The 144,179-nt window shown below is 41.0% G+C and overlaps 1 protein-coding gene across 1 annotated transcript; it reads left to right on the plus strand.

Moving 5' to 3' along the window:
- The first annotated feature begins 31,739 nt into the window (after positions 1-31,739).
- SLC7A11 (solute carrier family 7 member 11) lies at positions 31,740-89,524 on the plus strand. Its single transcript, XM_062574787.1, has 12 exons — positions 31,740-32,330; positions 35,143-35,269; positions 39,378-39,493; positions 47,158-47,283; positions 49,998-50,097; positions 53,065-53,109; positions 76,522-76,645; positions 77,811-77,914; positions 78,384-78,480; positions 81,120-81,269; positions 83,007-83,184; positions 88,190-89,524. The coding sequence occupies exons 1-12, from the start codon at positions 32,054-32,056 to the stop codon at positions 88,255-88,257; spliced, it is 1,512 nt and encodes a 503-aa protein (XP_062430771.1). The 5' UTR covers positions 31,740-32,053; the 3' UTR covers positions 88,258-89,524.
- The last annotated feature ends 54,655 nt before the right edge of the window (positions 89,525-144,179 follow it).

The raw sequence follows: 144,179 nt of genomic DNA on the forward strand, positions 1-144,179 counted from the left end.
TGGGGGCAGCAACATCTGTTAGGTAAGCTGGGAGAAAGACTGGGAGTGGTAGCAGCTTTGGCTGTCCAATTTTAAATCTGCTGCTGCACGTCTGTCGGAGCCCTGCGGCCACAGGTTAGCCTTGATTAAAATGTCCTTCCTAAGATGAGAGCTGTTTCTCATTGTGCTCAACAGGATTGAGGTTTACAGGATCAAAGGATTTGCCTTTGCTCAACATACCAACTAAAGGCCTATTGCAAAAGCAAACTCTTCTGACACGAGCGTGAGCTGTGTTGCTTTCTCCAGGACACAGCACAGACAGCGTGTGAGGATGGAGGACGGTAGCCTGAAACTTCAACAGCTGCTTCTCCTCCTGCTTTCTCGGTTTCTCTTCTCCATCCTAATGGATTTGTCAATACATATATTTAATTTTGCAAAGCTCAGTCATTTTCTCTGCTTATGTTGCACTATGCTTAGCTAATGTGACTCAGGAATTATTTTTCCCATTCAGACGTGTAATACAGTGCTTGGTCAGTTGCAGGTAGCAATTGCCATCCAATTACCACGGAGTTAGCCTGGTCAACAGTGAACTTTATATCACTGTATCCCATTTGTTCTTAATCTGAGAACCACCTATCATCGTAAGAAAAAAAAACAATGGTAGTCCCAGACATTGTAGCCAAAATGGTTAGCTTTGAAAGTTTGCTTGTTGTGTGTATTTTCTTCGGTTTTGTTTGATGGCTTGCTTTTATCTGTAAGAATGTCCATGTGGTTTTATTAGAAATGGTAACTGTCGTATAGACCACATACTGAGGATAAAGCTCTTGCCAGCCTCTGAGAAATTTCCACGGCAGTCAAATTTTTATTAGAAAGTCAGAAGTTACTGAAACTTGTCAGTTATGCTTGTATCTTCTTGACCAGCCTCCCAAAGGCAAGCCGAATGGAAGGAGTTGATTCACCAGCTGAAATTTCCCTAGTGACATGACTCGTCACAGCCTCCAGGACCTGAACTCAGCTGCGCCTAGACTTTCTGCTGGTGTCAGCTATGGTGTATCCAGGTGCCCCAAATAGAGAAGCTCAGTTTTGGGGGAAGAGCATGAGAAACCAGAGGGTATAAGGGTAAGTGGAGCCGATCATTTTATGAGAGGCTGTCTCAGAGAAAGAAATTTCTCTCCCTGGTCCTATCCATCTTTTTAATGTTACTATTTTTCAGCTATTGCCTTTTATTTATATATGCATAATTATTATTTAGTAAGAAACACAGGAGCAGCACTGCTGGTGCTCAGCCTCAGCTGAAGTGGAAAGGCTGGAGTGAAGCCTCCTCTCAATTCCCAGCCACCCTGCGTCCTGGGAAAATATAAAATGCAGATGCCTGGAACAGGTAAAAAGTCAGTAGTTCTGATAAAACACATTTTTATACCGCCCAAAACTTTGTTCTACCAAAAACCCTGTGCTCTTCCTACAGCCAGCTCACATCCCATTATTTTACAGTTAGGAGATAATTATTTGCTAAGATGCTCTACTGGATGTATATCTTAAAACAGGAAAATCTGAGGCCTGATGCATTTCTCCTCTTGTTCTTAGTCTGCCAGGAGTGAACCAAGTTTGACCCATCAAGGAAAATAACATATCTGTAGAAGTAAAGGGTTGAATTCAGATTAGTTAGGAACCAAACATATTTGAACAAATGTTGGGAGAAATATGTTCAAAACTCCAAATGAAGTTGCTAGTTCTCCAAGATCAAACATTCTCCTTCTTAGATTCCACTTGCTCCCTTTCTCTTCACCCTTGTGCAGACCTCCTAAGTGAAAGAGAGTTTGTTTTCAGTTAATTAAAACTATGAACCAGGTTATTTCGTTATCCCAAGTTTACTGAATTGCTCTGCTTCTAGAGTGAGTAAGAAAGAAAGATTGGATCAAATAAATGTGTTTAGCTTGGGAAAGCTTCAGTTTAATGTGGGATTTGGCATGGGGTTGTGCCAAAGTTTATTTTAGATATTTTTGATTAATGGTAGAAAAGGCAAGATGTGAACAAAGGTCATCAGTTACTTAATCTGTTTCTGTCTCTCTGAACTGAGGACTGGTGGTGCATTAGTCATGTGCAAGGTTAGGTGTGTTTTTGCTCCTTTCATTGCTTTCCTTATCCCTTTTGCTCTGTTCAGGGCCTCTCTCCCCTTCTCTCCCTCTCAGTTTAATGTCTGAAATTAACTAAAACGAATGATATCTTACATGGGCTTCCATGCAACTCAGGATGGAAGAGGTCAACCTCAGAGACCACAGTCGTGGACGGGACCCCAGCAGCCTTCCAGACTCTTTTCCATGTAGCGAACGCGTCCCAGGGTGTCTCCTGTTGTGCTGCAACGTGAGGTTAAGTCCCGTAGCTCTGGCATGCTTCTGGGGGTGAGCGGGAAAGACTGAAGGTGTTGCCAGCTGCAAGCCCTTGAGTGCTCAGATGTTGTGACTCCTCTTCTCCCAGCCAGTCATCCCTGACTCTTGTGTTCACATGTTCTGTTCAGCTTTATGTTTTTGAGTCTTTACTGTAAGAACTGCTGTTGAGCAGACACAAGTCATCAACCAAAAGTTTTCATGATTATTATTGAGGCTTTATTCTTTGCTATGCTTCATCATTTTTCTCATTCAAGTTTGTTATTTTGAATGCATTCCTCAAAGAAGCAGGAAAATAAGTAATGAGTTAACTTCTGCAATTCTCGTGTCCTTCCTTTCTCTAGCAAACAAGTACACAAGTTTAAGAACACATTGTGCTGTTCAATCACCTCAGTTGCTGGTGTGAAATATTCATTTCCCTGACGTTTAATATTTTGTGTTTAGATTCTGCTCTCAGGCTCTTCCTTGTTTGCTTCCCAGGACACAGGCAGTGCCATAGCAGGTCCTTTCCCAGGCCCAGGGACCTCTGCCCTGGCTCCAATGTTGGGCGGTAGTGACACAGTAGTGTTTTCTGTTTTATTCTCAGTTCCCTTCCTAGTAATTTCCGATTTCAAACATATTCTTTATCTTGTGTCCAAGGCTAAGCCAATGTTTTCCACACTGACTCCAGGATGTCCTAATAGTGTTATCTAGTTTAAAGCCAGCACTGCCTGCAGGTATCTTGGATTACTATTTCCTATGTTTAAAGAGGTGCTTACCAATACAGTCCTTAACATATTACTGCCCTGTCAGCTGATTACCTGCAACTCTTTGCAACTCTTTACAGCTAGCTTAGGTTTGACTCACCTGAGTGGGTTTGTGTCACTGACAGACTTGGCCACCTTGCTGTAATAGCTGCAACCTTGCTACTTCTCAGGCTATTTGCACACATGCTGGACAGAAGAGGATTAGCACAGCCCCAATCGGTAGTCTCCTGCTAGAGCAAAAACTGGTCCTTTCTTTTCTTTTATTAATCCAGGAAAGGATCTTCCCTTCTCTCCTGCTTTTTCTTTTCTTTTTGTTGTTGTTGTTGTTTATTTGTTTTTTTTAAGTTAAAAAGAAGTTCAGATGCAATAGTGGACAGACTGTAAACCTTTAGATTCTTTATACGGGAACTTAATTAGGCAGGAGGAAATCAGAATGTTGTTTGTCTTCTCTTCTCCAGGAAAGAAGCTGTAGGCAGGGTAGAGCTTCTAAAAATCATGAACAAGATGAAATCCAGTGCAGGCAGCAAAGCATACTTCCTTTAAAGGAAGGTATCTTGGAAATAGCGGGGGTATTTCTGCTAAGCAGTCTGCATCATTAAGTACTGTAAGCTCTTTGCATTATTAATTGTTCTCACATTCTGTGAAGCAGGAAAACAGCCAAAGGAGCATAATCTTAATTCCCAGGCGCCTTATATAATTTAACTACTGTTCAGTGACCTTTAACTGGAGAATGATTTTTTCAAAAGCCTTTTCAAAATCTGTCTTTTCCACGACACCCATACTTTCAGCTATGTCTGAGATTTTGCCAAGCATAGGGGAAGGTCAGAACATCGTATAAAACAGATCATCTTGCTTCTAGCCGTATTCCAATAATGAAATAAAACAGATCAATAAAGCATGTTGAAGGCATTATAATCCAGATTCTGGAAATTCCTGTTAGCAGAGCGCTTGCAGGTATTAGCAGAAAATATATTTTCTTTAAGGATGAGTGGCTGCAATAGCTGCCGTCACTCAGTGACCGAGAGCCTTTCCTGCATGCAGATATTGTGCCCAGCTCAGAAATGTGCCACTCAGGTGGCAGTCTCGGTATGTACCTTATTATGGTATGATGGGTAAAAAGAAAGGTTTGTTCAAACTAAGCTAACACTTTTTTTGGAAACCTAGTAATTTTTAACTGGGATGATTGCATCCATATTCCTCTTTTTCCCCTCTGTTAAGATAGAGAGTCAAATAGCTTAACCTCTATCTTCAGGAAGACATCTATGGAACAAATCACAGATTCGGAAGTAATACCTGAATGGTCAAAATCAGTAATATTTCGTCAGTGATCCAAACAACAGAATTCCTTACTCTTTTTAAATGAAAGAAACAAAAATCTGTTCTGTTTTACACAGCAAGGTGTTGCTCAAGGAAAAAGAAAATCCAGAAAGTGCCTGATGCTTGGCTAGCTATGGCAGTTGCCACCTGCTGTATAATCCAGCTGTTCATCTGACTTCTTCGTATACAGGTCTCCTAAGCTAAATTCAGGAAATTAAGGCAGTGGCACATATGAACTATCTATAGTTAGTATCTTCCTTTTTTAATTTTAAGTTGTACTTGGTTTGAATGCATTCTGTTATAAAATATAGTCCATATGTTAGATTACATATGTTTTGAACTACAGTCCACATTTCAAAGAAATGAAGATTTTCTTCCACCTCTTTTCACTTGGTGCTCGTAGAAACGTAGGCGAGGTAGAATTACTCTGTCCTGAGAAGGCCAGGGCCGAAAAGCCGGCAAAACAAATGACTAATGGTTTGATTAATTTAAAGTAGCTGAGAGAAAGCGCTTTATAGGACTATGTCTTTATTAGTATAGTTTATAATGTTCCTAGCCCAAAGTGTTTTGCAAAGCACTGACGTGTCGGGCAACTTGCTTTGTAGGGCGTGTGGGAGTTTTCTGTAGTCCTGGTAACCGTAAGCGTAAGTGGTCTGTAAAACGGGATGGTCGCTCCTCCTGCCGGGTCGGGACTGTGTTGCAGGGCAGGTGTTACGCTTCGGTACGGCACTTAGCACCCTGAGGGTCTGAACCTCCAGAGGAGCGGGCGGCTCTGCCGGCCTTCGGGAGCGCGAAGCGTGGCGTGCCGGCCCGAGGCTCGCTGACGGGGACGCGGGGAGCGTTAGACGGAAGCACGGTTCTCGCCCTCCTGGGAAGACGAGCGCCTGCGATCCTCTTCTGTTGTGCTGGGAACAAAATACGCGGCTTTTATGTCTGACATCTAATGCCCGAGGCTGAATTTAGCGGACTGACAGTTACTATAAACATAGCGTTGCTTGTGAAATCCCCTTGTTCTGGAAACTGTTGACATGGATCTCCAGCTCAACAGTTTCTGGAGGGAATTTTTTGAGTCAAGTCTCGTTGTAACTGCTAGAGCTGTTAAATAGCTCTCAAGCACATTTGAATTTAGAAAGAATTCATTACGTTTTGGAGACATTCGTATCATCATTTATCTTATGTGACGTCACAGCCAAAACGTATTTTCCCAGAAATACAGACACACACTAACCAGAGAAGAACCAATACAGAGAATGAACCTTTTGTTTGCTGGTTATTGACAACTTCAAAATTCCAGAGCTCTTTTTTTTTTTTTTTTTTAATAAATAAAAATAAATAAATAGCCTGTGCTGCTGCAGTAAAGATCCCTAGGTAAGCCTTTCTAAATAGCTATTTGTTGTTCCTTCCCCCACCAACGCCTAAAGCTGATGGAAATGCAGCTGCTGAGTGCCGAGAGGGAAGACGAGCAAAGCCTTTGCGGCCAAAGGTGCGCGCCGCAGGATCTTTCCCTTTTAATGCACATCCGAGCGTAACACCCGTGCTTTCCCCATAGGCTAGGTAACCTGTCCTGGTTTGAAAGGGTTTGTTTAACTGAGTATTGTTAGAAGGTTATTCACTGTTCTCCAGCGTTTGTTTATAGGAACTTTTACTGCAGGAATGTTCTTAGTTATTTTTTTCCTTTGTTCACTTCCAGAAGTCTTTAAACATGAGGTCTCAAACTGAAGTGTATTTCCTTAAAGTGATACCTAGGATTTGTTTATGACTGCAGGCCTAGTTAAGAACGGAAGCGTCACGATCGGTAGCTATGAAGATAAGAAGCTGTCAACAATCAGGCATTTTTTTAAAAAATAAACTGTTATTATCCAGATACATTCAAATACAGGTCTTTGCACCAGTTTTTAAGAAGTCAGATTCTGCAGTGCATGTGGCATTTACCTTCATTTTGTTGTTGCACATTTTTTAGTATTATGAGTAATAACATTTTTCTAGCCACGTGACATATAATTGAACCTGGGATACATGCCTAGAAGCATTCTGACTGCAAGAAATCATTATAAATGGTGCATTAGTGGGCCTCACTTAAGCTGAATAGTATCTGCTTGTTTATATTCAACAAATGGGAATAAGATGCTATTTCCTGATATAGAGAAGTATTCCTGCACCTCACACTGAGGTGCTAAACTTGCACCTCTGAAGCTCACTGGGCAACCAGAGCAGTCCAGAAAGCAGTGGCTGGCACAGCAGAGCTTACTGGGCCCCAAAGCAGTTTTGTCGCATGACGCTCACCACGTGCCAGCACGGTCAGCCTCAGCGCAGGGGTCTCCACTGGGCAGTGAGAGTTTGCCCTTTGCACCTCTGGCTGGGATTCCTTTGCTCAGATATAGACCTCCGATACTCGTCTTCATCTGAGGAAACTGCTAGATTCCCCTTTATAGTCAGTGGAAAAGAGGATGAATGCCTAAGGCATCACTGATCTCGCTTCAAAGTAGATACGTGAAACAGGTCATATGACCCATACCTTTACAAAGCCTTTTTTCCTCTGCTGTGTGTTAACAGAGCCCATGGTGGAATCCACAGGTGGATGATACCCTATCTTATGTGACCTGTTGAAGTTTAGTCATCTAAACCTAAATGTTGGCAGTTAAGTGTTTGTTTCTGGCAAACACAGAATGATTGTAAACCCAGGAGAAGGAGCAGGGCGAGGAGCAGGGAGCCGTGAATGTGAACGTTCACCGACTTAAGGCCTAGGTTTGCTTGAAAATGTTGTCTTTCCTCAGTTTGCCAGCTTACAAACTGTAATAATGCGGATAGTTTTGTGCTATCCTTAAGGTAAACGAGGACTACAGCGACAGCCGTAAAGCAATAGACAGCCAAAGTATGGCAAGTCTTATATTGTTTGCTTTGGCTTTACTGGAGAATTTGGTGATTTCTGAGGATAACTTGGCACAAAAACTGATGCTGTAGTCTTGATATTCATGCATGTTACTATCTATGGGATTTGAGTTTATGCAGTAGCTATTTCTGAATGTGTATGAACATCCTTATTCTGTAACTAGAATGTTTTTTACCTTTGCTTTCTTTGAAACTGTATAGAATTGACTGTGAATAGCTATACCTACGGAAGAAGCTAGAGAAGTACATGAGAACTGTTTATGGATATTGCTGTGGAATAGGATTTGCCTTCATTGGATGTCATTTACATTGTACTGCAACTCTCATTTATTGTCCTTTTGACTCCTGACTGTTAAAAATATTGAATTGCCTGATACAGGTAGAACAGTAGCAGTGTCTCAAATACATATAGAAACCCTATCAGAATAAATGATCAGCTATTCTCTTAACAGAAGCAGTGTGAAGCCTTTCATCCAATTTAAGAGATGCCTGTAATAGAAGGGCTCAGTTTGGCCATTGCAATTTAAATTACACAGGATGAAAGCACATTAAAATGGCGAACTAATATAGCTGCTTGGGACTGTGAGAAGGAAAAATTAATAGGAGACTGTGGGATCAAGGATGGCTAGCTGCAATTGAAAATTAGGAGTGTTGAGCACTGTATGATTTCTTTGGTGTAAATGGAATGAAAGCAATTTTGAAAGCTTAACAAGTCTGTCTCTCTGTTGCTCTTTGTAATTCAAAGCAAGTGTCTTTGCTGGTAGTTTCTTCCACAGAGTCTCCTGAACCCCCACCAGTCAGGGTGCCTAATTCTCTCAGTTTTCGAGATTGTAATCTTTGTTTCCTCTTACTACTTCTGTACGGGTGGATTTTATAAAGGAAATGCTACTCAGATGCTGTAAGTGGTGGCACTCGGATAGCTTGTGGAGGAGCTCTGTGGCACGCTCCAGCGTTGCGGGTCCCCTTCGAGGTGCTGGGACCTGCTGGAACATGTCTCAGCCTCCGTCCAGCTCAGGGGCCTGATTTCCTTTCAGTGAAGCTGGGATGCAGCTAGAGCAGAGTGGCCTGGGAGCTTCAATTTGATTATACTATGCCTTGTTCTGGAGCGTCCTGGGAGGTAGTCTCCACAGGCTGGTCCCTTTGATATATAAATATGAGAATAAACAGACTTGATGTTAGAAATGGTCTAACCTCCATTTACTTAATTGTAGACCTTTTCCTAAAATTGAATATTGAGTTGGCAGCAGGTGGTGATGGACAAAGCGGCGTCAATAGCAGGAGCAGTATTGCTATGTAGAGGCTTTTTGCAAGTTCATAGCTCACAGGCAGTTTTGAAACACCGTGGGCAGATGAAAGAGGGATCCAGGTACCTAACTGAGTGCACATATACCATTTTTGATTGCTGAGATAACCTACACAGGGTTGACGGATGTGATACGGAAGCTATGGGACACCAGTGCCCGTCTGGAGCATCAGATGAGGCAGGAAGTCACCTGAAAGCACTGCAAATGCAGTTGCAAAGGCATCAGTGTCTAGGCACCTGCAGCACTTTCAAAGCGCAGAGAATCAGAGACCTCCTGGCCCATCTTCCACTTTATTAATCTCCTTAGTTTGACGCTTTCTGTTCTCCTCTTCCCTTACTGTTACTGACAGAATAGTACTTTATATCTACTAATGCTTGTATAAAAAACCAGCAAGCCCCAATCTGTGGATAATGTTTTTGCCCTCAGCATTGTAAGGGAAGGATGGCTGAGTTGAAGCACTTAACTGTTACATAATTCATATTCAGAACTCATAATTTCTACAGTAAATAGAAAGTTTGCATGTCATGCTGGTTTTCAATTCACAAATAAAAGTTATATGCTTTCTAAATTATTCTGTGGTTTTACTTTATATGAGGGTAAGTGAATAAATAGGAAAGCATCATAATTAGGTTTCTCAAAGTTATCAAAAAAGAGTGTCTCTTTGGTTTCATACTATATCAAATCTACCTCATAAAATGATGGCTGCTACAGCTGATAAAAATATAAAAGCCATGGTAGAGGAAAAATATGTCAGATGTTACCTTTGTACCTATATACTGACCGAGAACTACTGTCTGTTATAGATGGGTAGTAGTTTTTTTAAGTACGTGGCCAAAACTGTATTTTAATTACTTTATATAGTCAAAGCAAATTATTCCATTTTAATTTCAGGGAAAATATATATGTAAGCTTATGCTTATTTCCAAATAAATCTTTTATATTGCAATAATAACAGTTAAACACATTTCTTCCTTAGATACAGAATCATTTTTTTCCCTCTTAGGACAAGATGAATGTAGAGAAGTGAATGGGAGATGTTACCTGCTAATGCATCAATTCATTTCTGGCAGTGCCTTAGCTGCTAAGGACTTTATGTTGTAACACACGGTGCAAAGCTGGATGAAAAATGGTGGAAAGAGGGGAATTTGTGACATAAATAATTCCTATTTTTGGATAATTTCTGGCCTAAAGACTTTAGTCGTCTTGATTAGAGCTTGTTAGATGTGTGAGGGTCTAATGAAAATATGGTTAGAAATTCACTTTCAGACCCAGTAAGGAAAGGCAGAACTCCTCAGGAAAGAATACTGTTTGAAATAATACCCCAATAATTCTGCTTGCTGATTAGATGGGTATTTATTTGCAATTGTTGTTTTTTTTTGTTGTTTTTTTTGTTTTTTTTGTTTCGCTAGAATTTTCTTTGTGCTTTCCAATATTTCCTTTTAATTAGTTCTCTTCTTTGGTCCTAACACGTAGGAGAATTAAATAAGGCTCTCCAGGCTGCTAGTAAGATCAAAATCTATAAAATGAAATGGAAGATGGAAACAAAACTTTGTTTGAACATTCAACAAAGAAAAATAATTATGATGAAGATTATAATAATGAGTCCTCTATTACTGCAATAGTCTGGCCACAAAACTATAAAAAGAAAAAAGAAACAAAAACACCCTACAGTTTCTCTTTTTAATTAAAATGTGTCATCTTTAATTGCTGCCATGAATTTTACCATCGCATTTATAAATCCTGACTTTGGGCTTAATTCTGATTTTGTATCAGGAGGTGCTCTGTCCATACAGGTGCCTACAGGTTTGGTGGATTTACTTCAGAATAACTCTGGAGTAGGAAAAGACTTTTGCCCCTTGTGTAGACCAAAGCAAGTACAATACAAGGAAAGCAGCAGAATAAAGAAGTATCAAGGAGCCTGGTTGGTAAATGCTGCAGTTAAACTAGTAGAACTTTTCTGCTGTATGAACCTTTCTTTAATGTGTCTATGGAGATCTTTAGCAGCTAGATAGGATGGGATGCTTAGACTTGAATGGTCTGTGAAGCCCCCTGGAACTGGGATTTGCTGGGAGCTCACGAACTCTTCTGCCTGGAGCCTAAAATAAGGCTGTTTCCAGAATAAGAGAGGCAATATTAAGGCAAGCATACAGGAAAACTTGATGCCAGTTATCAAGTTTGGAATTTTACTTTCCTTATTGGTAAGTTTTGAGTTTAGAAAGAGAAAAGTCTGAGATAATAATAATAGATAAAATCATTCCTTCAACTGTATGTAGTGCCTTCTGAGAGAAAATCTCATATTCGTATGCTTGTTTTAACTTACTGAATCTCACAGCATTTGGAAAGGTTGGGCTATGCGAAGTTAATTTTGACCTCTCCTGCAATGTAGCAGCCTTTTCAGGCTGCACAAGAGTGTTAACAAGTTTCACAGAGAAAACAGAGAAGCTTGGAAAGGTGGGGAGCAGGGGACCCCAAGGGATTCCTGGTACCTCAACTGCAATTACCTGATTAGAAATTTAATTAGAACATTGTCACGGACATGGTTGATTTCATAAACTTGCTACCATATCTTCATTGATCATAACTGGTCAGGCATCCAGATTTATGGCTCATTTGGAAGACAAGCTATAATGTAATGTTCAGGATGTGCTTTTTGCAATCATAGATGGTGGTTTTGGGGGATGGAGAAGTGATGCAAGAGCTGATGCATTTGGATCATTTGTGTAACATCAATCTTATTACATGAAAGACAGCTTCAGTTTTCTCTCTTAGTATGACGCCATCCATTTTCTTAGGGTTTTTTTTTTTTTTTTTTTTTTTTTTTTTTTTTTAAAAAAAGCCTCTGCAGTAGTGACATGATGTTGGTAGCTCTGCACAAGTCAGGAGGGAGATTATCTCATGATTTACCACATCCCTTAGGTATCAGGCTGTATTTCTTCCTAAATTGCTCCTGTGCCATAATCAGCATGTTTGTGACCTTGCAAAATGAAAGGAGGCACGCGTGCTTCTTCATCTTCAACAGGCTTTCGCTTTTGCCGTAAGAACCGAAGTCTGGTGGCCCCGAGTTATATTCTCTGGGCACCGTGGAGATTCACCTGGTAAATCAACCTGCTAGCAAATATACATAGAGTTTGCCTTTTTCTGTAAGCATCAGATTAGCATGTTCATTTAGACCAGTGAAGAAACTGTGTTTTAGGAACAATGTATTCCTGTAATTCTCTACAGGGATTTTTTATGCTTATATAGTAATTTTTACTTACTTAAAGCTATAGTTAACTTTGTGTTTTTTTATTTTATTTTTATCTTCTATAATAAGCCTGTTAATGAAACATCAGGCCTGTGTAGCCTCATCTATTTTTGTTCATTTGTGAATACTTGGAAATTTCCTTTTTCTGTGGATTTAAAAAATGACACCATCTTCCCTTTGTATCACCACTGAAAAAGCACGTTATAACTCAAGTCCAACTGCAAACCTGAGTAATGACTTAATACCTGCTCTCATCTGCTGTTACATTATCAGAAAAATAGCGTAATTGAACTATAACATCAATTTTGAAAATTATCTGTAGGGTTAAAGGGAGACCAAACTCATTTTGTCCAGTGTGCAAGTTTCAGAGATACTTCACACATTGCAGAAATTAAGTCACAGGTTATATAAACTGTGAAATGTATTTTAAAAGAATGTTAACTCTATAACTATTGGGCTTAGATGAAGCTGCTGCTGGCAGCATCTGTCTAATATTACTCTTAAGTCCTGTAGTAAAGCAGAATGAAGGCAGCTTTACAGCTTATCCTACTGCTGTAAGTACTGATGCCAGCATTGCATGGTATCACTATTAATACTAATATTGTTGCCTCTTACAGTGAAAAATAAAAATTAAAATATCAAATGTTTTGGACAGGACAGAGGACAAGAAGAACTTACTGCCGTGTCCTCTGCTTAAAGCGTGTGCCTTAGCAGTTCCCTATTCAGCAAAAAAGCTACCGTCAGCGGTGGCTGCTCTGCTCCGATCGTTCATATGTGACTTAAAAATTCCTTTACAAGACTGATGTTTCCATTTCTTCTCTTACTGAAGTTATTACAGTTTTGGGATTACTGAACATCTCAAGTTCAGTTGCAACCTGGACTGATCCTCTTTGCATTCTGCTCTGATGTTATTTTCTTATTATCTCTTCTTTTGGCATACTGCTACATTTGGGGAGACACATAGGTACTGAAAGATCAAGAGCTGGGAATGTGACCCTGACAATTAAATGTACTTAAGACAGCCTCTTGCTGTGCTATAAATTAGTGAGGAGGTTTCCATAAAAAAAGGAAATATTAATCCTAAAGATCATGAAGTGGAAATTAAACTAAAAAAAAAGATTAATATTGTTTGATACAGATCAATCTGATGAATAATTCACTAACATCTTCATTTTGATTTTAACTGTGCCTGAGCATATGATGGACGCTGAACTGCTAACGGTAAAGTCAGAGCAGGTAGAAATACTTCCTCACAAATCTCAAATCTTTTTGACACGGAATACATAAAATATTATGCCATGACATGCAATTTCCAGAAAGAAGACCCAAGTATGAGACAGCTGTCAATGGAGAATGAGGAATGCAAACATATAACATCTTATGCCCTAGCCTTATAAAACTGCTGCCTCCAACATTCATCTATGTGGAGAGGCTTTTCAGCAGAGTGGTGCAAAAGTGGTAAACGCTGTCTACTGCTGCATATTATTTGTTCCTCTTGAAGCAGAGGTTTAACAAAGAAAGCATCAAGTTTTAAAAGGAAGATCTACTCTGCTACTCTGCAAGGTAATTGTGAAAAAAAAAAAAAAAATCTAGCTTTTTATTCCTCGGTTGTCTCAGCTGCTGTTAGGTATTCAGAATTGTATGTGCTATCCTTAGGGGGAAAATGAAATGGAACTTCATTTTTCCTAAAATAAAATCCTGCTAGCCCTGCAGAAGTGACACAGCTCAGGAAGATGCACTGTGCTGTTGCATGGTCAAAATGGTCAATGGGATTGTTAACTAAATGCTACTTGCTCTCCACACACCACTGTTGTCTCTGATCTTGTGCGTGTTTGTGTAACTCCTCTAAAGTCAGTGCTGTTTGCATTGACTTCAGCTGTAGTTGACGGCATGCTCCAAGGACATGCGACGTGAAATCTGAAAGAACAAAGTCAAGGACTGTTTGCAAAGTTGGGAGCGATTTGGGATTGTGTGTACGAGATTAAAGCATTAGATGTAGAGTAGAAATAGAGTTCCAGGTCTTCGTATAGCTGCAAATTGTATTAAATAGCATGTTTCTGGAGATGCTCAGGAAGGATCTTCTCAAGCAGGTTATTGAATGTTTTTCCTCTGGCCTCTTCTATGCACTGAGTAGAAGTCCCCACTGTTGCTCTTCATCTGTAAGTACTTAGCTCTTCTCTTTTTTGTGAGTGCTGAGAGATTTCAACTATAATAACTCATAAGTCATGTCTGTTCATAGATGCTTTGCTTAAATTCAGTTTTATCTGGCACTATGTTGCCCCAGACTTTTGTATTATTGAGTCTTTGGAATTTTTCTTGTAATCTTACTACTACTGTGCCATCAGCAAATTTTGTCAATTCCCTGCTTTGCCCCATTTCCCACTTCATTAATAAACATTAATAAACAGCAAACAGCATTAGTGTTACTGCAATTCCACTGAGTATATTGTGATTCAACATCTACCTTAAAAAGTGCCCTCTTTAGCAGCTTTTAATCCATAATAGAACTTTTCCACTATTTTTTTTTTGTACTTACTAGGCTTACCTTTTTGCATTGTGAGAAACTTCTCTAAATGGTTTTTGAAACTCTGACTCTAAGTATACCTTCTAGTTTTTGGTTATGCTTTAGGACTTTCTTGTTGTCTAGAGGGGGAGGACAAATTTTGTGCTTTGAGATCTGTGGTGAAAGTTCTCATATAGGATGTTTCATACTTATTTACAGTGTAAACACAGCAGTTGTTTAGCCTACTAATTTATGTAGTGTAGGCTTGCAGTATATATCCTACATACAGCACAAAGAATCAAATATTTTGGAAGAGTGTATTTGCTTTGGGCATGCATTATGTTCATGCTCTGAAAACAAAACACACAGGAGACTAACTGCAACAAATTTGTTCTTATTATCTCAACTTTTGTCTAGGGTGGTATGTTACAATGCTTCTCACTTTTCTATTTTTTTAATTGTGTATTTTTTTAAGTAGATCTATACACCATTGTGAAAATCTTTAGAAAATCGAGCTGTTTTTCAAAGCTCCCTTGCCTGAGCAGGGAAGGGGCATATGGCAATAAATTGGGGTTTTTTGTTGGGTTTTTTTTTGTTGTTTTTTTCCTGTGATCCCTTGCAGCAGTCCCAAGTCCTAGCAAATTCTGCCTAGCCATTGTTTTATAGTCAGGGATAACTTTTTGCCATCCGAAGGCAGCTTCTTGCATTTTTCTGCCTTAAACAAGTCTGTGAAATGTTGTCCATCAGTGTGTCAAAATAATTTACAGTATTACTTCTGTGCAGCTAGAGAGAAGCTTGCCATAGATTGGCTCTCGCATAATAATATGTTGACATACACTAGAGTACACACAATTACTTCGATGGATAGTTAACATCCATGGGAAAAGCTTTTCCTAGCTCTAGATGGGGCTTAAAAATAACTGGTGACCTCTGACTCTCTCTCCATCTAGCTGCACTTGGTTTAAAGCTGGGACATGTAACGCTAGATAAGCAGAGGAACCTCACCACCTTTTGTTGTGAAAGCCCTTTATGGCCCAGAGAGATTATATGGATATGTCTGAAGAGCAGAAGAGCTCAGGGATAGGTCAGAGGGACAAGCAGAAGACAGAGTGAAATAGTGCGGCTTTTAAAAGTTCCTCTTTTTCCCCTTAACAGGACTTTTCTCAGAATCTGCTTTTCCATCCTCCCCAGTGTTGTCTCATCGTTTATGAATGTTTTCTCTGCCCCCAAAATATGCCTGTGCTGGTACGTTTGGCAGACTGCTGGCTTTGTTTTAATGCTAGGTGTTGTTACTCGAATGGGTGGGCCTGTTCCTTGTCTCTATTGCTCTACCGTTATCGGAGCAGCGTAAGGAGGCTTGTAGTGGAAGTACTCTCTATACATTTAGTTCTCCTAGAAGACTTACCCAGCTGGAGTGGGTATGGGGTAGATTACCCAGTAAAGAATCCAAATCTGCCTCCTCCTCTTCTGAATGAGCCTGTAATTTATCCCTCTTGCTGATGCACATACGCACACGTCCTAAACGGGTTGGTCCATAATCGTTATCTTCAAGTGGCAGGTGGTAATTGCTGTATTAAAATTCTGTGTGGCTTATTTGCCATGCAGGACTACAGCAGAATTGCATGTAACTTGCCAGCGTGTTGATTAGAGATGCCTTAGGCATCATCTTTTCCAATTTTTAAAAAGTTAATCATGCATAGTTTCCATGTTAACTTAGAACGGGGCGAGAGATGAATATGGGACAGGTTCTGCAGCACGCTCTGCGTGTTCTGTGCCTTTTTACGAGCCCAGTCTAAGCCCCGTCTCTCTTGTGACCCATACCTGAAAGAAGAAAAGCAAAGTACCGTAATGAATCCGCTTTCTCCAGGCAGGGTGTCTGTTTCTAGTGGAAATGATGCAAATGACGTAATGCTGGGGGTGCTGAGCGTTCATGCTGGGTTTGCCAGCGCTGGAGTAGTTTTGGCAACACGTGTTGGCGTAGGTCACGATGTTAACGTGGCGAAGGTGGAGGAGCTGTCTGGTGGAGGTGCTGAAATTAATAAATATTGTATTTATATATAAATAATATATATTATAATGGGGCGTACAGAACCGAGCAGACAAAGGAGATTGGACGGCTTCCTGTCTACAGCAAAACTAATTGCTTGATATCCGTGTAACAATAAGATGATCAGTAACTGTGACTATCTCCACAGTTGCATACTGAGATTAGTTAGTGATTAGTTGGTTAGACAAGATTCTGGAATAAACGTAGTTGAATCATGCAGAACTGGCCATGTACTTCTTTCTGCCCTGCTGGTAATTCCAGTCTGTAAATATATACAGTTGCTTCCCTTTTTCTTTTATGCAACTTGTGTAATATGATTAATAAACTTACTTTGTTCCCACTTGCTATTACCAGCTAGTAGACTTCTGCAGTGGTGGTGGTTTATATTACAGGGCTCTGCATTTGCTGATGGTTCATGATGGAGGTTGCTGTGCAGCCAGTGCACATTTCTTAGAACAACTGAATGCAACAAGCTGCTTATGGACCTCCTTCCCCTTTCCCCCAAAGGGAACACAAAGCTGATTTTTTTCTGCCTTTTAATTTGCTTTCTCTCCTTTTCACGTGTAAATATGTAGTGGGACTAACAGTAGGGACACCAATTTCAGTTTACAACTGTTACTTACTTCAAAACGAGAGTTTATATTGGAAAAATTCATAGCCAGCGATATATCGAAGTTGTGCTTTGTATTTCTTAAAACCTCTAGCTGGATAAACATGAGTTAAAGATTCCTGTGAAAAAGTGAATAGCACTTGAATAGTAAATGAATGCCTTATTCACTGTAAGCAGGAATTTCTGGAAGAGGATTATGTCCTCATTAAACCCTGAAACAAGGAGCACGGATAGACCATCCGCATGATAATGGAGCAAAGAATATATGAATGATTAGAAACAAAACAACCAAAGAGGGAAAAAAATCTGCTTGTTTTATTCTGACATCTAAATTACCTCACTTGCGGAGAGGTTCTTGAGAGTGCAGATGGCCCAAATCAAGATCGTTTCACTAACAGAAGAGCATAAAGGAAGGTGCTGCACAGAAGCACTCATCTCGGGGCATCCATGCTTTTAATTTATGACCGGTGTCTGCCTATGCTAACATTCCAGGTTTAGCTGCTTTTCCCCATTTACAGCTGAGCTGACTTTGTACTTCAATAGAGTCTTACTAAAAAAGGTAAACAAAGCTTGTTTGAGGTTTTTCTGGGGGAATTAGTTTAAAATGTTTAAGCTTTACAAAGGTGTCTGCCCTAAGTGAACAGCCTGAGACCCAGGGGTCCCCTTTGCCTTTGGCTTTCTTCCCACCTGGAGAAAACTTAATGAAATAGTTACAATGTGCTGCAATCTGTCTCTCGGAAGTCCCATCTAGAAATTTATCTTCCTCACCCTTGGAATTTAAATTTGACCACTACTTCACTAAGAATTTAAAAAGGAAAATTTGAGATATTCATAGTTTAAGAGTGCGCAGATGTCAAATTGCTCTTGTGAATTATAAAACCTTAGGAGAAAATGTAATCCTGTGTTAGAAATCATTGAAGACTGAGATTTGTTTTCTTTTGTATTTCCTTAAAGTTGTGGAAAAATACAAGATAGAAAACTTCACTTTAAATTGAAAGCAAAGAATTTTTAAGTGACTGGGTTTTGTTCCTGGATGGCTGGTCTAAAACTGAAAAGAGCTCACGCAAATTCATGGAGGGTATGTGTTCTGGCTGTTAAATATAGTGATAATTTAGTGATAATTCGGGTTCCACTTTTGTGTCAAGAAATCTTGGAAGTGCAATTACAGTCAGCTCTGTGTGACCTGCAAGTGGGTGATGTTTTGAGGGAACTCAAGCTACTGAGCCTTGGTGAACTGCTGTGGTGGTGGTGGAGAGGTGGCGCTAAGCTGCTATTCAGCAGTTAATGTGAGTAACCAGCAATGACATCCGTGTCATGAAAAGAAATATTCCTAGCAGAGAAAGATGAGTATCAGCTGCATTTTAATCACACATCTCTGGCACCACTTTTTTTCCACTACAAAAAAGAAAAAAATATATATTTTTTTCCCTTTCTCTTTTAGATGAGAATGCACCAAAGGAGAGCATCAGATTACCATGGAAAAGGTTGAAGATGATGAAGTAAAAACCTAATTGATTAAACTATCCAAGCCTGGAAAAAATGGTGAGATCTGTTAGTTACAGTGTTTGTTTCTCCACTTTTCTTGCTCTCCTGAGCCAATGTGGTTGGACGTGCTGTGTTTGAACAGCGTTTATCAAACGGAGCCAAACCATGATGTCAGGGACGTTTCGGAGGTGCAGACGAAGGCAAAAGCTGGGCAGCGGATGGGGCCGGCTGCTTCACTTTGGGAAACGCTGCGTTTTCTTTCTGCGGGAGCGTCGGGCTGCGTCCGTAGCACGGAATTTCGCTGCGCTACGTGCACCTGCGAAAAGACTTTCCGCTTCCTTTACACGTTATTCCAAAAGGGGGAAATAGATGGGGTGGGGGGAGGCTTTATTGCAGGGTGGAAAGAAAGGAGGATAAAAGAAAGGAAAGAAAGAAATCGGCACTTGCTAGTCGGCTGTTCGTGTTAATCCTCTTTAACGCACACGTGACTTCAGCTGGAAAACCTCTCACATTTTTCAATCTGTTTTGGAACAGCAAGCTTAATGACAGCCCTAAGAACCCTTTAAAGGTTCTCGAAGCGTTTTCTAGCCCCTCTCCTGTCACTCGCTGACTTTGTAGGCTGGCTCTGCTCAGAGACCCAGGGCCAAATGATAAATGCTAACCCTGTTTCTGTGCATTTCAAATGGCCTCTTGTACTATGACTGGTGGTTCAAAATGACATGTCAGAAACTGGCATGTGGATTTAAATGCAATTTTTGAGCAGAAATCAAACAGGATTTTTATTTTCAGGGTGGAATTCAGTATTTTTTTGCATGTGCCACAAAAGCACATGGTGGATTTCCCGGATTTAGAGTGTCGTGGTATCGCAGAGGAAGAACTACAGATCCTGAAAGGACCAAGCAGAGCGTAATGCTGAAATGCCTTCCCTCTGGAATGACCATGGGGGCAACAAATAAAAAAGGTGCAGAATAATAGATCATTTTGTCTGTTCCCTTTATGATAGATTTTCCTATCATAAATGTTCAGAGCTATAGACACAGGGTTATTTCTGCTGGTTTTTCTTAACTGGTAGGGATTTTTTATATGGATTATGAGGAAACAGAGACTGCAAACACTTTTATAAATAATTATGGTGTTTGCTTCCTGACAATATGGGCAAACAGCATCACAAAAATGGCGTTAGTCTTTAAAATAAAACTCTTCTATTCAACAACTCAAAGATCAAGCAGCTAGAAAAGAAAGAAAATGGTCAGGCAGGCTTGCTTTTTCTTCTACCTTTAATTTTTCTGTAACATCGAAGCACAAGCCTGAGAGGAACAGCTGACTGCCTGAAACGCTACCAGTACGTTGAACTCTAGTGGGGTTTATTTATTTATTTATTTATTTTTATCTCTTTGATTGCATCATGCTGTCTTTATTTTGTCTGAATTTTTAACACAGTGACACCAACGAGCTTCACTGAGTTTCCCTTTCACAATGTGGGAGGTGCGACAGGCACCAGTCTGGAAACACCAGACAAATCATTCAGCTCTTCACAGTTCTCAGTTAAGAGAGCTTGCAATTTTCTTGGGTATAAACGCTTGATTTAGTTTCGTTGCCGATATACATGGTAAACTATAGAAATTGAGTTGAGGGCAAAATACGGACAATACATCTGAAACGGTCATCCTTGCATCACGGTCGTGGGATGATATGTCATAAATAAGTGGCATGGGGGCGTACTGTGGAGTATTACGGGGGTGTATTTTGTCATACAAGGTGTTATTCTTAAATCAGATTTTGATTTATTGGCTCTGACAGACTGTTTGTCATACTTGACTTCCAGGTCCTAGCTAGTATTAATGAGAGCAGTAGCAATTTCAATACTGTATTGTATACGTGTGTCTGTTACTGTTCTATGCACAGCTTCTTTGTTAACTCAAAAAGACACCTGCGAAATTCCCACGTGCATATAAATCAAAGAGAATTAGACTTTTTTTTTTTTCCTTGAGAAACTGGTGGCAGTGAGAACGACTAAAAAGCATCCTGAAAAACGAGCTGCTAGACCCAGAGAGCGGGCGCTTCAGGAGCGCGCCCCCGCCGGGTCCGAGGACCGCCCCTGCAGACTGTACCAGCCCTAAACTTGTGATCGCGGGCAGCGTGTGCCGGGCTGCACCCGAAACCAGCTTTTCCGTTGCTGCTAAATGAAGGAGCGGGAGAGGAGCACGCGGACTGCGCTCGGGCGAGCCTTCTGCCGGCTGTTATTTGACAGATGAAACTTGTGAAGGGGCAGCAGCCTGGGGGAGTGGCCGTCCGCTTGTGCACACAACTGCATTTTCAACGTCATTAGCCGTCTAATCGAGCATTATAATTTAACTGACGCGTTTAAACGTGTAATTTATTTGAATGCACGCTGCTTGTGATCTGCTTATAATGTTTTGCTCTTCAGGATGGTGTCAGACTCCAGAGGGTGAAAACGCTCTTCTGAGAAGCAGAGAGAGACGAGCAGAGAATTTACTGGAGATGCAAATAAATTTCTGGGCTTTCAAATCAGAAAAGGAGAGTGGAAGCAGAAACGGCATATGGATAAAGTTAACCAAAACTTGGCTATGTCCTGGGCATAACTGTAAGCAGCAGTGTAATTTTAATTACAGGAGAGGCTGTGCCACGCTCCGCGTTACCCCGATACCACGCGAGGCTGCCTAGTTTGCCTGGCGGCTGGGTAGGAAGGCGGCTTCGGTGACTGCAAAGTTTAAACTTTCCCAGCGCGATAGGTATCGCCAATAAATACAGTTCAGTTTGCTCAAACGAAAATGTTTGGCCCAGGTGCTCCTTCTGCGATGGGGCCAATTTATATTTGGGTTCTGGACCGAGAGAGAGGGGCTTCTCGCTTCTGCGCTGACGGGGCTGGGCTCGCGCTGCTGCCTGCCCCGTCTGGGCTGCGGCTCCTGTCGAGCCGTCCTTATCGCAGCGCCCTAGGGCTGGCTGCTGCTTTTCAGAGCTGAACAGGGACAAGCCCCTGTAACCCCCCGGGCTCTGTTAAACTGCACTGAGAGCCGGCTGGTTGCAGAGGAGGGAGCCTGAAAGCCTCTTCGTCCAGCCTGGGATACAGCCTGGTCTGCTGACATGTTCACTCTCCTGGTGATAGCCGAGCACCTGGGCATTTGTTTTCGAAACGCGTGCTTCTTTTTGTCCTCAAAATGTTTTTCAACTTTCAGGCTTTATTTGCTGAGCAAAACAGTTGTAGGTTTCCTCTGAACCTGCTTATGTGCTGTTCCACCTCTTTATATTTTTTTTTGTGGTGCTGAGTTCTGAATCTGCTGCTTCAATTATAGAAACTGCCAACAGTCATATGAAAATGCAGAATATAGAGGCTGAATGTTCCTGCTTTTTAGCTTTGGAATTATTTTTGCATATTCTTGACAATTTTCCCTTATAAAACTAAGTCAGTGATAGCTACAGTTACGGAATGCAAGAAAACTAATGCAAACTTTTACTGGCAAAACAGGGAACAAAACAAAAGTGCCAGAGGTTGGTACAATTCCTGGCTCTCCTCCCTGCTTTCTCCCAGCCCTCCAAAGTCAGTTACTAGAAGTGAGGAAGAGGAGTGGGAAGTACATGCAAGGCCATGAGAGAGGAAATACGGATGTATGGCTGTTTAACCCTATAGGGGCTATATAACCCTACAGAGTTGCAGCTTTCTTTCTGACAAGATGTGCTGTGATTGGGCATTTTGGATCATTTGAGTTTATTGCGCTCAATACAGCAGCAGAGATGATGATGAAATTCTGCTCCCAGTGTATGTGGGCTTAGCAAATTTAGCCTTGAGGTTTAGCTGAAGTGATTTAAAATTGCATTTGTGGTGTTTGTTTAAATCAGCAGAAAACATACCTGAGCAGATGATACATCAGACTATTCAGAGTGGGAAGGTTAATTCATTTTCAGGTTGAAAAAGATGAACTCACTTATTAGAAAATCCTGAAGTTTGTAGAGATGGACTTTGTACACATGGATAGATGAGACTGGAACCTCACCAGGTAAAACAGGGTATATAAAAAGCTAACAGAAACTTTAGGAATGTTGTGCTCCCACGTTTTGGAGGGACTTGTCTGCGTGGGCCTGTAGGTTCCCAGACAGGTGGAGTCCTTGGCATTGTGTTTCACGGTGATGTCCTCCACTCTGTGCGGATTAGCAAGGCTGCCCGTACAAAGAGGAGAGCCCATCAAAACTCTCAGCTCTGGCTACAGCATCTGTTGGCAATCTTCAGTATTTTGGCTGTCAACTCTTTTCTCTCCTTCCTTGGTCATCAAGGAATGGTGAAGCCTTCCCTGTTTAAAACGGGGCAACTGCACTGAGCTCTGCACACAGCTCTCATCTGACGTGCTGATGAACACCTTCCCCACCAGCCAGCTGCTCTAATGGGGTGCTTCAGATCCTGGGTCGAGTTCAATATTTGTAATGCGTGTCCATATACATAAATTCCTCTAGATACCCCAGATTTTTTTTTTTTTTTTTTTTTTTTTAATAAAGGAAACTGACTCTTCTGTCTGTCACTCTGGTAGAAATCAGAAAGTCAGTGGAATTACTCCCAAATTATCCATTATAGTGTGTTTCATGTTGTAACACTTTCTAGTTCTTGCCACATTGCCCAGAGAAAAATAGAGAATACTGCTTTTCTACATGAGTCTGCAGACCCAGCACATCTCTACTAAAGCCTGGCTGAGAAAAAAAAGTATTTTAGGGGTTTAAATTCTTCGAGAAGGGGACTTTGAATACACTGAAAAAGTAATCTGCCTTACCTTAATCAACAGATGAGGGTGGTGCATATGGAGGGATCACAGGGTGGAGTGGGAAAAGAACTTGATATTTTGTGAAGCTTATGATGGAACTACGAGGGTCTGCGCAGCATGCGTGGCTGAGGTCCAAGCCCTGGTCTTTGGTCCTCATTTACTGATTATTCAACCTGTTAGTTTGTCTGTTTCAGATACTGGGACTACTGGGTGGAAAGAGAGAAGGTTATCTGTGGTTTACATGACCGTGGTTCGTTCTGCCCTGGAGGGGAGCTTTCTTCACCAGCTCAGGTGAAGAAAGACCACCAATGCCAGAAGACAGCCTGACAACTGCTGCTGCCTGGCTGAAGCCTGTGCTTGACTGTCCTGTAATATGGACACGTGGTGCTGGCTCGGCTTGCTGCTCAAGTTCTGGCCAAATGTGCAGTACTGATATAGCCTAAGGGGCAGACAGGACAGTAAAAACTCTGGGACAAACTGTTTGCTTGGTACGGGCTTACCCGAAAAAGCCGGGACCTGTACATGTATCTGTATCAAAGAATGAATTATACACTGTTTATTGAGACTCACTGAGACTTGGGCATTCATTGCCTGGGAAAGGAATAAAGATTTCAGTTCCTGGTGAGTGAGAAGACAGTTGCATCCAAAGACTGTACAATAAGGCATCAGCAGGCTATTACCATTTGTGTATAAAAGAAACTGCTTAAAATAGAAGGTTTCATTGTATGTATTCTCGTGTCTAGAAAGATAAGAGGAGATTCTGAATGGCTCCTGCTTTACCTCAGAGTTTGAAAATTAAAATTTAAATGGGAAAATAGGTGATAAATACAAAGAAAGGAAAATGAAAGTAAAGGAACAGCTAAGAGCAAAATATACCCCAGCTACCACACTTGTTGCTATCATGTGTGAGAAGATGCCTTGAAAGCTACATAGTTTTCAGAAACCCAAGTGGCAGTACTTTGCCTAGTTTCTCAGAAACGGTTTAAAGATTGAGGTTAATTAATTATTAATAATAAAAAAATCCTCAAATAATTAACATGATCTTTCTGCTCAGACTATGCTCCTATTCAAACAAACATGCATTTCAAATTATTTATTAAAAATAAATAAGAGCCTGCATTGCATAACCTGAATAGATGTTAAGATTAGAGTCAGGTCAAGTTTGTCCCTGATTTAAATTTCTGTGGTACTTTGGCCTGTTCTCCAGTGACGGTTTGTATCATTTATGTATAGCATCTTTCTGTTCTCCCTCTTCTAGCCCTCTGTACATAGCACGTTTTGCAGCGCTGTATTGTGCTACTTGAAAATGTCCATAGTTAACTTTATGTACTAATCTTACTCAGTTTTAGCGGTTTGACCCATAAAGCTGATGGGTTACCTGATAAGAGAGAGATCTATGTATTGGAGGGCTGTAAGCTTCAGGGGAAGGTCCCTTCGTATGGTGGCAGGTTATGCAGCTTTTGCTTTGGAGCCTGCCACCTGTATTCACTTTCTGCTCTATGTATTGGCTCCAGGTTTCAAATTTCAGACACACGTGTGTGAGATAAGATGGGAGACCCATGTCTCGTTGCACCTGACACCTTCCCTGTGCTGGGGGGCCTGCCCCCTCTGGAAAAGTGTGAGCAATACAGATTATTTCAGCTTGGATTTTTTTATGGCAGGGGTCATCAAAGCATGCTCTAGATTCCTCTCCTGAAGCTGCAAACTAACAATGAAGAAAATGCTCAAATTAGTGCCCACTCGGTTGTAAAAGACCCTGTGATAAAAGCTGAGGCATTTGATAAAGAGCTTTCTCTCTTAACATTTGGGCTATATTAAATTTAGGAGAGTGGAAAAAGGCAAGATTTGGTGCTCACACACAGAGGGGCTTGATCTGCTGGCTGTTTTGTAAGGCTGTTTTGCACTTGTGTGTAAAGTATGAACTGGAAATGTACTTAGAAATCTATGATACTGCTCTTCTCCTAGATTTGATGTCCAGGGACCTGGGTAGCTGATACCTCTCTGTAAATGGGATGCCAGCGTCTGGACAGAAGAGTGATGAGGAGGAAGGCAGATTTCTGATGTTGTAGCTGACTTGCATGGAATTTCAAAGCCAGGAATTTCAAAGGTAGGCAAGACAGAAATACCCGCACTGTCCTGCCCACACGCTGCCTGTGTCCATTCTACTTTAGCTTCATGATCTTATTAGTAAATATTGCCAAACATGATAAAATCACCATGCTTTAATAGATGATATCATTGAAGAATACATTATGAACGTGGAAAAGAGGAACTTTACTTTCAAAGGAGAAACAGAGGCTGACCTCAGCACTAAAATGCTCTTCTCTATTGAAATATAGAAATAATATATAGAGCTGCACTAGTATAAACCGCTGAAGCACCTTGGCGTTGCTCCAAACGAGTGCTCTGTCTGATGGAGTTTTTAATACTTCAAGAAGACGTAGTATGCACATTTAGATGCCAATGAAATGATTCCCTGTAGGATCCATAGGCCGCATTTCAATGTTAAATTATGATGACAGTGTGAATGATTGACCACGAATCGCCAGCGAAGCATTTGTGCGCACACAGAGTAGTGCTTTTGCCTTTCTGCTTTCAAATCCCTTCTTGTGGTAAACTCAGTGCTTCATGCCCACACCGAGACGTTCGTGCCCGTCTCTCTCCTTGCGTGTGCTAATGCTGCTGCTGAAGCAGCCCTGACTGCTGGGCAGTTTATTGCCCAGATCCTGCCCTTGTCTCCACAGCTTGTGTGAGGCCATAGCCAAGACTGGTTCAGTCTCCAGACAAAAAGCTACGTTAAATGAACTGAGAGCAGAACGCGTGGTTGCAACTATTGCTGCATCTGGGCAGCTGAGAGAGAGATGAGAAGGGAACAAAAAATCCCTGTATGATGCTTCTTGGGTGCTCAGATGAGAGTGCAGTTTTCTGTTTCAGCAGAACTGAATAACTCTGAATGTCTGTTCCACGTAGTTTGAGCTGTATGTAACAGGAGAGGAACGAGCTGCTTAAACTTGACAGGAAGCAAGGGTGACCTTGTGTTAATGGTGATAACAAAGAATTGGAGTTCAGGTTAAGGCAAGTGATCTGAAAGATTTCCCTGTAGAGTGGGGTGAGCAAACTAAATCTTGGCTTAACTTCTTGCAATTTTCCTTTCCAAAATCTTGGAAAGATTATTTTAATAACAGTACTCAGCTGGTGAATCTCCCTGTCACACCTATGAATAGGGGTAAGTATCATTAACTCCGTTAGATGATTTTGTAGAAGGATTTAGTTTATCATGTAAAAACATGATTCTTATAAAATACAGGGCTGCATTAAATAGAGAGGCAAGGTAAATGCCCTAGGAGCCTATTTGCCTTTACAAATGATAGTGTATAAGTTGTACGAAAAATACAATTAAAGTAAATAGGGAGTAATTAAATAACCACACCTAAGTCTAGTAATCTAGGCAGCTGTTGCATGATTTTTTTCACTTTATAAGCTTTTTATTCAGTGTGAAGTATCCTCATCAAGAAAAAGGAGAAATGAACTAGGAAAGAAAAAAAAAAAACTTCTCAGTGCTAATGGCTGGCTCTGTCTTAAAATCCTATTTTTTTCAGAAGTGCTGATTAATTCTGTTCAAATGCCTAGCCTAGCCTGAGATAGCTCAAGCAAAATCCTGACTCCTTGAAGGCGGCGGGAATCTCGCCATTGGGCCTGCTATCTGGCACATGCACTTGTGATGGAAATTTACCCCGAGGCCATGATTTCTCGAAAGCCATGGGGTATCTCAGTGTGTGCATCCAACAGCCGAGAAGCAAGATTACAGTGACTCCGAAAATTGTTGTTCCACTCTGCTGGCTAGCAATGCAAACACAGAAAGATTAAGAATAATATTTATATACAATGTTACTTAGGTTATAATCGCATATATCCTGAGTATGAATAACGAGATGGCATAAAAACACAATCATGTTTTCACATACAGAGGGCTTCAGTAAGAACTGGCTGCCTCTCATCTGGAAACTTTCTTGCTTGGCACCAGGCACTACTGATTCTCGTCCATTAAAAAAAAAAATCATTAAAATGCCAAACAGTTCAGCTGAAATCGTCGTGGCTGCCTTTTGAAATAAAGCTCTAATAGTGAGAAGAATAGGCAAGATTTCTGGAGTTCTTTTTTTCCTTTCCTGCTCACAATTGATAGGCAGCTATCAGTGAGCTGGAGATGGGAAAACTTCCAGAAGCATTTTCCTTCTAATCTGCTATCATTGCCTGCAGTCTTCTCGGAACTGGATTTCTATTTGCTGGCTGTATAGGTATCTGGTTGGAAGCATTTTACTGAAAATACATGAAATAACATTTGAATTGCTTTCGGATTCCTTATATTTTTTTTTTAATTATTTTATTTTTAAAGCCTCTGAAAGGGAAATATATTTCATTCCTTCTTATATTTTTGTTTTTCTTCTAAATAACTTCTTGGTATTCAGCATGAAATGGAATGTAAAATACTTAAGTGAGTGATTTGTTAGTCTCTGACTAGAAAATAAAGAAAGAAGTCCAAACATTCCCAATAACTTTACTTTTAACTAAAAGTTTGACTTGTAGTAGAGAGAACAACTGATTACTTTAGTTTTGTCACGGTTTCAGATTTTCACTGAAACACAGATAAAGGTCTTAACCACGGAGACCTTGGTGTACTTCACGATGATACTATTCCAACTTAATTCCCGCTGACACCTTAGTCTTTAAATCTCTTAGCAATTTCTCCCCTCCCCCCCCCAGCAGTAGTTAAACCATTTCTCAACATTACAAAAGCAACAACATCCCTGGTCGAAATCTTTCCCTGCTAGATTATCCAAATGAGATGAATGCTTTTAGGGCTTTCTTTTTTTTTTTGGCCCTCCTTTGATATTTGAAACCTCAGTAGCACTTTCCTGCAGGGCTGGGTTTCTGGGCTTGCAAACAGCTCAGAATTAAGTGGAGAAGACACAGAGGGGCTTAGAAAACTTTTCACACCATGCCACCCACACAAGAGAGTCTGGGGCTTTCCTCACCCCTTTGGTCTTGGTGGGCTTCCTTTTTTACTGCTTTTTTTCCCCCCCCTCTTAACACATACTGTGGCAATGCATGGCCTGCGGGCTTGACTTGTGACTCTCATGATTTACTTGATGCAATAAGCTGATATACAAAGGCCTGGAAGGGCTGTCAAGGTATGCTTGCTACACCTAGAAATTAAGCAGCTCTTTATGGGCTTGAGAAGGGGAAGCTCGAGCCCAGACTTGAATTTCAGGTCATCTCCTCTGCGGCCTGTGTGCTGCAACATTCCCGCCAAGGTTTTCCCCGAGGGAATTTTCAGGATCCTTCCTGAAGAAGGATTCTTCCTTCTTCACCATCATACCTGGGTCAAGGTATTTGGCAGCAGCTGAACGACTGCGGGAAGCTGAGGTGTCTCCGTACCGGGTTATCCGTGGCGGTGGCCGCGGCGGCGGCGTTTTTGCCCGGGGTGCTGGCGTACGTCGCCTGCGGCGTAGCGCCGGGCTTTGGAGAGGTCGGCGCGGGACGTAGCCCGCGGCGCGGCCGAGCTGGCGCCTGGGGCTGCTCCGTTTCGGCTCGCGGCAGGCGCGGGAAGGCTCTCGCGCGCGCTCCCCGGGGAATCGTCTGCGACAACTTTATTTTCAGAGCGTCCCGTTGAGGAAAAAACGTCCCGTTACTTCGAACAAATACATCGGTCTGACGAAATCTACCCCGTACGCCCTGTTTTCACTGCAGGTTTTTATGGAAGCGCTGGGCAGGCTGCGCCCCGGGCTTTCGGGAGGGCAGACCCGAGCGCTGCGCTGTGTTTGCCTGGCGGTGCTGCAGTCCTTGGCCTGCGAGGAGTAAACCGGGTGGAAGTGGCTGGCGGGAAGCGTGCCGGGGGCATCTGCTCAGGTTTGGTGAGGCTGCTCCGTAACGTGTGGGGCAGCGGCGAGTAACGGGCCTTCTGCGGCTTTGGGCCCTCCCGGGGCTCCCGCGGCCGGTAATCCTCGTGAAATTCCCGGAAAGCAACAAGGACTCGCCCACGGCCGGGCGCGCGTTCCCTGTAGGGGATGGGGCTGGCGGTCCGAAGCGGGGCTCGAACTCGGAGAACAAAAAGTGCTTTTGTTCGTTCGCTTGTTTTAACTTCTGGTCGTTTGCAAGAGACAGCAGCGAGCAGCGGTCCGTGCAGCCGCGGCCACCGGGAAGGCTGCAGGCAGCTTCGTCGCCAGCAAGCCGCCAGTATTGGGGGAGGGGTTGCTGCATCCGGCCTTCCTTAATTCACACCTTGGAAAATTCAGTGAGAAGTTCACACAGCCTTAAACGTTGCGCCTGTGCTATCCCTGCCCCGCAGAGGAAGCGAGCACCCTTTCCCCTGCGTGGGAGGCCGTTAATAGTTATGTCCGACGGGCAAACGTTCAGGTTCAGAACATTTTGATGTGCTTCTGGCTAGAGGTCAAACAAAATTTGAAAGCCGTTATAACATCCAGTGATTTTCCTTAATAGCTGGTGCAGACGGCTGGATTGCTGGGAGCTGTCTCGGGATCGTCTGGAGGCTCTTATTGAACTTCTGATTTTGGTCTCAGAACCGCCTTCCCATTTAAATAAAGGATAAGCACTAGTTAAGAACAATTACCTTAAATTATTGGATGCTTTAAGATGTCATGTGTTTCTTCAGTAAGCAGCCTTGGAAAATTAAAATAAAGGTCATCAGGCAAGCCCAGCTCTGTGGTTAATGCTTTTTCCTGCTTTGATTCGATCTAGTTATTTAGCTCAGGCATTTTATCTTCCTGGGGCACAGCCTACGAAGGGAAACATCAAGGGAAAACAATTCTGCGCAGCGCAACACCCGCTCGCGGCTTGGGATTTAACCGGTGCCGCGGGAATCGGCCGGCTCCGGGCGAGAGGAGGCGGCGCCGGCGGCGCCCGCCGCGGGTCTGGGCGGCGGCCGCTCCGGCGGGTCCAGGTCCGGCTCCGGCACCGCCCGCCCCGAGGAGCGGGAGGAGAAGCCGGGGGGAGGCACGGAGGGGGGGATCGGCTGCCGTGCGCGCGAGCCAGCGAGCAGGTGGAGGCGGCGATCGGATGTGCTTGGAAAACAGGCAACAGCCGCCTGTGCTCCGGAGCTGACATCCCTTCCGTTTGCGCCTGCGTACGTTTAGGCCAGATAAACTCTTTTTCTGCCTTGTTCTGCCCCCGTGCAGACGATTACAGGTGAATCACAGCTTCGAACGCGGGGCTTCAAAAGCGCTGAGGTTTTACCGATGCCCCGTGTGTTGATCCTCCAGCGTCTCCTGTTTCTCGAATACACTCGAGAGCGCTGCAGCGCTCTGAGCTCGGCGCCTCCTTTTCAAATGACAAAATGCCAGACTGCTCTCTCTCTTATTTTCCTTCTTTTATTTTTAATCCGAGGTCCTAATTAAGCAGTAGCTATGAGAGCCGTAACTGCAGCAATCACTTCTCTTTGCACTGATCTAATCTGAAGCCTTGAGCAGCTGCGGTAGTTATGCTACGAAGGACTTTTCCCCTTTGGCATACGCCACACAGGCTGTCCCTTGATTAGGTTACAAGTGCTTGAAGGCTATTGATTTTTGTGCTGCTTTTTGAGAGTGTTCCTTTTCTGGCAGTTTAATTTCTCCTGCTTGCATTTGAATTATTGAGTCGTGCAAGAAAAAATATTTATGCATCTGATTACCTGTTTATCTAGTCAGAAAAGCTCTACGCTAACTTGAAAATCACTGATTTCTGAGTCACCGGAGGTCCCGTGCGTGCGCTGGTGTGTTGTCCTAATCCTGCCAGACCATAAAAAAAAAAAGGCTCTGCTGTAAATGTTAATAGTATTTCTTAAGGGGAAGTGTTGTTGCCAAGTGGCTTACGAACATCCCAGAAACACTGCATGTATGAAAATTACTGTACTATGGAAATAACCTAGATTTTTCATTAGCCGGATTCGGGCGCATTGCTAGGCAGCGCGGGGCAGCAGGGGCTGCTGCGCGCCGGGGATGGGGATGCACGCCGTCCTCCCGCACCTTTCCAGGTACGCGGCGCAGCCGCGAGATCAGCTCGTCGATCGCAACGGCACGAAAAGTTAAGCCCCGCGAACTTTAATGTTGTTAGGAGGAGTTTTTGGAGAAAGGAGCTGGAAGAGACCCAGCGCTGACGTAGCCCGTTTGATTTCTTCTCCCCGTGTGCTCGCTCGGAGCAGCTTTGCGGTTAAGGCAGGCTTTTGTCTCGCGCTGCGAGTCGCTGTAAAAAAACTTGGGAGCGCGTCTGCGGGTGTCGCCGGCGGCGTGCAGAGCTCAGCTGCCGCCTCCTCCTCCTCCTCGCTTCGTTCTTCCCACCGCCCCGCGCAGGTCGGTTGTGCAACATGCCCCTACCAGTTCAAAAAAAAAAAAAAATGCTGAGTAATGCCAGAGGTTCTCAAATGGCTGATGCAAACCTGGAGAATTTGCATCATCATTCAGCCGGAGTAACTTGGTATGACAAGAGCTTAAATACAAGTCCACGCGGAAGCCGAGCTGGTTTCCAACGATAGGCAGGACCAGCTAGCAGCGTGCAAGCGCAGGTGTTGCCGAGCAGGGCTCAGACTGCGGGGACGAGCCAAACACGCTGAGAGCCTCCTACCTGGGTGAGGGGCAGCGGCAGGAGGCAGGGACTAAGTAGCTAGTTACACAAGGAGGGGGAAAAAAGAAAAACAAACAAGAAAAAAAAAGAAAGATCCCAACCTGAGTTTGTGCTACAAACTTTCTGCCTGCGGTCGCCGTGGGTGTACTGGGGGCAGTGTAGCATGCTCAGGAAAGCTGCTGTCACCACAGCCTCTAATGGAAACTACTCGCAGGGGCAATGCAACGGCCGGTTGCCCTCCCTGGGCAGCGGGCAGCCGGCCCAGGAGGCGAAGGTGGTGCTGAAGCAGAAGGTGACGCTCCTGAGGGGGATATCCATCATCATCGGCACGATCATCGGCGCCGGCATCTTCATCTCGCCCAAGGGGATCCTGCAGAACACGGGCAGCGTGGGCATGTCCCTCTGCGTCTGGGTCGCCTGCGGCGTCCTCTCCCTCTTCGGTAAGTCGCCCCGGAGGGGCAGCCGCTGCCGCACCGGCGCTGCCGCCGGCGTGGGTTTAGCCGTTGGAGATCCCAGCGCAGCACCGCGCTCGAGGACCGGCAGGGCTGCAGGAGCTTTTCCCGCGCCCGGATAGGTTCTGTGCAGGGTGCCGAGGTCTGCGGTCGCTGCTGCCCCTCGTGCCTCCCCTTACGGCCGCAGGAGCCCTTCGGGACGACCGTAAGAGCAAACTGTGTTTCCGACGGGTCCGGAAAGTAACAGGAAAAGGAAACGTCCAACGCTGCAGCAGAAAGCGTGCCGTGCATATATAATGTTTTCCTGCTGGCTGTAAGAAGCAGTTTAGCGTTTGCTTGCAAGGTGCTGGGGGTACGGGCCGCTCTGCGTGGACACCGGCGAAACGTGCAGTCGGTTGGACTTAGTTCCCCAGGGGCGAGATCAAGCTCTGGGAGGAATAACTCCTGCTGGACACAACCCGTATTGGCACGAAAGGGAGCAAAATAATAATAATAACCCCCCTCCCCCAGAGGTGGATTTCTGCTTTCACTTTGTTCCTGCTGGCGATGCTGCTTGCATTGCAGAAGGCGGTGGGGATGGAAACAAATTGCTAACGAGAGGTTTATTCCTGACCCGCCTACACCGACAGCTTTTACTAATTTTTGTTTTTAACAGTAGTAAACTCTGAAGAATGCCAGTTTATTTGCTCCGCGCGGAAAGCCCCCGCTCGGCACGGGAAACCCCAGCCGCCCGCTGAGGAACAGAGGGTCCATTGACCTGCTTAATGAGTTAATCTCAGAGAAGCCGAAGAGCTAACATGAATATTGGCTTTATTTAAAACACAGGCAGCTTGTTTTCTGGCAGGAGGTAACGAGGGCAAACGCTGACTAACGCGTGCCTGCTTAATAGGTGGAACATGCAAATGCAGCCCCGTGTAAAGCGGCTCTGAGCTTGAGAGAGGCATCGACTGCTTGCAGGCTAAGTCCTCCCAAGCCAGGCAGATGAGGAGGGAAAGCTTGGACCTGTTTGGGCCAAACATCAAGCGTAGCAGTACCCTGCGCGACGTAATCTGTCACGTGAGCGTGGAAGTCCTGCTCGCAGCCAAACTCCTCCCACAGAGGAGGACCTCAGGTGCATTTTGTAACCATGTCCTAAGACTTTGGTCTTTAGACTCGGTTAAAACGCAACCTGCTTAAGGGGTTGTGTGTTTGCATTTAACTTCAGTAGTTGTGGTTTTGTAGCCATGAAACAAAGTTTGTAGCAAAAAACCTAGTCTCTTGTCAGATGGATTTTTTCCAGCTCATTTTCCAGATCTCGAGATGCGAAGAACAGTACGTTTTTGCCCAGCAAAAGATACTACCTATTTCTCTAAATGGAATTGTTACAGTTATATGTTCATATTTTTCATATTGTGAACATTTTTAATTCCCTGTAAAGTAAAATTTCATATAAAGATCACCTAAGGTCTTGGTGAAGCTCTCAGTGAAACATAATTTGATTTCATCCTGACTTTCTCCGGAAGAGATTGGCAAGGGGGGAAAAAAAAAAAGAAAGCATCCATGGTTTCTTTTAAATGTGGCTGTAGAATTCCTTTGAGCACTTTTTTCAGGTTAGCTGAAGAACATCAGACAAAAGCTACCATATTTTCACAAAGCCCCAAGCAAAAAGAATGAGCAAGGGTGGAATTTGTCACGAAGTCCTATAGCTCTGCCAGGCTTGTATGCGCCACGTGGGTTGGCAACCGCGGTTTTCATCTTGCCGCGTGGGCGCGCAGAAGCGCGCAGGGAGCAGAGCCTGAAGGACTTCGCAGTGCTTCGTTGGTTTTAACCCTACGGGATGAACGTTCGCCGACTCCGTTGCTGCTTCCCGGCGGCCTCTCGCGCTCCTAGCAGAGCTGCCGATGTTTGCGAGGCTCGGTACGCCTCTGCTCTGCTGCCGCGGTCCCGCCGCGGAGCGTGGAGCCGGTGGCTGCGCGATGGCCCACGAAGCGGCAGCAGCTGGCGGTACCCGGGCCGGGGTTGCTTCCTGGCGGGTCCTTCTAGCTGCAGCCCGGCGCCGCGAGGGCAGAGGACACGTGCTGTGCGGGTGGCCGCCTCGGGGAGCTGGCCCAGAGCTGCCGCTTCGCCGATGGGGGAAACTGCTCTCCTGCTAAGGAAACACGAAGCTGTCTAGATTTGAGGGCGACGCAGACACGAACCGAGCTGTCGTTGCGTCAGTAGCACGCGCACAACCGCGCAAGCGCTGAAAAGCCAGGGTTAAGCCATTCCCCAAGGCTTCTGCATCAGGCATCGACAACGTTATCGAGTGAAATTGTTAATCCGCAGTTCGTGCCTTGGGGTTTTGGCCAGTCGATCGCTTCGCCCGCGGCAGAGCACAGGGCACGCAGGTGGGTCAGGCCTTCCTCTGGAGGCTGCACCAGTGGTCGCCAGTGCTGAAAGCAGGTGATCATCCTGTGATAGCAAGCTGACGTGTCCAGGGTTTTCACTTAGCTGCGTGGTCACGCTGACTGGGAAACCGCATAGCTGGCATGACACAGCATTTGGTCCTACCTGTTCACAAAATGTTGATAAGTAATGACACACCTCAATAGTAAAGAATTTGCTTGGTGACTTGCACTGAAATACAATTGCTTGGTTAACTGCAAGTCTAGTTGAATAAATGAAACGTCATAAAGTTGTTTGAAAAAAGATGATTAAAACGTATCAAAAGTAATTGCAATACTACAGCAGCACCGTTGCTTGTTTTATTATTCATGAAGCATAAATGTTTTGAAAGGTATTTCTGGATAGCTCTGGTGATACCACCATTTAATTCTCACAGGTGCCCTCTGCTATGCTGAACTAGGAACATGCATTAAGAAATCTGGTGGTCACTACACCTATATCCTGGAGGCCTTTGGTCCGTTACCTGCTTTTGTGAGAGTCTGGGTTGAATTGCTCATCATCCGGTAAGTGCACCATGGGTTTTCTTTATTTCTCTTCTGATGCCAACACACTTTCACTCCTAATGAAAAATCTCAAACATGTGATATGTGAAGAAATCAAATGAATCCTGATGCATGAGCTGTGTTCTTTTAATAAGGTTACGTCAGGTAATTCAACAATATTATTTTGCTTGTCAGCATTGAAACATTTAAAAAAAGTATGTTTGGAAAAAAAAAAAAGATTTGAAGTAAAGTGCCTGTCACACAAATTCAGCTACTTGTTTTAATTCTGCTGAGCTTACTGTATCTATTGATGTCACTAATAATGCCTGTGCCTATAGAGTTAGCTTGTATACAGCATAGTTGAGCAGGGAAGTTACCTTTGCTTTTTCTCAGGCTTGGCATTGGCTTTTGGAGTGGCTGCTGTTATCTGTGGATAGAGGAATCCCTCTAGTCAAGCTATTGCTCAGCCGTTTTTAGATTTTAAGGTACCGTGTACTCTCGATATCTAAAGTCAGATCCTGTATTTTGGTTTTGTGGAGTGTTGGAGAAGTTACTTCTTGACTACTATGAAATGCACCAATGAAAGCAAAGCAGTATAAAGTTGTTACACACATGGAGTATCCAAAGTGTTGGTTTGATGGGTAAGCTTGTGCTTCATGCAGCCCTTGACATAGTGTGTAGGTGAATTATAATATGAAGATGCAAAAGCATCAAATCATAGCAAATAATTTTTCGTAATCTAAGTGGATCTTCGTATCAAAGCCAAGCTAACCCATTGACATTTTTTTTTACAGTATTTCTGAGGCTGGAGAGGTTTTTAGAATTACACGTAGAACAGTGTAATTCACTTATATAAAATGAATTCCAGGTGCACTCCGTTCCCGCAGCCGGCTGGTCAGTGCTCCTTTCCCCCCACCAGGCACAAAAGCACAGGCCTCCTTTCCAAACGTAACTACTTTTGCATAGTATTGACAAGTCCCAGCGCAGAGCGTCCGATGTTAAGAGCACCCGCAGCGCTGAGTCACTATGAATCTACGGATCCTTATCTGCTTTCCGGAGGAAATCGTTGTGCGTGTCGGAGGGTCCCTTACATCCTCCCCGCCCATGCGTAACCGCGGAATTAATTGCAGCGTGTCGGTGCGATGTGACGGGCAGAGCAGATGTCTCAGCCCTGTGAACTCCTGCCTGAAAGGAAACCAGGTGGAGGGGAAAGACCTATGTTTTCACTGACAGAAACGCAGCAACGGGAATGTAACTGTACTATTGCACGTGAGAAAGTCCACGAAGGGAGCAACGCAATTAAACCCCCTTGTTAACTCGCACCTTATTAGAGAGGGGAACCTTACTAGCCTAGGCAGGAAGATCCACAAGAAACCAGGCTTCATAAATTCCTCCTCTCACCAATTTCTTTCCTGTTTTTTTTTTTTTTTTTTTTTTTTTTTTACACATGTCAACGTCCCGAGAGAGACATGAAAACAAAGTTAGTCATCACAACGTGCCCCACACCCAGTAAATAGTCATCCTGCACGCGAAGAAACATCCGTGGTGTCTTTAGCTCCTGGCGGCAGCTAGGGTGGGAGACTTGTTACAACTCGCGATGATCAGAGCAGTGCTGCCGAAACGCTGTTTAGAGTTTTATATCTGGCTCCTGCGTGGGTAAACTAACTGGCTGCTGTCATCAAAGAACTTGAGACCAAATACGTATCTATGGGTTTTTTTTTGTTGTTGTTTTTTGTTTTGTTTTAGTGGCAGAAGTTGTTCACACACTTCTCAGTTAAGCCTTTCTTTCCCATGAAAGATTGCAGGATTATCAGACCTGTGGGCTGCTGGAGCAGGCACAACCAAAAAATAAACATTTCCTGCTCTCATATATCTTTTTGGCCACTATTTTAAAGTCTGAGGCATGTTTAAACACCGTGCACATACTGATTAAAATGTGCCAGCATCACCTGAGTCTAGAAGGGCCTTTCACTATGCTCTTCCTTGTCCAGGACAACTCGGAGTGTTTTTTCTCCCTGAGTGTCATGTTGCAGGTATAGCAAAGCTCTTTTTTTTTTTTTTTTTTTTTTTTTTTTTTTAATACCAGTTTACAAACAAATGAAGAAAACTGTGAACGTATCATCTGTAACGCTCGAATCTGGTGACTGCTAAATGTAGGCTGGGTGAAAGCCCGCTCCCAAATAAATGACTCACTCATCTGTGGTATGTGCTGGTGGCGATATACCTGCTCCCTTCCCCGTGGCATTTTGTGCTGCTTGTCCTTAAATGAAAGCTGCTAATTCTCTTGCTGCCCGCTCCTGAGTGCACCGGTGTTAGGAGCCTGCCAGTCTTGCTTTGTGAGTGCAGTAAGGAGGAAAATGCCCAACTCCTTCAGCTCTCGCCTCAATTTGTGGACTATGCTGCCAGCCACAAGTGTGGGAATGGAAGAGGCACGGATGTTTGTTGGAGGTGTAATTTAGGAGCTGTTTTTAAAAATGAATATTGTGGTGCTAGTTGCCACGACCTCTTAGAAAAGGTCTTTCTCAAAGCGAGAGGGAGAAATCAAGCTCTGGAAGAAGGAGCTGGAACTGAGGAAGAAAGTTGTCCGAGAAAGTGTCGAAGATCTGATCTTCCATCTGATCTAGGGCAGTGCAAACTATTTTTGGCACACTGCTACATTTAAACGCTGGGGGAATGGTGTACTTTCTAATTACAAATTAGAAGTAATCAGCAGAGGTAAATTCAGTGAATGTGCGTGTAAAACTAAAATGAGAGGACGTTCAGGCCCTGAGTGTTAAGTCAGCTGTTGTGAGGTCCCTCGCTGGTCAGGAAAAGGAGCAATTCTTGTGTGTGTGGGATCTGCAAGCAGCAACATTCACTTGTAATTTTCTTAGGCAGAAATTTTCTTAGGAAGACACTTCTGTTCTTTGCTCCTCTGCAGTTTGATCCAACACAATGTGTGACATTCTGGTTGACTCATACTTCTAGGAAAGTATTTTTGTTTCAGAGGCAAAAGTCTCTTGTGGAAAGTTCCTTTATCATTCAGTGAAGAATAAGAACTTCTTTGTAGAATTTTTAAGCCCTTCCATAGCATTTTACAGCAGCCATGTTTCTGTTAAAATTCTGGAGGGTGAGTAGGATGTTCTGTAGCTCAGCATTGTTTTATTAAATTCTGGAGATTTTTCATAACAAATTTGCATGGACTCTTGATTACCTCAAAAATCATGAGAGGCAGATTCATACGCCTTTTTTCCCCTTATTGCATGTAACTGTGTGATGGAAGTACAGATACCACCAGCTGAAGCTACACAGGGTAAAAGTGTCTTCCAAATGTGAACAAAACCACTAGATATGTAGACAGCATCTGATCTGAGGCGCAGAGTAAATTGCTCTTAATATATATATTAATTTTAAGGCTTTTGGCAAGTAGTTAGCCTGTCCGAAAGAGCAAGCCTTTATGAATGTCGTGAGTATTTCCTGTTCATAAATGCAAGAACCACATGCTTGCCTTTCTTCACATTTCTTTGATGCATGGAAGATGGTTTCTGTGCTTGGGGGATTTTTGCTCTCACTTGCAAGGCTGGGAAGTTGTTAGTCAATAAAGAGGAACAAATGTTTTAAAAAGTCAGTTTCCATTTAGCAAATCTCATTTTCATTCAAAAGACTTGGGCATTTTTTGGATACTTATTTCAGTAAAGCAAAATTCCCAGCTCCAATGAAATTCATTTGCTCCTATCTATGAGGGGTGAAACATACCCACCACTAAAACACAGTCCTCATCAGGTTTTACATGGGGTTTTGCCTACGTTATCTAGTTCTGGTGAGTGAACAAAGATTTGTATTGATACATTTCCATTCTATTTATGGCTGCTTCACAACACAAAAGTTACAGGAATGACTCCATCCTGATAAGAGGTGTTGCTGTCGAGCAGAACCACTAAGCAAAGCTGAACTGTTTATGATTCCCTGATGATCTCTTACATTCGGAAATCATGGTACATGGTAGCATGATTACAAATATGCACCAAAATTAACTATAGTTCTCAGTCCTGTGATAATAAAGTTACAGCATGATCCCATATGAATATTGCTTACCTACTACAGTAGATTAATTTTGTGATTTTTTTGTTGTTTTTACTTTTTACCCTAGCCCTGCTGCCACAGCAGTGATATCGTTGGCATTTGGACGCTATATTTTGGAACCTTTCTTTATGCAGTGTGAGATCCCAGAACTTGCAATTAAACTTATTACAGCTGTTGGCATCAGTAAGTATCCAATTTTAGGTTTCAGGGAAGAGTAAAGATGATGTAAACTTAAAAAAATAAATAATCATGCTGAACAGGTAGTCATTTGATGTGAATCATTACAGAACAACTGTGCACCCAGTGTCAAGGGCATCAGCATGATGCCTTGCCTGGATATGTGTGTTTGTGAACATACACAGTAGTGAAAAAAATAACAGAGCTTGTTGATGGCAGGGAAAATCTATTGCCAAGCCTCATTCTGTTGCCACTTGAATTAATGGCAGGACTCTCATTACTTTGGTGGAAGCAATTTCAGTCCCTGAAGAGACGGTGAGCCAGTGCCAGAGATATGGGGAATGATTACTTGATTTGAAGGGCTTTGCATTGCTTCTGTTTTAAGAGGCAATTGTGTGCCAAGCGTGATGTGGAGAAGTAATGTAGTTCTCTAGACTGGCCCACAGGCAACGTGAAATGATCTTCCCAGGTCCCACCCTGTCCTGCACAGCAACACAAGCTTACAGGTGTGGTTGCAGTTCAGGGTGCAGAAACCCAGCTGACTTTGGGAGCAGGGTGTACGGTTCACTGAGAGTGCAGCTCATCCTACTCTTTCTAACTTTGCAATTAGCGTGAGTGGACCGTTTTGGGATAGAGAGAAGTCCAATGGAAGTGGGGAGGCTCTCTCTAGACCAGGAGCCTTGCGGTGTACGATGCTGAGTGAAAGGAAAAGACAACCTGGATGTGACTGTGACTCTGGGGCAGTGTGTTTAGCAGTAAAGATGGCTTCAGATTTGGAATAGTCACCAAGGATAACACTCTCACGCGCGCACACACACACATATGGGGAGGAGAGCGCAGAATAGACCTGAGTAATTAGTAACAGATTGTTCCTTTCAGTTTGGTCAGTGCACATATCCGAAACAAAAGGACTGGAAAACAGAATTGAGACATGCAAAATGATCAAAGGCACACAAGAGACCACTTTAATTTTGCACAATAATAGGTTCATATGACTTTTTTTTCTTTGGGGTAGAGAGTTCAATTGACATTGAAATTTCCAGTCTCCAGGTTACTATGACTTTTTTTGCAGAAGTTCTCTTGATAGGAATTCGGTTCTACCAGGAGTGTATTAACAAAATCAGTATGTGACCAGGTTTCTTTCTGACTTAATTATGTACAAACTACAGGTTTCACAGGAATAATTGAATTAAGGGCTTGAGTTTTGGGGTCAATGACTTTTTATAGTTACATCTGTCTAAAATATTTCAGTAAAAGATAAGGGTGAAACAGATGTTCAATAACTTCAAGGTCACTGAGACAGAAGGAATGTGAAGTGAGGACTACATTAAAGTGTTTTGTTAAGTGCATGTGATTCAAGCACAATACGTGAACAATTTAAAATAGGTTTTTATTACTTTTAATTTAATTGAAAATCTGTGTGCAAAGCCATGATTTCACAAAGTAATTAAACAAAGAAGTAGCATTGCAGGGGGGTGGGTGGAGTTACGCTGAAATAATTACGCCCTAAAGGGAGGTAGGAGTACACAGCAGACTGTTCCTATGGTGACTCTGGGTTTGCGCAGAGCAGGTAGGATGAGCTTCTGTTTCACAGAAACGAGAGATTCTCGTAGAAAGTTTGTAATCCTGAACACGGTGGTGCTAAGGAAAGCAGCGATATGTGAGATGAGGGTTTACATGTATTCTTTGCAGTGTGCTTTACAGTGGAGTTTAATTTGTAATAGGTGTTGATCATATACTGCACTTAGTTCAGGGATCTGAGCGTGTATGACTGTTATTCTTGTATTATCAGAATTAGTTATTGTGGTAGCAATTACGATGAATTTTTTATATTGTGAATATAAGCAGAATGATAGGCAAGACTAAGATTTTTGGGGGTTGAGCACACGTATTGGAACCCTAAAGATCTTATAATCCAATTTAATGGTGCCACTGGCAGTGTTTGCTTTCATTGAGAATTTTCTTAAGTTAATCAGAAAGTCAGCTGACATGCCTCTGGTGGTCTTATCCGTTCCTCATCCCTTCTCCTATTGGAAGAGATGGCAGAGTGCTTGCTGCATCTCTCTTATCTTTATTGCATGGGGAGAAAGGTGGTAAGAAGCACCATTAAACACTGTCCTTGAATGAGACTTTGTTCTGTAGTTTTACCTTGTCATTTCTGATCACACAAGAAAGGGCTGGAATAGATTTTGAAAAGTCTCCAGGCTATCCCCTGCCCCCAAACACAATCAGCTTATCTAAACAATTTCTGACAGATGTTTGTCTAAACTAGTCATAAAACCTCCAGTGAGAGAGTTTCTACAATCTCTGTGAGTATTGTATCCCATTTTTTTCCTATCCTTGTCTCAAGAGAGCTTTTCTCATTTTTTTTCTCCTAAATCTCCTTTTCTGCAATTTAAGCCTATTACTCCATGTCTTATCCACAATGAATACAGAGAGCAGTTCTTTCTTTCCTCTTTACGATCACCTTGGCAAACCAGGTTTACAAAGGGCAATAAGGCTGGCCGGGTGGAATAGCGCGTAACAACTCCGTGCGCAGCCAAGAGTGGTATTAATGATTCCGCAAGGAATGCGATGCCTTTTCAAGAGCTGCAAAAAGGTTACCCAACGTGGATGAGACCAGGATTATGATGGGGAGTGGCAGATACTGATGCTCCTCTACCAGCTGCAGCTCGGACTGCTGGACTGTGCTTACGGTACAGTGGGAGCCAAGGTGCTGCAAAGGTAATATACGTCAGAGGAGAGCTAAAATGGGGACCTTCTGGAGAAGGGAGACCCGTAAGGAAGTCTCATTATTGATTTATTGCTGCATAGGAGCAAAGCACGTGCTGCGGACAAAATTCCCCTTGAAATCTCTTCTGCCCTGAGCAATTTTCAACAAGCAAATTTTCTTTCCTGGGGTGTTGTGATTCCCTCCACTGGGCCACACAGATGATTAGTTATTTTTCAGAAGCAAAAAGTCCAAACATGTCAGTGGCCCCAGGGTCATGGAGAAAAGGGTGCTTGTGGTCTTGTCTCTTGAGATCCCCCTGCCTTCCGCATCTCCTGTGCTGCAGTGGGATTTTGCTACCTGTTTTTTTTCAAACTTGAAAAATACACAGTAAATTAAAGTGATTTCTAAGTTATCTCTGCAAGGGGGAAAAATAGACAAATAGTGCATACACGTATCAGTCTATTTGTCAGTCTGCCATAAACTTTTTCTAAATTCAGTCAGCTTAATCAAACCTGAGAGAAGCGTAGATGTCTCAAAGATATTCAGTGACTATGATTTCTACAGAAGTAAGTGAGCAGGTAGAGAAGAGGAATCTGTGCCCCAGCATAGGGAAGAACTCCAAAAGAAAATGCACATAGAGAAGAGACCTCCTAAATATCTAACCGTGGGAATTGCTTGAGCTGGATACAATGGCCCAATGGCGCAAAGCAGTATGCATATGGGCTTTCTCTGTTCTGATGCAGAAGACGGTCTCTTTTAGGAGAAACATTTAGAAATTCATTTCTCTTTTTAAATAAAAGCTGGTAGACTCCTCCATATTTATTATTTCTTCAGATAAAGAAGAGCTTTGCAAAGCATGGTGATAGGGTATGCAAAAAGAATCTATGTTCATTTATTGCTTTATTTCTATCCTCTAACTCTACTTCTAATGGTGAACTTAAATTAATAACAGTGAGGGATAAATTACACTGTGTGAAGATATTGAACTGTATTATTGATATATAACCTGAATAGAGAGGCAATCTTAACTGAGCCAGTTCTAATCTTTTTACTTGGTCTCCATATCAGGAGAAGGCAGATAAGCAAGTTTCAGCTATTAAAAATGGAGAAGCTTGGAGCACGCTATCAGCTCACATGTATGTGTTTTTAAAGTTTTAAACTCATATGTGGGTGTTTGGGCATCTGACACTGCAATAATGTAAAATTTCCATTGTTTGAAGGTCTACCACAAAAACAATACTGTCCAACTATGACAGTTGGACAGAGAGAATAGTGTGCTTGAAAAGTGAGGTCAGCTGTACAGATCTATCAGTATTTGCTGGCAAATAATATGAAAAGTTTTGCTGGCATTAATTGGGTGTGTATGCAAGCCTATAGTTAGTTCCTTTTTTTTTTCCAGCACGGCAGATGCTGTGGACGTTGAACTCTCCTGCTGACAGATTTCAGACAAGCAGTTAAATTAAGACATCTCTTGGCTGTTGGAGTAGCAAAAGCTGCTCTGATGGGTGCTTTTGTGCCTCCTGCGACTTCTTTTTGATCGATGCATTAAAATCCACAAATGGAGATATTTTTGCTTAATGTGGGCTCTTTCTGCTTCTGAGTGCCACGGCCATAAAAGTCTGACAAGTTAGCGGAGGGTAGCTCCCTTTGAAGCTCCCCACTGCGGCGGTGGTACGTATGCCTGAAAGTAGGCCAAGATATAATGCTACCGCTGCTTCTCCCATTGGATTTCACTGACCTTTTACAGCTGTGGCTATGCGAAGGAAAAAAGATTGTGAAAAACAACACGATCAGTGTTACTGTTGTGTTTGACGGTTCACGAACACCATTTTGTGCTCCCTTCTGGATTAGTGTGCACCTCACTTTGAGGTGGGTATTTAGTTTGAGCTAATTGTCTACGCTCCCTATAAAGTCAGTGGAGAAAGAGCTACAAGAGGGAGAGATCCTGAAGGCAACTCATCTCATCTTAGATAGGCTTCTGAAAGAGGTGCTATTAATCATCCTCTGGGGGTATATATCTCTTCACTGAGGACAGAAGGAGACCAGATGCCTAACTTTTAGTTGGCAAGTTTAGAAAAGATGAGTGCCACTTTTACTGTCCTTTTGTCTGGGGAGTTGCTGCTTCCTTCTGATCTTCGCTGTGATCCTGTATCAAAGTCTCTGCCATGGGTTTCTTGAAGTATCTCCATAAGAAACTATTCACAGAAGAGTGGTTGAATAATGACCCTCGACCCAAGATACAATTTCCATCTTGCATGCTGGCACAATTGCTTTATCATTTTCCCTCTCTTTTTCAACTTTTTTCATGAGTTTTTCTCCACAGCCTTTCGCTATCCAGTTACTAACATAACCAGTACGCTGCTGATACATGATGTCGTTATAAACCCCACTCACGTCTGTTGTGCTCATGCAACCGCAAAGACTAGATATTATAAAACCGTTAATATTTATAGTCCATTAAGTTCAGTCCAATAAAATGAAATTCTGAAAAAAACAAAATCAGAGTCAAAATCTCATATCCTCTGAGAACTTCTCAGCTCTGCAACCTGAGGTAGCTGGAGCACGTAGCTCTGCGAGACCTTGTACAGAGCACCACTGAAGCTAGTGGCACCGTGCGCTGGGCTGACTGCAGCTGTGAGTTCCTCCGTCTTCCCGATCAAATTAAGACCCTCGCAGCGCCCATTTCACCTGCTCTACTCGGTCAGAAAGCCTCTGGTGAGTCATTTTGCTGACTTGAACTCACAGTCAGGGATGGAGAATGTTTAGCGCAACCTGCCTGTGCAAATACCACTCTGGGTTTCTCTCTTTGGAGCAGGTGCGGCTCATACACAGATTTGTGGCTTGGGATTTGTGTGTGGCTGGCTAGCAAGGAAGGCCATGAGTTTCTGCGCGAATTGAAATTAATGCTCGTTCTAGCGTGCCCTCCAGTGATGCTCTCACAGCTGTATCAGGCAGGCAACCGATGCACTAAAAATACTAGAGGAGGGCTCCCTCCGAGGTGAGGCTGCTCCTGCTACCTGTTCTGACCTGGGCAAAGTAACAGAACGATTGCTGCAGTGAACTTGTCCTCTGATGGAGCTGAACGTCAAAGTGCGTGACATAAAACTCTCTCTGACATTTTCATGTGGCCTCGTCCCCACCTGGGCTTTGTCTTGCGGAAAAGAAGTGAACTTTCCAGAAAATTTGAAATAAGCCAATGTTTGTTTATGGCATTAAATCTTCTCCATAACTAAAGCAGTGTTGGTGAAATAGCTATTTTAAATACATTTTGCTAAAGTATCTGTAAAACTTATGAGCACCTTTTCGACCTTTTTGCCCTGTAATCAAGCCCTAGTAAAGAGAGGAAGCCTCAGTCAGCACTAATATTCAGCAGCAACCTGGAGGAAACTTCCAGCACTTAAATAAATGACGTTATGTCAGGGTAACGCTGGGACAACAGAATAGTGAATCAGGCCCCTGGGATTTTCTGCTCCCTGCCAAGTATATGTATAAAAAGAAGTAACGAAGCAAAAAATAAGTATTTGGATCTTGAGTGATACTTTGCAGAAGCCCGGGTGATTTTTTTGGTGACTCAGAAAAGACCTCTGAGTTCTGAAATAGGGTAAATACAGAAATGGGAAAACATTTTGATCTTTAAAATCTTTTTGATGAAAAATTCAAATTCAGCGATCTTGCATGTTTGTGTTGATTTTTTGTTTTTTTTTAAGTGTGGGAACCCTGCTTTCCCAAATAAAAATTCCATGAATACATCGGAATAGAAATCACTTGCAAATTTTCTCACTTTTCTATTAAACCAAAGCTAATTTGGCTGCAGTGCTTGCAGTGCCAGCTAACACAAACTAGCTCCCAGGCTCTGATGGGAGACACTGGCTTGTGATTTTATGCATCCCACGATGTGTGAGATAGCTGGTTATACAGATAAACAAATGCTCTTGAGAGAGTTTTGAAGTAAGGAAGGATTCTGATGAAAAGCTAATTCATTAGTTCCATGCTACGAGAGGAAAGAAAAGATCAGTGAACAGGCTTGTGTTACGACATCCACCTTTTTCTGTAGCCAAGGGGAAAATGACTTTGTTATCTAATGAAATGGCTCACATTTCCCATTCATTTGGTAAATATTCACTTATACAAACTGTTTTATTTTTTTTCTGTTTTGCCAGCATAGTCATTTAAATAAGCTAGAATAAGTGACACTAAAATTATTAGTTAGTGCTCTAGTAAAGACCAGAAAATGCCCTCACTGACCCAAAGGACATGAGCTGAGGTGGCAGAATGTAAAAGCACTTCTCACTTCTGCTCTTTGTGTTGGTGAGGCACGGACCTGGGCCTTGTTCTCCAGCAGTAAAAAGTGTCAGCTGCTTTGCCAAGCGCAGGTGGGAACGTTACTGGGAACGGGGCCCTCCTGTGTCTGCTCTGGTGTGGCTTTAGTGGAGGAGAAGGAGCAAAGACAGGAGCAGGTGTAAATGGGGTAGTGAGTGACAAATTTATGCAGGATCTAAATGGGGGTGAGAAAGTTTAATGGGTTTATTAATTGTTATTGTTTTCTGAAAATGCAAATCTCTACTCAAACCAGCACCAATACAGAAATCTGGTGTGACAGGGGTTGTGCAATTAATTTTTTTCATTCAAGGCAGAGTTCTGTCAACCCATCGTTGACCCACAGTTAGCAATGCTGAGTAGATGAAGCCTTAATTTGGTGCTGAAGGAGCCAGGTAGGGAATGAAGAGAAGGATGGGCAGAGCAGGGGGTCAGAGACGGCCTCAGCTGATGCATTTCACAGGGAGCCTGGAAGGGAAACGTGGGAAGTAGAGGGGAGCAGATGGGGGAGGTTATTAGGGTACTTCCTCAAGTACATCAGAACTCACTGTTTGTGCGACACCTCTACTGGCAAATAGTTTTGTGGTGATTTTGGTGGCATGAATATTTTTTCTCTGATTTTTCTTTTTTTCTCTTGCAGCGGTGGTGATGGTCCTGAATAGCACAAGTGTCAGCTGGAGTGCCCGTATTCAGATTTTCCTTACCTTTTGCAAGCTTGTAGCAATTCTGATAATTATAGTCCCTGGAGTTATCCAGCTAATTAAAGGTATGAAATGAAAAGTAAATGCTTTTAAAGTGCTTTTATCTTTACTCTCCCTAGTCTTTCCCCACCTGCCTCTGCCAAATAATGCTTATAGCAGCAAAATCTCTTAATTAGTCTCTGCTTGTTTAACTGAAGCACTGTGCTGTCATGTAACTGATTAGCAGTGGAGCTACACTGGGATGAACTGGTATTTCCCTCAAGCATGCCAATGAGACTACTCAGATCAGAGCCCGTTTTCGAGCGAGCGGCGGGATTGCTCCTCCGCGGGTAGCTGCCGCGTGGTGCGAGCTTTGCGGAAGGGGCAGACTCGGCTGCAGCGGCCCCTCTTCAAAGCACGCTCCAGAGTCGCTCAGCCAGAGCACGCCTCCCTTGGCCGCACCGCCGCGACGACCTAGCGCGCGCCCGCGGTGCCGGGGGATGGAAATCGGGGAGCGCACGAAATGGCCAGGACGCTGGAGGCTGTTTCGCCACTTTGGCGACGTACATTGTGAAAGCTAATCTCTGCTCAGTCGCTGGGCACAGCTGCAGCTGCTCGTTATCGGAGTTAAACGTGCGAGTTAGAGGTGGGGTCTTGGGGAGGGACACCGTGGTTAGCCCGCGTATTGTTTTTACAGACTTCCTGGCTGCAACTCCATGGGATGCTCATAGCACATGTGCTTCTCTTCTTCCAAGTGGAAGACTAAAGCATGCAGCTAAAGGCAAGGTTTGGGGCTCACCCAAGCCTAGGAAAGGAAAGTAGAGGAGTTCAGAAGGCCAGGGCTGCTCTACAAACTTTGCCCGTGTTGCCGCATGAGCAAGAAGCGTGAGCAGACACCTCTGTCCTCCCGAGCTGTGCTCCGCGCGCACCAGCTGCTATGTAGGTCTTTCTGTGGCTTTGTGGAAGTCATCTGGATGGAGTAACACTGGCAGAAAAACTCCTTTTGCTGGCATATACTCAGCTACCTGAAGAAGCTCTTCTGATGCAGCTGTAGCAGCAGAGGTTGTGGGATGGAGACAAGCCCCAGCTCATTCCCGTTATAGTGGTGGTAGACGGTGACGACAAAAAGCACCAGGAGCCATTCAGCACAGTGGGTCAGAAAGGGGAACAGCTTTTAATGAATTGGTGGCAGATTTTATCTAACCAAACTTATCACAGTTGTGCTGGTTCAGTCCCCGGGAGGCGCTTTTCTTACCCTTCACAAAGCCTCCAGCCTGCGTCAGCAGCGCAGCGGTCGCGCTCGGCAGTGAGCTCAGAGCTTCTCGCGGACACGGGCAGCTCTCTGTGATTAGCAATAGTCTCAGAAAGAAAAGTTTCCCTGTGTAGAGCTCTGCTAATTCACTATCTCTGTTCTCATGTTTTTCACTTTCTTTCTGGCAGCTGCAATGCCTGTTCCCTCACCTCCTCTCCGTTCCCTCCGTCCCTCCTCTTTCTGTACCTTTGGGGCAGACCAGACCTGGGTTTGGCTATGTTCTGCCACCCCTTCGCAGCTCAGCCAGTATTACCGACCCCCCACTGGGACCTTCCTCTGGCCTCAGTCCTCCCTTACTCCAAAATCCTCCACTTCTGTGGGAATTTTGACAAAGGGCTGAGTAAAAACTGATTAGAGAGTTGAGAATTTGACCCACTGCTAATTTAGGTCTGGATGAAATCTGCTTCTTCCTGCTGCATTTCTGCAGAGGTTCATTGCTACTCAGGAAATCTGGGATGCTGTAGGGAGATCTTACGAATTGCAGAGCGCCTGGTAAAAGAATAACGGAATAACATGACTCAAGGGTCATTGCAAAGACACACAATTAAAATTTGTAACTTGGATTTGTGGTGCCCAGCAAATTCCTCCTCAGTAGAGTCTGTTATAACGTCAGGTGAACTATACTCTTAATTGGGTTTTGTGGAAACTCCTTGTTGCGTTGTTCAGCTGTGAGTATTCATATGCTATGGAGGAGGAAACCTTTGTGTTTGTTAGCCAAAGGTTTCCTTTAGTTTGTTAGTGGATGTACACTGATGGGGAGATAAATTGTTTTGTCGATATCTTACCCCATCACTAAAAGTACGTTCAAAACAATCATTTCTGAATATTAGGACTAGGACTGAGTGTGATATTTTGGAAAGTGTCTTTGGTAATCACCTATTCCTGCGTCCTTTCTGCTACCTGCCAGGCGTTACTCTGAAAATGTTTACTCTCAAATGATTGCCTTTATAGGTACATAGTTCTTTCTTCGTATAGCATAAGACACTGTGATGAATATTATGTGGGAGGGAATTACTAAATGCTAAAAATTTCTCTGATAGAAAGGTTTTAGATTTTGGGTTTGCCTGCTTTAAAATTGTTGCCTGCAAGTGAAATAGTAGCAATGTTTCTTTTGGTTAAAATGTTAACAAATAAGTGAAGCTTTTCATAGCAGAAACTGCAAGCCCTCATTCTGTTCTTTCGTGTTGATGTAAGGCACTGCTGGAGACAACGCTGCAGTAAGAGCGTCATCCAGCCCAGAATGCTTTGGAAAAACCTAATAGGTCAAATTCTGCTTTTGCATGACTAGGAGCACCACAGAAGTCTTTTATGATTGCTGGCAGGGTCTGGCTGCAAGAGCTGGGTCGGAAATTAAGGTCAAGGGTAGGACTTGAAGTCAGCGACCTGCTTGGGTGATTAAATGTTCCATAGTGTGATATATTTATTTGTTTTAAAGCAGTAGGTGACCAAAGAGCTTATTTTTCAATATTGTTTCTGTTGATGTTGCAGGAGAAACACAGCACTTTAAAAATGCCTTTGCGGGGAATGATGCCAGTGTTATGGGGTTACCACTTGCTTTCTATTCAGGAATGTATGCTTACTCAGGCTGGTAAGTTGTTCAAACCTATAAGCACTTGCTCTGAAACAAACACTAATATGCTCTAACAGAAGCACTTATTTTTATAAGAAATTGAGCAGCACATTCCACATCTTATGCCAAACAGCATCATCTAGTGAGAGGAGATCTTGCCACTTTTCCAAATGCTGGGTAGTTATTCTGCAAGCAGCTCTGCTAAGGAAAGAGAATTCTTTTACAATAAACAATATGTGGACACTCACTGTCCTGTTAAAAATAACAAGCCCCCTCCTCCCCAAACAGACATATTTCAGTTCTTGAGATTAGAAATAAAGGCAGCAAGAAAGGAGTGTTCCTGAATTCTCATTAGCTGTTTTAATAAAAGGCTAAAAGTGACAATAAAGCTTTGATTTTCCTAAACAAGCTAGTAATTACAGGGAAAACAAATCTACCAGCTGTGAAAAAGTTATGGTGCTCCTTCCCACTTGTGTGGACTTCAGCCTCTGCAGTGCTTAAAGAGTAAGAAGGGAACCATGATAACTTCAGTTAGACCACAAAACAAGGATTAAAACTGAATTCTTATGACTTTTGCTCTAGCAGATAGGACCTTGCTTAACAAGAAGTGCAAGTGGCTTCAATAGAAGTTAAGTGCTATTCATTGTGAGCAGAGGCATGAGAAGCTGCCTTCAAGTAACCTGCTCAGAACTCGCTTTTAAGTCCGTTCCCTCTCCTCCACCAAACTACATGGCAGCTGGTTTGAAAGACGCTGCTCTCCTTCCAATCTCCCTTACGATTTATTCCTGCTTAGCGAGGGCTCCACATTGCACAGTGCCAATGTGCTTTGCAGCAGAAGCGTGGAGAAAGACTACAGTGCGCAGGCTGCATTTATTTTGAGATAGCTTTGTCTGCAGGTCTCTCCTTTCCTTTACACAGCCTCACAGGCAGTAAAGTCCTTTAGCTGGCACAAAAGATGAGGGTTGAGCGATAAGGGCTTTATTTATTTAATTTTGGGGGACAATAGGCTGGGTATTTGAATTCTCTGCTGGTCTGCAACTCCTCAGTTGCAAGAGCATTATAAACATGCACACTGAAGTACTGAACAGAACTTTTATATTAAATGGTGGGGGGAGAAACCCAAGAGAGTCTGAAGCCTTTATCTGTGTTATAAATACACATATATATATATATATATAGAGAGAGAGAGAGAGAGAGAGAGAGAAAAGAGAGCTTGGCATTTTGAAGCCTCAAAGAAATTGAACTGATTATATGGACAGTTTTTGTGTTGCTCACTTCCTCTCCCTCATACAACCACCTCTCTCTCTCTCTCATATCTGTACATGTTAGGTTTCTTGCTTTTAAAATATTACCCTTACTATACCTTTTTGTAAGAGGACAATTTTCTGTTGTTTCTTTCTCATTTCTTTCCCCTCTCCACCTACCATTCTAAACCCCTAAAATAAAAATTGTCTCTGTTTTTCCTTTGCACTGTCTGACTTTTTTCGAAGGTCTTTATTTGCCACTTATAAAAGAAATTAGGAGGAAAAGATCTAATTTGGCTAGTGATTCTTCCAAGCTGCCTATTTGTCTTTGTCACCAGCTCGAATTGATTGCCTCGGAGCACAGAAGAGCAGACCATTAAGTGGAGTGTCAATACCCTTGCACTATCAGTTGCGCAGGGCTAAATCAATCCAATAAGCTGGATGTGAAGGAGCATTGCAAGCATTGGTGTTGTGCCCCAGGATGCTGGCAGAATTTTATGCATAGCCTGTGGCACTATTAACATTTAATGATACTGCTTTAAAATACAAAACAAAGGTAGTATCACCTATATATGTCAGTTCATCCTGCAAAGAGCAAGTATAGTCTACTGGGTATATAAAATGCTAGGTGAAAAAGCATGAGCAGAGAGAATGCAAGGAAATAGGTCTTGCCTTAATCAAAGGAGTGATGCAGGACCACCAAAATTAAAGAAGGACCCAAGTACCTAAATGTCTTACTTGTCACAACCCATCTCTCCCTTGAAGTACTCTGACCCCTTTTTTGTGCACTAGGCACTGGCAAGTAAAGAAACAGGTACTGAGGTGGATATGTAAGGTGGCAAATCTAATGTTACAGGTTTTCGTGCAGGATCACAAAACTGTGTAGTTCAAAGCCTTGGACTGGTGTAAACTTATTCTGCTAACCCAGATCTGTTCCAAGAGTTGTGATGGAGAAAAATTCCCTCAGACTTTCTACAAGGTCAGGTATCATCTGTTTATCCACTAAATTGGGTCAGATAGCATTTATCTTCCTGTATCTGGCCTAAAAAGGAGAAAGACTGTATAAATGCCGTATTGACTGGTCTGTTCAAGTAGCCCAAACGTGACTTTGTGCCCCAGCCTGATCCAGCCACATCTGTGTGATCCAGCACTGTGCAGCCTTAATATTAACTCCTGCAGAAGTGGGTTCAGTGACCTTGAGGCTTACGGTTGTGTTGTATGCAGGGCTGAGCCCCATGGAGAGTTACTGCGAATTCACACGTGTGTCTGTGTCTTGCACGCTGCTGGAACACACCCACAGTGCAACCTGCTCTGGAGGCTGTGCAAGGGTAGGCAGGGTTAATATCCTGCATTTGTGATTATATATGCACCATAGTAGTGATAAAATCCTGCTTTTAGGAGAGATTTTTGAGGCTTCATTTATTCTTGTATGCTGATAAGACTTAGCCATAGTTTGTCAGGGGAAAAAGCATAAAGCCATTCCACATAGACGTTACAGAGCTTTTGCCTTTTTGCTTGCCTTGCTGTCCTTTCCAAGAATTGTTGAGCAAGCTTCCCTTCCCGAGCGTGAGGGTGAAGGAACACGAAATCCCCCGCTCTCCTTAGCCCAGAGGTGGGGCTGCAAAGAGCCTGCCGTGAATCAACAGCGCTGCTTAACTAAAAGCACCTTGCCGATTCTTTGGGAAATTCATTTAGAATCATTTACCATTATCATACATTTCGTAATTGTTTTTTTTTCTAGGTTTTACCTCAATTTTGTTACTGAAGAAGTGGAAAACCCTGAAAAGTATGTACCGAATGTTTTTCTTGACTTGTGAAAAATGGTTATAAAACTTAAAATGCTCTAAGAGAAGTAGTGATCTTTAGAAATTCTGCATGCTGGTCAAGTTGCTTGCTTTCCAGCAGTTCTGATATCTATTTGAATTGCAACTGCTTGAAGATTTGCTATTTTTGGCCTGTCATGACCTTGTTATGTATTCTGCTTTTATGTGCACAGAAAGCAGAAAACTAAGTAGATCTCCAGGGCTCTGATTCACCCCCTCAGGATACAAGTAACTATCAGCGGCGTCTTTCAGTGGAAGTTACTGGTATCCTGTCAGGGAAACCTTACCCAAGAAACCTACCTGCTGCAATATTTGACAGTTTTGCTATGTTTAAATATTAATCAAATACATAGTTCTACTTGTTTTAGATGTCTCAGAGTCACAGGATCTTGAATTCACACAGCACAGCCTCCGATCTAATTAAGCCTAGCTGGGAATATCGGTGGGAGCCTGTTTTGAACCAGAGTCGAGCACTCTCAAATTGCCCATCTGTAAAATACGGAAAGAAAAGCTGTACTGTTATGCAGAGTTTGATCTGGCAGATCTATTTTGGTAGATGCGTTTTGGTACACGCAACCTGCAGTAAGACAATGTTAGTCCTTTCTAGGAACTATAGGAAAAACATCTTCTCAAATCAGTTTTTTCTTTGAGGAAATCATTTGTGTGATAAAAATTATTGGGTATATATCAATTAGTCCATTTTTTTAATAAGATACTTGGCTTGAAACCAAATAATTTACTGTTTGAAAAGGTTGCCAGCACTCTACATTCAATGAATTAAAAGTTGCATAATTGAGACATACTAAAAAATCATCATCAGTGTGGAGCTGGCTGAAAGTTTTTAGATGCTTTTTCAGTCTGAGCAGACAGAAGACTGGCAAATCCCATTATTTCAGTGTCTCTGCAGGGTCCTAGATGTTAACGGGCTCTTTGATGTGACGTGAAACACAGAATTTACATCTGGAAGCTGAAACTAGACAAATGCAGGTGGAAAATAAAGCGTTAATATTTAACAAGGAGGTTGACTAACCACTGGGATAAAATACAAGTGTCACTGCTGGATTCTGCACTCTTCGATTTGAGATACAATACCTTTCTGGAAGCTGCGCATTAATAAAACACAGATCATTTAGCTCAGTGTGCGAGTAGCTAGCTAACACTTAGCAGTCCTGTGACAGCCAGGAAATCAGGCTAGATGATCTAGTAATAAGCCTAGGTTTAACCAGTAAGGATCTGTTTGTTTTATAAAGTCAGAGGAAATAGATATTTTTAAAAAGCACATGTTTTAGTGTTGAAAAATCATTTCATGGCAGACTGGCTGAAAAAGAAATACGAAACTAAGCAAATGGGTTAAATGATTCTGGTCCAAGACGTGGAATGCTTCAGCAGAGCTGGAGGAGATGGACTGGTAGTCGGAGCTTCGGTGACGCGATCAAAAGCGTTTGCTAGAAACAGTTAACGCAATTGGTACTTTGTCAAGCGGTTCCCATCAGTGCTGTGTGATGGTTTGAAGCACGCATGTGCCTACCACCCGACAGGGCTTTTCACGTGGTCGTGTCTCTCTGCAGTCCTCCTAACTATATACGATGGGTAGCTGAAACTACTGGTAACTTCTGTTTCCTGTCTTTTGGTTTATGTTGGCTTTTGTGCGTGCGTGTGCCGCTCGTGTTAGATGAGCGCGTGCTTTTGAACATGTTGCCCTCTGCTGCTTAGGACAGGAAGACGTTGTTCCTCTCTCTCGCTAAGCACCCGTCGGGCCACCACGTTGCACCCCGTTGCGTGGCAGCCGAGGAGAGCGCGGGCTGGACTCTGGGGTTTCGTGTTTCCCGGCGGCCAGGGCGCGAGGAAGGGAGACGCTCTCCTCTCTGCCCCAGCCCGGCAGAGCTGCTCTTCACGCGGGCTGCTCCTGGGGAGCTGCCGAAGGTGCGAGGCGCAGGGCTGGGCTAGCCCAGCTGATCCCTTATACTCCGTTAAAGCACGGCTCTGGAAAAAAAGCAGCGCGGTTTTACGAGCGTAGTGTTGTTTCCTCCTGCCTCAAAGCCGTTCGGGCTTTGCTTCATCACTCTTCTTGTTGGGTTGCGGTTTGAGAGGGCGACAGAGGAACATGCATAGTGTTTACCGCGGCGTGTCTCAGATCACAATCTCCATGTAAGGGTGCAAATGCACAGGGGAAGAGATGGGGTCTTTAAACGTTGCCCAGCAGCTGGCAGATGATAACCAGACTAGCTGGACTGCTACCTGCTGAGATCTCCTTCAGCCCAGTGCCACCCGTGAATAGGCATTTTAGACCCCCATGAACCTGAAACAAAACGAAACGGCAGGAATATCTTTTTTATCCAGTTGCTGCCTGTGAATTGCGCTGGTGGGAAGACGTCACGCTGAAAGGGACCCTGCCCCGCGGCCCTTTCCCACGGGGCAAGGCAGCACGGACGCATCCAACTAGCGCAACCAAAAGGCGCTTGGGAGCAGGGAGGGCAAATGCCAGCGGTGGCTGTCTCGGCTGCCGCCCGGCTCAGTGCTAGGGTTGGGTGAGCCACCGGCGATGCCGCTGAGCAACACACAGAGACCGAGGCCTTTATCAGAACTTACCATTTTTTATAAATTCTTTGAGCTAAAATGCTGGTTTTTCTTTCCATTCTTGTTGTATACCTCATACTTTAAAGAACACACATAGCTCTGCAGAGTAGTTTTTTTTTCTTTCTTTTTTTCTTTTTGTTTTATTTTTTTATCAGGAAGCAGAGGGATTGCTTTGAACTACTTAGAGTTTGTAACAGCTCCAGGTGTGCAATTTGTAATATTTGTCAATGGTTAGGGATCCAAATTGCCCGTAGGAACAAAGGTGAACCTGGCTCCTTCTGCAGGAAGGTGAGACATTACCAAGGTAAATGTTTGCTTGAGAATTGGTCAGAGTTGCATATTTCCAGGTGTGCTGCAGCTTTGGAAGTAACTGAGAGCTGGTGCTTAGCTGTAAGATCAGCAACATCTCAGTCTTAACCAGCCTCCTGCAAACCTGCCCCGAGAGATGTACCTGGGGTGGCACAGAGCAATTAGATCACTGGGAATACAGAAAATACTCTAAAGGAGAGAGAAGCTGCAACAGAGCTGCCAAGCGCCCACGTTTGCGCAGACCAGGCTTAGGCTCCTTTTTGCCTGGGAAGTCCCAGAGCCCATCTCCACTGCAAGGAGGGGGGGGGGGGGAGAGAGAAAGATGGGCCAGAGCCCTAGAGCACATCCAAAAAAAGCACAGGGAGATGGAAACATCTGCAAGGTCATTTGCTGGACCACAAAGTTTTCAGAATGGGGATTGCTTGGCTTGCTGGCACGTGCGGTGCTGGGAAAGCTGACTGGAGCCCAGCAGATACCCCTGGGAAGCACGAGGGTGAAAGGCTGGGGAAGGGGCTCCAGACCTTCCCTGGGTGAGAGCTGCTGCTGCGGAGGGGCTGCTGTGCCTGGGGAAAGCGATCCTGAGCGCAGTGGTCTGCCTGGACACACAAAATCGCAGAATTAGGTCTATAAATACTGGGGACCTGAGGCGCCGAGATGCCTCGGCGATACGAAATCCTGGATGCAGAGAGCTGACACACAGGCAGTGGAAATGAGCCACGTGGAGAGAAAGCACCCTTCAGATTATTGAGGAGAAAATGGAAAAGGGAAGAAAGAAAATTAAGACTGAGTACCATTACCCTTTGAGCAGATTTTTTTGGAAGCAGAGCTGATTTTCACTTTGGAGATGGTGCAGTCCCCCTTTTGCACACTACCGAGGGCATTAATATAACCCAAGTTATCAAAAGATGTAAAAGTAGCCGTGTCTATCTCCTGCTAAAACCTCTTCTATTGCCTCCTTTCTAAGCCTGGACTCATTTCTTTATTCCTCGTTGCTAATCAGCTGCTCCTGTCTAGCATTAGCAGGGCCTGAGGCAACATGAAGCTGGTGTTAGTTTCACATGGGTGGTTGCAGGGTTCTACTTATTTAATGCATCATATTTTTTTAAAGTAGCCTGAAATAATTACATTTTCAAGAGTATTTGGAACAACATTGAAATATAATAACAAATCTCTTTTTATTTTCACTTTTTTGAAAGCATACTCTGCATGGCATAATGATTGCTATTTGAGATGAAATATCTGAATAATCCTCAAAGCAGAGCTTCACTAAACTAACCTCACGCAGCCATGTCACGCGCAGCTTTGATCTTTTTGGATTTCTTAAATTATAAGTATCAGCCCTAGCCAGACTGAGGTTGTATTGTACTGTCTAACTAATACGGGAATGAAGGAACAGCCAGATTCTCTGAAAGAGAATTTTCCACCTGAAAATTTACTGCTCCGTGTTGCCTGGAGCAGTAAATTCAGTGGACTGGAAATCAAACATGTTGAACTTTCAAACTCATTTCTTATACATAGTCTTTGAGCTCATCTGTATTTTTGGGTGTCTATTCTGTACTTTCGAGAATCCAGCCGAGCTTTTTCAATCAAGACCCTCGGAGCAGCTCCGGCCCGCGTGGCCCTTCCCTCCTCCCTCCCTCCCCCGTGGAGCAGACCGCGGGATCAGCGCTCCCCTTTGGAAGCGGTTTTTAGGAACCGCAGATGAGAAAATAATTATAGGGGAGATTTCACGTTACAGCGGTAGCATCTAGAGAGCCTAATCAAAGTTAAGGCCAGATTGTGTTAGATACTGGCCAACGAGAATCCTATTTAAAAAATTTTATGTTCTAAATCCTCAGTATGAGCAGATGATTAGCCTGAAGGCTTCATGTTATAAAGATCAGTGGAAGAAGTGGAAGAGAAAGAAAATATTATTTCAGTGTTAGAGAAAGGAAGAGAAAACTTGAACTCTTTAATGACTTCAAGCAAGTTTGTGATCAAGTGGGCAACTAGAGCTATTGATTTGCAGTCCTCTTGTAACTCAAATCATATTTTTCTTCGGGGATATAAGTTTTTCTTAGTGCTGTTGTTACACATGGGAAATATTTTTGTTTTAATGGTCTTCAAAATTAATAGTGTAAAATGATGAAGAGGAGATTTTTAAAGGACCCTGAGTCTGAAGATATTTTATATCAAAAGATTAGGTTCCTTAGCAATTGCAATTAAGTATAACTGCTATCAAGCATTTTTTTCCCCTAAAAGGGCATTTCATTTGCAAATATTCTGTTTCTGTTTGTAAAATAACTTTGGTCCAACCCAGGCAATCTATCATTGTTTAAAAAGTTACACAGTGCAAAGAACACATTATTGAGATGTATAGTGTTTATAAGCCTGGCCTCAGATTGATAAATCATGTCTTGTGCTGTTGAAAAGCCGAGAAATGAATTGCTTTGCTGTGACCTTGGGGTCTGAGATTAGTCAGTTTGTCTATTAGATTTTTCCAGTGTTCTTCTCACTTCATTTGTTCCTCCTTTTCTAAGGAGCTGAGAAGCTGTGGACGTATAGCAAGTCACCAAGGCTTGATGTCATCAGACATTTTGTAAAATCAGGGCATCAAAATGTTCAGTATAATCTGTTTTTATATCAGGCTTAAACAATCTGAGTGTCATGTCTAATTAATCTTGTGCATGCCACCCATTTGTATTAATTAAAGCTATAAGTCACATTCGTGTCTCTGAGTGAGAGAAACTTGTTTCTCGAGGTTTTTTCAGTGCTTGAGCATCATTGAGCTGCAGATGGATAGGAGGAGAAAGCCATCTAAGATACCCAAGCTATTCCAACTCCCTGCTTATTTGTAGCCATCTGATTTTTGGCACTTCACATTGGGATGCGACCCCTTCCTAAAAGAGATCATAAAATTGAATTGCACTGCCAGTGCCAATCCAGACACTGACTGCATTTGTGTGGCAGACCTAGTAATCACAACAGAGAAAAGTATTTTTTTATGTTAATGAAGAGATGCAAGTCATTGCTTTCTGCTGCTTTGTTCATTTTTATTATTTTATAATTTAAAGACAAGGCCTACTCCGTAGAGGGATTATCTTAGGCACCAGAAAGTGAATGAAGTTTACCTCCCGGTAGCTGATGCGTGTCTATCGTTAGGAATGCCCCTTTATCGCTGTCTTTTGTTCAGGAAAGAGCAAGGACAGCATAGGTAAGGCACTGAGCTGGGAGCCTGGAGATCTGGCTCAGGCACAAGCATGCTGTGAAAATGGAGGGTGAGTTATTTCATTTGTTTTCTCCTTCTGTTTCCCTCCTTTCTCTCCTCTCTTCCTTTTCTCTATCTGTTTTGTGAAATAACACGTTCTGCCTCCTGGTCTGATTTTGGGAGGACTTGTGTCATTCCCAGCTTGGGGGTAAGTCATGGGCTGCAGGGAACCGATTAAGATTATTTGGATTTAAAAACGTCAGAGTGGACGACCAGCACCGAAGGCTTTAGCAGGTTTATTAAGCGCCAGGTGTGGCTTCTTTAGTCCTGTAACAGCTCCCGTGGTATCAGGCACAAGTGCGGGTGCCTGTCGGCCCCTACCCAAATGCGAAAGTAACTCGCCCCCAGGGGTATTTCCCCTGGGGATACAATCTCCTTTTGAAATCAGGCTTGGACAAGCCTTTCTCACCAGGTAGCTGGGCATGAATACAGTTCCTTCCTGTTAAGCCTGAAGCTGGATGAAGGTGAAGGCATGCTGCCTGTAGGAGCCCCGAACGGCTTCCGCGCCTGGGGACTGAAATCTTTCCTGCATTATTCTGTTCCGCCAGCTCATAAAAGATACATTTGACTCCAAGTCATTTTGTTCATGTCAGGCCACAGTGCCAAGTATTCGATGCAGAAATTATAGGATTACATTGTAATATTTTATCTGGAGATAATCAGAGGAGACAAATGCTAATCTTTCAAATATTTTGCAGGGCCTATTTGCTCATGTGAATTCTTCAGATTACCTTAAAGTGAAAGCCAGGTCAGTTAAGTGAGCATTTGGATTTTTTTCCCCGCATATTGTATGTGTCTTGGATTATTTTTCTATTTGAATACTTATTCTCCATCATAGAAGGACAATGTTCTATTTTTATAGCACCTACTTCTACATGTCATTTTTCTCAAAGTCTTACTCTTTCTAAAATTTACTGTATCTAGAAATGTGACAAGACGCCTAAATTGCATCAATTATCTGCTCAGCATCACAGAAGATAAAGGCTGTAGGTGTCCAAACACTGGGAAGTGATGATAGATTCGTCAGAGTTTAGATGTGCTCTGTGTCAGGCATAAAATGGTAGATGCACAATTACATCTTCAGACTTGTGTATTCCTTTAACGAGGAACTGAATTTGCCAGATATGGAAACCAATTTAGTAGATACAACATCCTACTGAATCAAAACCAAGCATGAGGTTTTCTATTGGTAAATTGTCTAAAAAAGCCTTTTATAAGAATCGTACTCAGTAGTATTTGTGCATGTTTGAGAGGGAGAAAGAGACAATCAGCATCTCACAGGGGAGCTGGTTTGCCTGCATGAAACTGTTCTGGGTGAAATGAACTTTGCTATAATTTTGCAGTTTTACTAAGCTTGTTTACTACTTACTGTTTGCAAACTTCATATCATCTACTCAGTCATTATAATTCTTTATAAATGCTTGGTAACTCATTTTGAAACTAGGTATTTCAGTCTTAGATGTATATTTTTAGATAGGTCCAGACTTCTGAAATCTTAGTAGAAGAACTATTTTTTTGCACTTTCTTAACACAATTATGTTTTAATTATAGGATATTTCTTGTATTCTCTTCATACTCCAAGCTGCAAATAAGCTTCTATAGAGATCCACCAGACTTCCCTCAGGGTTATATCACTTTTGCTGCTGCATGTCAGTGAAGGGAACTCTTAGGATGGCAAGTAAAAGGATCTTGGGAAAAAGGTTGCTGCTCGAGCAGCAGAGCAGATGCTCTGGTAGGTTCAGCTGAGCCTAGCTTCAGCTGTCTGCTTATGTCTTCCCTCTCCAGCACAGCACCCTTGGGAGAGGTGCTGTTAATGCCCTAACTCTGATAGTCTATTGGATCTGCCAACGGTGGATGCAATTAAATAGTCCCCATGTGAGACAAACGAATGTTTAAAAGGCTGCAACTCGCTTCTGGGCTTGCTTCAGGGATTATCTGGGGTAGGATTTGGTGAGGGTCAGTGAATCACTAAAATATTTCCGACTGGCTGGAATGAGGAAGGGAAATTGATGTTAACTATGTTAGCAGCTTGAGTTAAAACTGAGGGACAAGCTTAATATGGAATTGAAATTGGTAACCCAAACTAAAATGGTCAGTAATTTTGACCTCACTTCTATTGGAACTAGACTTTTAGATTCGATACCCTGAGTTATCTAATATTCTTGCAGTGTAGCCCTAGCTTTGGCACTGCGGGTTTTGAGAGCTCCAGCACACTAGCTATCATAGAATCAGTAAGGTTGGAAGGGACCTCTGGAGATCATCTAGTCCAACCTCCCTGCTCAGCAGGGTCACCTAGAGCAGGTTAGACAGGGTTGCCTCCAGGCGGGCCTTGAAGATCTCCAGAGAAGGAGATCCTTACAGAATATCTCATGATTCACTGAAGATACAGATCTAGTTCTTTAATCCTAATTTCCATGCTCACAAAAATTCCTCATACACACCTGGGACAAAACCTGTCCCCCGTGTCCTGACTAGAGGTGTGCCGTACAGGTCCAGTCTGATGCGACCCCGACCATACAGGCAGAGAAGGATCCTGCAAACCTGAATCTCCTGCCTTGCCTCTGACACAGGCACTTCTGTGCCTGAGTAGTGCTTTGACTTCAGCAGAGGAATATATGCAGAGACAGTATAGAGGCTGGGGAAATGACTCACTGCACGAATTCACCTGTCATCTGGAACAGGAATCAAAGGGAACAAAGGCATCTGCAGCAGGAATAACATAAAGGCTGTAGATTTTGTCGGGCACCTTTCCTCTTTCTTACCTCTGCAAACAGTCTCAGGCAGCTGCTGTATTTGTATGCTGCTTTCCAAAGGTTGCGCGTTTCCCTTGCATATTTAGGATGGGACTGACCTAATGAAAGTCAGTGCAGTCTATAATGCCTAGGAGAGCTGGTCATGTACAGCCCACCTATTTTATTATTTCTTTCTATGTTTTTCCTTCCACAGTTCCTTGCCTTTCCTGACTCACTGTATGTTTTCTGGTGCTCATATCAATGCAGAGGCCTTTGGTGCAATTCCACACCATGAGAGACAAGTGATCTTTGGGTGCAGTTTTCAGGCACTAGTATCCTTGTCAGAGGTGGCTGCTTTTTAAACAGCAATTTGGCATTTGAATTGGTTCTCTGAGAAGGCAATCCAACAGTATGTTAAAATCACCCGACTTTCTGTCTTTCTCTCTTCTATGTTCCCTTTGTTATCTTCCTATTTTAGTGTAAAAAAGTAGCAGAAATATGAAGTTCCATTTAGAAATTGGCTGCAATGAAGAGCTACTTGTGACCGATTTTAAACTCATAGGCCAATCAATATGTGTAAATATCAATTAGAAAAGAGAATAATATAATCTGCAGTGTCTATAATGGTTTCAAAGATGTACCTTGATCGTTAGTTAAGACAATGGGGATGTCTCAAAAAATTACTGTTGAAGACACTAATAATTCACTCTCTATGGAAAGAGGCAAGGTCACTTGTGTAATTTTACCTGTTCTAACATTTATATTCCTTGTATAAAATGTTCCTGCTCACACAGAAGTCCAGCTGATGGCCATGGAAATACTCAGGAGCAGGAAATGCAGATTTAAATCCTTAAGGCTTGAGGATATAACAAAGAAAAATTTAGTAGCCTTTTCCATCTTTTTGTTCTGTTTTATTTTGGTAGAATTAATTATTATTTCCTACAGTCAGAGTTAACTTACAGCATGTACCTGGGATGGATGCTTAAGGACAAATAAATAGAAAAATAGAAGAACAAAGTAAAATGAGTGCTACAGATGCAGGGTTAGATCGGTGCTGAGGTGCTAGGTTTTAGGATACTCGTATTGATATTAGTAGTGCTGTTCTATCCCAGTTATTACTGTTCAGCTTCTCCTAATTGTCTCATACGGTTTCTGATCCCTGTAGGTTGTTAGACTAATAGCCTTCCATGCTTTAAAAGTGTAATAAAGATACTGCCAAAGGCGCTGGCACAGAAATCAGAAAGGCAGTCAGCTACGGCCGCGGCGGTGGCTTGCCTCCGAGCTCGGGGTTTCGCTGGCGTTGCAGAGCGGCTCGCGTGCCCGCCGCCCTCGTGGCTCCCTTCGCTTGCTGTTGCGATAACCGGCCGAGGTGTGCTTGCCCTTCCCCTGCTTCGAGGTTTGTTTATGTGAATCACTGTTACCGTGAATCAGCCCTGCTGGAGAAGTAAAACAAACGTTTGTTAGCAGTCGCCCCGAGGAGCTGGCAAAATCCTAATCGGCTCTAACCGCAGGCTAATGGAAGGCAACAGCAAAGCGGCGCAACCCTCCGCGTCTCCCCTGCTCTGCCTTTAGCTTCGTTTTCACCGTTTTGGCACCTGAAATACATGCAGGTCTATTTTAACGTAAGCTTCACCCAGGCCCGTAGCATCTGGACCTCTAGAGGTGGCTGCACGGGAAGCTGGCAGTATGCTCTCTCTGAGTTTCCCAGCTGAATATTCACTGCAGAGATAAAAATTTCTGATGTACTGTTTAGAAACAGGGCTCCAGAGCTGTAAGATATGTTTTGTTTTACTGGAGAGATCGCGGGGGTCTCAGGGTTAAGCTAGTTTGTCTCTTGGCTGCCGTGAAGGTCCCAGCCTTTGGTTAGACCTTTTCTTTCTTTTTCACAAGCAGGTAGCTTGACCCAGGGGCCTGACTGAATCCACCTGAAAAGAGGTGAGGGAGCAGAGCATTAAGGATATGCAGGAAAGCAAGTAAACTCATCAGATTAATTAACAGGTGGAACAAAAATAAAGTTGTCCCATTTGGGATCAGCTAAACTTACGTTCACACGCTTGTAACTTCAGCTCCAGCACTGTAACATGAGTCTGACATTTCAAACCTATCAGGCCAAATCAATAAACCTTTTGGCTAGGTAGGAATGGCCAATTTTGGAACTTCTTTTCCAATGAACTATGATGTATTGTATCTCTTTGTATATGAACGCTTTGCATGAAAAGCCCAATTGTACTTGGCTGAAAACTGAGGTCAGGCTTTGCTTTGGGCTCAGAGCAGGATAAGGTAACAAAACATATGTACACATGACGTGTTTCAGCGCCTACCTTTCGATACAGAGCGCAGTCACTTTAACTCTCCCCAGGCGCCCACATTTATTGCCTTAGGCCCTGTGGATTTATTCTTCTCGCAAAGCGAGGGTGCAGTGTGGTGATGCAAGCGTCAACCCCCCCCCCCCGGCACTAGCACAGTACCAATCACCTGAGATAGGCACTTAAAGCGGCCAGCCCACGAGCCTTCACAGCTGCTGTATCACCATTCAAACCCGGAATGAAAGCACGTGTGGTTTATACTGCTTCTTTCACGGTCGTGCTGCTCTGCACTGTAGGCAAGACCCTCAGGTTTTCCCTTTCTCCTACCTGAAAATGGGAGTTTTGTTTCCTCTCACATTAATCCCTCTATTTCCCTATTCCCATAATGTCAGTATTTCCATATTTAGCAAACCAGTGCAGTACTTAGGTGCTTAGCTGGTGGGGAGGGGATTCTGGGCTCTCTCCTGAGTGCTGGTCCGAGATTTGAATTTGGATTTCAAGTAGCACTTAAATGTCAGAGTGAAACCCAGTAGGAGCCAAGAAATTCCTTATGAAGTTGGGTGGGTGTAGGTCAGTCTCTGCTAGTGGGTGCCACCAGCACAGTTAGCATCCTGTGTAAAGAAAAAAGGGGAGTTTCTGTTCAGGGCTCCCACGCACATTTCCCACTGCCTGTAAAAGCACGCAAGCACCCACGGCCTCTGGGTAGCTACGTAAGCAACGACCACTTGCTTAATTCACGGTTTAATGTTCTGGTCTGTACTATGGGGCTTCCTTTCCCAGTGGCAGAGGAGGAAGAGTTGCTCTGTACCCCCTTCGTTTCCCGTTCCTTTCCCTTTAATGCGGAGCCTCAGAAATGACCAAGTGCAGACTCGGTTAGTACTACATTAGTGCAATATTAGCATCTTGTTAAGCCATTAATACTAACCTTTTACTTAAACTTCTTCTAAAACTTCCATAGGCTGATGATGGCAACTACCTGACAGGGAAAGTGGGATGGCATTCTTTGACTGTATAAAATACCAAATGGAGGAAGAAAACCAGCAAAGGAAGGGACTTCTAAAATAGCAAGGGTAGTAGGGTCTTAAGTGGTATTCATATGCATACAGTTTTATAACTGTATAAGCAGTTATGACCACCTGCCATGCTGTCAAGAGTAGTTATCTTCTGTTAAAACAGTGTAGTAAAAACGGCTGTAATAATAGTATTATCATACACACCAAAAGAAATATGTTCTCTTGGTCAGCTAGCAGAATAATGTATTCAACTTTTATCACAGGCACTTTTGGATGAAAAATTCAACAGGGTTGTCTTATTTGCTTGTTCAGCTTCAATCGGTAGTGAATTGCTGATTCGCATTTAAGTGATATGTCTATGAGTGTGTAATAGTCACACCAAAGCAAGACAATCGGGCTTTGTGCATCTCGGCCTCGGATGTGTGCATATAGTTGTGAGCGCTCAGATTCACAGTCCAGCGCACACCCCTTCCCTCCAGGGCAGCCGCTTTATGCGTGTGCTGATGTTCTGGAAGTAGGTTGCTTCCAGTGTAACTTGCACTTTGGTATTTGGCCTTCAGTATTCTGGAATTTTAAATACACAGTGACAGTGGTATTTTATTTAGAGAAAAGAATATTGTTAACTAACATCCCATAAGGGTTTTCAATCATTTAAATTACAGTGTAGCCTCTTTCCATGAACTGTAAACTAAGAGGATTTATATAGGATTATAATGGCTCCAGAGGAGCTGTGAAGTGAATAATCTGCATTTTACAAGTTGCACTGCTGTGGCCTATTATGTCAATCCTCATTCACTTGTAACACTTGTTGTTGAACAAGTACTGTTATTTGCATCCTCACTTTGTCATTATGTTTTGCTTGTTGTAAAAAAAAAAAACTATATAATAACAGTATTTAATTTTTTGAAGTATGATGGAATGAAGTGTCCCTTAGAAGAATAGTTTTGATACCATCATTTGACATTTGAAAGGATATAACAGCAAAGGAGAGACTTCCATAGATCATGAGGATGGTGGAGCACAGGAACACTCTGGTGTGACAAGAGATGTAACTTCTGAGTTGGGTTATTTTAGAGAAAAGAAGAATCACACGTATCATATAGTGAAGGAAGGACAGGCATTTCTGTTTTTTCATACCTACTTTTACAGAAAAAAAAGATGCTAAGTAAAAGAAGATAAAATTAAAGATTTACCCACAAGGAAGCATTGAAGACCATGGAACTGCTTTTTCTTGAGTAAAACATCATTAAAGGGTGAGCTTCTTGTGGATCTAAAGAAAGTATTTCTATAGATGTGAAAAAAACAAACAAACAAAAAAAAAAACAGAATCATGTTAGCATCCTTTGTCTGTAATTGTAAAGGCCATAGGGAAAGTCTTTTCCCTAGGTAGAGGCTATGCCAGAGGAGAGCAGAGCTGCCTGCAGAGCGCCCAGGCACCGCGTTGACTGTTATCAGACACACAGTGATGGCCTCGAGGATCCACTCTAGAGCCCAATGAGTTAAGTGTTCTCCCTGCTTCTTAGAAAATACTTTTCTCTCTGAAGGCCCAAATCCTGTGATCTACTTTGTGCTCATTTTGGTTACTGGAGCAGGCCTTGCAAGCATTTTTGCTGAACCAAAACCTAAATTTGTCCTCTTCCACTTACCTGGTATTTTCTCTGGGCTTGCTTTCACATAAAGTGTCAGCAAGAGCAGTGCAGGGCAGGAAGGAGAGTGTGCTCTTGAATCCCAGAACACAGGGCTGTTTGTGTGTTTGCCTGCCTGGCTTTTTGATGGCACCATTAGACAGTTTTTAATAGGTTATTTGCATTTTTTTTTCTTTTTTGGAGTCAGAATAAGAGGAAGTGTAGCAAGTCTTGTATAACCATCATTATCACTTTTGTTTTGAGACTTCAGCATGCAAGAGTAGTGCATCGTTGACAGAGGGTTCCCTGAACAGCATGCCATCGCAAAGATGAGCGCTCTTAAATTCCTAAGTCTCATTGACCATACTGTCCAAGATCATTGGAAACAGGTTAATAATTCTGACCATTTCTTGTCGCTATCCAATCTGAAATATCTTTAAGGAACTTGATCTGCAGAAAGACTTCAGTATTAACTCTCTAAGGGTTACATTTAAGATTTCTCAGCTTGGACACTAAAAATATATATATGCTCTTCTCCTATGTATGTGATTGTAGTTCAAGAATAGCATTATGAAATTTTAATGAGAGATGATTTCAGCTATGTGCTATTTCCTTTCCTAAAGTAATAAAGGTAATTATATATATTTTAAAGTATATTTTCACGTTTGAACACCATTCAGGGGCCTCCAGTTACTGGACATGGCAAAAATGAGTAGCCCAGCTCACACCTGGAATTTTCTGGAGTTCTCATCCCTAACAAGAGCCTCATTTCCTTGCTTCTCAGACACAAAAACCAGTTTACCTGCTGGACAAACCCCTTCATAGCAATGCAATACTGTTAAAACATCTCCCTTTAATTTCATAACTTTACAATAATTTTATAGCTTTTAAAATACCAATGCTTCAAGGCACCCACAGTTACCATATTTTTTTTCATTTTGAATTCCTTCAGAAGAAGAGCCTTTCTTGGTAAATGATATTTCAGTTTCCATGGTGCTCCTTATTACAAGTAGCTGCTCTTTTCATCACCGAATGGTGCAATTTCCATTCATGCCGAAATATCAATGGTAAAGTACAGCAGCAAATTGTTCCTTTATGAACCTTGTCATTGTGGAAACTCTCCTGTTCAAAATTAAATGTCAAAGAATTGAACAAATGCGAAAAATCTGGCTCCTTCTGCACACGCGCCCACATGCAGACAGAGTCCTCCCGGCGCGCTGAAGCATTTGTCTTGCGGTGTTACGGTACAAAGTTACTAATACGCTCGCGGCGGTGCTTCCTCAAAAGCGCGAGCGCAGGAAGGAGGGGGCGGCGCTGCCCCAGGCCCTCGGCACGAGGCGAGCGAGGTGCTTGGCATTCAGGCTGTTTTTTCCAGGCTCTGAACTCCAGCGGTTCGTTTGGCGGATGATCGCAGCCTCGGCAGCCTGCTCCGTTGCATTACTCAAAGTGTCACTGCGCCGTTTGCCGCTCCATAAATCAGAAACACATGTCCTCAGCAGAGACAACAGAAACACAGACAGGTCCAGGCAGCGTCCGTCTCTACCTCTGCCCCGCTGCCTGCACGTGCTCAGGCACCTCCGGCAGTGTGGGAACGGGGGTGCTGCAGCCAGTATATTATTTAACGGGATTCATTTTGCAGCCACCATAATCTCTTCCCTGGCAACGGCATTACTATTAACGTGGTGGTCATTCTCTGCTGGCCTAGGTTTCCGAGCTGCGAGGCCTGATCTACCCATTTCCCATCTCAGATTCTCTTGGTTATACTGCTAAATTCCTCTCCAGTTATTGCCAGCTCCTTGCCTACTGCAGTTTTTGTGCTTTGCGGGAAAGCAGTCATGTAGGACTGCAGCTTTGTTAATAGTAAATCTGCAGGGAACTTCAGGAGACTCCTCCTTTTCCTGCTAAAAGTGATTCTGCCTGGGGAAAGCAGATTCCCGATCGTAAATGAAGTGCTCAGAGATTTCATCATTTCAAATTCCCAGCAGAGCCTTCTGCAATAAATAAAACAACTTTTAATATGCAATTACATCTTCACTTCCTGCTTACTGCATTTATTTGAAGCCGCACAGCGAGGTGTGTGTTTGTGCGTAGCAGTTAAGAGGAAGCTGCAGAGCAGGTTCATGCAGTGCAGGGTGGAGGAAATGCTTTGAAATGCCCCACTCCGCTTCGTTTCCATAGGTGAGCTTGGTGCAAGCTGATGCTTTATTTTTAGAATCTCATGTCAAGTTTGCGGTTATAGCTTCCTTGCCTCCAAGTAAGCGCTGTGATTTACTATTGCTTCTCATCATAATCTGTGCTATCGGCAGTGCTGTAAGCACTTTCAGAAAACAGGCTAGGGAAGAAAGTAAAATGCTGGAGCTCGTGAAAGAGCGGAGGTGCTCCCTTCATCTCCTGATTGAAAGCAAGCTACACATAATAAAAGACAAATCTGTGGTTTTGGGTCTCTGGTAGAAAAGGTCACAAAATTTCTAGAGTACATAAAGTTCTCTCACAAAAGAAATAAACACAGGATGTCAAAGCACTGACTTTTAACAGATGCATGGAAGTAGTTCATCAAAGTGATGATTGAGAACCCAGGAGTGGCAACATATTTGCATTCGAATCCTCCGGGCCTAGGCTAGGCAGCTTTTTAAAAGACAAGTGTTTGTGAAAGACAGCAGAAGGTGCACTTTTAATTAGAGGTCCACTCTAAAGCCATACCTTTATTGCAATACCTTAAATTAATGGTGCTGTCTCTAAAGACGAACAACCATACGTAATTATTAGAGATGACAGCCACCACCCACAGAAGGACCGAGGATCTTCGCTGTTATTTTCTATATGGAAATTCTAAATACAGATCCTTGACCTGCTGCTGCCCGGTCTCTTGAGATCTGACTTTTCACCAGTAAAGTCTCCTCTGTTATCTATAGACAAGCACACCTGAGAGTAATCCAGAGTTCCCCAGGGCAAGCCTGACTCCATACGGGGGTGACTGGGCCTGACTATTACAATAAGAAAGAAAAGCTAGTTTGGGTCATTGGGACCTTGAAGTCCTTGGGACGGGTGGGACTTAGGGTCAATTTACAGTGTGACATAAAAGCCAGGTTTGAGTATTCGTATATCTCTTGGAAACTGTAGTGAACTTTATACAATCGGGATGCGCCAGAGATAATCTGAGGATGTTTGATATTGGTGCTTGATGGACATACGGAAGCGGTTTATCAAAGAACCAACTGAGAAGTCGCAGAGGATGGTATAAGGCTTATGTTTTATGTCTCTGTTTCATTTTTAAAAGTGCATTTTTAAAAATAAACCCCCCTTTTACTTGCATTTCACATTGCTTCAGCAGCTCTGTGTGCTACCTCTTGTGCTTATTATTTTTTGGTGCTTAACAGTATTTGTGCACTTGCTCTGCAAGCAATGTAGTATGGCCAAGCAGAGACAGCGTGTCTAATGTTTGGTGTTGTAATCTCAGTGTTCCTTTGTGGATTTAGCTGTTATTTTCAATAACTGCTATATTGTCCTAGTTTTCCTTGGGAATACTAGGAATGCTAGCCACTCCATGCCAAAAGATTCAGGATCATGTTGAACGTAAGATCTTTCTTTAGCTTTTATTCCAAGTTCCAGATGAACCAGTTCGGTCCACTGCTCTTCAAAGAAAAGTGTTTTATAAAAGAGATAGACTTATGCCCTGGACCGTGACATAAATGAATGCCTGATTCTGGTGCGATTTGGATAACCAATGGGAGCTAGTACGTGATGTGATGGCTGCCAGGTTCAAATCTCTAATAAAATAAAACAAATAACATTGTGAATGTAACAATTACCCCAGGCTCTCAAGGGCTGTTGACAGATTTGTTTCTGCTTCGTGCTGCAGCTAGACGTGTTTGTAGAATAAGATGCTATGGTGAACAGCGTTAATCTCTATGGTTGGTACTCTTCTAGGTCTTAAGTTTTAGCCAGGAGCAAATTTACGCTAATTCACTTTTTTTAGGGAATCCCACTGGAAAAGGTATTGCAAGCATTTGAGAAGTTAATGAAATTTACTGCCCTTCCCAGCACATTTATAACACAGTTTCACCCTTCGAAGCCAGTTGGTCATAGAAAACCCTTTTTATGAAGTGCAACCAATTATAATCCAAACCAGTGAAGTCAAACACTAGGAAGAAAGCAAGTAATTAGACACACTAGAAGCCTTTTTCTCTTCTTACTAGGTGAAAGAAAGTGAGAAACTCTTTAAAGGCAGACTGTGGCCTGATTCTTCCCTCTATTATGCCAGTGGCGTGCTGCTGTATCTCTGCCAATGTCAAACATACAGAACCAACACATCGAAATGGAGAATGAGGTCCTTTAACTCTCACTCCAGCAGTAACATCCATGGAGCATGTGGTGGTAAATGAGAGCACACCTTTATAGCTAGTCTTTCCTTTTTCATTTCTCCCCTGGAAAATCACAATCAAAAGAAGATAAAGAGAAGTCACACAATTTAATAGTGTCTGAGCTGCAAGCCCACAAATAGCAATTCTAGTCTGGAACATAAGGATAGAGCATACTGGGAGGCAGTGAAAGGAGAGAAGCCGCGATCTGCTGAGGAGCATGTTCATGACAATAAACAAAATAATAATAGCTCATTGCAAAAAAAAAGGGAGGGGGGAAGCCTGGATCCACGTTAGTATTTACAAATATGTGGATTCAAGATGTGCTGTGATCATACCACACCTTCTGCCTCTATATTTCCTGACTCCTGATTTTGATTCTGTCCTGGGAGGGGGCATCCTTCTAAGTTGTGGGTGCTCATTTTACTCCGTCTCTTATAACAGATGAGTAAGCTTGTAATTTTTTCATACTCTTATGTGGTGGGAACCATTTGATCCTTTCACTGTAATGAGCTGTCTAGTAGGCTCAAGACATGAAAAACACGCAGCAAAGGGAAGTTTATGTCAGAAAATCCTGCTTTGTTGTCCAGGGTTCAGAATTACCTTAGCTCACCGTGTTCATTTTGTGCAACAAGAATGGCCACCCTGAAAGGCCTAGAGAAATAGGTTGGACTCTGGAGCAGGGTAGTTACCAAGCCATGACTGTACATCTGGTCTTGCACTGAAGTCCTGGGGTTTTTTAATTACCAGGGCTTTCTTGCTGTCTTTAGTGTTGTATTTTTTCTCCCCTACATAAGGTTATTTGGATAAATTTGTACTTGTGACTTCTTCAACCAAGCTTTGGCCCTATGGACTGTGCAATGGATGAATAGATTTTAAGAGTGCCAAATTCTGGAAACAGTTTGTTTGGAAAATTGCTTAACAGATTGCAAATGATGAATAAATTATTGCACAAGGGAACTTTTGAGAAGGATCTTGAAACTCCTGTGGTGGTAAATTTTGAACAGACTAAAGAAATACAGAACCTACAGGCTCATGCTCATGCAAACCAAATAAAGCTCTTTCTGGAAGCCTTGTGAAGGAATTAGGAATTTTCTTCTCTCCTTTTTCATTTTCTAAAAATATGTTACATTTATTTATATTGATATATGAATATGAGACATTTGTTTATATTTATATATTTATTTAAATGTAACATAATTATCTTCCACCATTAAGATAACACAGAAAAGATGTGATTTGTCTCATCTAACTTTACTAGCAAATAATTGTTTCTTTAGTCTCTCTAATAGTCCAGACTGTTCTCTTATATTTCTTGACTGGGTCTCATTGACACAGTCTTTCCCAGGACAGTAGACCCAGACTGAGCATTTGTAACACCCAGATTTAAAGGGAGTGCAAGGAAATGATTTTGGCATGGCTGCTAAACAACAAAGGACGTGCAGACAACATATTTTATGCTTGTGAACTCAACTGAATCTGTGGGGCATACTTTGACTGTGTGCTTTTTGTTTCATAGAAATATCAGCCTTCAGTGGTCACAGCTCTTAACACTTACTGTTTGTTGTTATAAAACCTGTCATTAAGCTCAGATATGAGCTGCAGACTTCTGGGAATGCTCCTCAGCTGATTTATTGATATTGTTCTTCTTATCCCCAGGTTCTCTGCCTTTCTTTTTCTTTTTTTTTTGGCTTGCTTGGTCTTCTCTATGTGTTTCTCTCAAAAATATTTGCAGGAGCAGAACAGATTATCAAAAGATAGATGATTCTGTGACACTTAAGGTCAAATCCAAAGCCCAGTGGATATCCTGATTAACTGAACCCTATGCCCTGGCTCCAGGGTCCTTTACAGACTCTAGAAGGAGGAATTTTGCTCGCAAGCCATACGGTAGTGCTTAGCACTGCATGGGAATGCATTGCAGCCCCATGCAGTCACAGGCTGAGCAGCTGTACTCCTGACGCCTAATTTCTCTGTGAAGGTAGACGCCTCAGTAACTTGTCAAAAAAAAAAAAAAAAAAAAGGTAGATGCGCCTTTTATTTAAACTGTCATGATTCTTCACTGAAATTGCTTTGTATATAGATTAGAAAGGCAGGATTTGGGTGTGAGTAGTAAGTTAACAGAGACTAGAACTCAGGCATGATTTGTCCTGATTTGGAGAGAAGATTTGGAAGTCTAAGAGAACATATAAAATACAGGAAAATTGGTGATGTGATCCTCTAAGGAAAGGAGCTAATCTTTAATGCTAATGGTAGTTTTTCTGCTGGTGCAATGACTGTAGTTCATAGCGAAAAGTATGATAATGGTATTCTCTTGCAAACTGGGAACTGCCTCTTAAATTGAATGGATAGAATAGACACGATTAAAGCTCTCACTTAGTATTTTTACATACAGTTCACATTTGTCTCTCTGTGCTTTCAGATGATTCAAGGACCAAGTGTAAATCTGAATTCGAGTGTCAGTAAGAAATGAACCAGTGAAATTCATCCCTGAAATCTTGAAACTAGCCTTTCATTTTTGTCTAAATCTGTCACTGAAAGCAGGGCCTAATAAGCAGCCCTCGACTGTGCTATGTGCTAGTGTACTGCAGCCCTCTAAGGACCTGCTCCCGCTGGGAGACGAAAGGAGATCTAACCCGACTGCTTATTTCACTCAGAAGCTTGGAAGTCACAAAATCCCTTATGCTGCTCAAGGCAGGAGCTATGATCTTCAGGCTTTGCAGTGAATGGTACCTTCTGACTAGTTCTGGTTTGTCTGGGGAGGATTTTTTTGGTTGTTGCTATTACTATGAGCGGAGGTTAGTTGCTCAGCGTAACGAGGCAGGACTCTGTCTCAAGGACACTCATGTTTGGAAGTATGGGGGACAGTTCCTTATTTTAAACAACCATTTTGTTTTGCAGGAAATAGACTGGGATTAAAATCAGAAGCGTTGGGTAGTACTGTATAAAGGTTGGTAAAGTATCTGATATATAGGGCAGAAGGTTTTAACCCAAGCGGCCAAACATTTGCACTGCTTGAATTCAAGAGAGAATAGTGGCTGTACCTAGCAAAGAAGGCAACTGGATAATTGGTAACAGAATAGGCAAAGATACTTTGTTAAGTTTGCCAGAAGATGGTTTTTCAGTCTTTGAAAGGGTGTTTGTGAAAATAGTTCAAATATAGGCTAGAAACTTTTAATGCTGGGGTTAATGGGGTTTATCCTGTAGCTTAGTGGTTGAAAGGTTCATCTCTGGTGCAGAAGATGTAATTCAAATTTCTGTTCTGAGAAGATTTGAAACTGTATTTCCTTACCTTGAATCAGATGTGCTAGGTGGATTGAACTCAGTTGACTCTGGGTCAGGTAAGGACCTTAACCAAACTGGCTGTAAAATATTTGGCAACAGAGCTACAAAAACATTTTTCACCCGACCATATTATTGACATATAGTTTTGCACTATTTCTTGAGCCAGCAACTTTGAAGTTTCTCTAGCAATAGAGCACTTGTATTCCGGGTTATCTGCTCTGGTCCTTGCCATTGCCTTCCGCATCAGCAAGTGCATCCTACAGAGTGATGGGCTCCTCTCTGTCTAGCTTCTTTACACAAAACCATGGGCTTGAGGTAGCAGGGGATTAATGCAATGTCATCTTGTTTACCCAGACCTGATACTGCAATACAGCATGATCATCTTTACTAGTTACGTGTCTGGGTTAATATAGTACTTGACACCACAGTTTCTAAGATGGGCATGATGAGCAACAGTGATATTGCCTCTGTTTTATTTATTATTTTTAAGCTCAATTTATAGCTTCCTTTCAGCTTTATAAAGGCATCCTTATGTTAAGTATATCTCTGAGAAATAAGGACTAGTGGTGAAGAGGATCCTTAAATTCTGACCCAGTTCTATTTCTTTGAGGAAAAAATCAGGAAATAATAGATCTTCATGTCGGATTCCAAAAGTGACTTTGTCCCATGAGCTAATTAGGAGTGGCCTTTGGGACTGTGCTTGTAGACTCTTCTGGTACATCAGAATTCCTCATTTATCTTGCCCTTCTCTCCCTTGATCAGGCAATGCTCACAGCAAAGTTTGCTAAATGTAGCAACCTTTGCATGCCTTCAACAGCAATCTTAATACAGTCAGTCGGAGGGAGCGGGCCCTGGAGCAGCAGCTCGCAGCCTCTCCTCAGAGGCAATGCCCATACCCGGTCTGTCAAACAGCGGCTTGCTGGCTCGGAATGAAGGAGCCAAACATCACTTTCAGATCTGACTCTCTTCTGGGTGTGACGCAGGTACCACTTCAGTCTAGCAGTGATACTGCATGGAAAAAGACTAAAGCAGCACTGACAACATCCTGGTTTTGTTCTTTATTTGAACATTTGCCTGTAGGATGACTTTGGACAAATTCACTGCACCTCACTGTGCTTCTGTTCCTCTGCTTTAGAACAGGAATAATTCTGATGTTTTGCCTTCCCATCGGGGAGGACACACTACATAAAAGTTAGATGTTATTATTTATTCATGCGTTATTGTTTTTTTGTCTTTTAGCTAAGCTATTAGAAGTGAAATTTCATACTGTTCCTATTTGGGAACAGTATCTCAGCTCTCATGTATCTCTGTAAAGCAAGACAGATGACTGGGACGTGGTAATGTGTGCAAGGGAAGAATTGCAGAGCAGAGGGCAGCATTTTGCATGTGAGACATTTCTCATCATGGCAAGATGCTGTAGACCTCCAGCTCCAGGGTGGGGGGCCACCTCCTGCCAGCAGGCGCATCACCCAGCCAGGCACTGGAGAGAGGACTGCTGCCTTGGGCCCCTGCCGGGGCTGCTGCTGCAGGAGACCCAGGGCCAAACCATCCAGGTCTCCTGTCCACCTTACTGCTAGTTCAAGCCCTGATACCTGTGGCCTTCCTAGCTGGTCTCAGCTTGGATGTCAATACAATTAGGTAGCTCTGACCTCTTAGGTGGGCAATACTTTTTGTCTAGGAGATTTGGGGACCAGAGCCTCTCCCCATCCCCTAAGGCTTCTCAGCTCTTCTTGGTTATAAAGCTATTTGCTTTGCCTAAGTGATTTGGTTTAGATGCATTATTTTTGCTAGCAGTTTCTAATTATGATATTTTTGGATCACCAAATATGCATTCACCATCATTAGTGCTCATTCTCATGTTATTTGTTTCATGTTCAGGGAATAGCAACCAGATTGCAAAATAATGAGCTACCTTGTGTATTTCAGAAACATACCCCTCGCAATATGCATTTCAATGATTATCGTCACAGTTGGCTATGTGTTAACAAACGTGGCTTATTTCACTACAATCAGTGCTGGGGAACTGCTGCTTTCAAAAGCTGTAGCAGTGGTAAGTTACAGAAGAAAAATACAAAGCTATATCCCTGCTGCAGTTTTGTTTGTTGATGTATTCTTATTTCCAGGAAAAAAAAATCAGTGGGACACATCCAGTTAGGCTTTTGTATGGCTTCTCTTTTGTATTAGCATCCGGGAGAACTTAGTTTGGTTCCTTACTGATGTATGGGATGGCAATTAAGGCCCCTGATAGTATTTAAAACATAGTATTAGCCCACCTTTATTTACTTAAGATAACACAGTCAACGGGACTTAAACTTACAGCTAAGTACACGCTTGAAAAATTCTCTAAATTGTGGGCTGACCTCCTGAGAAGCAGCCAACACAGAGGGATTTGAGGAGGCAGGAGGTCTGCACTTACTTTTGTAGCAGGAAGCAGTAAAGTTCTCTCTGCACAATGTGTGTCCTGAGTCATTAAGAAGGGGTTTGGTGTGAATACTGGAATTCGAGAGGGAGCTGCAAAGCAGCCTGGCTTGGAAATGCTGCTTTGATTATTTTTCCTGATTTGTGATGATGACACTCATTTTTATATTCATGCTCTCTGACTTGCAATGAGGAAATAAAATTTTGCATGTACTTTCCAGTAATGATACTGCTGTGGCTTTTTCAATTGATGTGACATTTAAAAAATGACCAAATTCTGTAGCTCATGGGAGATTTAGAAGCAAAACATTTTGCAAGCATCAAGAAATTTAAGCATATCTCCTGTGGTGCCCCAAACCCAAACTGAGGCTCTTACTGTAGCCTGGGACAACGAAATGTGCATGGATGGCATATACTGTTGGATGGTGTCAGCTAAGTAAATTGAAGGCTATAGAAAAATATATTAGGTATGCAGATCAGAATGTGACCCATTCAGACTGGGTCTTCTCTTTGAAAGTCATAATGATCTAAACCAACCTAAATCAGGGCCTGATTCCACCTCTGCAGCATTGCTGCGGTTGGCAGGCTGCCATACGCAGTCAGGTACTGGGGGAGAGCGGGAGGCATTAGCCATAAAGAAAAAGAGGTACCAAATGCACGGGACAAGTTTCAGTGGGGGCTGCAGAAAGGGGTATGAATAAACTTACAATACTTGTTAATGACTTGTTAATAAAGTAAAATTATTTTCATGTTTTATGAGGGAAAAAATCACTGCATATTTCTCTCTCTTCTAACAGACGTTTGCTGAACGTTTAATGGGAAACTTTTCTTTAGCTGTACCAGTATTTGTTGCTCTTTCCTGCTTTGGCTCTATGAACGGTGGCATTTTTGCTGTCTCCAGGTGAGAAATGCTAATATTACTGGGGTTGAAAGGCATGGGGTATACTTGCATAGTAAGGAAGCAAGAGGAAACGAGAAGAGGATTCATCCCTTTATCAGGAAATGAAAAATGACTCTAATGTTTACCATCTGTGGGGATTTTCCCCTCTTTGTTCCTGTTGTCTCTAATAACACATTACTGAAACCCTTTGAACAGTTTGATATTGGATCCCTTTGAGTGCAGCATTTAATGGCCTCTTTATTGGAGGGAAAATACTAAGCAATTTGAAACACTGCTCACAACGTAAGGAGGCCACACATTCAGAGATGGCTTTGATTTCTGCATACGGGCTTCTCTCTGCTACTCTCTCCGTTCCAAATATCTTAAAGAAGCCTCAGAAGCACTGCTGTGCTCTATGACTTTCATGAGCTGCTTTGCCTGTCACAGTAATGAGCACATTTAAAGTCTGTCCGCATTTATTTCCCACCAGGATGTTCTTCGTTGCCTCCCGCGAGGGTCACCTTCCGGAAATCCTCTCCATGATTCATGTCCGCAAGCACACTCCTCTGCCAGCTGTCATTGTTTTGGTAAATCATACAAACAAATGTTCCTGCACAAGAATTCATATTATAGCCTTGCTCCAGAGGATTCAGACAGAATTTGGGCACTGCTCGGGTCTCATTTATTAACGCATATCTGGGCTTTGGGCAGGGCAGAGAACAGGAAAGGGAGGACTGAGATTCGAGAGTCATCTTGCTCTCTCATCTCCTCTTGGCAGCAGCACTCGACTGCCTATGGCTGCTGCCTAACCCAGGTCTTACTGCCCTGTATTTTTAGGGACCTGCTAGTGCTTAGCTAGTTGCCTTTCAGAGAAACAAATTCATAAAAAAAAAAGGAAGGATTCATTTAGCTGAAAGTGCAGCAAAACACCAGCATCTGGGAGCACCCTAAAGGCTCATTATAAACCACCTTACAGTGAAAAACGCGAACAATTCTGCACCACGCTAATGGCAGGGGGAGCCCTCAGCAGTGCCGTGTATCGGTGATTAGAAAATGAGCAAGCATGTGCCTGGGCAATAGCGTGTGAACTGTCGGAGGGCAAACACCGGAATCAGAGAGGAACTCCTATTACTGATTTCTACAACAGAGGCAGAACTAGACATTGGCTATGTGTTTGCATTGCAAGCTAATTTGTATGTAAATACTTGGACGAAATACAAGCCTTGAGCCAGTTTGCATAACGTCAAGGGGATATGCACTTAGTATGCAATCTTGTTTGGAAACTGGTGGGTGTTCAGCCCCTTTTCTTGGGGCCAATAACTGTAATGTGTCTGGGCAGACCTCTGCACTCATGTGGATTTCTAATCCCAGTAGAAGATGCGTGTGTATATTTGAGCGTGCATTAGCATGATGAGATGCTTATACTGGAATTTAAATCAGTTTTTGCACTAGATTTCTAAAAGTGCTCTTCTGAAGTGCCAATTGAAGTGCTGAATTTTATATGTACACATACAACTGTAGGCATCCAAATTTTGAAAGTTAGGTAACATAATTTTGATGAAAATTTTTAATGGAATTCATTTTATATAAGCATTTACTTCACATTTTATTTTAGATGAAGCCACACCTTTTTTGTACACTGCATTGACTGTTTTCTCTGGAATAAAATGCACTGAATATGTTAATGCATTTTTTTCCTGAAAAAAAAAAATTCTACTATTGCATCTGATCCTGTTACACTAGTGCATTAATTTCCTTTGAAAAAGCCACAGATTCTCATATGAGATGGCATTCCTTCAGAAATTGTCATTTTCTTCTTGCCCCAATACAAGCAGAGTAGTTGCAGGATATATTTTGTGCTGACAGTGTGCATTTTAGCATTTTTTTGTATTATTTCTCCTGCAGAGATCTAAAATCTGTAAAAATGGGAAGAACTCTTGAGGAGAAATTCAAAAAATGAGCATGTTCATCTTTTAGGCTTGGGAAGTAAAAGAGTCTTTAGGAATTCAGAATTTTTTGTATTACATATATGCTGCTATTTGATAGATGTATGCATAACAACTCCAAGAAACCATGCAATCCTATTGTAGCACTACTTTTTTTCTTTTCTCAGTAGCACTTGTTCACTGTCCTGGCCCTTTGTTGCATTACCATGCTTATAGCTGAATTTTAAAACTTTAGGGCCTGAGTCTACATAGAAGAAATCCAGCCCAATATAAGTCAGTGGTAAAAATTCTGTTGATCTTTAGAGAAATTCTTTTGTTTAATATCTGTGTGTAAAGAACCGATCACTGTGTAGGTAGAGATTGGAAGCCAGAGACCCATATTTGAAATATTGATCCATCTTGCTCAAATCCCTGCTGTCTTCACTGCTTAAAAAACAGAAAAATGAGAGGAGGGGCCAGACTTTGGCTGGAGATAACTAATACAAGTCAGTTTTCTTGACATAAAGATTTATGCTAGATTTTCACCATATCCGCAGTGGATGTTACCTAGCTGCCTTATTATGAAGCTACAGAGGCTGTCACCACCAGGATCTTCCATTTTTCTAAACACGAGGATGTAGTAAAGGAGACTCATTCCTTCATCCAGGATGCCAGGACTGTCATTTCAGACACAACACATCTCGTGTCTAGTGTGGACTGCCCTTCACAGTTGATCCAGGCTTCAAATATTCATGTTTTGTCTATAGATTAGCTCCAGGTAGCCTATAAAAATCACCTAACTCAAGGTATGACACTTGAGCTTATCCATAAGCTTTTACCTGCCTCACAGAGGTGCCTTACGTGTCCCAGAACACCTCTTGAATGAGGGGATGTATTTAGCCTAGGGTTGTCTCCCCTTCTTGCTGTTCAGTAGCCTCCTGAGGGACACCTAAATGCTCCCTCTGCTTAAAGTGTTTGCGTTTCAGCCACGCAGGAAGTCTACGCCTCATGAGCCTGCAAGGTGTGCTGACAACGCAAACTGGTGTCGACCCTGTGGGCACAGCCAGTGTCCCACGGCAGGGAGCTAACCCCAGCTGGGCCCTCTTTGCCCCGTCTCCGTGGTGGGCCTGGGCGATTCCCTTCACTTCCCCAAGACACCTGGCCACCTCAGCTACGTGCTGATCATGCACGTGGTCACGTGCAAAAGGCAGTTGTCTCCGTGGAAAGGTTCGGTATCGCTGCCGAAAAATTATAGAGGTCAAGGCACTGAAACTCTCTGATGCTCTGAATTTCTTTTGCAGTACCCTCTCACGATGGTGATGCTGTTCAATGGGGATCTCTACAGCCTTCTGAATTTCCTCAGTTTTGCCAGGTGGCTTTTTATTGGACTAGCAGTTGCGGGGTTGATTTATCTCCGATATAAACGTCCTGATATGCCTCGTCCTTTCAAGGTAACCTCCGCTCTCGCCTGTTTTACATGAATCCTTCTCCCTTGTATCTATTGTGTAGCCAGACAGTGAAGCAGCATTTTCTGATAAAAAGTTAACCTTCTTTTCAGAAAAAAACAGAATTAATAGAAAATAGTCTTTTACACTGAAGAGTCTCCTTGTGTTTTCCTGCCAGATCGGCAGGATTACCCTGGCTGAGTTGTCCTCTGGAAAGAGAATTCTTTCCAACTCCCCGGTGGTTGTGGGGGAGCACCTGAGGTGGCTGTGAAGATGCTTGCTCGGTTTTGCCTGCCTGTCGTGTTGAGGCAGTGTGATGCAGGTTGAGGTCTTTATACTCTAACAAGCTGTGTGAAAATACCCCTAGTGCTATGTACTCGCATAGGCGTCACACTGCAAATCTTAGGGTGACGTGTGCCAACCTGATTTTCAGCCAGTCCTCAATTTAAAGTCTGCCCAGATAAAAGCCTGAATAATTTTGCCTCCAGTATTCATGTCAGGCATAAGCATTAATATTAAACATTTATCATTCATTTACATTGTCTATCCCATATAGAATATGCCAATTTGATGTGCAAATAAGTTACTAGTCCTTTTATTGTGATATTTGGGACTCAATTGATTTGCTGACACCATTATTGTGAACCCAGAAAGAAAATGCTAATAGTCTGGCGAACAGCACAATAGTCACTTTGGCCTTGATTCTGCCACCCTTCTTGTTTATTGTAAGTAGCATCTTAAAAAGTAAATTGACCCATTGTGTGTATGGAAAGATAATGTCCATCATGAATAAAAGTGGAGGACTCTTTCCCTATTTATACATATAGCCAGGAAGCCTATTTTACAGAGGACTAAGAATGTGTGCTGTTCCATTCTTGTAGACAGATCAGCAAGTAAGAAGGTCAATGGCACAACCCACTTTGCTTTGATTAAAAAAGTGCTTTGACAGTGCACAAAAGAAGAACGGTAATGCTTCAAGGCATGAAAGGAAGGGAATAATCTCCAAGGAATTTGCCAATTCTCCATTACACCAAACATCTCACAAGCCATGCCCATAGGCATTTCCTTCAGAGGAGTGCTAAGATAGTGATTGTAGTGGTGTTCTGGAAAATTGAGAGAATTAATTTGATATTGCTATTTTTTGTGCTTTGAACACTGACACTGATAACACTATCAGTCATACTGTCAGAAAGTGCTTTTTCAGTAGCTATCAGTAGCAAAATGCTATCAAATATCTTTATCACTAGTCAAATGGTGTTTAATTTGCTCTCCTTCTGCCAGATTTTGATTTTTACCTTAGGAAGAAAATCAATATGTTCTTAATAGTTTTAAAAGGTGACTTGAGCTCCTTGCAGTGTTTTAAAATGTTTTCTAATAGGTAATTATCAAAGAGGAAATCTTTACTACAGTTAGTGCTGCTTACTTACCTAATGGAAGATTAGAGAAAGGGCTTTCATAATGTAACATATTTACAGCCCTTACATTTTGAAGGATGTAAAGCTGTACAGTATTTTGGTGTGTACTTAAAAGACTGCTGTGGTACTTAATGCATAGCCCTCTGCTTATTTTACTTTTTGCAGTCGCTTGCATTTTGCATGGATATTCTAGATACTTGTATTTCTCCAGAACTATCTTGTAGTGCTGGGTTTTATCCATTACACATTGCATGGAACATTAAATGTCATTGTCATTCAATAACAAGGCCAATGTAAAGTAATGGTTGTTCTTGTGGTTATCTTTCAGGTGCCTCTATTTATACCAGCACTGTTTTCTTTCACCTGTCTCTTCATGGTTGCACTGTCACTTTACTCTGATCCAGTCAACACAGGGATTGGATTTGCAATAACCCTGACTGGAGTTCCTGCCTACTACCTCTTTATCATATGGGATAAGAAGCCGAAGTGGTTCAGAAAGCTCTTAGGTAAGTCCCCTCCTCCTCGCCAGCTCTGGGAGTTTTTCAGGGCTCCCTGTACTGTGAAATCCCTCCGACAGAGCTTCTCCGCTGCTCCGATCTGGGGGTTACAATGCACATTTCTCCTTGGTGAATGCCATAGCATTGGTCTGCCACTGACAATCAGTGTCAGCTAACTACGGAGAGAGGTTTACAGCAGCCTGTGCCTTCAGCTACAGAGACTGACTGGTTTTTTTTCCCAAGCAAAAGGTTCTTCAGATAACTGCATATCTCTCCCCTGCTCCTTTCTCATCTCCCTCCCCTGCAAACATCTGATTCCTTTTAAATCACTGACCTTCTTCTCCTGGCCATTTGCCTATGCTAATAGAGGAAGCCTTTCCTGATAGGGAAATTGTTTTGGAAGTGTCATGGTTGTGATGACAGGACAGGCTCGGTGCTCACTTTGGGACCACACGTCTGTGGGCCACAGGGGAATATTTGGCATGGGACAGATGAGGTCAGGCTTGGTCCAGGGGGTTGTGATTAGTGACAGCTTCAAAGGCAGGACAAAATACACAGTACCTGACACACACCCGTGGAAACTGTGGCAGTGCTTCATGACAAAATGACTTCTAAGGGACAAAGCTATAGTATTTCACACCTGAAGTGTACCGAAAATCATCTTGATATCATTTCTGAAAGTTTTTAAAAGTATCTGTGAAAGTTCTGACGTGTTGGAGAAGTTTTTCGAAGCACTTCAGTTAGAAAGAAAAAAAAAATCAGTACTGTTTATTACAACCCCTCAGCTTTTTCTTTTTTTGTGACTCAACATGATGTGAATTTACCAAAATGGAGGCAATTTTCAAAACAGAAATGAAAATATAGACATTTTTGAAAATATTTAAGAAGCGATGGATTATTTGTTAAAACAGAAAAAAATCTTTTCTGCTGCAAAACAAAACAAAGCCAAACCCTTGAGTTTTCAGTAATAGTTTGTTTCTTTGTATAGCTGCTGAATAAAAACATGTGGATTTTCTTCAGTGCTTCAGTATTGAGTAAAGGGTGTTTTAGAATATGCTACTCAAAAAAGAATATGTGAGTGATATTTGAATGTATGTATATATATGCTACACATATATGCATATGTATATATATATGTGTATGTATGTATTAAAACATGTATTGTGTCTATTATATGATCTATGAATTTCCCTCTCAGTTCATGCTGGGAAGTCCATAGGTAATAGGGCAGAAAACATTTACTGAAATGATTTTAGTTAATTTAAGGCCAGCAAAATCTGGCCTCCTTAATTTTAAACCTATGAAGTTGTATATTATTTGGAATGATCTGGGGATGAGTAGAAAGTTTCAGTGCAAATGAAAACAATTGTACGCAAAAGGACATTATATCAAATATTTTTTATTTATCTGCTTATTCCTCAGTCTTGATATTTAGAGACTAAGGAATTTTCCCTTAACAAACCCAGGAGATTTTTTAGTGCTTTTTGTGAATCTCAGAGGTTTTGCAACAGTTACTTGAATCTCTGGCCACAGGATGCCAGTGTTGAACTGCATTACTTGGGTGAGAGAAAAAAATATTCTCTTTAAGGTAGACTGGATACATGTGAAGGTTTTTCTGCCAGCTGTGACAATGAAGTAAAATCTTCTAGCTCTTCAGATAACACAAAACCCTTCTCCTAGAAAGAAGGCCAGATGTCTGTGTAATACATATGGACACACTGTCCTGGCTCAGAGGGGAAGGCAGCAGACACCAGTCAGTGGGTGAAACAACTTGTTTGCTTTGCAATTATTATCCTCCAAATAACAACAGTAATGACAGAAATTTGAAGTTGACAGTTTTGGGGTGGAGAAGAGTTGCAATCCACCTGATAAATAAAAATATTTCTTTCTTTCTCAAAATAAGCAATAAATGCTCTCCATGGAGTCATTATAAAAAAACTGAATTATTCTGTGAAGTTAAGGCTGCTCCACTGCATAGCCTGAGAGCATTTTTCAAAAGCATTGAATCAGGATAAATTCATTTAAGGTGCCTCTGTGAGATGTGGGAAACAAAAGTCATTGGGTAACTGCAAGCTTGATGTTCTAACCTTGAAATAATATGCAATGCTTTAGATGAACTTAGAAAAGAAAGGATAATTCCAGGCACTGAAGTAAATGGACGACATGATAAAATGTGACTATAATTTAAGCAACGGTAGATTTTTGACAGATTAACTGGGTAACTTCCTTAGAGAACACAACTGATTTTTCTTGACAGAGGACAATGTGATAGATCTAATCTACTCAGACTTGAACAAAGCATTTTGTGTAGTACTACAGGAGAAGTCAAAGCATGTTAGCGTGAACATAGCGTCATGCTAACAAGGCTACTCCCGGGCTGCTTCACCCATGCAGCTCAGCGCACAAACAGAGCGGGGGGTCTCTCTCTAGCCATTTGCAAAGTCACCTTTAGAGGAACGTGACTTGTTCAGCTATCCCGAGATGTCTCTGAGATGAGAGGTGACTGCTGCTTGGAAAACCTGTGGGAAGCATGTTTAAGTAAAAGACAGCACTGGTGCAAAAGCACTTGCGTACAGACCAGCCCCACATAACATGAGACTGCAAATTGAAAGTGGGGTTTGTAATGATCAGAAGAGAGAGATGTTGAACAACCACAAGGAGGAATGGGAAAAAGGGCCCAGAGCGAAGACGGATCATGATCAGTTTACGAAAGGGATTTCAGGTTGGCCACAACAGCAGAGCCTGCAAATGGATTACCCAGGAAATCCTCTCCAAGACTGAACTTCTTTGTTCTTTAGAAAAGTATATTTTGACTGTCTTCTATGGCATTTGCATTGCCCATTCTTAGTGTGGCACCAGATCTGCTTGCACAAATCATTTTCAGCTAGTACAGGGTTCATTTGACCACTACTATTTTGCGTTTTGTAGAATTAATCTGAAAAGAACCCAGTCTACCAAATCCTACAGAAGCAGGCAGATCAGTGTATACAAGGACGTGGCACCAGCAGCCAAGCTCTTACATTTGGATGTTCTCAGTTGAAAACTCAACCTGAGATTCATATTTAAAAATCCTTTATTTCTTTAGAGTGGACTGAACTGGGAAGAATTAAAGGTTGAGTTCTGGCTTCTTCGTAGTCTGAGTCGATACTGGAAAACAGATTTTCTGTTTACATAACAAATTGCTTCTTTAAGGGTTATTTACAAACACCACTTGCCACTTGCTCACTCAAGATATAGCATTGTGTATTCAGTTTACTTCTCTTTCTCGAGCTGATGATGTTGGGCTCCACAGGAATTCATCTCAGCATTATGCTGCCCCAGTTTCATATGTATACAGTAAATTTCTGCCCTCTTTCCTTCTCCAAGCTTTATTTGGTGCTTATAGGTAGCAGCTCAGAATTTTTATAAAGGTTGCCCATTGGGCCTTATTTACAGTGAATTCTCCTCTTGAAAAGGAAAAAATGGGCTTTAAAATACACACACAAAAAATCAGCCTTTATTCTCATGTTATGTTGTCTTGGTATAAATCAGAAACTGGTCCTGTAACTCCAGGTACTACTCAAAGTAGATGGTATAGATACTGCCTGGCTACAGACTGAATCACCTTTTTCAAGAAAATACTCCTGATGCCATCTTACTCTGTATGTATCACAACCAAAAAACCCACACAAACTGACTGCCCCTCCCAAACTTGGCTCCATTGCTTTGCTCTTGCTTCATGGCAGTGCAGAGTGATGCTCTGCTGTATGAAATCAGAGACTGCTGCCTGCCTGCAGCCACAGGGAGGACGAGGTCTTGCAGCAGGTAGCTCAGTTCGGTTAATCAAATAGGATATTAAACTCACAGCCAGTTCTTGAGAAGCCTGGGCCTTTTGTGGCCTTTCCCCAGCACTTTTACACCATCGCTCAGCTTGATAGAAACCCTTTTCTTCTCCTCCAGTTGCTCAACCTTGAACCGGGAAGGGGCGGGAAGGCAGGGGCCAAACCCTGCCGGCTTCCCGCTGCCGGCTTTCCTCCTGGCTCAGCTCCCAGCTGGCAATCCCTGCTGCGCAGAGGGGAGGGCGATGGAGGGAAACGCAGTCTCCATTGCCTCTCAGCCTCTGTGACCCCAGCAGTTCATAGCCAAAGGGCAACCTGGCTTGCTTTGAACCGGTGACTCCAGCGGGGAGAGCAAAAGCTGGTAAAGTCTGCGTTAGACAGACACCAGAGCAGGAAAGTGGATTCAGCTCGTGTCTTCTGAGAGCTACATTGTGTTTTACCCCTCCTTGCTTCATGGTGGTATCAATGCCAACAGAGAGTGCTAAACAGTGGGAAAGCAGAACTTTCTCTTACAGTAATTCCTGCTGGTTTAAAATGGGTTATTAAAAAAAAGAAAGTGGTAAGCAAAAACAGTAATAAGTGAATGTTCTTTTACTACTGTTAGGTTAGTAATCTGTGCCAGTTATGAATCAGTACTCTAAACAGAAAACCACCAAAAGGAAACAGATGTCCAAAATGTCAAACACACAATATGAAATTGCTTCATGTGCATGACGTTCTTAGACCTGTAAAGAGGCATTGTAATTGTCATTTCTCTCTGTTTGTTTGTTTTTTCCTTTCTCTTTTGTTTAGGCAGATTTTGGCACAGCTGAATTAACTTGTCTGAACTCTTTCAGAGTTCTATTTCAGCATCACAACTTTGTTAAAACTAAATAGTTGTGCAGAGTAATCATGCTCAAAATTAGCCTTTAAAGACATACATACTTTTATTGGACAAGTTTATACTTGTATCCCCTTCTGCTATCATTGTATATGCATCTCTTTGGATCAGAGGCAAAGAAAGCAGTTAAAAAGAAAAATTTTATGTGAGACACTTAAATGATCTATGTACCAGGTATATACAACTGGTATGAACAATATGTGCAAGTAGGATGTATAGCAACCAAGATAATTTTCCTGGTAGCTTTCCCTTCTCATTCCTCACCTACCCCAACACTACCCTCTAAAATCTCCTGTGTTTGCTTGTATCTTTGCAGACAGAGTAACTATAACACTGCAAATCCTCTTGGAAGTTGTCCCATCAGAGGAAGAACAGAAATTATGATCTTCACATACCTGAAAATGCAGCTTTTGACTTGATGTTTCATTTCAACGTGAGGAAGAGGGTAGGGAGATTTCTTCCCATCCTAATCTACAAACTGGAAGAACAAGTCACAGTTGAGATGCATACTGAATAAGTCAGTCACCAGAGCTGTATTTTATCATGTTGCAAAGATTTTTAATGTGGTTGATTTATATGTAGAAAGCGAGCACAGAAGCAACAAGAGAACACCTCTCTACTATTTCTTCTATTACAGCGTCATATTTTAACAAACCATAGGTTCTTCAAACTAGGATTTTTTTTTTTTTACATTATCACTGAAAATACGTTTAGGCAATGTTTAAGTAATAGTTGGGTATACTGTGAAGAATGTATCCTACTTTCTATCCTTGAAGAACCTAATTCTCACCAGAAAGAGGGTGAGATAAAGCTGCTGAGTTTCAGTGACTAACATTCTTCACGTCACTGTGACTGGCAGCCGTTTTTTACTACTTTTGTCTCAGTGGGAGCACCAGCACACTGATGCAGAAATACAATGGTTTCTACCACCTTTGCTGTGGCAAGTTCAAGGTTATTTTGTTTCAGAGTTGTTGCAACATAACATACAGAAGCATCTTCTGAGAACAAATTATTTCTGCCAGTGGGGCAGGTAGCTTTTAGCCATAGGGCAGTAATTTCCTACCTTTTAAAGTTTCTACCACTCTGAAAATTATTACTGATTTTACTGATGTTTCTTTGTGTATATATACATAGGAAATACAGCAACAAAGTAATCGCCTTCTACAAGTAAAACAAACCATTTGAATGTGACCTCCACTGGTGTACGAATATTTTTCTATCTGGAAACATATGGACCTGCAGGTATCAGTCAGGCAAAGCTGCTTTTAAAATTTTATATAGCTGTTGGTAGACAGAACTGAATAGTAGTCACTGGTTATATAATCAGTGGCAATTCTGTACAGACATGGCAATAAATGCAATACTATTTTATGAGTAAGATGTAAGGCAAGCTACAACAGGTTTGTTGATTTGAGTAGGGCATGTGCCTAATCTGCGGGCTTTTATTCGAGCACATTCCAATTAACTGGGCTTTTGAACACCATGAAAGAGGTGCTCAGCCAACATCATCTTCCTGGTTTTATCTCAGCTGAAACAGGAAGAAGCTATCAAAACTGATAAAATCAAACTAAATTGAAGTTTCGTCTTTAGAATAACATTTAAGCTGAGTTTTGGCTCAAATATGAGTTGAAGTTTTGTCCTTTTTATTAAAAATAGCTGTGGATAAAAGACTTGTTTTAATGCTAAGAAATGCTGTTTTATACTGTTAGTGAAAGACTACTCAACCTTATGATTAAGGTTTGTTATTACTCTGTTAAGAAAATGTTTAAATATTGAATGCACTACTTCTATGACTGTTTTCAATTAGTAAGTCGTATGTTTCATCAAAACTTTTATAAAATTTTATAAAATTAAGACAGCAACATTAGACTTCCTAAATCAGGAGAAAAGCACAACTAGTAGCCAGACCACTACAGTAAAGGGAGACTGCATATTGTATATGTATTGTATATATCCAGTCCAACTCCTACTATTTTAAGGGTTTACAGTAAAATGTCTTAAAATTTGTACATGTTTTTCCTACCTATATTTCTATGGTGGAGCTTCATAGAAATAGGGAAAGGGAAGTAACTGATGATGTAGAAGAGAAGTAATTTAAGACACAGAAAACAGATTATGAAATATTTTTTCTTTAAATGTTTTCTGTTTACAGTAACTTAAAGTGTTATTTGAAACTTTGTTAGACAAACATTTTGAGATAGATTTTTACGCTGACAGTGCACATATCTCATTGGCATTTACTTTGGAATCGGGAGTGGGCTTTTGAGGCCACATCCTGACCATCCCTGCCCACCATGTTTTGGCTCGCACCGCCAGGGCGCATCTTCAAAGCACACAGCTGCGTTCCTCTCCGATGAAAGGAAGCTGCCTGGAAGCGCCGCCTAACACGCTCCTCCGCCCATGGACATTCAGTGCATCGCACCAGAGCTGGTCCGAATCAAAACCTCCTGCAAGGGCAATGGCAAGGATGCCAGGTCTTCAACACTGACTCTTTAATTCCACGTATTCGATCCTAACGCGCCGCATTACTTGACAATTTAGACACAGCAGTGTTAACTTTTAGAAATAAATGCTCTCTGTAACTTTAAGTGATTTTTTAAGTGTTTTTTTTTTTTTTTTTTTTTTGTCTTTCCTGTTGTGGACTTTGAAGTTCAGAAATATTACTACAGTCTGATTCATTTTTTTTTCCTTAGGTTTATTTTCATGTAAGGGGTTAATTTGTCCCTTTGGAAATCCTATGACTCATCAATTGTTCAGGTCTGTATTAGGAACAGAAAAAGTATTCTGCAGAATAACAAACCAATTTTTGATAAAGCCTATAGATACTAGATTCAGATTTAGCTTGATTAACATATAAAATCATACTACAGAAATATTTTAATGGGATTTCCACTGTGTTATAAAAGTCAATGTTGTGCACTTTTATGACACCTGGAAGCTATGTATATGCCAACAAAAGGAAGGGAAATGGGCAACAGAAAATTAAAAGAAAGTCTTGATTTTTTTAAGACTTTTTTTTGAAGTATTATTTTCAGGTTCATAAAGGAAATTATTCTGGAATAAAGGCTAAGTTTTATATATATATTTCTTATAAGCACTTGAAGCAGTCAGGGCCATGACAGTACTTTTGTGAGGAATTTTAGCAAACATTTTCATTTGTTTCTTGCCTTATTACAAAGAGACTTTATCAAAATATGTATGTATTTATGGTAAAGTGGATGCTGCTCTTTTCCTTCTTTGAACGTACTGGTCTTCTGGGGTTTTGTATAGGCAAAAGTCCCACTAAAGGCAGCCAAAACTAAAGTTTTATCTGAGTAGCGAACACTTACAAGGTTAATAGATCCCTTAGAGGAGAAACAGTTCAGTATTTGAAGCCTAAGATGATGCTCACCTACCTTTGTACCTCTGGATTTGGACTGCGTGAGGCATAATTTTTGTCTAAGGGGCACGATTTCATTTCTGAAGCCTGTTCCCGCTCTCCACGGACACAAGTGGAGCCACGTTTTGCACAGCGCTACAGACGTCAGGTCTGTCCTGGCCATGCCCTCCCAGCCGAAGGCTCGGCCTTGGCTTTTGAGGGGCTGCTGCAGTGGAGCCAGATGGTTCCCTCTTACGTTCCTATATCAGCACATTCCTAGTCTGGATTTGGGGATCCAAGAAAATCCAGATAATCTCCTTTAAATGCATGAATCAAAGAGGACAAAAGAGAATCTTACTTTTCAGAAGAGGTGCTTGTGGCACAATAAAATTTGAGTTATTGCGCACGTCATGTGAGATACTTCCAGGTCCCTCCTATAGAGCTTTCCACAGGTGCTGCACTCTTTTTTACATAGATAAACATGGAAGCTTTTGGTGCAAGACAAAAGCCATGGGGCTTGCTGAGTGGTGAGGCTAGTGCGTGGTGCGAACCTTCAAAGGAAGCTGGCACCCTGGCGCTGGCCCGTGAGCGGAGACGCGTCAGCTTGGGGCAGCCAAAGCGACGCGCGTGCCCAGCGATCGGCCAGCAGCGAGGCCACTTGTCAGTCAGCTCCCAGGCTGTGGCTGTTTCCTCTCGAGTGTTTTAACTTAACCTGCATTGATTTGGGTCTGCCTTAAAATACTGCGCTATAAATCATGCTGCTTTAGGAGCTGGCTGTGGCGTCGGTGCAGTGAAGAGCAGGAGAGAGCTGGGAGCAGCTTTGGCGGCTGCTCCAAATGCCAGCCGCCTCGAGCACAGAAATTTAAAATCTGGTACAAAGTTACAAGGGTGGTGAGATCCACGTAGACCCCTGCAATGACTGGTAGATAGTGTTACCCTCTAGATGTTAAAAGAATGAAGAAAAGAAAGAAATTTGCTGTTAGCCAGGAAGACTGGGCAGTTTGAATGAAACGTAGGTGACGCTGGTATTTTTAAAATTAGATCTAGCGTGGACGACTATAGCTCCTAGTTATTAGTGGAGAGTATTTATACATGCTGGAAACATTGGGGTATCTGTTTGTGTGAAAACTCTATTTAAAAAAATAGATTTTATACCTATTTTTATAAACTTTGCAAATACATGGCATCTCTTAGGAATGTATAAAATATGTATTTAATAATGCATTCAATTTTTATTTTTATGAAAAAACAGCTAAATACTCTAGGAAAGGCTTTTAATACACAAAGCAACTTTTAGAATTTTTATATCATATTTTAAAATATTTTGGCACATTTTTGACATTTTACAGAAACTGTCACTTATTTTTACTCTTGCCAGTGCATATCAGATGTTACCTTTTAACAGTAACGCATAGTAACAAAGGCATTTAATCTGACTTGATACAAATATGCTTCTGATTGACGTAATAAATTAAGGGTCCAGCAGGCATAGGGAGAAATAAGCCTGAGAAAACTAAGCTGCCCGAGGGTGTGATACATCCTGTGCTGAGACAGGTATTTAAAGTAGATGAGATGAACTGGTCTCTGGAATTACTCCTAACTCTTCTTTTTCTCAAAGAAGGAGCTGGGATGACTAGGCAGATGCTTAACACTTCAGATAGCTGAGCTAGAGTGAGATGAACCCTGAGTAGCTGCAGTCAGTGCAATAAGGTTATTAAAAGCCCTTGTATTATAAAACTATTCATATTGAGGAGCAAAATTACCCCCAAAGAATTACTTTTTTTCCATGCAGTACTTTTTTCTTTTGATTAGAACACAGTACTTTTTTCAGATTTTCTAATTACAATTAAAATATAACAAAACGATTTTCTTGAAAAAAAGCTCATCTGTTTCTGACTGATCATATATCTGCCTTAAATTTCAGTCTTTTTGGAGCTGACTCTAGTATTTCAGCAAGAAAAGACGCAATTCTGGACCTGTGTGCTTCTGCTTTTTGATCTTCACAGGATAATCAGCCTTCAATTTAAGCAAGTTTTTAAAATATTATTCTAAAGAAAAAGATCTAAGTTATTTATAGCGACAACATAGGTAGCTAATTTTCTGATGCGACGTGAAAGGGGCTTTCTGTAATGTTCAGTAACTCCAGAAGTTTCAGTTCAGGCACTAGACATGTATCAGGATCCGGACACATTTTGATCAATATAGCTCTTAGAAATATGAGCACTAATTTTTCTTGAGGAGGAAGCAGATATTTCACTTTTTCCAAAACATATGTAAATGTGTTTAATGATCAGCAAAGCACCGAAGGCACACAGAGCAGAGCCTGGAGCAGAGAACACACTTCACTTCAATACAAAAATGTGAGGGAAGGATGTGAATGACAGAGTCTGGGATTTTGACCTCAGGAAGAAATCATCAGTGGGAAGTGCAGGACAACATGCACTAACTGCTCGTTGGTTGTAAGACTGAGATTAGAGTCTTCTCTGCCACAGCAACTTCAGTGCCCACAAGGCTGCTGCTGTCAAAGAGGTCAAGGGTGTAAGTTTTGGAAGAAGCACCTATATGGCCAGTCACACACAGTCATTGGGAACAGCACTGGATCTTCAGAGATTTAAGCTTACTTGCACTGTATAGTCTGCAGAGTTTTTTTATACTAGCCTCTCAACTGCCGAGAGCATGTCCCTGTCTGTGCTGTCCCATGCCCCACACAAGGTGCTTTGGCTCCTGCTCAGGCTGGCTCTGGGGTGACGCCGAATCAGTCCTGGAGGAAGGCCGGGGCTGCTCCGCGCGACGGCAGAGGTGAGATGTCCTGCTGCCCAGGTAATAGTTGCACTCTGCAGAACAGGACAGTGCTTGCCATGTATTTTATTTTTTCTCTGAGATCTCCTTGCATTGCTTCTTTTAGTTTTCTTCGGTGAGTTGCCTAGTAAAGCCTCCTTGTCTTAAATACCTACTGATGACTCGCTGAGACTTGGCAAGCTGACGTTGAATTTCCTTCTTGAATTTAGGACCTTTCTTTTTCTTTGAATGTGTCCAGATGTTCTTATGGCACTTAGCATTTTCATAACTAAAAGACATTTGTGTGTCACAATGTTATAGCAGGGTTATAAATGCAATTTTGGATTTGTGCATTATGTTTGGAAGGCAAGACTCAATTCATCAATAGATGTCAAGGTACAATTAAACACATTTTGCATTCACCTAACTTGCGATACACAGTATGTTAGGACATTGATTTGATAATAGGTTTTTTGTACTGAACGATGGACTCTGCTCCTTCAAAGCTGTTTTAGACCACATCTTCATTTGATTTCTGTTGTCTTTTGTCAAGGGCCTGCTGCACAGCATGACTGCAATAGTCTCATCAATTTTTTATTTACATTTGCTTTCTTTCTTTTTTATTCAAAGGAACTTTTGAAATGAGTTTATCAGGATATCAGGATATTTGGATACTCTTTAAAGTCCTTGTAACAGGAATGCCTACGATGTTATGACCTAAAACAAAGCTTTGATATTTTCTAAATATTGTATTGGTGATGATCCAAATGTGGTTATAGAAGGACTGTGGCTAAGGCTGGTTTTATGTTTTTAATGTGTTTTTATGTGTGTCTTGCTCACAGTGTCTCTTGCCCACTGCTAATCTTTTTTGCGGGCCTTCTTCCATGCCCAGGAATTCAGCTAGATCTCTGAAAGCGGAATATTATCTCTTCCTTCTGGGTGGACCTCACCACGTGGAGTCGGGGCATTGGAAGATAATGAGTGACTGTGGCTGTAGAGAGGTGCCCTGCTGAGCCCGTATCTTGTGCTGTTAAATGAGGGCTGCAGTCCTCAGTTTTAAAAAGCAGCTAGTTTTCACAATCTCCAGTTGTACTTAGAACATTTAAAAAGTTATTATCTAAGAATTTTTGGTGTGCTTTTTTTCCTCCATGTTTATTATGAGAAGTTTAAATGTTACAGGACAGTTTAATAACTTTTCCCCATGCTATTGGCTTTGCCTCAAAAAAGCCATTTGATGCAGTTTTAGCTGCCAATAGCTATTTGCCACTCAGTCATTACAGTGTAATTGGATCTAAAGTACATGTATAATTTGCTACTAGCAATGCTGGCTTGCTTTAATTATGATATCCAGCTGATTTCTAAGGATACTAATCAATGAATACGCATAGCATAGTAGACAGACTCGTACTGATGAATGACCTCAGTCTTAATGAGAACTTGAGATTTTATAGCAGCTAGATATCAAACTGTTTAAACATACCAAGAAAGATCTCTAGTTTAAAGTGAGTGCAGGCTTTCAAAGGCCTTGTGACATAGCCCATGAAGCAGTGCATACAAAGCCTGACATTTTTTAGACTGCATATACGTGCATGTTCTACTGTAGCTGGCATAATCTCTGGGAGAAAGTGAGGAAACCTTATAGGTATAAATAGGAATTCCTAGGCAGAATGTTTCTTCTTACCATTTGCACAGTGCTTCTCCTACATTCACCCTGACTGAAGGTTACAAATAACTTTTCACTGAAAGCATTTCTTTTTAGCGTCTCCTCTGCAAGCCAGGTTTATACAGACATCTGTATTTAATTTTAAGCTGCACTTTCAATTTTTTAAGCCTCATATTTTTCCTCATCTGAAAACTGTGATGCCATAGAAAACCACTATTCCAGGCTGTAACGGTACTTTAAAAAAACTAAAATGGTCATGAGTTGTGCTGACATAAGGATCTGAAGCCTTTCCAAGCAGCTCCTCCCTTATAGGCTCATACAGTTCTGTTTGCAGATTGCTGACAGAAGATCTTAAAGCTTATCAAATCAAATACTCAGCTCCTCTAGAGTAGCTTGGATGTGTTGCAGTGTTTTAATAAATTCCTTACACTAGCACTCCAGCAGCCCATTAGAGGTCCTGACACGGGCAACTTACATTAGGAAATTTGGACACATGGCAAACCTTGCTATAGGTTATGAAAACCCCATGGGGATATTGATGGATTTGTAAAAACTGAATGATTATGTGCACAACAGTGAATTTTATGATTAGCTATCTTTGTATAGCTACTTAATTACTTGCATACTTTCAACTATCAAAAGCAAATAAGCTTCTAAGGGAATTCTTGTTGTATTTTTAGTTGACATACTTCACAGTGCAATTCAATATTCATTAATTACTTTTGGCTGCTGTTAGTATTTCACAGCTCTGTTTGCTAATTTATGCACCACATATATTTAAAATGAATCGTTAAATGCCAGGAGATTTGATGTTTGTTTCGCATGTAGTAGCTCACTATTGAACAAAACTCAAGCACTTTGCACTGTTGCTAAACTCTAGCTATCTTTGGTTTTATAATAAATATATGAGTCAGAAAGGGGAGGATAAATCAGATACCACACTGTCAACTTGGCGGAGATGACTGATCACACCTTGCTCACAGCACTGCATTTGACTGCAAGTCTCATGCATCTCTACTTTAGATCATAGAAAGGCATTTGGAAGATGAAGAGCAAGCTAGCTTAGAAAATAGTATCCAGTGTTGTAACAGTGTCATATTTATCTAGAAGTATGCGTACTCCAAAACGCTTCAGGCTGTAGCTCGTGCTAATAATCACCTCTTGTGTTGAATGCACCTTGACTGATTTTTATTCTTTTAGTTTTCAAATTCCTTTCCAAAATGGAAATGCAAAGCCTTTATCTAAAGCAGACACAAGTGGGTAATAAAACACCTAGTCTCCATGTTCCCTTACAATTACTACTTTTAGAAATGAAAATCGTTATAGATTAGTCAAAAGGTTAGCTTACCTAACACTCCCCTTATTCCTGCCTTATAAAAATTTTTTTGGGGGGTTAGATCGGGTACCTGAAACAATCTGCTCCTGCAGATTACGGTTTGATTTGTTGTTACTTGGCTCTTGACAATGAATGTCTGCACCAAAATTCTGTACTTGAAATATGTTCTGAAACTGAACAACTTTCCTGAACAGAGAGCGTGAATGATGCAGCACATGTCTATCCCTCAATCCTGCGTTTGTTTATGAGTGGTCTGTGTAATCACTGTAACACTGTGGCTCATTTGGAAGATGTGCTCATCTTGAAATTACGTTTCATTTATGTTATGAATGTGCCTGCATACAAAACACAGATTGGTGCAATATAGCATTTTTTCTCACAACTTTTTTTAATGAAATGTCATTTCAGATGTATCTGTGTTCAAACTGTATTGTTAGCTTCTTTTTGTACTATACACGTGGTTTTCTGTTCATACATATATATACACATTTAAAATATATGTATGTACGTGTTGTTTAGGGCTAGCTACGCAGAGTTGCATTCCTGTGCTGTAAGTTAAAAAACAAAATCAATGAAGTATTATTTAATGCATGTCAGCTTCATTTTTATTTTTAATGCCATTTCTGAAGTAACTTGTGAGTGGGTGCTTGCTTAATGTTTTATTATGCACTGGCTAAGCTTTCATCCCTTGGAAGAAGACTCAAGTAGAAAGCATATAACCATCTACCATGGAATAATAAATTGATACAGAATGTGTGGGGAAAAGGCAATAAGCCAGAATCATTAGAAAGCTCAGTGCACCATTCCAGCAACACAAAGCAGTCATAAACTTGGGGCTGGGATTGCACAGAGCAAATGGTGTACACCAGTAAATCTGGCCCCAGTAATTTTATTGCAGATGACATATAAGCCAAACATTTAGATAATTGAAATTAACTGTTTTAACAATGGCATATAAAACAGCAAATAATAATTAGAACATTTTTTCAAGCTCTTTGTAATAAACCTACAGGACCTCAGAATCTGCTTTTCCCCAGTATGAATGAGACAAAATAAGATGGTCCCTCTTTTCGTTACACGTAGTTAATGGGAAAATCTTTATTGGTAAGGTATCGTACCAGGGCCTGATTTGCCAAAGACTACAATTATTCATGAAGTGAAGGCTTGTTATTTGGGACTTGGAACGAAGCTAGATGGAAATGGAAAAGATAATGTAAGGGAGCTATTGGAAAAACATAACACAAATTTTTTTGGATGGATGCAAATCTGCACCTGTGTTTACTCATTAAAAAAGCAGGTATAAAAGTCTCAGTGCATATCAGGTCATGCAAAGCTAGCTCCTGAATACACACAAATGCTGCTGCAGACTTTGAAGTCCTTTGGAGAACGTGATCACTACTACAAAGCTTCAGGCAGGCGTTCCCATTATTTTTAGACAGAAGAAGTTTTGTACTTCATACTTTATCCATATTTTTCAATATTGCTCTTAAAATACAACCACTTCCCTACTTTCCTACTAAACTGATGAGTGAGGTAATTGAATCTGTCAGGCAATAAATCACTTTTTTGATTTTGGATCAGTTGTTTGAATCATTGTTTGACCATATTATTGGTCACTGTCTGTCATTATACTGCCTCCCAAAAGGCACAAAATATGGAGCCTGTTTTCTGATAGAGAAAGAACCAATGTGGCGTGTCTTTAAAATGAGCCTGGGAATAAGTCTATGATGTCAGTGGGAATACTTGCTTCGATAAAGTTGTGCACTTGGGTGAAATGTTTCTCTCTGAATTAGAACCAAAACACCAGCTAAATCTCTTTAAAAACTGATCTTCAAGCAGTAACTGCAACAGGTTTGAAATGAGTTTTGCTACCTAGGTTCTGTGTGGAAATCTGGCCATTACTTTCCAAGCCATCAGTCTGAGCTCTTTCATGAATACCAAATTCATTTCAAAAAAAATCAGATTCAATAAAACAATTTCTGAAGGGGAAGCGGCAGTGTTAGGAAAGCGACTGAAATATGGTTTTGCATTAAATTCTCTTTTTTGCCAGATGATATGGATGCTTCAGAAGTACTACTGCAAACATTTTAAAAATAAAACCCAATCCTCCGGGCTGATATAAAACCTTTTCCCTCTAATAAAAGTGGATATATGTGTGTATATGCGTGTGTGTGAGAGGGGGAATAAAGAATTACAGGCAGAGGCAGTGTATGAAAGCAATGCTCTGTATACTAATTCTGAACTGGCGGCCACAGTCTGCAAGGAAGAAGTGCCTGTGTTGCAGCCGGAGAGCTGTGCTGCTGTAACTCTGGAATGACGCTCGGATATGAAGAGCTCACCTACTGTGTGCCTCTGCTGTCTGTGCTGCCGCAGTCTTTCAATTCTGGCACCACGGAGAAATTAGGCCGGAATGACCATTTCTGTCTGGCTGAGGGAAATGGGAAGTATGATATGTAGGGCAACAGAAAAGCAATTAGAGCTCAGTGCAAGCATGTGCCCAGGAAAGCCATCAGCTTCAGTGGAAATGTGGCTAGGTCCGTGACTTATGTGGTGTGGCTTTCAAGCACGGGTGCTCTTAACTCCTGCTTTTACTCTGCCCAGGAGTATTGCTGAATTTAATGAAAGAAAGATCTGGGGAAGAGTAAGTGGCTTTTTAAAGCCCACCCAAAACTGATGTTGGTGACCACTGTGAACTACTAGAAGCTTGTAAACCTTTAAGTCTTCTACACTGAGCTACAATAGACACTATAAAAGAAATAAGCCCAAAAGACGAACAGATCAACATTGCCAGTGTTGGGCGTATTTCTATGTTCAGGCCTCCATGGGGATAATTAATTCAACTCCAGTACATCTTAAAAACATTGGGGAAAAAATCTATTTTAAAAAAAGCCTCATTTCCTCAGGGCAATTGCAGAAGCAGATGGTTTTAAGAGGCTGGAGAAAAGAAGAAAGTTAACAACAGGTAGATGGGCTAGATCTAAGATCACAGCAATACACCCATAGAGTCATTGCCTGTAAGAAAGAATGGGTGGAGTTTTGCCCGGATGAATTTCAAGTCATGGCGACTTGCAAAGGCAACTACAGACTTACAGTCTTTTAAACAAGGACACCAAAAAGAGGGACCTGGGATCTTTCTCTCCTTGCCAGAGAAAAACTGTGAATGAAATCTATGGGATGGTAGTAGGATGTGTCCTGGACAACTTATACAGACTAGGACTGAGCTAAAAAAAGGTGAAAGCTGAAGCAACCTTCATTTGTACAATTACAAAATGGACATTCATATAAACCATTTAAACTGTTTGTTTGTTCTTCCATGCTGTTCTCCTTATTTATGCTGAGGTTACAAAAGCATTTGAGTTTAGATTCTTTCCATCACCAGGCCTGGTTAGGCTCTATGTGTGTGTCCTCAGTGCCTGCAGCCACCAGATGGGATGATAAAAAACAGGAAAATACAGCCTGCTTTCAGGTTTCTTCCTTAGTTTTGCTGTGAATGAGAACTTGTGAACCAGGAGTTTCTTTGTATTCCATTGTAAACGGATGATACAGGACTATGAATATAAAAATCACTGAAGGTTTAAAAAATAATAGTTTCTTTTCATTTTGATTTATTTCACCTCAATTTTCTTCCAAATCAGAACTGGTCATTAGGACAAAACAAACACTTTGAAGTTTCATGAGAGGTAGTAATCCTTTTGGTAAGTTATAAAACAGATGCTCTTTTGGTTCTGGCTGAGGAACAGACACATAACAGATAGCTGTGCCATACACGAAGTACGTTAAAGAAATAACTGAGAATTAATGAGTTTCCACCAAAAGATGTTATTCTTCAGACTCTGAAATGGCTGACCCAAACTTCATACCATGCCTATCTTCAGCAAGTCTCTCTGCTGGCTTCTTTGCTCACAGAGATGATCGCCACTTTTTAAGACTTGGTCTCTCCATCTCGTGAATATTTCAGGAAATCGGCTAAGAAAGAAAGAACAATCTCGCAGATGGACCAACTGGACAAGAACCTTCAGCAGGTACTTCTGCAAGTCCCACTCAAATTCAGATGGCAAAGCTGATCTATGGCCCAAGATGGGTCACGTTGTCAGCTAGTCAGACACCCATTATATTCCTCTACATGTGCTTGCTATGTGCATCCTAATGACCTGTTTCTTCACCTGTTAAAATACACAGACTTTTATGATGGTAAATTCTCTACAGTACTGTTTTTTCAAAGTTGCTACTTTCCTCACTTTCCTCACCAAAATGATTTAGTCTGATAACATTCATGGCTCCCTGTTCTGCCCCCAGTGCAAATGCATCTGGCACAAATTAACTTCCTGGTATAGTTTGCAGCTAATACATAGGCAAAGCATTTTTAATGATGACATCTGCATCTCCTTTCTCTGCTAATATTGTATCTGTGAACAAATTGTGATTTCCTCAGTCGGAAGAGGTACAAATGTATTTGAGAAATATTGTTTTGAATTCTTTACTCTACAATGGAGAAATTACATGCATAAATCAGTTGTGATTAGTTAAGACAGGCACATAATATTGTTCTGCTAAGACACCTATTCCAAACATTTTAGCTTAAATGCTAATTGAAAGGGCACGCACAAAATGTTCTATTTTACAATTACCTCTTTCAGGTAAAAGGATAACTTTTTTTTTTTTTTTTAAGTCACAGATTTGGTTGTCTCTATTTTAGAGTGCTTAATTTGAGATATTTTGAGCTTAATTTTCAGAATTAAAGGAAATTCCAGAGGCTTAATTTAGAAGTTGTGGACTTTATTTGGGCAGTAAGATCTTTTTGCTGAACAGTGTCACAAGTTACATGTTATCATTCATTTGGTTCCAATAGCACTTTTTTTTTTCCTGTGCAGTCTGTAATTAAAGTCTAGCACTAAAAAAATTTGTTCATGAAAACAAAAAAGACTTCGTTTTTGTTATCTATCTACTGGACACAATTTATATTTTTTTACTCATGGCAATGTTAAGAGCAAGCCAGGAGTTATCATTCCAGAGAAAGCTATCTGAAATGTAGGCAGTTATGGATTTTACATTAACAGACTATTTTGCAGAAATCCTTTATTCCTCATTAACAAAATATAGGTCTAATGTGTATCACGATACTGCTGCTCTTTTATTTATGTTTCTGTTACTTCAAACATTGATTGTATCTCCACTTTAGTTGATTTTCCCATATATTATAGTATGTCACATTTAACGTGCTTCTCTCAGACAACAATTCCTGTTCAGAAGTTCTGGTCCAGAAAATCTGATCTTTCTTCAGTACTTTCTGTTTTTAATTTTGTTCATTTTTAATAATTGGTAATGTTTAGAGTCCTGCATTTGGTTTCCAATTTTCTGTCAGGTATCTTCAGTATCATTCTGATTTTCTTGCTAGATAGTCTTCGTTCTTGTATACTGCCCCAGGGTTTACTTACAAAAAGATTATTACCTTAGTAGAATACTTTTTAAAATAAAAATGATTATTCTATGAAGTTCATTTTCTTAACGATACATAGTTTTAAAATTAAAAAAATGAATGATTCTCTTAAATATTGCTTTATATAAAAACATCAGAAAAAGCCTGTTACTATGCTGTGTTAAAGTTTGTTCCTTATTCTACCTTAAGTTGTTCTAAACACTTAGGATATAAATATCTAGCCATCTTTCCTCTGTGGTGCTGAAAGTCTTCTGGGTCATCTAATCCCAGAGCATACTAAACTCATTACTGAATGGCTCTATATCAAAATGATTGGTGTCACTTCACAGACAGTACTATAGCTTCCGACTGGTTTACAACAAAACTCTATAGCCTATGCACAATGGTACAGAATTTGCTGGTACAGAGAGTATCCCTTAATATTACTAAAACTTTACATATTCAAACCCCAGCTTTGTTTTCTGGTCTGAAAATTTTATTGTGTCTTTTTTTTCCTATATTTTGTAGAATTAGGAAGACTTCTCTTGGCAATTAACTTTATTTTCCCTTATTATATTACAGAAGTCAGGTAGAGCAGAAAAGAAAGGAAAGCTGTGCAAGGTCTGCTTCATTTTTTCCTGTATTTATTTACATATATATATAACTAAAAGTGGGAAGGAGAGTGCTTAGTCCTCCCCCTCATTTTTCCCCTTTATGTTGGTCAACCTGCAGCAAACAAGTTATATTCCAGTCGCACAGCCTTCCAGAAAAAAAGCAACAGCTTAACAGCTAACTTCACAGCTCTGGAACTGGATTTATTCAAAGTTGGATTCATTTCACTTGCCTTTAACTATCTAAAAGCTAAGCATTTAGTCAATACAAGTCTTGGAGTTCTCTGTACCCAGTGGAGAGAAACTGGTACTTCTTGAAGTGAGACAAGCTGTTCTGGTGTATGTGGGATGAATTTCTACCTACCTGCCTTCTTCTCTTAGTGGAGTTTTCCTTTCACTGTGTCTCCAGCATTTCTGTTGCCTTTCATGTTGATACCTTTTGACACATCTCAGCTCACAGCCATTTGAATACAAATGGTTTCCTCACCTTTTCCACTGGAGGCAGCTATTTTTCTCTGTTGACCATGGAGAATAGCCTTGGACTACAGAATAATGTAAGCTACACACTACTAACTTTAAGACAGCTCAAATCAGATGATGCTTGAAGTACTGAAAAGCCCAGCTAGACCATCGATCTGACTAGCGCCACAAAGGCCCGAGCTTATTTACCTGGATCTGTCTACCTGTGACAGTGTGCTGAGAGAGGAAAGCATCTAGCTAGTGAGTGGCGAAAGCAGAAGAACCTCATTGCGCAAAAGGTGGCTTGGTGTCTATCTTGGGGACAGAGGAAGTTACTCTTTGTGGATTTCAGTCAAGAAGCTGGGGAAAAAGTAGTCATTTTCTTCTCATAAAAAACCTCAAAAATTTCAAGGAGAAAGTGCTAAATATCCAGTGGTCCGGCCAGCAAAGGGAGACTCTGGTTCAGCTCTTCCTTCTTCTGAAAACCTGCTGGGGAATCTTTCCATATCTTATTTTGAGGCTGTTCCACTTAATCTGAAATCTTTACATATTCATTGGAATCGGGATAGGCAAGAAGGACTCTAAGAAGAATGTTTTTACATTCATGGCTATCAGTGATTTTACTGTTTCTCTTGGGTACCATTCAGTGCAAAATGTTGCAGAGTATGACCCAATAGTTTGTCTTCTAAACCAATTAAGCACTTGGAAAAGAAATCTACTGGCACTGTGCAGAAGAAAGGCAGCATTAAAAACATGCAATCAAGTAAGGAGAAGATCTACTATTTGTATAGAAAAAAAGAATGCTTTACAGCCCTAATTCATTATTAAAGGTTCTCATTCATCCTTGGTAATCAGATCAATTTGTGCTGAAAATTCAGTCCTATATGTGTGAATTGGAAGTGATCTTATTGGAGTTTTACTACATCAGGTCTGATAAACTCCCCAATCCATTTCAGTTAAGCTTCTATTGATCCACTTAAGAGATCAATTTGGCTTTATTCGATTATTTTCTTGAAGGAGGAGGATTTCATTTGTCTCAAACTGAAGCTATGAAGAAAATGTAATTTAGCAATGGTAGTGTGTATGTGTGAGAGAGAGAGACAGAGACAGAGAGATAGAGAGAGAGAGAGCGAGAGCAAGCAGGCGCCCACACAGGCACCCACACATATTTATGTAGCAGATCTGTCTGTACAATGCTTTAAATTTGCACTCCTGATTCCTCAATTCCTGATACTGTAGCTGAATCTGACTTCAACGGCTGAACTGCTATATAGTTGCAGGAAAAAAAAAAGATGTCAGTGGGTAACAGTTGTCAGTGGGTAACAGTTTTCTAAGTTCAGTTGCAGTCAAAGCTTCTTCTGAAGTCAGAAATGGCAGTAAAGTTGAAGTGTTTCATGTTTCCAGAAGAGAACTGTGTAGCTGATGAAGACTATGGACAGTTGGTATCTAACCCCAGGATAAATGTTAACTACAAACAAAATAATTTCTGTTAGGCAGGAAGATGTTTTCCTCTTGTTTTATATACCAGCTGTATTGGGCAATCGGAGGGGAACAGGGAAAGAAAGGCTATGAGGAGGTTTCCCCTAAGTTACTCAGGAAGTGGTTTTAGAGGTCTGGCTTACACTAGTGAAAGTGGGAATGGCTCCCAAAGGCATGGAGCAGGTAGCAGACCTTGGTCCACACGAGGCTTCAGGTACTCACTCCCTACCACAAGGTAAGTATTCTTCATTTCCTACTGTCACTGCATGGACTGGGACCATGCATGGCCACCTAACACGAAGAGAAAGAAAACTTGCTGGCACACACGATACTTACAGGCAAGAGACTACCCTCCCGGTTAATTTGAAATTGTTTTGTAATACTGCCATAGCAACCAGCTATTGATAGAATTCTTGTGTGAAGTGCATGAAACTAAAGACATTAATTAATCACTAAAAGAGGTATGAGAAAGTCCAAGAGAAATACCCTTACTGTGCTATTTTTCTCTGTAGAGATGTCATAGACAAGTTATGTCTATTCATAGCTATACTAATGTGAATTCGACTTCAATTTGTAAAAGCTATTTTGCTGTAAGACTGCACTGGTTCCTCACCATTGTTGTTCACCTTCCATAAAGAGATGAATTTTTATCAGCTGTTACTAACTTCACAAAAGGAGTATCTCCCATTCAACTGAAACTAACCTAGAGCAATAAATTTGAAACAAATTCTGCCAAGTTAAGAGACAAATCTCTTGACCAGAGATTTGAAGACTCTGAGTCACCTAGCAGAGACAACTGGCAGTCTTCAGGCTCTGCACCACTTTTTCAAGTAAAAACTGTACATTTATGATGATTTTCATTGATGTAAAAAAGACTAATTGGAATGGTGAATCTGACCTGATGTGCATGACTTTCAAAAATTTCTAAGTGACTTAGGAGGTTAGGGCACTCCCTGTGGTCAGCTCTCAACATTTCCATGGATGCATATCCTGACTGCAATACGTCTGAGCCTAGTATTATCATCCTACTTCCAAGAAGCAGCAGATGTTACAGTCTTGCAAGCTGTCTTCTTGTCAGAAGGAAGTTAGGGATACAAAGGCCAGAATTTCTTTGTGAAACAAACCTAGCTATCGGTACAGCTGCCACTGCAAAGGTTGTCAAATAGCATATGGAAACCCCCACTTTTTAAGTGATCTTGACCCTGACACCAGTGCTGAATTCTCAGGAAGCTACTTACTCACTTCAGTAACTGGCAATAGATGAAGAGGCTAAAGGAGAGTACAAACTCTCTTGCTTTTTCAACGCTCTCATTCCACTTGGTGAGAACCTCAATCACAGCACTGAGCACAATACAGCATTGCTTTAAGGACCTTTCATTGCTTTAACAAACAGTGAGAAGGAAACCTCTTGGCATGGGATGTAAGAGTGCCATCTGGTGACTACCTTCAACACACTACTGGGAGCAGCCTGAACTGCTGAAATATCCTGATGTTCAGAGCTCTTTAAAATATGGCATTAAGCATTTCTTCCTTCCTTCTTGAAATATTGACCTTTATGATACAAACTTTTGTGGAACTCCTGACCTCAGAAAAACTTTCAAATCAAACCAGTGGGATACTTGTTACTGGTTACTCATCAATTCCACCGATTTAAATACTAATAACAGCGATTACCACTAGGTGCATTTCCTTTCTGCTGGCATTGCAATTGCTGTATCCTATGCATGCTATTCAGAAGGTTCCTCTTAGAGTATTTATTCAGATTCACTGATAAATGTGCAATTCACAAATGTAATCCCCAGCTGAGCAGTCCATTCCTAGTTAGCAAACTGTTTCTGCCACCTATAAATAGGTATGTACTTATGTGCTTTTCTGGGTGTGAACTTAAACACACATATATTGCAGAGCATGTGGGCCTACCAGAAAGTACAACATTTTAACATTTTGTTCAGTAAGAAGCCATTTCTCTCTCTTGCGTGTAACCTTTCTTCTGAGGGCAGAATTTTTGTCTAGCTTAAGTGACAAACCATGTTAGTAACAAGCAAAATAGCTTCTGTCTTGCACTTTTGTCACATTTAAGCTTTGTGAAATTAGCTTTTTGTTTCTCAAATAGCACAGATTAGAAAAAGGAAAGAGAAGAAGGAATCATTGTAGGACTATACAAAGATAAGTCACAGCTTCTATGAAAGAAGAGCTCTCTTGCTAGAGTTTCAAATAAAAAAGCAAAAAAAAAAAAAAAAGAAATCAATGAAATCAATTCTAAAAGCCATCTAGTGCTTATATGGGAGGAATTACAGTGTAAGTGCAACTATCTCTCTCAACCTTTCATCTCTGGGAAAGGTGAAATTTTAAGCCATGATATCCTCCATTACTCATCTTATTAGTCATCTTACGGTTATAATTGCTATTGCTAGGCTAGGTTAGGCTATACGCCTGCATTCCAGCTTTTAACTTATTCCCAGTTAACAAGGAACAGAATTAATCAGCTCTCTATGGGCTGGCTGTCCCTTTCTGAAATGTCATCAAAAATCTGAGCACATTTTGGGAAAGAAGCTGGGGAAGATGTTGTTCTGGAAGAATTCTTTCAGTGTCAGTGCATTTTAAAATTGGGCCTCAGGAATTGGATGTTTTCCTAGTTATGCTTATGAAATAATTTACCATTTCAAATAGCAAATGAATACAGCTCATGATTCAAATTGCCCCAGTTTCCTCCATTATATCTCAGTCTGTTGATTCAGATGTTGTTCCATTCCTCAGCAGTGCTTCTTCTCAGCTTACAGGCCTACTTGGAATGACTGAGGTTGGAAGAGATCAATAGAGGTTGTTTGGTCCAATCCCCTGATCTAAGCACAGAACCTTCTACATTAGCTCTGGCTGCTCAGGACCATGTCCAGTTGAGCTTTGAATGTCTCTAATGATGGGGATTTCACAGCTTCTCTGGACAGCCAGCTCCAACATTTGACCACCCTCATGCTGAAATTCTTTTTTTTTTAATAACATTCAGTCAGAGTTTTCCCTGATGCAGCTTGTGTCTGTTGCCTCTTGTCCTTTCAAAGCTCCCCCTCTAAGAAGAATATGGCTTTGTCTTCTTTATAACCCCCTACTGGGTAACTGAAGACTTTAACCTTCTCCAGACTGATCCGCTCCATCAGCCTCTCCTTGCAGAACATATGCTCCAGGCCCCTAGCCATCCCCGTGGCCCTTCCCTGCTAGTTTGTCTATGTCCTTCTCATACTGGGGAGCCCAAGGCTGGTCGCAGCCCGACAGATGTAGTCTTAGAAATGCTGAAAAGAGGGGAATAATCACTTATTTGACTTGCTGCCTCCAATGTCTTACCAATAATTGTCTTAATGCAGCCCAGTCTGTTTAGTGCTAACTTCATCAGCACAAGAGCATACTGATGACTTGCATTTAGAAGAGGTGAAATGAATTTATCAGAGATAAATGAAAATGGTACTGCTAGAAGGGAACAAACATAATGGTGACCAAAGCAATGGTTTCCATTATAACACTGTAATTTCAGTTGTCTGCCATTGTCTGAAGCTTCTACTTTTGGCAGTAATCTTGAAATGTTACAAGTGTTAACCTTAGATACTACCTACAGACTTCTGTAGTTAGGGGATATTTCCAGAGAGGGTTTCAGAACAAGCAGGAAATCCCAATGGGGCCTGAAGTGCAATTCAGAGAGATGTTTGCAAACGTGGAGCTGAATCAGTGCTTTTGGGCGGGGTACAGTATTTACAGACAAAACATCCACAACCTGGCCCCCTTAACCTAGATGTAAGATTTAACACATACACACATCCATAATTTAAGATATCTGGTGTGTAGTTTGGGGGTATGTATTTTCTTCACAATGGTTATTTTGATTCTGTGCTTTCTCCAAGATGCTACAGTCCTTTCTTCTGCACAACAGATGTTCATGAGCAGAAGTAAATTTAGCCTTAAATATGTATTGTCAGATATTTTCTAACTTTAAAAGTTTAAATCTACAAATTACATAAAAAAAAAGAGGAAGGAAGGGGCAGAGTTCATTAAACATTCACTCAAATATATTAGAAATGCAGGAATCATCTGATCACTATCCCATACAACTGTATTATTGATGTCTGGGTTAGAAGGGTCTACAAAACATCTATTCCATTTGTCACCGGCCTCCACAGATCGCAAATCACTCTGATACCCAATAATCAACATAAGACTTGTGGTAAGTGAACCATAGGCAGAAGTAATAATGGCCCACAGAGAGAGGCACTGGAGGGGAGCAGGAGACAGAGAGAAAGACTGAAAACAGGTATTATACGTATGTGTGTGTGTATATAGATACAAACCAGTATCATAGGTTCCTACAGTACAGTGCTTTCTCTAGGTAAAGCTCCCAGCTGACTCTGGGAAGCACTTTGTACTCCTCAAAATAGAGAGAATGAAAGACCCCATCTTTTTGTCCCTGCCAATCCGATAGGACATAAAATCTGTCTAGACATAATACCTGGCTTATAGGCCGATAGCGAGTGTCAGGCTGGACACAGAACCAAGCACTTTAGAAATTAATACCACAACGTGTCTATAAGCATTTACATATCGTTCCTAGTGCTTCAGGGAAAAGCAAACCTCTCCCCTCCTGTGACATGACACCATGCATGCTAGGGGAAAGTCATCAGCAAAGCTCCTGAATAAGAGGATCAAAATGCTAGAAATGTCAACTCAGGCCCCTTTTAGATTCAGAATAATATTGAAATGAAATCTGTCCTTTATGACTTGCTATCCACAGATACTCCTTTAATAAATGCAAATGATATTCCTGATGAAATATTTAAGACATATTTGGATCTTAAAATCAAAACATTTTCATTCGTAAATACGATTGTCAGCTCCCCATAATTATGAAACAATTTGTCCCATCTTTTCCGTTTTTGGCTTATTTAGGAATTTTTTTATGGAATGCACATGCCCGTGCATACATATATGTACATCTGTATATAAAAGGACAATTGTTTTTATGGGAAATGCTGCTTAGGAGGAACTAATTACTTTGCCTCCAGGCATCACTGAAACAACAAAACCCAGCTCCACACTCAGAAAAATGCAGAGCTTAAACTTCTGGTGTTCCTAAGAAGAAAATGTATATATTTTATAGCTCGTTGTTAAAATTTATGGCATTGAAATAAAGAGCTACCTTATGGCTGACTCAGCAAAATATACTTGCAGCATGGGCAGAAGAGTGCCTTGGTTATTTGCGAGGGGAGAGAGCATGTCATCTAAATTAATATAGAGAAATTGCCTCATAAGTCATCTCAACAGTGGCGCTGCACCATACTAGTGAGAAGAGCAGAGTTCAATGCTGTACTCATTTTGCAGCTGTAGTACCTATTCATCTATTTTGGATCTTCATATCATTTCGCACAGGCAAGTTGTAATGAGAGTCAGATTAAGAAGAGATGCACACCAGCTAGACCATTAAACCTGTCATAAACTCCAACTGAAGCCTTCAAGAAGTCTACTTCATCTGCTATGAGGCTGGATCAAGCAGCTGGAGAGAGCTGTTGATGAAACCATTGAAAAATCTGGAATATGATGTATTACACCAAAAAAAAAAGTATTAGAAAAACAGAGGGGCAGGCAACACTGGACCATTGCTAGTACGAGTCTAATCACTTTTTTCTGTATTGTAGGGCTGTTTTATTTTGTGGGTGTGTATTTTCACTTTACTATGAGATTTTTGAGTAAGTCAGAGCTACTGAAAAACAGAGATTTCTCTTCTCAGTCCTGAGGTATTCAGAAGTCCTGGAGCGTGGGATATTTTAACTGGAATTTTAGAGGGAAAGATGTGGGCAAAAAGTCTAATGAATGAGAAAACTATGAAATAAAAAATCTTGAGAAACTCCTAGAGTCCCTTATCTGTGGCAGTCTGCAAGTGAGATCTGCTCTAGGGCTATGAACCATGGAATAATTGCCACACTTTTGACTACAAAGATGCTTTTAGGACAGACCCTGAATTGCTGGACTGGGAATCCGTCATTTTTCTTAGGGCCCCTCTAACTGAAATCAATATGTTGCCATTTATTTTTTTGTGCTTGAAAAACCTGATGTATTTCAATGAAAACTTGTTTTTTTTAGGAAATTTTCTGCTTCGTAATTCTCTTGAACAAGCTCTGGAGTTTATTAAGACACTTTCTCCAATATGACTTTCTTCCAGCAAGGCATGGCCTCATTCCAGTCAAAAGTGACTAGTCTAATGACTAGAACAATGATCTATACCAGTTGGTTCATTATATTGCAGAACAAACAAACGGCATAAAATAGTCTATTTAACAGTAGGCAAAATGTAAACCTGATAGGGTTCAGCAGTAGACATAATTTAGTCAGGCACTGGCCACTGTAAAAGAGATAATGTAATCATACACCATGCTTTTATCAAGCAAAAAAATTCATTTGAGAAAGAAAAGAAGAGATTGCTTCACTTGTAAGTAGCATTGCTTGTAAGGTGATACCTGATTTTTCAGAGGATGCTTGATGAAGGATTGGCGTTTTGTTCCTTCAGTTTTATTTTTTCCAGTGTAACTCCTGCTGTTACAAATTATAACTTTCCTATTCTAAGCAGATGTTTCATTCTTCCTTACAGGTACTCAGAATTTTAGCCCTCTTTGACAACACTTTGAAAACTAAGAAAATGCCCTTCAGCTCCCTGTGTATCTATTTTGAAATTCACTGCTTGCGCTGCATATATGTTGACTGTAATTCCACCAGAGCAGAAGCAAGATGCTAATGACACGCTCCAGCAAAAGGAAATCATATAGCCCAGGATGCACAGCACAGCCCTGAAAAATGACTAAAATACACTGGAAAAAGCAACTAGATGCAGCTGTCTTTTAGACACGGGTTGCCTTTGAGGCTCCTTTTCTCAAAGGACTGAGCTGCCTGAAGCCCACGCAGAGCACAGCTATGAATCAAAGAAAACACATCTGCAGCACCTCCAAAAATTGGACTAATTCCTGTGCAGTATGTGCTATTTTGCCGCCGAGCTTTATAACAATAGTTTGAAGATGATACTTAAGTACTGTAAGAAGTGCAGAGAAGGGCACAAAGTGTACTGCAGGGAATTGAATGAATGTGTTATGTATGAAAAGAAGTTTGGAGCATATAATATTTCTAGGCCTAGAAAGAAGGTGACAGAAGGAGATGTAATTACATTATATAGTCCCTAAGGAGGCTCATGTAATAATATATCACACAATGTGTTCACACTTGAAGGAAACAGATAAATAATCCATAGACCTTGTTCGAAAGCAGAGGAATGGAAAGTTCTGACTACGCATGAAATCCCTAGCACTTCTCCCAGAAGGCCCTTGACACATAGAAACAGGCTAACAAATGAACTAATTACGACATGAAATTTGTGTGCGTGTGCGCGCGCGCGCGTGTGTCTCAAAGACTGGATGAATTTGACGACCAGATGAGCTACATTTGTTAATCTACCATAAGTAACACACAAATTTAAGGATTTCCATCTGCTTTTTATCAACGTTTTCCTCCCTTGTTTCGTGGGTGTGCTTGTGCTTCTCTCTCTTCCAGTGCTGAACTAACTTCCGTCAGCCCCGCAGACCGCACAAGCAGCTGGCCCTCCCAGACGACGGCAGCTTTTGTGCTCTGATCCCCCGAAGCCCCTTTCTACTCCCCCAGCCCCTGAAGCCCCTTTCTACTCCCCCGGCGCCCCGCAAGCGCCGCGGGGCGGCGGGTCCGGACGGCCCCTTCCCTCCACGCCCGCCCGCGCCTCCACGGCTCGCGGCCCTTGGGGCGGGGCGGGAGGCGGCGGCCGTTGGGGCCCTCCTCCCGCCCCCCCGCGCCTTGGGGCCGCGCGCGGCCCCGCCCCAACGGCCGCTCTCGCGCTGGGAGGGGGAAGGGCACCGAAGGTTCCAGAAGCAGCGGCCGCGGGCGGTGGCCTCGGCGCCGCGGCCATGGAGCTGGCCCCGGGGTGTGGTGGCGCTGAGTGCTCGGTGTGTGCTCTCTGCTCAGGCCCCACAAGCGTGGCCGGCAGCGAGGCTGGGCAGAGTAGGGAAAAGGCTGAGCAGTACCCGCAGCCGCAGAGGAAGGGTGGTTTAAAAGAGCTCGGTCGGCAAGCTCTTGTCTCCATGCGCTGTTCTCTTCCATGTTAAGTGTTCTGCGGACTTCCAGCTCCCAGCCCATCCTACCTTGCTGGCAGCCAAAAACTTTGTTTTCCCCACTGTTCATGTGATCAGGAGACGGGCGCCAGACACGCAGTCTTCTTTCTAAGCGTTCACAGCATAGTTCAGCATGAGAAAAGATGATACTGAGGTCATCGGTAACCATAGGGCTGGTCCTGCATTCATTGAATGCCAGCACTCATATTCCAGTAGAATGCTGCGCAGAAACTGGCTCTTAGCTCTACACAAGCCAGTGCAGATCGACAGTCTATCCATAGCCTAATTTCCAAAGGGAGCCAGAACTCAGCCCATGATAAAGGGGTCACATCATTGCAAACTGAAATTTTTTCCAAGTATAGACAAATTGCTATTGTCATGTTTAGCTACAACGAGGACAGGTACAGAAAAAAAGACAGTATTACAGGCAAACCAGCAACAAAATTGAGATTTTTTTTTTCCACTGGGATTTTACCTTGATTTTGGCCATCTCATGCTTGTACTAGTGTGAATTCCCAACCCCAAAGACAGAGCTCCTGAGTGCAGATGGCATGCTGGTACACTGTCTTTTGGGTAAACCAGTTCCTCTTGCCTGAGGCATATGAGACAGTGATTATGGATGGTATTTGTGTATGTGAACACATGTATCATAGCTGTGATGCTTTAGCCCTACAAGAAGCACAGAAAAGCTTTTGCTCCAAATTCCAGTAGACTGGGCAATGCTAAGAGAACAGTGTTTGTTGTGTGTCGAAACTCTAGTAGCTCAAGCCACTCTGATTGTGAGCCTTGTAGTTGAGTAATGCTTTGTGTCTAGGGTCTCAAAACACTTGATCAATATTAGTAAGACAGTATGTGTGACCTTTTTCTGAGAGCATGTATGTATAGGACTGATCTACACAAAAAAGGTAGAGTAGGAACACAACTAGTGTGTGTTGGTATTCTTGGAAAGGTCTCCTAGGATGTTTCTCATAGGATGTTTTAAGAAGACGCACATGTGGCACAGTGACTTAGTTTATGCAGACCTCCAGACTCCTTGGCGCTCAAAACCATAAGAATTCACTATTTAAGGCTGCTCTTCAGATTTTGGCCATATGTTGTCAATTGCTGTGAACAATGGGGATATATGCGGAGATGAAGAATGGGGGAAGAATACTGTATAAAAATGTAGTCCAGCTGTTTGGGTATAGCATATGTAGCAGGTACACGTTGCTAGGATTTCAGTGTATATATTACTTAAATTGATAGCTATGGCAAGAATAAAGTGGTTCCATGGGGACGTTTGTGTTAGTTATTTTGTTCCAATATTATAAGGTTATTTGTTTTGAGCTGAGGAAAATGCAGGCACTTTGAAATGTCTTGAGTCTACAGCTGAATTTTCTGTGTTAGCTGGCAATCTGTTTTTTTTCCTTAAAGGGGATTAATTAGTCCAAGCAGTGGAAATGACCTTGTCAGAACAATGAGTGGTTTTGAAGTAGCTTAAAGTGTTACAGAGTATGCCATTAACTATGGTTCTCCAATAGATACTGCGTCTTAAGTTTGGAAAGCTCAAAACTAGTGAATCACAGAGGATCACTCCTCCTATGCCTGGATGTTTCCTGATTGTATGATACTGGTGGGCATTATAATATTGGAAAATTAACTTTACATCACAAAGCTTAAATGTTGCTTTGAACTATATATCAAAAGAAAGTCTGTCCTCTGTTGCCGATGTCCCTTTCCATTGAATAGCTCCCATTCCTCAGAACTGACACTCTGTCGAGTGTTTCTGTGTTGAACAAAGTGGAAACGTGCCTGGCCAGTGGTGCACTGATGACGCTTAAAGCGTGGCACAAATACTGCATGTCAGATGGATCATAGGCAGGTTACTGGTTTATTTGGCAAAACTGGAAAGTATCTATGGGACTTTTAATACCTCTGTGCTGAATCTGAATTGATACTTTGATTAATGGTAACCGGTAATGCAGCAATTACTCTGAATAACAAAATGGAGAGACCAGTTCCCACTCTGAATCAAACACAATTCCTACAGGTGTAAGGCCCCTGATTAGATGCCCCTGGAGGTGAAAAAACACTACTATTTAAATTGTGAAATCTTCAGATGCTAACTTTAAAAAAACTTGAGATAAATGAAGTGCCTGAGCACTCTCAGAATAGAAACACAGCAAAAACAAGGGTGCTTCGTGTTTGTTGGGAGGCATATTCCCGTAAGCTTTGCGTCTTTATCATTTCTCTCTGCATTGTAGGTATTTACATGCTCCAGAGCAGAAATGTGGCAGGGGAAAGATTAGCAAGATGCCTAGAAACTAACTGATAAGAGTGCCTGCTCATCATGGCAGTATGTGAGTGCTGACATGGATCATCTTCGACAGGATCATCTTCATCCCAGCACACTGTGTTGTCAGAGCCCAAAGCAGAGGATAATGTCCAGCAGTTCAGGGAGCACTAGTGAGTAACTGTTGGAAAGGATTTGTGTATGGAGGGGGTGTCAGATGGCTAAGGTCACTCCCTGTGTGCAGACAGACTATCAGTCTTTGGTACTGGGATGTTCCCAGAATCTATGATGGCCATAAAAATGAGCAGAAAGAAATCTCTGAAAGGGCATAGCGTGGTTTCTGTCATAGCCTCTGTCCTACAGACAGCTACATCCTCCTGCCTGTGCTGTCTTTAAAACTCTCTTGGGTCCCTGAGCTATAATGCAGCTGTACTAACTCCCTCACACATTTTTACATGACAGTATAGCTGAGAAACAAACTAGAGTGTATGTTTAAAACCAAGATAATACAAAACCAGACTGTGTTGGGACGAAGTCCAATTTAATATATTCTAAAGACAAACATGTTGCTATAAAGTTCCATCAGTCAAAATCATGTGATACAAAAAGAAGTATACAATACTTCATTTTAATTTAGTAGAAGTCATTTTGATTTGAGGTAGGCTGCATATTGTCTACTAAAAAATAATTTATAGACATTAATTATAAGAAAGAGAGAAGCCTTTTGCTTCAAAGAGCCCATCAGCAAGCTGTCTTTCCTGTTTTATCAGTAAGCAAAGCTGAGAGCAAATAACAGATGGGTATGTCCCTTAGCGCCAGCAATGAATGTTCATGAAATATAGCACAATCCCCCTCCAGTGTGTTATGCTTTTTAACAGTAGTAGTAGGTGTGGGCAGGATGAATAACTAGCTCAGATCAAAGATCCTTTTTTCCTACTGAGAACATGGCAGCAGTTGGCATTTGGGCAATAAGTACATTATGTTGGTGTCGTTGTATCAGTGACAAACAACTTCGGTAGACACATGGAATGGATTTTATGGAGTGATAGGAATCTGCAAAAGGTTTCTAGATCCAGATTCATAACCCCAAAGGACAACAAAATTACAGCTTTCTTAGTGCCACAGCCTAAGCATGGACAGGCAAGTAAGCCTGTTCCAGCTGCAGAAGTCTCGGGTTAGATTCCCAAGTGGGCTTAGTGCTGGGAAATAGAGCTTGTAAGCCCTGGGATCCAGCATTTGGACGATGATGCTGAGGCAGTTTACATTATTTTGGGAGCCAGCAGGGAGGTTGAATATCAGAAGGAGCATGGCATGCTACATCCACAACCTGTTCGTACAAACATGGTCTAGTTCACAATAGGGTGCTGTGTTAACATACCCGGTGTGTTTCTGATACCGTCACTGACTTGGAATACCTTTTTACAGCTTTATAGATACAGTTTAAAGGTCTAAGAATAGGTTTCATAGAAGCCAGCATTTTGAGTAGGGAGATGTTCAGCCTAACTAGCAGAAAGGAAGAGAAGAGATATTCAAGGCCCGCCTGGATGCAACCCTGTCTAACATGCTCTAGGTGACCCTGCTGAGCAGGGAAGTTGGACTAGATGATCTCCAGAGATCCCTTCCAACCTTACTGATTCTATGAACAATTCAGATGCATTTTTTCAGAGATGAGGGAGGAAAAAGTCTTCATATGTGTTCAAGATTCACACCTCTGAAAAATGAGTTGGAGGTAAAGGGCTACGACAGATCAACCCCCTCCCCCATAAGCAAACAAACAAGTCAAATGAGCATAGGAGAGGCCATCTCTGTTGTCTGAGGGCTGTGGGGGCTTGAAGGGATTTTAGTTTCTCTAAATCCTTTCTAGTAATGTGAGAGAGACAATCCTGTGTATAGTGCTGAAGTTCCTCATGGATTCAGTATTGAATCTTTTTATTTTATTTTTTTTTTCAAGTAGAATCACTTCAGTGGGAGAAATTCAGTGTGTCCAGGTGATGTAGGTGAGGGAGATGCCTAGCATATGAATTCTCCAGGGGATTTACCATCGCACAGACGCTGAGTAGGTCTGTATGTGTCCAGGCTGGATTCATTGTCTGTATTACCAAGGGGCAGTATAGCCTGAGTATTTTCTGTGTTTCAAGTTCAGATGAAGGCACTTACAGTGCCAGTTAATAAAAAAGCAATGATGTGAAATATTTTCAAAAAGATGGCTACATGCAAACTGCAATGCTGTTCTAGTTGTGGTGTTTCAGATTTTGACCGTGATAAAAGTTTCAGAGCCATGGGACTTACCCAGGCCTACCTTTCACATAGCTGCATACAGCTTGTGGATTTAAGTGAGCCTGTGCTTATATTACTGTTACAAGAGCTTCCCAAATGTTTTACGTCACCTTCCACCCCTGTGTTAGCTTGGATTTAACTTTGAGTTTCACCTGATTTAAAATTTGGACTGCTAAATCTGAACAAAAAAAAAAATGGATGGGAGTGGATGTGGGTTCAGGTTAAACCCAAATTCAAATCCATTACAGTCAGATCCTTATGTCATTGAGAGCAATTAAATTCAGGGGTATTACATGCATTCAGATTACAGTCCAAGGAAGCTTTTACATAAAACCCTGTGCTTTTTAGTGCTCCTGAAATGAAGATAGGAAGAATATTCTATAGGGCTTATTCATTAGTAAAAATGTGAACAGGATGATATATTTTAGAGAGAGAGATTTTGGGACACTTTGAGGCATAAGGCCATAATGAAGCTATTGTGGAAATAATTAAAAAGCAAAACAAGAATCAGTAATATACACATTATTCTGGACAGAAAATACTGCTTTGAGAAATAAACATGAGACATTCAAATAAAAATAATCACATACGGGAACGAGAAAAAAAAAGATGAAGAAAAGTGAAATAATATGTGAAGCTAAAATAGGTAAGACAGCACAGAAGATAGCAAAAAGACTTGGGGAATTTGATAAACATACAAACAAATTCTTCGGCCATTACTTTTGCAGTGGTTGAATGCATATTGAAACTGCTGTAAAATTGCTATAAATATGTAGGATAAGGTTCCTTGGAATATTTTTCATGCTACCAGGGAGAAATCCTTCCAAATTTATTTTAATAGCAATTTGGCTTGCTTTAAATTTTTCATTCATTCAAAGGAATATTAACTTCTTGTGGATGTTTGCCAAGGAGTAATATGGATTAAGAAAACAGATGTAATGAAGAAGTAGTAAAATCTGAGTAGTTAGGTTGCTGGCACTACATAGTTGAATACTATGCTACCTATCACAGTTATTTGTATCCATTACATATGAAGAACCAACTGAAAAAAAAACGATGATAAAACACTCTGTAAGCATTACGGGTTCCAATAATAAAAAGAGTGAAGCTTGAGTGGTTTATGATATCTTCGGCCTCCTGAGACACACACATACCTATATCAAAGTTTTCTTGTTTCAATGGTTTCATTATACTACACTGCTGTGAGAAGTAATTTAATTTTCCTGCACTTACGGCTTGAAGTGGCCAGTTTGGACACAGGCTTCTGAAGAAGAAAGTCCTCATCAGTGCAATATTTTGCATATTTTGCCCATAAAATTGTCTTATCCCTGAATATTAAAAGCAAGTGTTGTGGGGGACTGAGGAGCCTATGAATATTTTTGCCAGAATAGCAGCCCTCCTGAAATTTAACGGAACTTCAGGAAAGAACAAAATAAAGAAACTCTCTTTTATTTTTTTCTATATTTGAATTCAGTTTTGATGCCAATAATTAGAGTTTACGTAGGTTTCATCTTCAGTGGTAATGATAATATTTCAGAGTTGTAATGATAGCTACAATACTAAGAACACTGAGTTTTTGATTTTCAAACTTTGGGCCATTTCTGGTAGTCAAAAGAGACAGACCATGGTCTGTCCTTTGCTATCCGTGTCAGAGTACTGACTTCTTTTGGAGGGCCCTGACTTGCTTTTTGCTCAAAGAAAACACATTTTCTAGCAGTTATTTTTGCTAGGTTGGGACCATACCTTAGAATGAGCAAACAATGAACAATTCCTAACTCATAGCCATTTTTTTTTTTTGCCTCTTGTCAGTGTGATTACAATTACATTAACAGGCTTGCTAGATACAGTTATTTGCTGATTGGCTTTCTGTTAAACTCATCTGAGCTACTTTTCCTTCCATACTTGATTTAATTTTTACTGCAGTATCCACAAGGTGGTGGTATAAACACAGCTGCAAATTCAAGCAAATATGGGCATTCTTGGATGTGCCTTGAGAATGCCGTTATGGTGATTTGCTTTTTTGGTGTAAGGTATCAGTGGTTCCTTCTGTTGTTCTTAATGCCTGCTGTAGGTTGAGGATATGACCATGAAAGGTGACACCAGCATGTGCTACTCAATTTCCAGGGTGAATTGACTGGCAGAACCAGTCTCATGAGCAGGGGTGAACTGACTGTGACTTCATGCAGATAAAACTGAAGATTAGAGAGAAATAAAGTAGATAAGCGTGATTCTTGTGACAGATTTTTTTTTTTTTTTTTTTTTTTTGCACTCAGCTTATAGATTCATTTTGTAGTATCTTTTGCATGCCCTAGTTGCGTATTTTAGTATTTCAGACTGATCATGATCTCCGCTGGCTAAGAGAGGGGTCACTAATAATGACTTAAGAATGAGCTTTATTTCAGCATTGATAGCTTACAGCATGTGATCTCCGTGGGTCTAGGATGCTGGTGCTTAAATCTGCTGTTTGTTTATATGCATCAATGGCGCAGAAAACCTGACCCTTATTCTATGTTTGTTTTATACTTTTATCATCACAGCTACCCCAAATCAGTATTCTCTCACAAGCTAAAGTTTTAAAATGGAGCCTGGAATGCAAGCTCCATTTTTCTTCTCGGGAGTGAGAGAATAGTTAGAACAGTGGAGAAATAGATTTCAGTTTCCCAAACGAAATATTGCCTCGTGTTTTTTAAGACATTTTCCTTAGAAATTCCTTTCTGATATTGTTGTCCTCCTGACCTTTTTTGATTTAGTGTGGCAGGTGTGCCAAAACAGTATGATGAGGTAAGCTTTTGAAGATGTCCAGTAAGTTGAGCAGCAACTGTTTAATGTTCAGAGGGGGAAGGCAGGGTGTGTTGTCCATGAATTGAGTGGACAACAGAGATAATAATCTACTGAAGATTAGTGGGAAATAAAGAAGGATTCTTGTGTGTTCAGCCTATATATTGCACAGAACAAACTGAATGAGACATGAGTCAGTGGGCATTTTCCAGTCATGTCTTGCTGAAGTGTTTCAGATTATGAGATTTTCATGTTTTCTGTCATTCTGTTCTTAAGACAGCTAGGAAACTACATTAAGACCAACACTGAGAGAATGTTAAAGATCCAAGTATTTTACTCAAAGGCAGGTAATGACAAAATTAAAGCTTTATCTCAGCCATATTACTGAGTTGCAATTGCATTGCAGTCTTTAATTACATGGTCACTTGGACCAGATCTTCAGTGTGTATAAATTGCTATAGCTTTATTAAAACTGATGGGACAATGCCAGTTTACACAAAGAGAGAATTTGATTCCCTTTCTTGAACATAGCAGTTATGTTGGGGAAGCACATGCAGAGATACATGGCTCCTTTGCTTGAATTAAAAGGTGTACTATGCTATGTATAAAGTATTTTCATGGTTATTTTTCCAACGGTCTAGGGAGTTACAGCAGCTTACCAAGAGCAGTGTAGTGGGAAATGTGTTGATAAGATTGATCTCTTTAATTGACCATTAAAGATTGATCATGTTCTTCAAGGGGACAGAGCCCTGGAACCCAGTTGTAGCCGACAACTGCCTGACTGTGCAGCTCCCCCATTCTGTTGCTGTGTAATTTTATAGGGCTGCCCTGGAGCCCTCTTTGAATATTATATTGGCATTTCTTTCATACACCTCTAACGTGCTTTATGCAAATTAGCTCTACTGATGGTTCAACCTATTTGTGTTTTGCATCAGCAGTTAATGGGAGTGAAGCTAAATCTAGTATGTCCAGCCCTCCCTGTACAATTACATTGACTGTAAGCATGTAATGGTTTTAAATTCCCTGTGCCTGTTTGGTGCAGGTTCTCCTTAAGCATTAAAGATTGATATTAAATGCTGACCAGTTTTCAATAGCTCAGCAGGTGGTAGCATGGGGCAGAGCTATCTAGGTATTCGTGGCTTCCCTCTGAAACTGCAATGACACCTGGAGGCTGTGGTACTAGGGGTGAGCAGCAGGCACTGCAGCGAGGTATACCTGAAGCTTGCTGCCATATGCTTACTCCTCCTTTGTGTCTTGATTTTTCTTGCTGCATCAAAAGTTTTGTTTTTTAAAAACTTCCTGGAGCTTAATTAATAGTGGGAGTTGGCACAAAGCCCCATTCCCATCCAATGCATAGGCATACTAGGGTAATTGTAGTTACTTACATTTGGCATCCAGCTGACTGAACTAACTACATGGTATCTTTATTTTTTTTCTTGGAGTACAGCGGCTATTCAATTAAACAGGTTAATGTGGCTGCAGAATATCACCCCCTGCTATCCCCGCAGCTATAGTAAATCTGCCACCTGTTTATTTCCATAAAAATTCAATTACGGCACCACCAGTTTATTCTGCTTCTGTGAGCTGTTAACTTCAGGCAGTTTCAAACTCAAAGAAGTGTGTGGCCCATTCCTTTCTTAAATTGTTCTTTCTGTTGCTCCTTCTTTGCAGGCAGCATTTTTTTTTAAGAGTTTGTCCCAGTTTTACACTAGCAGAAAATAAGAGATTTCTACCCTGATGCCTTGGCAGGATGGTTGAAAAGGCAAAGCTCTTCTCTGCACAGGTGCATACACATACGCACACACATACATACAACTCATCCAAGAGTGTGCACTGCAGGACACAAGAGGAAAGAACTGGCTGACTACAACAGCAGATAAAGGTTATTAGCAAAACAGTCTTAATGACTGCTGTGGAAAACTAGTGATACTTTTAAATCATGCTTTCCTTCTCTTGCTCCCTTCCTTGTTCACAATGACGTCTCCTCTGATCGATACAAAATCATCTGACTAGCACAACGAGACATTGACTGATGTCCTGCTTTGTATTTGTGCCGTGATGGGTAAAGATAATCTTTAAAAGATCATCCTTGAAACTCTTGACTCATTGACTCAGATGCAGTCAGGAAATGACAGTGCTGGAATAAGGCATTACCTAGAGCTTATGTATTTTACTTGTTTAAGAGGGCCCTCCTATTGGAGGAAACCTTGGTGAGCATGGAAGCCACGTTGTATGGCTGAGAGTTTTGGGGTTGGCTCTGTGCTGTTCAGAAGTGCTCATATGGTTGCAACAAGAACCAAAAGGTGGGTAGCAGCTTGAGGAAGAGAAGGGAGAAGGCATATAGATAGGTTATCTGGTGGACTTGTTTTCTAATGTTGTGAGTATCACTCAGAATCCACAAGGGAGTGATAGCACTTCCTCATGTTGTACAAAGTTTAGAGAACACTGGAGAAAATGTGTTACAGGAATGCAGCTATTTTCTTTCTTGTTTTGTTACCACAGATCCCACTGTTCTTGCTGCTGATGGTTTCAAAAGCTATCATGGCCTTTCCCTTATTTCTGGTGGGAAAAATAACTTGGAAATGTTATTCTTTCAGCAGTCTAAACTTTGGGCAGATGTCTGATATTTTCCATTTCATCATTGCTCCCTTCTCTCCCTCCTCCTTTTTGTTTAGTGGACAAGAGCTTTTACTTCTGCCAAAAGCAACAAGTTTAATGGGGAGTTTGAAGGTCAAAGGAGAAAGAAACTGTGTGTGACTCAAAAATGAAGTACATATGCTGTCATCCTTGTTTCTGGTATTGCTTGTTAGTACAGGCACTGCAGAAATTAAAGACCCTTTGGTATATGTTATTTTCTAGGGAAGACTCAGGCATTTAGGTCAGTAGAAGCAGGGTGGTGCTCTGACAGCAGAGAAGAAAAATATTCGTCCTGTTTAAAGACCGGTAGTTGAGATAACTGCATTTTCAAAGACACAAAATTTGGAAGTGCCTCTAGTGGGATTTCATAAGAGATTCAAGGTCTGAGTTTCTGGTGCCTCTTGTCTTCCTGTGTCCCTTTCAGCTGGGGCATTTTAACAGGTTACCAAGTCAGTGTTTTCTCTGTCACTTCCGCTGTGATAGCATTTGGCAGGTTATGCTTTTCCGAGGAAGGCAAGGAAGACTAAGCTTGTGGTATTCCTAAGAGAGAGAGAGAGGATTTTTTTAGCCAAGCTGCCGTGGGAAAAAGGCAAGTGTTTCTCTCAGATAAATACCTTGCTACCAGAAGAACACTGACTTGTGTTGCATTATCCTCTCTGATTTTTACAAATGTAGCACTAGTTGTATATGAGCTATAAATGAACAAATTACAAATGTTTTCAAGCTGACTCATTAAGACAAAAGTATAAGAGGACATATTCCTGTGCAGTCTTCTTGTTCTGCATTTGCTTGAAGGTTACTGTGACATGTATACTTTTTTATTGTACCTATCTGAAAGTAAGGATGCACTTGCTTGTTCCTATCTTTCATGAAAAGAATAGTTGTAAAACAGCAGTATTACATTTGTGTGGGAAATCTGGAGGCCAGGGAAATTTAGGTGTAACCAGATTACGTCTCTTAGTTCACGTGCTCAATAGCCATGGAAACAAGTAATGTATTTACGATTTTTTTTCTGAGTTTTGCATAATTATTTATTACTTATGACGAATGCATTGCTAAAGTGGTGTTACTTATAATACCAATCTTTGGAAAACTCCATATGTTTTTATTTGCATCTTTCTTCCACCAGAGTTATGTCCTTAGGAGAAAGATTGTCTTGTAGAATTTTGTGAAACTGTTTAAATACAGAACTATAATATTTTCAAAGGGCATGTAAAAGGGCATGAGTTTTATCGTATTGTGTCTATTATAATATTTTGAGAGAACCAGATGAGGGTTTATCTTGCAGTTAAATAAACAGAAAGATTTCTGGCTGATTAGATTCTTCCAAATAAAATTCTAATGAATTTCTTCAGTCTTGACTATCATCTTAGGCAAAATTCAACAAGCAATTTATGCCTGTGCCTACCTTTAAGAGTGATAATTGACTCAAGTGGAGATTCTTCACATGTCAGACTTCAAGTTTGCCTGTTGATTCAAGAATTTGGATAGCCACATTCAAGATAGTGGACATTTTTGTATAGTGAGGAATTTCTTGGCAGGAGTCAGAGCATCAGAATCTAGTCTTTCTGCAAAATATGGAATAGCAATTTTTTTGTTATTGGTTGAACAGTAAGGGCTTATTTAAAAAAGAAAATCCCAGTGTTGTGTTTGGTCTTGCTGGAGGTGATCTGACATGGAATGGACTTACATAAAACTGTTGGAATCTTAAGGCTATATTACTGGCTGGACCCTAAGCATACTCCTATTGATTTGGTGGCTTTCATCAGGAATCCACTTGAAAAATAATTATAATAGTAGATGGACTAGTTTAGAAAACACCTCTTGCTTTAGCATGGTCATTCCACTATGAATGAAGTTGCATTCACTAGGACATCGAGAAGAATGAAAATACAACATCCTCAGCGAGTTTTCCATGGAGAAAATGATGCAGAGTTAGGCTGAGATGGCTTCTTATCTCTAAACAGATTATTTGGAAAAGATAAAAATATTCTCTTCCTTGAACATACCTATAAAACAAAGATTAGTTTTCCCAGATTAGATGAAGAGGATGCAATCAATGGCTTCTCAACATTCTAAAAATAAAAGAAATCTTGAAATTGTTGTGTTCATAGGTCAAGAGTAAGACAGTTACTTATCAGCAGTTTCCTTACAATACTTAACCCTCCTTATACATATAACTTGAGGTTTAAATATACAAGATATTAACTTTAATAGAAAAATTGAGGCTCAGGAACATGGTACAAAACATGGTACAAACATTTTGAAAAAGTGAAGTATGTGCATGGAGGAAGCCACAGTTTTTTCCCTTTTTTTCCCTTAATTTTAGGTTGCATTAGGAAGAAAGAAGAGGTAAAATGTTTCCATTAGGAATATGTTTCCTAATTTGATTCTCCATGTAGTTGTATGAACTTCAGTGAAAGAAAAGGTGTAATTTCCACAATGATGTTGTCCCTGAAATTTTAAGAGTTATTCTTGTTCATATTATTTTTAAATTGTCTTTTAAATCGATTTCTTTTAGCAACTGGTGAAGAAAAAATTGACATACATTTACAATACTGCATAATCAACATTTTCTTTCTGTGAGGAGCAAGTGCCAGTGTTCTTTTTCTTAAAATGTAATTGTGAATGTACAGGTGAAAGGTTGCTTAGAAGGGCGTCCAGAGTATCCCATCTGAACATCCATGGGATAACTGCCAGGTCCAGCAAATAGCCACTGACAGCCACAACCTGGGGTGTTTATGGGTACATCAAAGTGTCAGCAGCCCAGTAGAGCTTGTCTGTCACTCCCAAAGGACCTAATATGTTCCGAAAGCTATGAGCTTTGAGGGATAATGACAATAAAGACAATCTAGGAGGTTGGTTCTTCTGTGTGCCCCCCAGGACAGGCTGCAGGCTGAACAGTGGGTTCCTGTAAGTTTTTGATCAAAACTTTAAGGAGGTATGAGGATGAACAGTGACACAGGGAGCTGGAGTTAGCTGCAAACTTCCCTTTCTGTTGAAATTTGCTATTTGAAAAGCAGAAACACAATTGACTTGAAAAATATAGACAAAACATGACTATTTGTTTTCTTCTTTAGCTTCATTGAAAACTTTCCATCAGCAGCAAGGTTCCTAGCGTAATTAAACCAAATGAATGATTCCTTTGTGTTCCCTAGCAGCAATGATGGACTTTGCTGATCAGCTGTAGGCTAATTATCCTCTCCCATCCATGGCTGAAATGTGGAGTAAATCCATTGACCCCATGCACCTGTACAGCTTTAAATAATTAAGTGGGTAAATGGTCTCTGCTTTTGAATTGGCTAGGTGAAATGGTCAGTAAACTGTTCCTGATGTTATATGTAAATGAAGGAGTTTAGAATACTCTAGAGGGAGTCTGTTGGTTTTTATGGTATGTCTCTGTTCTAGAAGGAAAGAATAATATCAAAGAGCTATGGATTCTTGTTTCCACCCTATGTGGCAAGATGATGAAGAGAGGTGAGTAATGTTATGGGGTAGATTGCATTAGTATTGCAAGCAGAAAGAAGAGGTGATTGCTGAGTTAGTCAGTAGGTTTGTTGTGATGTTCACTCTATTAAAAAAAAAATGGAGCGAGAGAAGGCGTTCCCAAATTTCTGGAAGATGACCAGGTAAAGTATCAAACGCTAGTTATGTAATGAAATTACTCGCTGTTCTGCAGAACGATTAGAGCTGAAAAGTTCTTATCTGCCAACGTTTAAAAATGTAGCTGGTGATGTTTAAGGCCGAAATTTGTACTAACTTTGGGCAAGACTTCAAAATGGATATCCTTACTGATTTCAGTTTGGTTTCATGCATCCTGTAATTTAGCACTTACATATTTCTGTTCACTTCTATGGTTAGGCTAGGGATATGCTCTTCATTTGATCTAGGCAACTTATTTTAGTGTCTACTGTCAAGGCTAATTATGGACAGCAGGCTTTGAGGTTTATAGCATTCAGGATGAGACAGTATTGTCTGGTCTGAAAGAATTTTAAATCCTGTCAATATAAAGATAACTGGAAGGTTGACCTCTAGAGTTGCTTGGCTTTTTAGTTCCAGTGCCATGCATAGTACTGCTTGCATTTTACAGGCATACTCTATATTAATACTGGGTGACTTCTGTCCCTTGTGGGACAATGATGAAAACAACTGGAGATGTTTCTCCCTAAGCTTATCTCAATGAGTAGCACACTGTATAAATATGCTGTGGCTTTTGTGGTTGTCAGGATTGATCCAGTGACTATTTAAATGGAAAAAGCCTTAGTATGTCTAAACTTGGATGATTTTCTTTTTTTAAAACCTTAACCTGTAGTTTTTTAATGGAAAGATACTATGTTCTATTTTTCTATGTTAGTATTGATGGCAAAGTTGTTCTACTTACTGTTCTTTTTGTTCTAAAATAGTAACCTGTATCACAAAAGTACTTTATGGACTTGGTACACTGTGGTTAGACACCTGGCACTTAGAGGCATGGGATTCAATCCTTTCATCCTTTTACTCCTTTGTCTATGAAAGCTAGCTATAAAATGCCATTAAATCAGTACCTTGATCAAAGAAAGTGTGTCACAGAGCATTTTCCTTCAATTACATCCATTTGTATTGCTATACCACATCAGAAGTGTTCTTAAGTTTAGAACACAGTGACCAGAATCAGTGACCAGAATCTTAGTTACCTGGTTATTCTACTGAAGTATTATATCACACTTTACTTTTTGACTATTGTCTAAAACCAGTAACAAGTAACATAGAAAATAAATAAAAAAAAAAAACAGTTTTGATATCAACATTTTATTGACAGTCCTTTTAAATCAATTTTGACAAGCTTTAGAGTATATGAATTTTATTTGCAAATACATGTATGTTATTAGAGAAGGACTTAAGTAGATGTATTGATCTGTATTGGGCAACTAAGAGTTAGACAACTTGATCTAAAGAGATGTAAGAGAATGTTAGTTTTGCTATTACTGATTCGGTGCAAATAGTCAATTGCCAATACCCCCAGACCCTCCCCCCAAATATATCCCCTTTTCTGTGAATAATTCAGTAAAAGTTGCTGAGGCTTTTTAGCGGTTATTCAGTGAATATTGTCACTAAAGGAACAAGTGAAAGCTTCTGATAATATGTGACAGTGAATTTCATTACATGGAGTGTTCTGAGTAACTTGTGATATTAAAACACTGACTTCTTGATAACTTTTTTTTTTTTAAAAAGAGGAAGAAAAAGATTTAACCTGACCGTAGGACTAAATATTAACCTGTATTAAAAGAAAAATGAATATAGTTAAAATTTTACTTTTAATACCCAATATTAATATGAAAAAAGATTGCCTGAACAAATTTTGCTTTGGACTTGCAAGTTAAAGAACTTAATAACTGAGTGAAAACTGAGATGAAATTTTTCTTTGATTAATTTTAATTGATGAAATAGCAACCCAACATTAATTCTGCCAGCTTCTATTTTGATGGAATAGTGGAACGAAAACTGATATCTTAAAAATAAGAGCAAACAAGTACCACATTAATAGATTAATATAGCTGAAGGGTTTTTAAGTGAAATAGTACTTTAACTGCCACCTAAATAGAATAAAATACTTAGATACCATTGAGGTAAGTTATGAAAAATGGTAATGAACACAATCTTCTCGGATGTTGAAATACTTTCACCTCTCGCCTGAATAATTTATAAAAATTAAACTGTTGAATACCAAAACTTTCTGGTAAGACTGCATATTTCTAATACTAGGGAATTGGGAGAAGGGGGAAACCAGACTACTTTATGATTTAAGACAACAATTCTTCCTGCTGGACAGATTTGAAACTACTTGAAGTAGAACATGGATGTTCTCTCAAGTTCATATGGTTAAAACTACAGAAAACTCCAAAGCATTCTGAAAGAACATCTGAATATCCTCTCACTCTTCTAGTCAGATGGTGCTGGCTGGAAGGCATTTGGAAGAGTAGGAGGACTCTATTGATTTTTATTTTATTTTATTGAATTATGACCCAAGCTATTCCTGAAGGAGGAGGCCAGCCTATTTTTAACAACCTGTGTTTGTGCAAAACTTCTGTGCTGCTCCTTTTGACCTTGTCATTATGGCTCTGATTCATCTGCTTTGCCATGGGCTTCTGCTCATTAATGCTCTAGATAGCATAATAGTGCAGCAAGAATCCTTTTGCATGGGCTGAGTATGCCCCCCCCCCCCCCAAAAAAAAAAAAAAAAAAAAAAAAAAAAAAAAAAAAAAAACAGAAATAAGAAACGGTCTTCCTTATCTGCTTACCCCCTCCCTCCTAGCCAGAGTCCTGTTGTGACACCCTTATGAACTATGAAGAACAGGGCTTTGGTTGGTAAACTCTCAGACACCAAGGAAGATTGTAGTGGAGAGCGCTTTTCAGTATCCCAGCTTAGTACAGTGCAAATAGTCCTGCCTGCTAAAGTGACAATATTTCTGCAAAATGTTTTTTAGAGTAATCCAGCCTCAACTTCTGTCTCTTAAGAAAATGTTATACTAAGTTTGGCATGGCATGGCATGCTGTTGGATCATCATGATTAATGGCATGTAATCTGATATAAATCAGCTAAGCTGAAGGTGTCATTCCAACATTGTATCAATGTTTACCTAAAAAAAAAAAAAAAAAAACCTATTGTGAAAACTATAAAAGGCTTCAGCGGGAGGGACAGAATGTCTCAGAGGACTGATAATGGGATATAGAGCCTGCTGCCTCTAGGTCAGTGCTTTCACTTAAGAGCTTGCAGTGCGAATAATCTCAGTTTAATAGGTGATGAGTGTTCAGCAAGGCACTGTGAATAAGTTTTGAGGTTTCAGTCCAGTTTCCAGTGTACAAGAGTATCACTTAAACCAAGATCAAAACAGACATTAATTGGTAGTACAATACATAAAGCACTGATCTCATACAGCATTAGTAGAAGGTGTTTTGCAACTATTTTATTGACTGAATAAGCTGAAGAAAGATGGAAAAGTTAGTCTAGGTGTCAGAGGCTGCAAAAGGCCATGAGCTCAGATTTGCGGAGATGTGGAAAGAAGGCCAGTGCAGGATAACATATGGGATTAAGTATGGAAGCTGGTGTCCTTGCTTTATGAAGAAAGCAAACTGATTCAGACTAAATTGGCAGAGAGGGAGTTGGGGTGGGCAGCAGTAATGGAAGTGTTTGAAAGTGGAGGTGATCTGTTCATTTTTCTGATGCTGCTTTAAAGTGTGAGCAGCATTTTTGGAGTATGGGGAGAAGAGTATTTCACCACTCTGTGAAAGAGGAATTTAAAGCATCCATGTGAAATTTCTGCAGAATGAAGTAATGGCAGAGGTTTGTACAGGTGGTGCTATGTCATAGGTAATACATGAAGTTTTGAAATGAAAACTGATTCTTTTGTTTGGGGCAGAGCAGATATTTTGATGTTTTTCATATGATGTGCATAAAGTCTGACATTATATTTAGATTTCCATTGTTGTGTGAATTGCTGAAATGATATGCCTGTGAGCAGTTTCTTTGCTGATTGTATTTGGTCTATGCACATCTGTAACTTGTGATACAAAGTATTCACTATCTGGCTGATGATAAATATTTATTGCTGAATAATTTTGCTTTTCAATGATTTGTTCATTACTCTCCTAGTCTAATTACAGAATTTAATACAAAGCTTAAAGAGAAAAACCAAAAACGCTTCATTTCATGAGAACTGGGTAATTTTCCTCTCAAATTTGAAAAAGATTCTGAGATACTTTTCCAGACAAGGAACAAAACCTTTAGATGTGTGCATGGTCTTTTTGTTACTATTTTCTTATTAAAAGTATGAAGTATCACTTCAGATAGTCATCTTCTATTTACTCTTAGCCAACACCTTTTTGTGGTTAAAACGGCATTTTCTGCCTCCTTAGGTATATTATCTTACCTCTTCATGTTTTGAATATGTATGGATGGGAGCAAGGAAAAACATGTGAGTTTCTGGAAAAGAAACAATTACAAAAAAGTAAGCGGGCTTTTGCTACTGGCTTACATGCAGTTAAAAGGTTACTTGTTCTACTGTGAAGTAATTAATGGCTAAGAGTGCAGGTAGTGTTTAATTGAATATTGATTTAGGGCTAAACTCTTGCTCACTCTAAGCAGCTACATTTTGTTGAATTGACCTTACTTAATACAGTGTTTTAAAAAATAGTGTTAGTAATTTTATATATGATCTTTGCCTTTTTACGTCTTGGAGGATCCAGATAGGGCACTTACTGACAGTGTTTGGAAGATGCTAGTTGCAGTTGTGGATTATGATGATACCATTTTATCTTAATACGGATGCTGATTTAGGACTTTAATCTTTAGATTCTAGTTAAATTACTTACAGTTTTTAAGCATATACTTAAATGCTTACCTGTGTAGGGATGTTCTTGAGTATGTGCTTATGTCCAGATGATACAGGACATTACAGAACAAAAAGTGAAGACACTACTGAGATACCTGGCTATTTCTTTAAGTCTTGTTTTTCTCAGCTCTTATTTTGAGGCTTTCATGTGGACGTGATAGCCATTATTGTAATGCAAACAACAGAACAAGAAGCCAGTGATAAATTCCTTAGCAACACGCTTATCTTCTGAATCAGGAGGCAGGTATGATTATCTCTGACCTTTTTGTTTGATACCTGTTCTCATACCTGTTGGTAGTGAGACTGGGTAAGCTTCATATCTGTTAAACAGTTTAAAGCAGTGTTGTCAACTATTTCCAAGCCTCTTGTTCACTGAATAAGAAATGAAATCCTGACATGATTAAGAGATGCATACAGCTAAATTAAGAAAACAGAAAGCACTATTCCCTATCTTTTACCAGACTTCAATTTTCCTGCCTCCAATATTGAGATACAGGGAAAAAGCGTAACTGAAACGGGAATTCAGGTGGATTAGAGAAGTTTGCTGTATGTCCAGTCCTGGAGAAGCATGTGCCAGAGAACTAAATTTTCTACTTGTACACAGACTTGTTTTCTGACAGTGTCTTTTTTTTCCAGGTGCAAGAGGAACTGTTTTTCTTCTGTGGTTTTTTTTTTTTTTTTTTTTTTTTTTTGCCTGTGTAGCCTTCAATTTTCTGTTGCCTCTTGTTAAGTCATGTGAATCTTTTTTGCATACCTTTTTTCTCAAGCTTAGCTTTTACTTTCAGTTGAGAAATATCACATACTTTTTTTGGCCATAAACAGTAAAACTGTCATGACAGAAAAATTAACTCTGCAATAATGTAAATATGAATCTAAAATCCATTGTAATAACTTGGAAAAAATGTTCTACAGTAGTAGTAACATGTCAAACACATTTATAGGCTTTCTATACATCTTTTTATATCTGCTTAAAGGCCAGTTAGATTTCAGCAAGTTCATTGCATGTTTCATTTTACTGCTGTTTCTCTGAATTTCATCCTCATCAGTAAGAATGTCAGCACAGATGAAAATGTAAAATATGCTCTTAGGGAACACTCTCCTAATTCAAACTTTCTACTGTGTACAGTTGACTAGCTCTCAGATGCTGGACATACTGAACTACAATAAGTTGGATTGCGATTCATGCATTTTATAGCAGTACTATAAAATTAGGAAATTACTAATCTCAAAGTAGTTCATGGTTAGAAATTCACCTATTGCGTGTGGTGACTGTGGCTACTACCCTGAGCAAATGTCTGATGATATTTACCATATTCACCTTAATGATTCCAGTTTTATAGATGAAGTAATTGCAAAGAGAATTGCCTGAAATCATACAGAAATATCCCAGATCAGTGGCATGCCTCTGTCGTTGTCCTGTGAATACTTAACTTCCTTTGTGTCCTGTTTGAGGTTTCCCTAATGAGTTGTCTCAGAACTGAGACAGGTGAAGGTCTGGCTTTGCTGTTGTAACGATTTTCATCTTTAAGAGCAAAATGTGTGATACAGTGACTCCTCCTGTTGCTGGTAATTCAGCAAATACTCCAGCAACAACATGAGTGTTGCCGGTTAAGATGAACTAATATCAGACCAGTCATGTCTAAACTGGATGGCCAAAAGATTAAAAAGGAAGAAGCGTAAATTCTTTCAGATACAGGAGAAAACATTTTAGCAAAAGTAAAACTCATGTTTTTTTTTTTCCTGCAATTCAATTAATTTTCTCAAGTAGATTTAATAGAAGAACTTAGTAAAAGTTCTCTTGCCTCCAACAACCCTATGGAACCAAAGAGCTCCAAGACTGGACTCGCTTATAAATTTCCTGTACACTTTCATGTTTGATGGCTAGGTATGTCCCTGCCTGGAGCACCTGTCAGGCCTGGTATTCCTATGATGGGGGTAGGGAAGTTGTATAATAACATACCTAGATGAACAAAACTAATGCAACTATTTTGTGATCCTGTGTTCTGTGATTCCCTAAGCCTTTTACAAATCTAGTCTAAGAGTAGAGATGCTTCCTTTGCTTTAAATATTAAGCTTAGGGGAAAATGACTATAGTGTATTCTGATACGATAAAGATAATTTCATAATTCTTGGAGCTTTTCAATTTTGGAGCAAACAAGATGCAGTCTGAAACAACACTACTTTGTTATGAAAGCAAGAAACTCAGCATCTGGAATACTCAGCTGAGAAGACACTTTTCTGCGGTCATAAATGCTAGAATTGTACCATAATTATTTTAGTCCCTAATGCCTGCTGAGGAAACTTCAGTTTGGAAGCGTCTACTGATGCATTCATGTGTTCTTTCTACATAATTTTTGTAACTACCTTTACTGTCACATTCTGAGCGATAGAGGAGGGCAAGGCCACGTAGGAGGGCAAGGCCACATAGGAGAGCTTGTGTGCCTTCAGATCATTCAGGATCGTCTTGCACATGAATGTGGGAGCGTGTAAGAACAGTGATGACCTGGTGCTTCAAAAAAGGGTAATTCATAATTTATGCTGGATAGTACATGCATGACAGTAAGCTTATAATAATGTAAAGATCACTTAGCTTTTAAAAGTATGATCTATTCCAAGTTTCTTCTCATCCACCCAGCCCTGACATATATAAGCACAAATACATGCACACAAACAGGAGATGCTTCCCACTGGAATGTGGAACCTGGCAGTAAATTTACTTAACTTTTTTTTTTTTTTTTTAAATGCACACAGGATGAAGATTTTATCATCCTTAATGTACTTTCCCTGTCTGTAGAGGGGCATAACAGACTTTTGATTGATTATTCATGAGACAGTAAGGCAATCTACACTGGTACTAGTGATCTTGCATGAAAGAAAAAGAACCTGCAATATTTTATGCTAACTGAGAACAAAGAATGATATGAAAATGCACTCTAGTACTGCCCACTGGTAAATGAAAATTCCGGACATGTGCTGCGTAGATGTTTAATCTGTTGATGAGGGATTGATTTTTAAATACTATCCATTATATGGAAAGTGTTGGAGTTCTTTCTGTCTAAGTAGATTTTGCTTTTAAGGAGAACAAGTGGCTTCACTTCTTTGAACCAGTTTTCCATCTGAAGCTAGAAACTTCATGCGGGTCTTAGTGCAAGTGCTTGACTGGGACTGAACTGCAAAGCTGCCCTAAATCCTACTTTTATAGTCATTGCTACTCTTCCCAGAATAACTGTAATGCTGCTTGTGCTACCTCATATATCCTTGTGTTCAGTCACTGAGACCTTGTGCTTTCTGTTGGTGGATGATACTACTGTGTAAATTAGCCTGCATTTGGGTTAGGGAACAGAGGGTGACAGGAGTTTGAAAATCACCAACTTGTCATTATTAAAAATAACTTCTAGGATTTAAGAAAAAGATGGATGTTCAGAAGCAGGTTAGGTGAACAGGACAAAGCAAAGTTAGATGGCAAAACTCAAGTTATTCTACGTATGGCAACTTCCTTGTGTAAAATTTTGAAGTCATTTCATATTGTAAGTGTATAAAGCTTTCACTGCTTTGCTCATAAAGTGCGGTAAAAGAGGACTATGTATATACATACTAATTAAGAAAATGTAATATGCTAACTATCTCACAAGCCATAAAATATGCAACCTATGTTTGCTTAGATTCCAAAGCAGTTCTGTGATAACTTTATAGGTGCAATTTGGCTAGAAAGGAGTTGTATAAGGAGCAGATAGTTAAATGCTTTTTTTTTTTTTTTTTTTTAAACTATTACTCACTATGTAACAAACTGCTTTGAGTGCTATTTCTCCAGTTTGCTGAGAGAGAAGTACAAATTGGACTTGAGACGTTTCTCTAAATCATCTCATATTTTGGCATACTGACTCATGGTATAATTGTGAGGAAACCCTGCATCTTGGTTTTAGCCTGGTTTTCTGTCCATTTGTTGACATAAGTACAACTGATTTTTACTTTCCTCTCCCCCTCACCCCCCCCCCCTTTTTTTTTTAGTTTGAGGGTTATGTAGCTTTAGACTCTAAAGACCGAGCCACTTACACTTGGGAAAAGATATTCTTCTATCAGAAGTCTCTTCATAATTTTGTATTATTTTGTGGTACAAAAACAGTTGTATTCATGAAGAAACAGATGTCAAATAATAGCTTTTTCAAGTGCTTTGGGGTAACAGATGCTATTAGAAGCACCATACTTCAGAACTTGTTAATATATTTTTTTCCTCTGGTATTGGGAGGAAAAACAGAATAAGGAAAAATCCTAGTTCTTGCCAAATTTTCAAATCAGTTTTTCATATTTTTTCTAAATAGTAGCTGTTTTTGATAAAGATCTTAAGCTGTCAGCTTAATTTACTTACAAATTTAGGCTCTGACTTCAGATGGAAGCCATATAGGTGCAGTTTCTCAAAACTAAATGTTCTTCTGTGCCTCACACAGAGGAGTTAGACACTTGGATGCCTTTGAGGATCTGAGCTTGGGCCCTTGAGAAACATACATCCCACTTCCATGTTTTATCTTAAAGACCAAACTCATTCCAGTGTCATATTAATACTAACAGTAGAGGCAACGATAATGAGCAGGCTTTGTGAGCAAAAGATTCTTTTGTCAGCAAAAGAATCTCCACAGACTGAGCAGGAGCTATGAGCTGTATGTACTGGTTATTCTGTATGAAGAGCTAGATGCTCTGACCTGATATATTGCTCATGAGGTCCTTGGTAGAAAATAAATGAAGTTTTCTCAGTTTTGATGCCCTTTATGGCAATAGTCAGGGCTAATAGAATAGCTGTGTCTAAAGTTTACGATAGATTTAGCTCTTGATAGACACCCCCCCCCATTAGTCTGTATTTCATTTTGTTTGGAGTGAGAGAATGACAAAGAGAAAGAAATGAAAGCAAACTAGGAAAGATAGTGGCTAGGTGAAAGGAGAGAGATCCATCCACAAATGACTCCAGTATCTTTGAATTAAGAAGATAAACTACCATTATTACATCCTTCCCAGGGCTTGCTTTCTGTTTATCTGCTTTGTGCCATGGCTTGTTATCTTATGTCAACATCACTTACTATTTTGGTGAGTAGTCAGTGCAGAAACAGCAATTACACTGCCAACTGTTAGGTGAAAATCAATGTGTGAAGTCTTTTGCATTCTGTAACCACAGTGAACTCAAAGTTGAACTCCCTCCATTGCTTTCTTTTCTCACAATAAATTGTTCTGAAAACTAAGATGAACGCACTACTTTTAATAACTGCATGGCTTTCCTCTAGAGTATTTATTTTCCTGTACAATTCCAGCAAGTTATTGCACACAATCTGAAATTTCAGATGAATGTCACACTGTCATTTCATGGTAAAACACTAAAATGCAGGTGACAAATGTTTCACTGTTGTCTTCTGCTGTAACCTCCAACACACTATAGGGAAAAGTACTGAAAAATATTGTTTGCTTCGTTTTTGCAGCACTCGAACTGCATCATCCACGTGATGCTTGCGCTTTCAGTAGCACACTGTCTTCTGATACCCATAGTTCTCTTTCTGTCTGAGAGAGTATAACCACCATAATAACAGGGTGGTTTAGGTTGAAGATTCTGATCAAGTCCAGATGTTAGAATAACCTGACAGCCACACTGACAAACTTGCTATATTTAAAGTCTTGTTCATTTTTTGACTGGTTGGAAGAGTAAAGCAGTCAAGCTTTGCAATGTCTAAAGCGCTAGTGCAGTAGGAATCTGGAAGCAAGGTCATGTATTCAGACTAGTCAGCTAACTTTCTTTTACAAGCTTGGTATTAAGATTCTTCCAATCTTTCTACAGAAGTGTTTCTATTTCATGGATGTTGCAGTGGTTAAATCATGCCTATAAATTTCTGAGCTCTCTAAATATCCTTGAGGATTTCCAGTGTGTGTGTATTTTAAACTCATTAGGAACTCACCAAGGCAAACTGACATTGGCTATATTGCTTTACAAGGGAACTTTTTAAGTTGGATGTGTTGAAGTTCTCTAAGTCTCCACCTTCACAGAAGCCCCACCTGTCTTGAGTTCAGCTGTGAGTGTTAGGGCAACAGGCCTGTGGACTACTTGGCATGGTCCTAAGCTGACACCTGTGACTGTGCTATAGTAGCTGCTTTTCAAACAAACTTCTTGCAGAAAGTATTATGGTTTATTTCAGTGTAACTTGTCTGCATGTCCATTTCATTACATGTCAGAACTAAATGAATCCTGAGAACTTTATCGTATTTTAGGAAATGTGTGTAGTATTTTCTGCCTGACTCCCCTAAGCAGGGGCAGGTTGAGACCTCATCTGTAATTCAGATTCACAAAATATTTTAGATGACTGAATCCCTTCAAAATAAATTGCATTAGGTGCTTGACTATACTTGGCATGCTGTCGGTCTTCATGCACCAATTTTGAGTCGCATGATGAGATCAAAATCTCAGCTGTTTCCATCTTACGTTTCTAAGCCCTATAAATATAAACCATTCTTCTTACCTCTACAGCAAATACAAAGGAAATAAGCTACCTGATTCAGAAGATAGCCTGATGCAATGCTCTCCCACTCACTTTATGTCCAGCCTATCTCATCATCTCTGTCATGTGATAGGGAAAACTAGATGTGGCATAAAGATCAGGTTGAAAGGGCATGCAGTATGGATTATGTCAGAGGCTTTGGCTTGACTACATGTGCTTCTGTGTACTATTAGTAGGGAGATCTTTTAATCTTATGACATCAAATTCAGAGATATAAAACTTACTGGAAAAGTAAGAGTGCATTTCAAGTGGCTCATGGCAGAGACTTCAACTCTCAAGACTTAATGAGTCATCAATGATAGGCCATTTCTGTATTCTGAACAGACAAATTACATTTGCAGATGTAACCACAGGAAGATAAGCAGAGCATCCTGTGTTTGGAGTGCTAGTTGTGCAAGTAGTGAAGGGCAGACTGCCTGTAGCCTTTTTCTGAAGCATCCTCCGTAGTTTGAACAGACGTTAACTCATACTATCCACAGACTACCTGTGGGTGTTCTGAAATATTTATTATTTTCTCTTTTAAAGTTAAAAAGCTTGCATCTGCCCACCACAAAACAAGTCCTTTAAGAATAGATGTGGCTCACTAACTTCGTACAATAAAAGTTGGTATTTAGCAGAAGAGATAGAAGCTTGTGTGTGCAAGTAGCAATTAAATTACTCATCCCAGTCTCCTGTGTGGGCAGTTCTCATTGCTTAATTCTTGCCCTCTCAAATTGTTTGCTGCAAGCCTAGCTGTAAGAAACTATAAAGAAACAGCATGTACAGATTCCAAAAGGGCCTTGAACAGGTTCTTTCAAAGAACATTTGAAAGTTAAATATATTCAATTGACACTGCATTTTGACACTTTTTTTTTTTAAGCACTGGATAATCATCCCTACAGCAGCCAAGGACAGAATATAAAATATTTATGACCACTGTTTTATCTTTGGGAAAGCAAAAGTGGACCAGTGACTAGTCCCAATTTATCTTGGGAGAAGCAGGTATAATGACCCCTTTTTTTGAGTAGCTTGGGTATATGGAAACCTGCAGGATGCTTTTTCACTGTAGTAGTGCAGACAGACAGGGACTTGCATTTGATCAGCTCTTTTTAATGGACCTTATTAATCTCTTCTGACTTTCTTCTGGTATCTGGTAGATGGGCACCTCAGTTCCAAGCTGGATTTAAAAAGTCTAATAAGAATCGTAAGAAAATCTTTTCGAAGAGATTTTCTTATCTCAAAGTAGAAAGGGAAATGAATAATTATTAAGCTGAGTTACTGGTTAACTGAGTCCAAACAGCCAGTTTTAACTGGACTAAATACAGATTTTCTAATACATGGTCAGAGCAGACCAATTCCTGTTTATTTAATATCTGCACCTCCTGCTGCAGTATTTGAGTACCATCTCAACCTAGGTGTAACTTAAGCATGAGGATCCTTTCATGGCACAAGCTTCCCAAGCATCTGTTGATAGCACAGACCTCTCCAAAGGTCATAAAAAGTAAAATAGTCATCTCTGCTGTTAGCCCCAGGACCAGAATGAGCAGTGTGAGTGGGGACATACTTTCCACTGTTTGAAGTATGGAAACAAAACTGCTCTGTTTGCCCAGAGTTGGCTGGGCTACCTGAGGCATAGATACTCCCTCTGTGCTGTCTCCTATCACAGCTGTGTGTTCAAATTATTAATCGAGTCCTAAAAGGCTTGCCCAGAGCCATAGAGTGAGATTAGGAGGTTTGTTCATCCTCTGTTCTGTCAAGTTTTACCAAAAGTAAAACAGAAATGGCCATGGCAGACTTCATACCTCTTTCACAGGGAAAGAAAAGCAGCTTTAAAATACTTGCTCTTCTGGAGATTTTAGTATGGGTGGTGGAAATTCAGTTTGGGAGAAGGTGTATTCTCCCTGGGCATGTGGCTTGTTGTTCTCTCACACAGTTGCTGGGAGACAGTGCTATAGTCTGTCTAGGTTGAAATGCTGTAGTTTTATTGCTTCCTGGTGGTAAACAGTAGGATGAGCCCTTGTCTTGTTCTTACTTTGCACAGATAGTTTGACTGCAGAGCAGGATTGCCTTGGTAGGTTTTTCATTTCAGGTGCCACTTTGTTTTGTCGCCTTGCTGGTGCAGTGGACTGGCAGTGTGGGCTGCTGTTGGCCAGAACTGACTCTTTCTCTTTAGCAGACTGGCAAAGCACTGAGCTCCCTACCCTGCCTGGCCTCCTAGGAAGGCATGGGGTGAACAGTGCTGGTCTTGGGAGAAGTCGAGGATGGTAAGAAGAGTGGAAGGGGTCCACGTAAGGACACAGAACTCAAATGTTTAGAAACATGTGAAGAGTGAATAGGCATTTGTGTTGCAGAACTGCTGAGGAGGTATCGCCTATGCTTTGCAGAAATGGCAAATCCTTGCAGTGAGCATACCCCTGAGACTTTGGAATCTGCGTTCTCTCAGGCGTGTGTGTATCAAGGGCAGTCTGTTCTTCAGTTACCTTCAGGAGGCTTATAACCTACCCCCCCAAAAAAAAAAAAAAAGGCACCAAAACAACTGAAGTAAGTAATGTAGAAGGTAATGTATTATCTATGCTTAACCATATGATTACAGCTGTATGGAAAACGAAACTGCTGTTTTGCAAAGGATACAATGCTTGCTTTTCCTTCAAAATAAAGAATTTAGTTTTCCATAAAATTAAGTTTTATGGAAAAGCAGTTCTGGACTAGAAGATTTTAACTTAAGGTTGGCTTATTTCTACAATAATAGAGGATTTTAAAAAAGATACTTTGTGAGGGCAGGAGTTGAGACATTTGTCCCAGAAATAACAATATAAAATTTTGATATTATCACAAACTTGTGGGACTTTTCTTTTTATCTTTTCAAAATGAGCTTAATTTGTCAAATCTTTAGTTTTGACAGGACACTACTAAACTGCAATTTCATCTCCCCATCCCTTTGGTCAGCTTTACGTATGTTTCAATTATTAGTGTGAGGAGAGAAAGCAGAAAAGAGTATCTATGTCAAATCAATTTGAAGATCAAACTTTTGTGCATTTTTCTTTGTAAATAAGATCAAGTCTAAATTTGCCCCTTGGAGAGCATCTGGATACCTCTCTGCTATAAAATCAGCAGGTAATCTAACAGGTTTGCTCTTCAGCATTTAAATGCCATTTCTATGAGTGTTAACTAGACTGCTCTACAGAGACTCTGTAGTGTCCGCTTGAGAGTTACAGTGGTGACAATGCAGGTCTCCTTATGCTAGTATCTAAACATGAAAGACTCCATACAGAGTTAAGAGTTTATTTTTCCTTATGTTATAGGCTGTGACATCTGAGATTATCAGCCCAGCATACAATACCTTTTGTGAAACAGCTGGGATGAAAGAGGTTACTTACTATTTTGTGTTGAGGGTTTGGGAGTAGTTACGTATGTCTGGTCTGCTTGACTTGTTTACGTAGGCACAGCAGGTTTCTGTTTGCTTGTAACTACCTGGTGCATTGTGACCAGCTTGGCCATTTTTTTTTGACCAAACGGGCCAACTTTTTTAGCCATGGAGTCCTTACAGTAAATTTGTATTCTGTATAATTCAGTAAGTGACTTTCTTGAAGTACTATGCTATTAACTGTTCAGAATAACAGTGCTATTGTGGCATCAGATTCCTCTACCAGCTATGAGTATAAGCTCATACCAGCTCTAAGATAACTATGCAAATTCTAACAATTTTAAATGTACAGCTTTACCCATAGGTCCTTCCACATATAGAAGCATCATTGTAGTTTGCAAGGTCTTCAAGCGTAGATTGGGCCCTGTGTTAATCTTGCCTAGTTGAAAAGTATTTGTAATAATGAAACTTGTATTGTTAACTTGACTGATAAGCATTTCCAAGTCATAAATTTTGTGAACAAGGTCAAATCAAAAAAGGGAAACTTCTAGTTGGAAAAAAAAAATGCTGTCTGTGAATGACTAAGTTCTACCAGAGAACGCATTCTATGATAACTACTCCTAAGTGGCTTCCCCACCTGCACGCTTCCTTTTCCCCTTCCCCCCTCCAGTGGATTATCCATCAGTTCTTTTTACCCTGATCCTTTACAGCACTAACCACACAAGAGTGAGCAGAGTACATCTCTGGTATAAGCTGTTGGAATGTTGACATTTGTTGTCGTTCCTAGTTAGAAGCTTGCTTTGTCTTTATTTTTTTCATGAGGCATCTGGGGACAAAACTTAGAACTTCTACTGCATCTGTATCATAAATCAAACACTTTGCTGGAGGATAATGGTGCACTTCATTTTTAGGAAAAAAAAGACATAGAATTCAATCAGTACAATACCCCAAAAGTAACAGCTGGTCTGCAGTGCGAGTTTCTAATTCATTAATTAGTCAGCATTTACATATTTATTATAATGCACTGGTTTGGAAGCTGTAAAGAATGAATTCATTTTTTTCAGTTCTTTTTTGTCAATGTATTAAAATCAGAACAAAAATATTTCATAGTGTTTTTTGCCTCACCCAGGGGTCTACATTACTCAGATTATGTATGTGTAACATGATAGTGGGAAATTTTTGAAGAGAATTTAATTAAACTATTTCAACACTTTTAGTTCACTCTCTGAAAATACTTAATAAAAGGATTTCTTCAGTTGTTCAATAGGATCTCTGTATAATGCTCCATATTTGAATCTCCTGTATACTCCTGTAAAATAGCCTGTGTGGGATTGAACCTTCACATATAATCCCGCAGCAGGATTATTTTTCCCAAGATCTCTGGTACTGGCAGAATGAATTAAATGGGAGTGAACAAAAATATCTGACTGGTTTCTGTGGAATAGAACTCTAAACTTTGAAGAATTAGTTGTTTGAGACAATTGTCCCCCTAATCTACTTCCCACCAACTTTCTACCCTTCAGAATGGATAAAATGTGGGTGCATCTGTCTTTCAGGGCCAGCAGACTTTGGTATAAACAAAGGAAACTCTTTTGAAGAGGCCTCCTTGAGGAAATGACCTCTTTCCATGGTCTGGCAACTTTCCAAACTGGGTAATGGAAAGCCTAGCTGGGAATCAGGCTGGAGGGAAGCAGCATGCACTGCTGAGAGCTGAACACAGAAGCACAAATGGAGTATGCCTTTGTGAAGCAGGTAGAGGTCAGCCTGGATTTTCTGGGAAAAAGTAAAAATAGTCTTGGAGAGGACCAAGAAAAGACACTGAAAGAAGTATTGCAGACAACTTGTATGCAGCTCTTCTATGTCCTGAGGCCCAAAGAGCACTGTTCCTTACTAACACCCAGGCATGAAGTAGCTAAACCTCACCCATGAATGTTGATGTTCTACTGTGTACTCCCATCTCCCTGCTTGCTGCTGTGAGTGTTGTGGTCCCTGCCAATGCTAGTGCTGTGGCTAAACTAGTAGGCCTGCTGGATCCTGATAGTCCAGTCGAGTGCCATTAATGTACACAGCATTAATGTGTCCCCTAGGCAAGCAGTATATCACAGACCTATATAGGCCTAACCTTTGGCCTTTTTTTTTTGTTGGCATCAGAAGAAACACTAAAAAGGCTAACTGCTGAAACAGCTTAAGCACTTTCCTCTGTGATGCAATGCCCATGTTGTTAATTATTTACAAACCTGCTTAGTGGCTATGTCTACATTCATATAAACATAATCAACTTACTGGTTGTGACAAGAATAATTTGTTATTGCCTGTTCATGATGAATGAAAAATTTAGTCTCCACTAGTTCATGGGCCTGGAACTGGAAGGTGGTGAGTTCAAGACCACTTATACGTTACTCCCAAGTTCTAAACTGAGCATATGTTTGCAGGATTAGGGGATGATACTGAGCCAAGTGACTTCTTTCATGTGGAAGATATCCTAGTGCTGTATTAAAAGGCTGGGTTCACAGCTTGCTGAGACCAGTGGCAGATACCACTACCTGGCTTTCACTTGTATCACATAGTGCAAAGTAAAAGATCTGAGATGGAGAAACTTTGATCCAAATGCTTTGACTTGAAAGCTGTGGATCAGCTATTAAGAGTGGAGGAAAAAGGACTATGGAGGGGAGGAAATAAAATATATAAAATATATTACATATATATATATATATATAATAAAAATATATGAAGCCTCTTTGGAGTCCCCTGTTCTTCTGCTGTAAATCAATCAATTCAGAAGTGCAGGCTTTCTCCCTCATTTAACTTTTTTTCCCACTCCTTCATTAGCAACTGCCAAAT

Source organism: Rhea pennata, chromosome 4 (genome assembly GCF_028389875.1).
Source record: "Rhea pennata isolate bPtePen1 chromosome 4, bPtePen1.pri, whole genome shotgun sequence".
Taxonomy (NCBI): domain Eukaryota; kingdom Metazoa; phylum Chordata; class Aves; order Rheiformes; family Rheidae; genus Rhea; species Rhea pennata.

Coding starts and splice junctions, on each gene's coding strand:
- SLC7A11 (XM_062574787.1), top strand. CDS start 32,054: ATGCTCAGGAAAGCTGCTGTCACCACAGCCTCTAATGGAAACTACTCG. Junction 53,110..76,521: donor GAAGTGGAAAACCCTGAAAA/GTATGTACCGAA, acceptor TGTGTATTTCAG/AAACATACCCCTCGCAATAT. Junction 76,646..77,810: donor TTTCAAAAGCTGTAGCAGTG/GTAAGTTACAGA, acceptor CTCTTCTAACAG/ACGTTTGCTGAACGTTTAAT.